Below are 144,179 nucleotides of genomic sequence, written 5' to 3'. Positions count from 1 at the left end.
ATGTTGTGATAGTTTGAGCATTCTTTGGCACTGCCTTTCTTTGGAATTGGAATGTAAACATAATATATATAAAAGTATAAAATGCTGCACAGCCATTTTTATAACAACAAGCCTCTCTAACCAGCAAAACCCCAAATCAAGGTTTTGGGGGTTTTTCACCTCAAGTCCACAAGCGGTTTCCAAGCCTGTGAAACATGGGTTTTCATTCAACATAGAGTAATTTGCAACACACTATTATGTGCATACAAGAGACTACATGTCAATTAATCCAACTTATGGTCTTGGAGAAGACCATTAAAAGCCTTTGATTGGTCAACCAGATGTCTTTGCTAAAATGCAAAATGCAGGTTTGTGACAATTAAGGAGAAAACTGTAGGACTCCAGGGATCACGTCTTCTATGCTGAATAAAAAAAAAGAACTGTAGCTTGTGGCAGCTTTCCCATTCATGTGTCAACCGTGAGGTGAATTTTGCATAGGGGACTTGGAGAAGTGACAGCAAAGGAACTTACAAAGCTGGGCTATATCTTTTAGTATGCAAAGAGTGCTTATACTCTTGTCATTTAAAAATAAGAAAGTTCTGGAGATTGTTGGTGAACATTTGAAGATCACTCTGAGCAGCAGTGATGCAGCATCCTGACCGCTAAGATTCCTGATGGTGATCTTCTAAGGAGAAACCATCTTGACAACTGTGCCAGATCACTGAATATTTTATCTCTTTTGTTTTAAGGAGATGATCATATCCTAGAAAGATGTTGGGAGGTAGGCAACCTGTCCCCTGTCCTGTTGAAGAAGTTGGTTAAATAAACTCAAACACACAAAGCACAAATTCTCCTCTAATTGTATGATGTCTCTTCTTTCCAGTATAATCCCTTGTGCATTTAGGGGCCCTTGGTGCTGTCTGAGCTTGGTTCTTTTCTTGCAGACATTTCATTGCCTAAACTAGGTAACATCATCATTACCTAGTTTGCTAATTACATGTCTGCAGGAAAACAGCCAAGTTCAGAAAATACTATTTGAGCCCTGAACTACAAATATTCTCCTTTATTTGTGCATTCATTCAGAAATTAATCTCACTGATTTTATTAGGGCTTATTCCACGTGTAGAATTGTAGGTCTTGAGGATACAAGATGTTATCTAAATCATTTCAATTACAGCCCTTTAAAAACTGTTCAATATTCCTCCACAGTATTTAGGAGAATAGGAGCTTAAGGCCATGTAACATCTTCAGAATATATGACATCCAAGTGACAGATTGATTTCTTCAAAATCTCAATTCCACAGTAGTTTTCATGGACATCTCCAGAACTAAGTTAACCAGTTCTCCCCACAGGTTTTCCACTATTGGGAGCTTCAGAATATAGCATCTTAAGAGCAAATCATTTTTGTGGTTGGCTGTGATCTTTTAAGAATGGCTATCAACAAAAGAGGTTATCAACAAAATATGAGTTAACAAAAAGGACAAGAAGATGAGATCTTAGTTTTATTATTGCATGACTATTGTTGGAACAAACAGATGGATCTTCATGAAAACAGGCCCTGAAGATATTCATTTCATCCAACCACTGAAAGCCAAGCCAAACCCTTAAGAGCAAAAGGTTTTGTACAAATAAATGTGTGCTTTGCTTTGGTAAACATGGCAATGGAATTGTTATATTTAATAAACAAAGCATTCGCCAAAGAAGAATGTATATTTCCTTGTTTGTTTAATGAAAGACAAGGTAATGCCTGGTTGAAAAGCCATTTAATATATATTCGTGTGGCATTCAGTTTAGTATTTCAGCAGCTTCCTTTTCCCATGGGATTCCATGGTTGGATACAATCAGTCGAATAAAATGGTTTATTGAACAGGTCATCCATTAACAAAGCACAACACGGTAAAATGTTCAGGTTGTGGCAAAATGCTCCCCTTTTTTTCCCCATTTCACTTCACAAAGGCCAAGCCAGAATGCTTAAAATTTAGATGGGAAGAACCTATGCAGAAATTTAGACTATTTTCCTTCTCAATGTCCCCCAACATCACAGAGCTTCTGTGCATAAAGTTAATTTTTAATACAGATTTGTCAAGTGCCTAATTTTTAAAGGAGGAGGGAGGAGGGAGAAGAGGAAGAAGAAGAAGAAGAAGAAGAAGAAGAAGAAGAAGAAGAAGAAGAAGAAGAAGAAGAAGAAGAAGAAGAAGAAGAAGAAGAGGAGGAGGAGGAGGAGGAGGAAATATATAATATAATATAATATAATATAATAATATAATATAATAATATAATATAATATAATATAATATAATATAATATAATATAATATAATATAATATAATATAATATAATATAATATAATATAATATAATATAATATAATATAATATAATATAATATAATAATATATGTAGGGACGCGGTGGCTCAGTGGGTTAGGACGCTGAGCTTGTCGATCGGAAGGTCGGCAGTTTGGCGGGTCGAATCCCGAGTGCCGCGTAACAGAGTGAGCGCCTGTTACTCGTCCCAGCTTCTGCCAACCTAGCAGTTCGAAAGCACGTAAAAATGCAAGTAGAAAAATAGGGACCACTCCGGTGGGAAGGTAACAGCGTTCCGTGCGCCTTTGGCGTCTAGTCATGCCGGCCACATGACCACGGAGATGTCCTCGGACAAGCGCTGGCTCTTCGGCTTTGAAACGGAGATGAGCACCGGCCCCTAGAGTCGGAAACGACTAGCACGCATGTGCGGGGGAACCTTTACCTTTACCTTTATAATAATATAATATAATATAATATAATATAATATAATATAATATAATATAATATAATATAATATAATATAATATAATATAATACAATATAATAAATATACCGGAGTCCATTTTTATATAACATGCAAATCCATCCTCATGGACAACTGGCATTTTGATTCACAGCCTGGGACATGCTTCATATTCCTACATTCAAAGAAATCAATAATTCCAACACTGGCTGCCTTGAACTCAATGAGAGCAAAGAACATGATATTAGATTGGGATATAAATAAGGAAGGAAGAGTGGTCATAACTGCAAAGAGTTAGAAGGGAATTCATAGACCAAGTAGGCTAGAAAGAAAGCTTTTAAAGCTCTTATGGGGGAAATCAGGATTACTAGGCGTTTTCATTAGCTGTGCTGGGCAGCCTTGAATTCTGTTCCACCAAGCCTTCCAAAACCCTCCATTTGTTCTTGCCATATTAATCTAAGATCTCAACTCCGGTTACGGCTCTCCAAATATTTTGAGCACGGAGGGCATTTTATGAGGTATTGGATTTTAACTACCGAGATCTATGCCTCCATAAGCGCAGGTTATTAAAACAATTTAATAGTATGTCACCAAGGCCTGATGCGTACATAAAAACAAAACTGTTTTCTTTTTTTCATTTGTTGAGGCTGAGCTTCCTATGGCCCATTAACAGCTATTGAGAAGCAGGCAGAACTAACAGGATTACATGGCTGGCATTGTGCGTCGGCCCTGCCATCTCCATTTGTCCAAAGGCTGGCTTCGCAGGTTGAAACCAGGCAGCCTGAGTGACCTTGTGGTGAAAGAAAAGAATGGGGCAGCTGTGTGACAAGTTTGGCACCAGCCACCCCCTCAACGTTACTAGGCTAAAGGTTGACTCTGCAGCCTCCAAAACCGCAGAAGTGGAGGGGTCAACAATAAACAATTCATTGGACTCATTTGGACACTTGTGTCTTCTTTCATGAAGAGCTGACAATCCAGTGGTCTCCTTCAAATGAATGCATTGCTTGCCTTTAATGGAAGCAGGGTCCTCCTACCTGGTGCCCACCAGACAGGTTGGATTTCATTAATACTTTACAGACTTTGGAAGTTGAAATCTAACTTATCTGGAGAGGAGAGATTTGGGTGGAAAGACTAATGGAGGAATAGTTCCCATTTTTCCAGATTCAGGGTTTAAATTTCCAGTAGTACAATAATAGCAACAAGAGAGTACATTTAGTTTGGTTTTATTTTATTTATTTTTTTGTTAACCCTTGGTAGTCATTGTTCTATGTTTTGGTCTAGGGTGAATGGAATAAAGACCGAGGCCATCCTGTATATACAGGGTGAAAAGGCTACACTCACCTTTTGCACAGCTGCAGTTCAAGTCTACACTTGTCTGCTCAGAGTTTTGTTCTGCTTAATTTACTCAGACTTAATTCCAGGTAGCATTGCTTCATAAGATAAGGAAGTATATTTCTTTGGCATTAGATCTCTCTCTTTCTCTTTCTCTGTCTCTCTCTCTCTCTGTCTCTCTTTGTTTCTCTCTCTCTCTGTCTCTGTCTCTGTCTCTGTCTGTCTGTCTGTCTGTCTGTCTCTCTCTCTCTCTCTCTCTCTCTCTCTCTCTCTCTCTCTCTCTCTCTCTCACACACACACACACACACACACACACATTTTGCTCTCTTTTTGCTATTGTTCATTTTGCTTCTTTGGTTGCAGTGTTTATCAACTTAACAACTGTAGTGATTCGCTTAACAGCTGTGGCAAGAAATGTCATAAAATGGGACATAACTCACTTTGCAACTGTCTTGCTTAGCAAGGGAAATTGGGATTGTAGTCATAAGCCAAGGACTAACTGTACTAGCCATTTCTATAATGACAAACTCATCAGCAACAAAACTGGCCTATTTCAAATTACCTATCTTTGGCTTTGAATGGGTGGGTTTCTCAAAATTGCTTCTCTCCACTCGAGGCTGCCTGACGTAATTCTGGAAGCTGCTTTGTAAAACTGCACAGCTACATTCATAATTATTGCTTGAAGGTAACTCCACCACTCCACAGGAGTGCAGCCCATAAATTCAACAGCTTGTTCTTTGACTGACTTCAAGGGGAAGCCAAGCAATATTTCAGGTCCTGCACTAACTCTTTCAAACCACAATAAACTTCTCCGGGCCTCTTATCTTTTGCCAGCAGTTATGTCTGTGCATTTCCATGTGATAAAATGTACCCACTCACTTTGCAGAAAGTAAGGTGTACTCTTATGTTTTGCGAGTGGCTAAAATTGAAGAGATAAAGGAGGTTGGGGAGGGAAGGGGGGAAATGCTAAGCTTGTAAGCCGCCCTGAGTCTTCGGAGAAGGGCGGGATATAAATGGAATTTAAAAAAAATATGCTTAGGCCATACAGTCACTCAAAAGAAAGAAAAAAGTCCTTCGCGTGGAGTCCTTGGTGCTCTCTGAGCTCGGTTGGTTCCATTCAGATGTTTCAATACCCAGCTAAGTAACATCATTAGCACTGATGATGTTACCTAGTTGGGTAATGAAATGTCTGCAAGAAAACCAGGGTACCAAGGACCCCACAGTCATTCTACTACTACTACTACTACTACTACTACTACTACTACTACTACCACCACCACCACCAAGGAGCCTTGGTGGAGCAGTGGGCTAATGCCTCCTTAACTAACACCAGCTGCCTGCAATTAGTGCAGGTTCGCATCCCACCAGGCTCAAGGTTGACTCAGCCTTCCATCCTTCCAAGGTAGGTAAAATGAGGACCCAGATTGTTGGGGGCAATTAAGCTGACTTTGTAATAATGCCGCTTGGGTGTGTGTGTGTGAAAGCCCTAATAAGCAGGCATATACATAGAATGAAGGCTACTGCTAAGCTTGTAAGCCGCCCTGAGTCTTTGGGGAAGGGCGGGATATAAATGGAATTAAAATAAAAAAAAATAAAAAAATACTACTACTACTACTACTACTACTACTACTACTACTACTACAACTACTCCCCACAAGCCTAACTCCTTTCTAGCACTGATGGTGTTACCTAGTTGAAAATTAAACTGTGGCTATCTTCAACTCCTGGAAATGCACTTGCGCACCATACAACTGAAGCAAATGAGGGAATTCTCAGCCTTTGAATTGACTCTATTGATGTAGAAGAAAGACTTGAATAATACGATCCCCTGCAGATGGATTCAATTTGTTTAAAAATTGAATTGTAGCCATATTTTTACACACGTAATTATAGCATTGGATGTCATGTAGTTTGACTTGGTCTTTCTTTTCTCTTTTTCTGTTTGTTTTTTTAATTTGGTTTTTAAACATGACCTTTTATTTTATATGCATTTATGTTCTTAAACTGTCCTTCCTTCCTTCCTTCTTTCCTTCCTTCCTTCCTTCCTTCCTTCCTTCCTTCTTTCTTTCTTTCTTTCTTTCTTTCTTTCTTTCTTTCTTTCTTTCTTTCTTTCTTTCTTTCTTTCTCTTTCCCAAATCAATAAAACTGATAACAATGTCCGAAAAGTCTCTGCTCCTGATAAAGTCTTAGGTTCTTAGGTGTAATGACAAATTTATAATTTAGAAGAGGCTTTCCCATAAACTTTTGATTTAAAAAAAATATGGGTGGTAGATAATTAGGCATAGCAATAATACTTCTTGGTTTATTAATAATGGGAAAAAAAGAAAGAAAGAGTGCAATCATCCAGAGACAAGATAGGGCACTGAAACAGCAGCTGGTAGACTGTAAAGAGTCTTCCTACAGATGGTTTCCTAGGAGGAGATGGCTGGTTTGTTCACAAAATAGCACTTAGCAGTAGCATTTAGACTTATATACCACCTCACAGTGCTTTACAGCACTCTCTAGGTGATTTGCAGAGTCAGCATCTTGCCCCCAACAATCTGGGTTCTCATTTTACCAATCTCAGAAGGATGGAAGGCTGAGTCAACCTCCAACCAGTCAGGATTGAACTCTGTACTGTGGACAGAATTTGCCTGCTCTGTCTACTGAATTCTAATCACTGCATCACCAGGGCTCTTGGTTGCCATGATGCATTGGCCAATCACAAAGGTCCCATTGACCAGAGAGAAAGAGAGAAACTCTGTCAGGTGTTCAAGATTTGTTCTACCCTACAACAATAAGACAGTCAGGCAGTTCTTTTACAGTATGTTTCTTTACCTGGCCTACTTCAGTAGGTTGATAAGCGGGCAGATACACTTCCAAACAAAGCACTGAGGCTTTTTGGCCAATAACACTGATATTGGATGTTGGCAGTTTACTTTTATATAATTGTATTGTTTGTTTTTAATTAAGAGACTTCTAAAGGAACATCAATAAATTCAGGCGGAACGAGGAGACTAGCAGACATCAAGAGAAAGCTGTAGGGAACACAATGGGGCTGCCATTTTCTGCTGTGTTTCCATTCATTGGCTCAAGAGGTAATGAGGGCAAACAGTGAGGTGGACTCCACAGGGCATCGGAGCTGTTGCTAGACTAATCATGTATTTCTCAGAGCTGGTTTACTAGAAATAAAGCATGACAAAAGGGCCTGTTGAATTCTGCTTGGATGTGCCCTGAGGTTGAATAACAGCCAATTTGATGGAGTGACTTGTGCCACAACTTGGTGCCGCTCAGACATTGAAAAACAAGCCTGGTTGCCAAAGAAGGCAGGTTATTTATAATAAGCCAGAGTAGATTCCCAATACATTTTCATCTGGATTTTACCTCTATAGTTCAGGAAGCTGGGAAACTCTGGAAGCTTTGTACTTAATCCATACCAAGGCAATCCTGTACATTTTTCTTTGGAAGTAATTCCATTCATGTTCAGTCTCATGTAGATGAATGTATGGCAGCCACTCTGGGTCAGTTTTGACTCCTGGCAAGTGCCTGGATGAAGCCCTGCCATTTTGGGGGCAAGGCTTTTAGTACTAGTCAGCCCTTGACGTCTTCCTAGGGCTGAGAGAGTAATTGGCTCAATGTCACCCATCTGACTTCATGCCTAAGGCAGGACTAGAATTCACAGTCTCCCAGTTACTAGCTAGGTGCCTTTAACCACAGCATCAAACTGTGCTCATGTAGGGTAGCAGAGAAAGGTTATTTCCATACTTAAGAGTGTTTTCATAGCGTAATTGTCAAGCATGGGAAATCAGAAATCCAGGCAGTTCAAATGAATATATACATTTATTGCAGGCTTAAGCTCTCTATAAGAATCTGAACCACCAGCAGTCAAAAGAAATTGGCAGTAGATAATAGTCAATGGAATTCAAGGCGGGCTGGACTGAGATCATCTGTGGGCAGAAAAAGGACTCAAGGCTGATGACACGTTTGACTCCTCCCTCAAGCTCACTCTGGTTATCTCCCACAATAACCTTGTCTCTGCTTTTCTGGTTTGCTCCAACAGGCTGGATCCACTCCAGGTCCCATCTATTAAAGAAAGGCATTGTTTAGGACCAGGAAGTGCATCCACTCCATTGCAGTGTCTGCCTACTGGGATGATCTCCTTAAGATTCATGTGGCTTTCACCTTTATGTCTTTTGGGACATCTTCGAAAATTTAGTTGTTCTCCTAGACCTTGAAAACAGGGTGATTGTGGAGCCCCTATTTTGCTCTGTTTGATTGTAGCTTGGTTTGGTCATTTGTACTTTGGTCTCCTAGTCTGTTGCATTTTTCTTTTAATAAATTGGTTTTTAGTTGTGATCTGCCCAAAGTCATTTGGGAATCCGTTAGTGTATCAAATGAACAAACAAAGGCAAAACAAATTATGTTTCTAAGAGAGAGAGAAATGGCAATTGCCATTGATATGATGCTATTTCCCCTGTCCCCCCGGCAATGATTTCAGCATAGAAGCTGGGAAATATTGGCAGAATAACTCCCCAGAGTTGCTTTACAAATGCCCAGAAATCAAGAAACATTAATGTGGGCCTTAGCAATAACAAACTTATATCACTGCTCCATAAAGCATTGCAGCACTTTCTGAGTGGTTTACAAAATCAGCATATTGCCCCCAACAATCCGGATCCTCATTGTACCAACCTCAAAAGGATGGAAGACTGAATCAACCTTGAGCTCTGCCAGGATTGAACTCCTGGCTGTGGGCAGAGTTAGCCTGCAATACTGCATTCCAACCACTGCGCCACCAGACTCCTACACTAGTTAACTCATCTAAACAGTGATTTAGATGTAGGATTAAATTTGAGATGAAACATGGGAATCCCATCAAGGGAATTCCATCTGCACAAACCTCACTGTTGAGCCTTCTAGATGATGGCTTCTTGTGGGGAAAATAGCTTGGCCCCAGATATTCAGAACGCATCCTGTCTCTTGAGTTTGCAAAGAGCCATGAAGACATGGCTCTTTAGGAAAAGATGTTAGCCTTCCCTTAATTCATGGCAAACTGAGTTGTCATTTGTGAGAGTTATTGATACTAGTGGTTTTTTAATCCTATGCTTATTTTCAATGTATGTCACTCCAAGCATTTGAGAATTGAGTAGCGCAGAGGTTGCTATAATATATCTACAGTGTGGAGAGAAGTATACCTGAATGTGACACACAGACATCTGTCTTTTTCTTTTCAAAAGGCAGAGCAGGGCAAACCAATTCAAATAAACCAGCCAACCCCCAAATACACTTTTATTGTCCCTTTGTGCGGAAGCCTTGAGCTATGAAGAGGTACAAAAGAAAGGAGCCGATGTTAAGAGTTGCATATCGCTTCCCAGCAGCAGTTTGACGTAACTCACACTTTGCTATTCCTCTCTCCTTTCCTTCACTCCCAGCTGTGAAGTTTGGCAGCATCCTGTAAAGCAGTTGGGTGAACTTTCATCAAAGATAAAGCAGGTGGATAAAGATGCTGCTCTTGCAGCAGCCAGCTCTGGAAAAAAAACAGAGACCTGTTGGTTCTGATGCATATTTTCCTCGAAGAGTGGAAGAGTCCTGTGGCTTCCTTAGAAATAGGTAAAGGTAAAGGTTCCCCCGCACATGCGTGCTAGTCGTTTCTGACTCTAGGGGCCGGTGCTCATCTCCGTTTCATAGCCGAAGAGCCAGCGTTTGTCCGAGGACGTCTCCGTGGTCATGTGGCCGGCATGACTAGATGCCAAAGGCGCACGGAACGCTGTTACCTTCCCACCGTAGTGGTCCCTATTTTTCTACTTGCATTTTTACGTGCTTTCGAACTGCTAGGTGGGCAGAAGCTGGGACGAGTAACAGGCGCTCACTCTGTTACGCGGCACTCGGGATTCGACCCGCCAAACTGCCGACCTTCTGATCGACAAGCTCAGCGTCCTAACCCACTGAGCCACCGCGTCCCTTTCCTTAGAAATATCATCTGCTAAATTTGGTGCAAAGTCATGCAACCCAATCAATGGGCTGCGAATGTGAATTAAACAGATCCAGTTGTTTTTATCTTGGTGTCACCTCTGCTCTTCAATTTCTGTTTGTTACTGAAGAACAACATCAATCCCTCCACAGAAGGGATAAATTGGCCCCAAGCTCAAATTAACAGAATAACAGAGGGAGGGACCTTGGAGGTCTTCTAGTCCAATCTCCTGCTCAAGCAGGAGACCCTAGATCAGGGGTCTTCAAACTCGGCCCTTTTATGACTCATGGACTTCAACTCCCAGGATTCCTCAGCCAGGCATGCTGGCTGAAGAATTCTGGGAGTTGAAGTCCATGAGTCATAAAAGGGCCGAGTTTGAAGACCCCTGCCCTAGATCATTTCAGACAAATGTCCAGTCTCTTCTTAAAAACCTCCAGTATTGGAGTACCCACAATCTCTGAAGGCAAGCCGTTCCACGGGTTAACTGTCCTCACTCTTAGGAAGTTTCTCCTTAATTCCAGGTTGCTTCTCTCCTTGATTAGTTTCCATTGTTTCTTGTCTTCCTTCGGCTGCTTTAGAAAATAGGTTGATCCCTTCTTTTTTGTGGCAGCCCCATGGAACACTGCTATCATGTCAAGCCTAGTCCTTCTTTTCACTAGACTAGCCATACACAATTCCTGCAACCATTCCTTCATATGTTTGAGCCTCCAGGCCCTTAATCATCTTTGTTGATTAAATTAGTTGAGGGTTGGTGGAACAATTTAATAAATACCTCCATAACCTTCAAAAAATAATGGCCAAGAGAGGAGATAGGAATTCCCCTGGTCTTTCTATAGCACAGGTTACAACCTCAGAGCCTCCCAAGGTCTATCTGACTTCCTAGTTCAATGGTGGCGAACCTATGGCACGTGTGCCAGAGGCAGCACCCATGCGTGCCGTCGCCCCAGCCCTGCCTCCCCCCCGTGGCCGCTGCCTCACCAGCAGTCCCCCTGGAGGAGAATCACCCCTGGGCACGGCCCGCGTGGAGCAGCACAGCAGAGGACATGGCAGCCAGGCAGCAGAGACAAGACTCCACCCTTGTACCCCGTCACGCACAGATGATGCTGCGGGGTGCAGGCGGGGTAGTTTGGGGGCACTCAGCCTCTAAAAGGTTCACTATCACTGTCCTAGTGTGTTCATTTGCAGGCAGAAACTAGGGTTATTTTGGCCGGTTTGGGCAACCGAAAGAAGGCTGCCTAGATGAAGAGAGTTTGCAACTGTGTCTACCTGCATTGCAGATGTAATGTCTCTGCAAGGGCCTCGGAGTGCTATTACATTTTTTTTCCATGCCTTCTAAACCAGGCATATGCTAAACAGAAAAAGGAAAGGGTTGTGTATTCTTGCCATGTCTGTTGAACCTCATTGATCTTGGCTCCAGATTACAGGTTCAGAGAGATGTCAGATCTCATCCTGAGGAGTGCCTTCTCTCCATCCGTCTGGCAGTCAGAAGGAGAGGAATCCATGGTCCCCTAGTTCCATGCAAGGACAGAAGATCTATGTACTGCAGGAGGTTGAGCATCTGACCTATTTGGGGACCTTTCCTGCCCCTTCTTCATCACTGGTGTTTTTGGCTATCCTACTTGATGTAGCCTTTGAAGACTTAAAGATCTGTACAATAGTTTATGTCAGGGGTCTCCAATCTTGGCAACTTTAAGTCTTGTGGAGTTTGACTCCCAGAATTCCCCAGCCAGCATGGCTATCCTGGGCCTGTTCAACACAGTCCTCTGAGCACAGCTCGATGGGGAATTCTGGGAGTTGAAGTCCATAAGTCTTAACGTTGCCAAGTTTGGGGAGCCCTGATTCACGTCATTGTCATTGGTCCTGGCAAAGACAGTCTACAAAAATGACATGTTATTTTTCATGTGTTAACAAACAACATGCAAGTTTATCCCCAATGTTCTCTTTCCCCCAATAACTTCCTTCTAACAGCACAACAGAGACACTTCTGTCTCAAAGGAAAGAATTCTGTGCTAGCTGAATATTGATACTGAAAGTGTACATCTGGCCTTGGGAATGAAGCAAAAGGGCTGCAATCACAAATCCCAAACTGTGATTTAAGCTATTTCTTCAGGGTTACAACCTCAGAAATCGAAGCTGGTGAGAATAAGCCCAGATGTGATTTTTCTCCCAGGAAAATCATTTTGCAATCCATATTGGGACTATCTCAGCGGGAGATCTTTCTATACAAACACAATTGAAAGGAAACACTACGGTGGGAAAATGTATTTAAACATTATCACTGTTCATTTGGAACAAAGAAGTCGTAAATCTTTATTTCACCAGGTTGTGAGCTTCAACTGGATATTTATCCCACTAACTTTCATCACTTCAGAATAATATTTCTCCTTACAGACAAGATGACCTTCATCTTAACATCACAAACTGTTCTTTTCTTTCAACAAGAGTTGGAAATATGGTCAATAACCCTTAAAGCAGGCATAAACAAACATAAATATAAACATCCTCATGTGCACACATATGTACCCACCATTCAACAAGGTCAAACTGTTTCCTGGAAGTAAGTCAAGGAACAAGGGAGGTGAATCTATGCTTGCTAAGAGCTTCCAATTGGCATCAGAGGAATGTGTTGAGCAGACCCAGGAGAACTTTGATTGTTCAAGAAGTCATAAACAAACTCTGTATTGGTCTGGAATTCAACTTCTGACAGCTACTTCCAGAGTTCATGAAAGCTTGTTATTGTGCCTGTCCAGGAATATTAACTGATAACTTAGTTATAATGCAATTGCATTCAAGAGCCTGCAATCACCGACATGGTCCATATCTGCCTATCTAGCATTCTTGATATGGGGAAATAAGAAGGACTTGCTAAGCTAATCTCACAGTGTCAAAATTGTTTTCCACAAATATATTTATTGCAATGCTTGCATGTAGAGCAAGAGAAGCTGTTCCCTGATGAATTCAGTAGAGTTGTACTATGTAGCGAGAACCTATCAATAATAAGATTTGCTAGTATGCTAAAAATATGTATGCTGTTCAGTTTTATCTGCCACTAAGTCAGGGCTCCTCAACCTTGGTCTGTGGCCCGCTACCAGTCCGTGGGATATTCAGAACCAGGCCCCACAAGTGATGGACCAGCGTGCGCACACGCACATGTATACGCACACACAGCTCAATTTGCGCAAGTTGAGTTGTGTGTGCATGCGTCTGTGCACCGGCCCACCACTTGCAAAGATTGCGGACCGCTGCACTAGCCTTAACTGGTTCCATTTGATGAGAAAGCCATATTTTCCAATCTTGGGTCATTCTTTTGCTACAGTATTTAGATATGCATTGCATTGATAGATTTCAATGCATCCTGGTTTGTTGAATACCTCCCCAATTGGCTAGTTTCTAGCATTTAGATACTGATTGCTTTCATAAATTGTACTACATCCTAGTTTGTTGAATACACCTGAATCGGCTAGATTCTTATAACATCATCTTTAATCACTCATGGTTTACAAACCACAGAGGCTGGATTGACACAAAGCAACAAGCCTAAACCAAACCGCGTTATAGCTTTGCAAAGCTAGGCAGCCTTTTGTGTGTAACTATAACCATGCATCAACCCTGTGGGGCAAATTTTTACCATCCACATCCCAAAGGGCAGCAAAAGCAGAGCAAAATTGGAATGTTCTTTCAATTCCAATTTCCAAACTTTAAGGGAAGCAGAAGCCTGCTGACACCCAGGCCAATGATTCTATGGTATCACACCAATCTCCATCTGACCAGCCTTCACAATGACCAGATAAATTCCTCCAAGAAGACGATAGACTTGTCCAGTGCTGTCCCCAGCAGTTAGCATTCCAGGTCACGTCTCCTCTAAAGTTGCAACATACCATCCCGATGAGTAGTGGCCGCTGATAAATTTATCCTCCATGAATTTGTATAATCCTCTTTAGAAACCATTCAGCTAATCCTCTTTGTGTTTTTTCATTTTCCATTCACCGGTGCCATTGGTTTATATAGATACCCCTGGCAGGGAGAAAAAGAAAATGCCTCTGGATTTTGTGATGAGCAAGAATGTGATAGTTGTGGCTGCGATTAAAGCATTCAAAGCGGGCTCCAAAGTCTTTGCCCAGGACAAAGAAAGAACTGTCATGATCCATCAAGCCTTTAAGAGCTCCATTTAATAAAAGGAGGATATAGCCTCGAAGGCACCAAAATGATGGAATGAGATACATTCATCCTTGTCTTGAAAGCCGGAAGATGCCACAATGGTTGGTGCCTTGTGAGCGGCAAATGAATTTTGTGCTGGAAAAATAGCAGCGCATTTCGTTAACATTAGAAGGCAGTCATGCTCGTTCAGTAGTAGCGGAAGTGTTCCCCACAGCTACTCTCCTAAAGATCATTTACACTTAGGCCCTTTATACTTGGTTCAGGAGAAGTTACTCCCAAACTGCAAGTCCAACCATCTATCGTATACTTAGGAAGGATAGACAAAAGAGCCTTACAAATATTGGCTACAGGTGGCATAAAATAGTGCAAAGCTTCTGGACAGCATGAGTTGGTACCAAGAGAAGAGACGATTTGTAGCTCGGGGGTCAAGTTGTGGGATCCTTGGTGCTCTCGGAGCTTGGTTATTTTCATTACCCAGCTAGGTGACATCATCCTACCTGTGGATCACCTCAACACCCTCAGAGCACTGATGCTGTTACCTAGCCAGGTAAGGGAATGTTTGTAAGAAAAGAAAGCAAACTTGGAGAGCGCCAAGGACCTCACGGTGTGAGTTGGACAGATTGCCTCTTGCCCTGGGTTGCTCCTGTCCTTTCATACCCAGTTGACCAACGAGACCTTTCAAAAGCTGGTAGCCAGAGGCCAGCTTACTTTACATCCTGCGGGATCTTTTTGTTGGCCTCGACACTGTCTTACTTCGGCAGGGTTCAGCTGCCATAGCTTAGCCAACTGCCTTTTTTTCCCCTCCTGGAATTAGTTTTCCAGCCTTGTCTGTTCGACTCTTAGCTCGAAGGAAACTTCCATCTCTCTTTACAGAAAATTGGAGGTGGGGAGGTTGTGCATTCTAGTTTCACCTATCTGTATCTTCAGGAGAAGAAATCTTCTCCCGTGCGCCTCTCATCTCTCTGCTGACCTCTAAACTTCTGCCTTTCATCTTAGCAGCTCCATCGGCAGAGGAAGAAAAGGCACCGAATAACAAAAACAACAGAGAAAGGCAGAGATTTCCTTCCCAACCCGTGCAGATCCTGATAGAACTTTGAATGCTTGCCAAATGAATGGGGATAAGGTCTACCTGTACCTTTTTAAGCCTTGTTTATGATAGCTTGTCATTGCTCATATCAGTTGGGCACTCTGTTGCATTCTTAATGCACAAAGGTGTTGAAAAAGAAATCCCTGTGTGTGAATGAGCATAACACTCTTGAAAAGGTAAATTATTATTATTATTATTATTATTATTATTATTATTATTATTATTATTATTATCATTATTATCATTATCATTATCATTATCATTATTATCATTATCATCTACAACAATAATAGAGTTGGAAGGAACCTTGGAGGTCTTCTAGTCCAGCCCCCTGTTCAGGCCAGAAATCCTATACCATTTCAGACAAATGGTTGTCCAGTCTCTTCTTAAAAACTTCCAGTGTTAGAGCATTCACAACTTTTGGAGGCAGGTTGTTCCACTGATTAATTGTTCTAACTATCAGGAAATTTCTCCTTAGTTCTAGGTTGCTTCTCTCTTTGGTTAGTTTCCATCCGTTGCTTCTTGTCCTACCTTCAGGTGCTTTGGAGAAGAGCTTGCCTCCCTCTTCTGTGGGGCAGCCCCTCAAATATTGGAACATGGCTATCCTGTCCCCCCTCGTCCTTCTCTTCATTAAACTAGACATACCCAATTCCAGCAACCCTTCCTTATATATTTTAGCCTCCAGTCCCCTGATCATCTTTGTTGCTCTTCTCTGCACTCTTTCTAGAGTCTCAACATCTATTTTACATCGTGGTGACCAAAACCAGATGCAGTATTCCAAGCGTGGCCTTACCAAGGCATTATATAAAGTGATATTAACACTTCATGTGATCTTGATTCTATCCCCCTGTTAATGCAGCCTAGCACTGTGTTGGCTTTTTTGGCAGCTGCAGCACACAGCTGGCTCCTATTTAAGTGATTGTCCACTAGGACTCCGAGATCCCTCTCACAGTTGCTACTATTGAGCAAGGTACCACCTGTACTGTACCTGTGCATGTATGTCCTATGTTCAGCCCTAAAAATAGTAGAGTTAGCAGATGGGCCTGAAGTCCTCTTTTGATCAGATGTCCATCTTGTCTACAGTGTCTTCAGCCGTTCTGCCTGTCGGTGGCAGCACAATAAGAGATAGTTGTGTTTTTCTCTTTTATAAGCCCTTGAGCTCACATGTAATTTTATTTCTGCCAAATATGTGATCATAAATACAGTTTTCATCATTAAAGAGTTTTCAGGTCTGGTTCTTTCTTTTTAAGCCCTTGTGCTCGTGTATAATTATTTTTCTGCCTAATGTGTGATCATAAATGCAGTTTTCATCATTAATGGTTTTCAGGTCTGGTAGACACGTCACTGAGCAGCCATTTATGGCTTCACATGCTACCGATGACCTTCCATTATGGTTTAATGATGCTGAAATAAAATAAAGTTATCCAATCAGATGCCTGGCATGCAGAGAGAGTTACAGAATCTCAGCAGTTTGATTGATTCCAGCAGCCGCTTGGCAGGTGCTCCGTTGTGTAGAGAACGAGGCAAATGTTATAGCTGGATGACAAGGGTGTCTGTGTGTGTGGGGGGGTGTCATTGCATCTTTGGGAGCTGTGTGTATTTTTTATTTTTCAGTATATAAGGGTGAGGAAAGAGAGTGAAATTAGGGGGCCTCAAACATGACAGGTTACCACGCAGAGTCCTCCAGATGAGAAATTCTGAAAAATAAGGGAACAATAAGAAAATCTACTTGTCTGAATTAGGAACTTGTTTCTTTTTTTCTTCCCAACTTTTATGAAAATGGAATGGAACGGAACAGAACAGAACAGAATAGAATAGAATAGTTGGAAGGGACCTTGGAGGTCTTCTAGTCCAACCCCCTGCTCAGGCAGGAAACCCTATACCATTTCAGACAAATGGTTGTCCAATCTCTTCTTAAAAATTTCCATTGTTAGAGTATTCAAAACTTCTGGAGGCAAGCTGTTCCACTGATCTTACTGACAGGAAATTTCTCCTTAGTTCTAGGTTGCTTCTCTCCTTGATTAGTTTCCATCCGTTGCTTCTTGTCCTGCCTTCAGGTGCTTTGGAGAACAGCTTGACTCCCTTTTCCTTGTGGCAACTCCTGAAATATTGGAATACTGCTATCATGTCACCTCTAGTCCTTCTTTTCATTAAACTACTAGACTTACCCAATTCCAGCAACCCTTCCTTATATGTTTTAGCCTCCAGTCCCCTGATCATCTTTGTTGCTCTTCTCTTCACTCTTTCTAGAGTCTCAACATCTTTTTTACATCGCAGTGACCAAACCTGGATGCAGTATTCCAAGTGTGACCTTACCAAGGCATTAATTTGACTATTTGCTGTTTATAGAGTGTCCCAGAATTAAACACAAATCAAAATTTGGCAGGAGATTTGTGGAAAGTAAAAAAGGATTAAATATTTATTTAAAAAGTTAAGTAATTAGGTATCTGTGCAGGAGACAATATTGAAATAACAATAGCAGTGATAATAACTCAGTGGGAGCAACACTTGAACACCCTCGGCATTGACAGAATCACCATCAGTCAATTGCAAAAGGCAGCTTTATGCCGAACTGCTTACATCCTCAACAATACCTTTAACACCATCAAACAACAACATCTGCCTATCCCAGGCCTTTGGAAAGAACTCAGTAGGTGGATAAAAATGCCAAATCCACTCTGAACATCAGGCTAAGTATACAATCATCCATAATAATTGTGGTGACTGATATATATTTTGGTGACTTAGTCTAATTATTTCTGTGACGCTGTATATTGTTATTTCTTGAATCTTCATGACAGGCGTCTTAACTTAAAACAGAATTGTCCCAAAATATGTTAAATAAACAAGTCTGTTTTCATATTTTTAAACATTTTTTTTCCATAGGCTACATCTTAAACAGGATGAGGATGAAATGACAGTGATAATATATTATCGTATTGATGTATTCTCATCCCGTTCTCTTTCATTGTTTATTTTGTTGCCCTATTATGTTACTTCTGTTTACACTCTTTTCATCTCTTCCTTGTTATTGTCATAAGCCGCCCACGGCGAGATAGGCGGCAAATAAATTTAACAAACAGAGAAATAAAATAATATTTGTTTATTTTATTTATTCATCCAATTGATTTGCTGTCCATCTCACGATTCAGGCAATTCTGAGCTTGAATAATAACAGCTAACTGGAACAAGGTATGGAGCATAAAAGCTAGATTTTCTTTCTGCGAAATAAACTGTGGATAAAGTAATATGTAGAAATCAGGACTAGAGTAAAGATAAATAATTCACTTCTTCCCTCCCCTCCACCTTATAGGCCTTTCTAGCCAAGAATTCCACGGAGAACACCTGTTTCCTTGGTCCTGTACAAATCGATGAAAATCCCTTTCAAATTGTCAATTGGATTCAAAATGTGTATCTGTTTCAGAATCGTCAAAGAGAGTTGATTCGATTTGAAGCCTAAATGAGATTGAAAGAAGCTCTTTCCCCTTCCTGCGCCCAAATCTGAATCAATTTCTTTTGATTCGATTTGGCAGTTTTACACTTCCATCAAACTGTCTTCCAACTAAATCTCGGAATTGAATATTGGCCCAATTGAATATTGGCCCAGCATCAAGTGCCCTTTGTCCAGTGCGCTCCCACAGGGAGGGTCTGCTCAGGGTCCCACCGGTAAGAGATTGCCGGCGGGTAACGCCTAGGGATAGGGCCTTCTCAGTGGGGGCGCCTGCCCTCTGGAACCAGCTGCCAGTGGAGCTGAGGACTGCCCCCGACCTCCGTTCATTCCGCCGGGGCCTGAAGACCTGGCTCTTCGAGCTCTCTGGCCCAGGCTGAGGATTAATTTATTTTAACTGGGGTTTTAGCTGCACAGGGTTAAATTTAATCTTTTTTAAACTGGTTTTAACTTTTGTATTTTTGGTCTTAATTCCCTGTAAACCGTCCTGAGTCCTCAGGGAAAGGGCGGTATATAAATGTAATAAAATAAATAAATAATTTTGCTATTGGTTTTTAAAAAAACCACCACGCACTAATCAAATATGGGCCATCTTTAATATAACACTTTGCTGCGGTGTTTGTTCTTATTTGCTAAATGAAGCTTTTGCAATCTGGTAGCCTTCAGAAGGAGAGGATCTTTCGAACACTTAGTTTTTGACTGTCGTAACTGAGATACGATGTCCAGGCTATTTATTAGGGCAGGGGTCCCCAACCTTGGCAACTTTAAGACCTGCGGACTTCAACTCCTAGAATTCCCCAGCCAGCCATGCTGGCTGTGGAATTCTGGGAGTTGAAGTCCACAGGTCTTAAAGTTGCTAAGGTTGGGGAGCCCTGTATTAGGGGAATCAACCTACTAGGGGGAAAAACTGAAAGATGGCAATTGTGTTACGTAATAGAAGCCTCCTAGTTCGACTTAGAGAGTCCATTTGGTATAGTGGTTAAAGCAGCAGGCTAAAAACCCTGTGAGCTCTAGTACTTTCTTAGGTACAAAGCCAGCTGAATGACCATGTGCCAGTCACTCTCGCTCAGCTCTAGGAAGTAGGCAATGGCAAACCACTTCTGAAAAATCTTGCCAGGAAAACTGCAGGGGCTCACCTAGGCAGTTGGCAGGAGTCAACACTGACTCGAAGGCACACATCCACAAAGACAAAATGTTCATTCCAGAAGGAATCCACTTTGGTGTAATGGCTAAGACAACAGGCTAGAAAGTGGGAGAACCATGAGTTCTAGTCTGATCTTTGGCATGAAGCCAGCTGGGTGACCTTGTGCCAGTCACCCTAGGTAGAAATAGGCAATAGCAAACCAATTGTGGAAAACCTTGCCAGGAAAACTGTAGGGGCTAATTTAGACAGTCACCTGATTTTAAGGAAAACACCACCACCCCCCAAAAAAGGTAGATTTACCTCTGAAATGTTTCACGTTACACTAAGGCTTTAAACATTGAGTTGGATGATATATATGTAGAAAAGCAATGATTAGGGGACTGGAGGCTAAAATATATGAAGAACGGTTGCAAGAATAGGGTATGTCTGGTTTAATGAAAAGAAGGACGAGTGGGGACAGGATACTCTTTCAATATTTGAAGGGCTGCTAGACCAGCCTAGAACTAAGGAGAAATTTCATAACAGTGAGAAGAATTAATCAGTGGAACGACTCACCTCCAAAAGTTATGGGTACTCCATCACTGGAGGTTTTCTTTTTTTTATTGAAAAGTTTTACAGTACATTTTATTTATAACAAAACAAAACAAAACCCCTCCCAACCCCCTCCCCTCTTCCCAACCCTCCCCATCACCTCCCTCCCTCCCCCTCCCCCCTCCCTGACTTCCCAGAGCTAAATACAAGGTATAAAAGTAGAAACAATCATAATCTACCATATGCAAACAACAATAAACTATTAAATCTATCGCACTTTAACTCTTATAAAATGACTACAAGCAATATAAATATCACATCAATACTTATTCAAATGCTAAATGAAACTTTTTAGTCCCATATTTGTTCTGGATGTAATCAATCCATTTTTTCCACTCCACAATATATCTCTGTTGCGAATGGTCTTTCAAATACGCTGAAATCTTTGCCATTTCCGCCAGGTTGGAAACTTTTAAAGTCCATTCTTCTATAGTCGGCAGTTCTTCCTTCTTCCAATATTGCCCTACTAAAAGTCTTGCTGCCGTAATTAAATTCAACTTCAACTTAGTGTCCACAACAGTAGTGTCAGTAATAATGCCCAGTAAAAACAATTGCGGGCAAAACTTTATCCTTTTCTTAAATATCTTCTGCATATTCCACCAGATTTTAATCCAAAATGCTTTAACCTTCTTACAGGTCCACCATATATGAAAATATGTTGCGTCTTCACCACCACACCTCCAACATTTAGGCTGGCAATTCGGATACATACTTGCTAATTTTTTTAGGATCTAAATGCCACCTATAAAACATTTTATAAAAGTTCTCTCTTAAATTTTGAGCTTGCGTAAATTTTAGGTTCCTCACCCAAATCTTTTCCCAAGTATCCATTGTGATAACTTCCTGAAAATTCTGAGCCCACTTTATCATACAATCTTTAACAAGTTCTGTCCATCACTGGAGGTTTTCAAGAACAGACTGGACAACCATTTGTCTGAAATGGTATAGGGTTTCCTGCCTGAGCAGGGGGTTGGACTAGATGACCTCCAAGGTCCCTTCCAACTTTGTTATGGTGTTATTCTGTTATCTTTTCTGAGTCATCTCTACAGAGTAAGGCCAAGCAAATTAAGAAAAATATTGGGTGGGAGGTGGATGGATTAAACCTGCTGATATAATTACAGCAACTGGACCCAGAGGAAGATTCTCTTTCCATATTACTCCATTTCATCACACAGATGACTTTTTAATCCTTTCATGCTCTTTCATCAGTACCAATCTTTACATTTTATTTAATTTGGTTTGATGTTTGTGTAGGTATGTATTTGCTCTGCTTTCAGAAGCCGAGATCAAATGTCTCAGCCTGTGCCGAGAATATTTAAGTGATGATTTTTTTAAATAGAAAAAATAATGGATGTATATTAGTCCATGAATGATTAATTCTTCTTGGTGACTGCAAGTGGCTATGGCTGAGTAAAATATTGATGGTACAACGGAAATGAGCTGCTGCTTAATTCACTGTTTTGTTCTTGTAATGTGTAACTAATGTTGTTTCCTTCCAGCAATACGCATTTAGTGACTCTTTTAAATGTTCATTCCTGAAGGTAACTAAGCTGCCTGCTAGGTAAGGAAAATGAAAGTTGAAATTCAGCTGAGGCCAAACTGAAATTCTGGAATTTGCTGCTGCTAGATGTGACCATGTTCAGCAACATATCAAATGGGGTTCTTTTGAATTACTGGAGGTAATCTTGGGTAGATCACTCTGAGAATGTCGGACCTGCCACTACTTAAATCACTAAATAGAAATGATCCTTGGCTCCATTTGTTGAGACAGGTGTAGTTTACTAGAGATCAAATGTGTTGCAGTATTGCAAAGCCAGAACTGAGAATTGTACAGCAAAATCTCTAAGTTCTACTTTTCCCTCCCTTAACTGTCTCTCATTGCCCACCCCAGTGTAACCAATCGGGTTCAGGCAAGACATTTTCATAATGGTCAGTCCAAATGCAGTTTGGTATGTGGGTCCCTCCTTCTTCAAGCTGGGTGACCTTGAAGCAGCATCTCGAGGAGATACAGCATGTAATTTCATTTTCCCAAGCCTTCCCCACTTCATTCCCCCTCCCCACAGTTCATGGCAGTCTGTCACCTCATAGCAGCAAAACCAGGGCTTTTTTTTCTCATAGAACGCTCAGAACGGAGTTCCAGCACCTTTTTTGGATGTAACCTTGTAGGGTAGGCAAGGCGGGTTGTATGACATGTGTGAGTTCCGGCACCTTTTTCTTTTACAAAAAAAGCACTGAGCAAAACGCAAGCACAACATGGCACCTGAGAGCAAATGTTTTGGTTGGGTCCTTGTTGCTCTCTGAGTTTGCTTGTTTTCTTGCAGATGTTTCATTACCCAACTCAGTAACATCATCAGTGCTAGAAGGGAATGGGGTTACTGTTGGTTTATATACTTACATATAAATAGAGAAAAATCCCACTGCCTTCTCGCACTGCTGATGTTAGCTGGATAATGAAAGTCTCTGTTTATCTGCTTATCTCTGGAGATCCACGTATTGGCAGGGCTGAAGCAAGCAGATATATCGGACACCTTGGCCTGTATCTCCAAAGCAACATTTCATCAGAAATTGGTGACTGGATGGAAAACGGAGCAGCACAGACACTGTTCAAAGATTTCAATGCTACAGTAAGCATTAACTGAGCTGTGGTGGCGTGGTGGTTAGAATGCAGTATTGCAGGTTAACTCTGCCCACTGCCAGGAGTTCAATCCTGATCGGCGCAAGGTTGACTCAGCCTTCCATCCTTCCAAGGTCAGTAAAATGAGGACCCGGATTGTTGGGGCCTATATGTTGACCTTGTAAACCCTCAGAGAGTGCTGTAAAGTACTATGAAGTGGTATATAAGTCTCAATGATATTGCTAGTTTATTGTATTTCTATTTAAATGAAATATGTTTCTGAATGTCTGCTTGTCTTTCTTAATTAACCCATACCCGGGCACTGTAAGGAGGCCTTGAAAAAGTATGAATTGGGGAATAGCATTAGACCAAGATTCCAAGTTCATAACTAGTGTATATTTCCACAAATAAGATATTCCCATATGGATTTATGGGTAGGTGTTTGGAAAGCATACATGCACCTTCCAGTTCATATGTGATGTGACATGCATGATGTACCTGTGAGGTTGCTTTTCCTGTGAAGAAAGACCTACCGAGTCCTGTGGATTTTGCCAAAAGTAAATAATTTTCTTTCCCTTTCTCTGTCACATTAGAGAGTAATGTTACCGCTATTCCATTGACCTTTTCCCTCCCAAACTAAACAGTGTTTGGCAGCCTTCCTAATAATATCAGCAGAGTTCAGTAGCTTATTGTACAATTTGCATTGCTAATAACACCGGCACATTTAGTGAATGTGAGTGGATTTTCCATAATTATACTGATGCTTTTTAAGAGGAAAAATGGATCGGCTTCTGATTGACTTTTCCCAAAACCTGCTTACTCACAGTCCCAATTTCTTTAGGTCTTGTTGCATCTTAATGGCACATCCCTGAAAGCTGAAAGAAAAGAGCAAAATCACGTCATCATTTGGAGCAGCCTTCTCAAACCCTTGTCCTCCAAATATAGTTGTATTTTATTTCCCATAATCTCCCATCAGCATGCCCTTGATTAGGTTGAGAATAATAACCTCACTAGTCAGTGCCTACGTGAGAGGCTCTGCTTGAAGCTTTCAGATGCTGGTTCTACTCATAGTACAGATAATCTGTAGCTGTATTGTATGTTGTATAAATCACATCATATGGTGGTTTCTCTAAAATGGCATATCTACTGCAATGAAAGGTTCAGTTTGATGGAGGCAGCACACCTGATGGAACTTCACAACCCATTAAGATGTAGGATGATGAAGGTGATGGACATTTCCATGCTGCTTTTCTTCCTGGTTGAGCCCAAAACAGTTTACAAAGGAGCCATTAAAAAAATCTTGAACCGCAATAGCACTTAGACCTATATAGGGCTTCACAGTGCTTTACAGCCCTCTCTAAGTGGTTTACAGAGTCAATATATTTGCCCCCAACAGTCTGGGTCCTCATTTTACCCACCTTGGAAGGATGGAAGGATGAGTCAACCTTCAGCCGGTCAAGATCAAACTCCTAGCAATGGGCAGAGTCAGCCTGCAGTGCTGCATTCTAAACACTGCGCCACCACGGCTCTTCCTCTAAAACCGTCAAGAATTAAACCAGCAATCCATCAAAACCGATTGTAAAAATTACAGCAATATAATAATTATTATAAGTTACCATTTATATACAGTAGTAAATACGTAATGCGATGAAACCTTGATAACAATATAAGATCATAATAATAACAATATTAGGGTCCCAAACAAGGGGCCACGATGGCTCAGTGGTTAAAAATGCTGACGAGACTGAGGGCCACACAATGGCCCTGTTCCTGTTACTTACCCCAGCTCCTGCAAACCTAGCAGTTTGAAAGCATGCAAATGTGAGTAGATAAATAGGTACCACTTTGGTGGGAAAGTAATAGCATTCCATACACCTTTGGCATGTAGTCATGCTGGCCACATGACCACGGCAAATGTTTTCGGACAATGCTGGCTGCCTTGGCTAAGAAATGGGGATGATCACCACTCCTTAGAATTGGACACAAGGTTACCTTTAAGCGTTATTCAAAAAGGAAAGGAAAGGCAACATATCAGTTTGAATGACAATCTAAATCTAGAAGTGTCTGTTATTCATACGGAACCAAATTCAGTTCTCCTTAGTCCATAACTGGATGGGCTGAGAAGGCAGGCATTTTAAAAACCAGGGTCCAAAGCCATTCAGATGACCAGATGTCCCAGCTACCCAGTGCCCAGTATGTTTTCAGAACCTGGTACTGTATGTTTGCATTTAGGTGTTCTGCCCGTTTGGGTCATGCCTTTTTTCCCACCCATTTTGTGAACGTGACCACCACAAGCTTTCGACATTCCAAATGTACCTTAAAAAAGATTGCCAGGTTCCGATTCGGACAACATAATGATAGAGGAGTCTACAGTCCATTTTAGTGTAGAACCATCTGCCAGTTTGATTTTAAAAAAAATGAAAAGCCTATACGATTTTAAAATTCTTGAGGATCTCAATCAAGAATTGATAGGGCTGATCTGGGGATGAATAATTGATTGGTTGGTTGGTGTTTTGAATGCTGCCTTTGCTCCAAGAGGCACTCAAGGTGACTAAAGCAGTTATAAATAGAAATGTAGAACCAACTACAATCTGAAGAAAAGATGAAAAGAACAGTCAAAGCCAAAGTGCAGGCATCTAGATCAAGCACAGATTAAATGAAGAGAGAATCCAAAGGTAAATAAGAAAACCAATGAAATGTAAACATGAGTTCAAATGATAGGCGTTCAATTCTTAGATAATTGTCTTGTGTTTCCACATTAGCTTGTGATATGGAAATGAGTTTGGTTCATGTTAATATGCTCATCTAAGCATGTCACCCCAACCCAACCTGTCCCGTCCCCTTCCCAGCTCTTCCCAGAGCCTTGGTGGAGCAGTGGGCTAATGCCTCCTTAAGTAACACCAGCTGCCTGCAATTAGTGCAGGTTCGAGTCCCACCAGGCTCAAGGTTGACTCAGCCTTCCATCCTTCCGAGGTAGGTAAAATGAGGACCCAGATTGTTGGGGGCAATAAGCTGACTTTGTAATAATGCCGCTTGGGGGGGGCGAAAGCCCTAATAAGCAGGCATATACATAGAATGAAGGCTATTGATAAGCACATTGATTTGTGCTTAGATTGTAAGCCGCCCTGAGTCTTCGGAGAAGGGCGGGATATAAATGGGATTAAAAAAACAACAACAGAGAAGGTGGAGAAGAACCTTGTATTTGGTTGGTAGTCTCCGTTTCAATGAGGAGGAAGATTGAATGTTGAGGACGTTCCCATCCCAAGGTCTAGACTGTTGATCAGGAGACCCTCAGAATCAGATCATGGTTTTTCTGCTTTATGATCTTACAGTCAAAGTATAGTCCCAAAGAGTTTTGACCCAGGGTCTTCAAAGTTGGCAACTTTAAGACTTGTGGGCTGGCTGAGGAATTCTGGGAGTTGAAGTCCACAAGTCTTAAAGTTGCCAAGTTTGAAAACCCCTGGTCTTGATCATCAGTTGGTCCAACATGCTGAACGTATGCAAAAACCTTTTTGTCAAACTGGAATGATTAGCGATGGAAGAAGAATGATTAGGTTGTGAGTGGGTGTTTCTTACCTAACAGTTCTGAGCAACTATTATTAGGACAAATGAGCATAAAGGGGGAAAATAAAATTTCTTTCCACAAAATTTCTTTCACACTGAGAAACCCAAACAACCAAGAATTCTTCAGCCAACCAGAAATCTTTATGAGATCAGGAATGGTGACAGCTAATTGAAGGGACCGGCTAACTGAAGGAATCCAGCTCTGGAAAGAAAACTTTCTGATGAATGCTCAAGTGCCATGGTTATTGGTAGAAAATCTTGGGAGCATTGTCATAGATCAAATGTGACATGTCATTACAGATTACTCTTGTATCTTCAGTGAATTCTATTTTACAGGATCTCCAGTGATTTATAGTAACTCATTTTTATTTCCGTCTGGTTTACAAATTTACCCATACACAAAGACAAACACAGCTTTCAGTTTGGGAATTTAACACTGCCATAAAAGAGCTTGGACAACTCACTGGTCTTATTTGGACCAGCAAACAAGCCAGATGGTTGATTTTTTCTCTTGTTCTTGAGAATATTACGCGAAGCCATTTCTCTGACATAACAGCTACATCAATTCTTACACAAAACCAGTTCTGTAGCAACCTTAGCACATTTTTATCTTTGAAAACAGTACAGAGGGAGGGAAAAAAGTCCTTCGCTCTCATCAATATCATGTCTGATGCTCTAACATCTGCTTTATTTGCGCCTCTTTCCGGAATGTAATTTGTTACTTAGGACAAAAACCCCCCTAAGAGCTTCTCTATCTTTACTTCTGACAATCAAATTGCAATATATGAGGTGATCGCTCTTGAGTTAAAGACCCCTGAAATCCTTCAGGCACCCAATTTCTGGGTAATAAGAATTTACTGTACGCGGGTATAGACCACGGATTCCCTTCATGAATGAATTCCGAGAAGACCTACAGGTGTCCTTCCACAGGACTTAACTCTCGTTTCTTCCCATCAAGCTCCACGAATGCATTAATCAGATTGTCAGGATTAACCATATTTTTTTTTAATCTGGTGAACGTGTGTTCCTGGGCGATGGGCCAGAAGCACTGCTTAACCTCACGGTGACGCCATAGTCTTGAAAAGTCTCAGAGCCCCCCCCCCTCCCGATTCTGAATCTCAGAAGCTAATCAGAGTCTTTTTTAGAACAAGGGTCATTCGTGGCATTGGAGGGACACATTGGGGGAGGAGGTACATGACCAGAAGTAGGCCAGAAAGAAAAAGTGAGTATGAACATGGATTTCATTCAGATTCATTCATTATTAAATTGATGGTTAGGATTTCATAGGATCGGTCCTGTCTCCTAATGGTTTTCCTTTACTAGTGTGTCAGCCTTCCATCCTTCCGAGGTAGGTAAAATGAGGACCCAGATTGTTGGGGGCAATTAAGCTGACTTTGTAATAATGCCGCTTGGGGGTGTGTGTGAAAGCCCTAATAAGCAGGCATATACATAGAATGAAGGCTACTGCTAAGCTTGTAAGCCGCCCTGAGTCTTCGGAGAAGGGCGGGATATAAATGGAATTAAAATAAATAAAATTAAAATAAATAAAATATAGTTAAGCATTGTAGCAAGGTTTGGAAAGGTTAGGGGATGCTGGAGGTTTTTTTTTTAGAAATAGTAGCGTGCCTTCAAGATGGTTGATTAAAATGTGGCAGGACCTACCACCCCTGGTCATTTTAACAGAAATAATTGAGACTATGCTATTGGGGCTGGGGTGTCGTCTGAACCAGAGCTTGGACTATCCATAGCTATCAAGTATAACATGGTGAAATATCATTGGGACAAATCTAATATATTACTCTTATGTGCACTTTCGGCAGTTAATTTATCTTTGTTTAGCCGAGTTGTGAAAATTCATATTCTTAGCTGTGGGTAGTGAACCCAGCATAAAGTACACATCTGTGTCTAATAAAATGTGGATGCCCTTTATTGATAACCAAATAAAGAGTAGGATCCAGCCTTAGTTAGGCTTATTCATTGAAACTGATGTGATTTATTAGCAATGATTTGAATTAAATCCCAGTGATTGCAATACATGTAGTAGCTTGGAGCCAATCATATATAAATGAAAAATAATTAAAGGCGCACATATATACTAGAGGCATTTTTCTCCCCTTTTATAGTTCACTCTTGTTCTTGGTTTCTTATAATAAATTCCTTCAGCCTGAGAAGAAAAGTCTTTTTATAAATGAGCAGACCAATCTTGTGAATGTGTTTTTTGAATACCAGAAAGCAAACAAAACCCTATCACAAACCACAAAATATGTAGCAGAATACAGAAAAATAAACCCACTCTATACCAAAGAAGAACCTTGAAATCCTCTTATAGTTCAATAGTGAAAGAATTTCCAAATTATTCTTGAGGATCACTCAAGATTTCCACACACGTCTTGTCTGTCTATCCATGATTTGCCTCTGGAAAAACTCCCTATGTAGCTATTGAGAGGAAGTCTGAATTTTTCTACCTCCAATACATCCTTCCCTTCCTTCCCTTCCTCTTCCCAGTATTTAAAGCCATACATCAAAATTACAGAGTTTTCTCTAAACTTCCTTGACCAGAGGCCTCTGCATATGGGGAGAAACAGGCTTCGTCTCAATCCTGCCAAGACTGAGTGGCTGTGCATATCGGCATCTTGGGTTAACCAGACCATTCCACCTTTAACAATGGGGGGGGTGAGGTGTTACCCTCCATTGATAGGGCTCGCAACTTGGGCGTCCTCCTTGACTCCCGGCTCAATTTTGAAGACCATATAGAGCAGACATGTCAAACACAAGGCCCGGAGGCCAGATCCGGCCCGCGAAGTGGTTTCATGCGGCCCGCAAAGCCATCCTGGAAACAGTGAGGGAACGGCCCCCACTGCCTTGACCCTGGCCCAGAGACTCTCCTTCTGCCAGAGACCCCCAGATCTGTGCCACTTATGGCCAGGCCCCCATAGGCACCCTTGATGCGAACGATGTAGAGCTGGCCATGCCCACCCAGTAAGCCATACGCACTCTAGCCATGCCCACCCACTAGGCCACACCCACCCAGGCCATACCCACCCGGCCCCCTGATGCTGATGCGGCCCTCAATGAAATTGAGTTTGACACCCCTGATATAGAGCCTTGGTGGAGCAGTGGGCTAATACCTCCTTAAGTAACACCAGCTGCCTGCAATTAGTGCAGGTTCGAGTCCCACCAGGCTCAAGGTTGACTCAGCCTTCCATCCTTCCGAGGTAGGTAAAATGAGGACCCAGATTGTTGGGGGCAATTAAGCTGACTTTGTAATAATGCCGCTTGGGGTGTGTGTGAAAGCCCTAATAAGCAGGCATATACATAGAATGAAGGCTACTGCTAAGCTTGTAAGCCGCCCTGAGTCTTCGGAGAAGGGCGGGATATAAATGGAATTTAAAAAAAAATATCTCTGAATAGACTACATCCCTGGCTAAGCATGGGTTTTCCAGGTGTGTTGGACTTCCTAAGAGCCATCATAAATGAACTTCAAGATACCTGGAGAGGGTCATCTTGCATCTTCCTATTAGAAAGGGAAAATAAGAATGTCCATGCAATTGGACTAAGACAGGTATACTCACAAGGGCAGCTATTTCCCATGGCCTAATGTTTTCACTACATCTCAGTGAAAAGGTTTCCAAGCAGATCAGACATATTCTTTTCAGTGGACGTGGCAGCTGGGTCACCAGACCATAGCTTTCCTTTTAGGTGTCTAAAAATAAGAACAAACATCAAGGAACATGTATTACAATGCCTGAATGTCAGGACCACACATTAAGTTGTAGCACAGAAGACTTGTTCAACCCTATACACAAGAATCTTGTTAGCTAAAGTTCAGTACTAAATTGGCACCAGATAAGGGTCAACGAAATTCAACAGGAGTCAGACTTAGACCATTTGTGGGGACATAATGACTCTCAGCTGATGGCATGTTTAACTCCACCCCCCAGATCTGCCTGCTCTTCTTCTACATCAAGATCCCCTCCTCTGCCATGACCTATCCCAACCTTCAGAAAAGTTTTTGATTAATATCTCTCTGAATGTAGAGGTTTTCTTACGGCAAAAGATTTGGCTCTCTTCTAAGGAGAACTAAATCGGACCAACCCCAGTAAGAAAATTGTTCCAAATCCTGAATCATGTTACTTGCATTACAGCTTTGCTCAGTCTGTATTATTTCCTTGAATGGGGCAATTAAATCTGGATTCATGATTCTAAATAATCTCGCTTTTAGCTATTTTGACCCAGAGAGTAACTCTTTGCGTATCTACATTACAATGGGAAAAAAGTTTTTATTCTTTTTAGAACTTTGCAAAACTATTAAAAACACATTTCACCAAACTAAACAATCATCGGATGTCATCACTTGCTTTCTATAGAGCATGCTTTTGTTCAAGATTTGAAATCTGAGCCTTCCAGCCAAGCTGATTCATGCTGCATTTTATGTAATTTAGCCTGAGTAATACAATACTAATCTACAGATAAATGTATTGCTCAGAATTTAAATGGAATGAGTAATTACTTATCCTACGAACCACATATTTTATTGCACAATGCTAAGTTTCCTGGGAGGTTCTGGAGTTCCATAGCATTATTAAGAAAATAAGCAGCACAATGCTATGCAACCTAGGAAAATTCCCTCGTTGGCTGGCTAAGAATTTATAATTCAGTGTGCGAAAGTAGCAATGATTTGGTTGCAAACAAAGACAAATATACATATCAATAGGATAATGTTGCAGGATCCAATCTGGGTTGGTCACCGGGACAGGAATTTAGTCTTCCAAGCTTTTGGACTTGGGCTGTAGCCCATCTTTAGGGAATTTCTCTCTGTGCTTTGGGCTATTCTATGTATATGTCGCCTGTTGTATGTGGCTTTTTAGATGTTGATTGGGGTGTTGATGTCTGGCTATTAAGTTGTTGGTTGTTGTTTCCTTGTGCTTCCTTGTACACAAGGAAACAACAACCAACCACTTAATTGTACATAAGGAAACAGCAACCAACTACTTAATTGCCAGCCATCAATACCCCATTCAACTTCTGAAAAGCTACATACAACAAACATTCAGTTCTGTTTTTGTATTGAATTTAATGGATAATTTGTTCGCATTTTTACTTGATGTGTTGTCCACCATTGACACTTTATGATAAGGAGTTAGGTAGACATACAAGATAGGACTCAGAAACCGTTTAACCTAGCACTATATAATGATGATTACACCATAACCATGATAGCTCTGAAAAGATCAAAAGGGGAAGGGAAGGGAAGTCCAGTTTCCCTTTACAAAACAATTGAATAAATGCTTGATTTCAAATTCCTTAACACAGAAATCTATTTCTGTCCTCTCTTACTTTGAGGAATCTCATGGATAACTGTTAGTCTTAGTAGTGTTAGATTATTATTTGGATGGAAGCATCATTTAGAGAAACTTTTAAACCCTCCTCAAATTATTCCCATTTCTCTGTTGTTTTATCTCCATCAGTCAGCATCTGAATAGACAATTTGCAGAGCTTCAACCGTTGTGACCTGGCTGATTTTCACAATGGTATCTAACTTGCGTAGAAGAATCTTGACTTAGCTAATGGGCGCAGCACAATAGATGACCACAAACTCTTCTCTGTTGCCTTAGAATCCAAACACAAGACAAAATTATGGCAAGGCAAATTTTGGCTGAATATTAGGGAACACTTCTAGGGAGGTGTGATAGCTCCTGCTATCAATCTACGTACGTTCAAGGAAAGACTGAAAGCCATCTTTAGGGATGCATTTATTTGGATTCCTGAACTACAGCCTTTTCCAGTACCATGGTTAGGTTTGCATAATGCAGCAAACCTTGATTTATTGGCAGAACTACAGCAGTCTGGGCTCTCAGCATGCAAATGCCAGACCAAACAGACCACAGGAGACCTTAGCAAAATAGATGAACCATCTCCTTTCATTCCATGAACTCAGTCATGGACAAACTTTTAAGAGTGCTGCAGAACTTCCTCCTAACTTCAGACCCTTTGCTCATGTAATGGAAAACCAGTAGTTTTGTTCCCTTTCTGGAGTTTGGATTAGCATATGCATCCCTCCCTGGCATGTCAAGGATAACTACCCTCAGATCTGATGAGGTTCGAACTTCATAGAGACTTTGCCACTGATTTAAATAAGTTCCGGATCAAATCTGGAAAGAATGAGTTAATTCATCACAGCTGGGCTTTGGCCTCTGCATATCCCAGTATGTCAGGGATACTCCTTGTACTAAGATTGTGCAGCTGGGGCCCTTTCCTCCCCAGACTGAGGCTGCCCTTTCTCTGCCAGTCACTGGGTGTGATCTATACATCCCTGTTACACTCGGCCCTTTATGCAACAGCTCTGTTTATCAATTTACAGAGTTTCCATCACCAACTCATGTTCCGTGGCCCCGTGGCTGAAATACTGTCACCGAGCAAACCAAAGGATTTCTGCTTTTTGCAAAACACAATCAGGCATAGACTAGAAACTTTATTGATTTGGTTGTTTGATGATATCAGAAATATAAAACTGATACAGACAGTCACAAAGAAAACAATAGGACATGTTCGTAGTAAGTCGTCACCTCTACAGTTAACCTATAATTAGGCATGGTGTTTCTAAGGGTCTGAAATATATTTCTGGTAGTGCTGATTTAGCACATAGAATAACAGAGTTGGAAGGGACCTTGGAGGTCTTCTAGTCCAACCCCCTGCTCAAGCAGGAGACCCTATACCATTCCAGACAAGTGGCTGTCCAGTCTCTTTTTGAAAGCCTCCAGTGATGGAGCACCCACAGCTTTTGAAGGCAAGTCATTCCATTGATTGATCGCTCTCACCGTTAGGAAGTTTCTCCTTAGTTCTAGATTGCTTCTCTCCTTGGTTAGTTTCCATCCATTGTTTCTTACCTTGCCTTTAATTTAATACTTGAAGCAAGCTTTTAGCATTAAATTCCATGAAATATCCATTGCCCCCTCCCCAAAAAGTTCAGGCTATGAACCAGTAGGGTGCAGGATGCTTTGCATATGGAAGACGCTGAGTTCAAGGAGGAAATGAGAAAGACTTATGTCTGAAAGTTAGAGAGAGATAGATCTGGCCAGGGATAAGACAGCACCGAATGTTGCTATGCTTACAAAAACCCATCACTTCTTTCCAACGTCCTCATTATTTTTTTAAAGTTGCGAAGCTGCCAGGTTTTCTCTCTGTATGTGTTTATGTGTACACGTGTGTGTGTGTGTGTGTGTGTGTGTGTGCGTGTTCAAAATGCTTCCAGCTGCCAAACCTTCATTTGGAAAAACGTCTCTCTTCTTCTCCAGCCTTTCTCCCCATTTTTTGATTTGCAGAAAGTGCAAGTAATCGGCCTGTCACCACCGAGACGCAGCAATAGGTTTCTGCCAACACCTCTGCCATTTGTGTCAACGCTTTGGTTAGCTGACTTCAAGTATACGCTGGAAATTCTTTGCAATTCTTTTTCTTGTTTTGAGATGGGGTGGCATCTTTTTTTATTATTATTGCATCAAAATGCCACAACCAAAAGCAGACATCGGTGTAATGGGATCTAAACATCAACAGCATTTCCACAACATCAACAGAAATCTCTCTTCAGTTAAATCTATTGTCCTTGTTGTAACTCCCACATACGCTCTTCAAGTAGCTATACAAAACAGTACAGTTTCTTAAGCATCAAAATCTTTACAGGCTTCACTCTTGCTTTCTTCAGTGCAAGAGCCTTGGTGGAGCAGTGGGCTAATGCCTCCTTAAGTAACACCAGCTGCCTGCAATTAGTGCAGGTTCGAGTCCCACCAGGCTCAAGGTTGACTCAGCCTTCCATCCTTCCGAGGTAGGTAAAATGAGGACCCAGATTGTTGGGGGCAATTAAGCTGACTTTGTAATAATGCCTCTTGGGGTGTGTGTGTGAAAGCCCTAATAAGCAGGCATATACATAGAATGAAGGCTATTGCTAAGCACATTGGTTTGTGCTTAAATTGTAAGCCTCCCTGAGTCTTCGGAGAAGGGCGGGATATAAATGGGATTAAAATAAATTTTTAAAAAAGTGGGAGGTAGATATGCAATCTCCAGTTCCCCCAGTCCCCAAGCCTTCTCAAAGGAAGGAAAAGCTAAAAAGAACTAGATTGTAGCTTAAATAATTGCCTCCTTCCGGGAGTACAATTCTGCTAAACGTCTACGGAGATTCTCAGTCATGCAGGTCATAGTTAGCTCAACAGGTGTTTTTTTTTTCAAAAGGCAACTGGACATTGCTTCTTCTTGAGGGAAACGAAGACATTTCACTTCTCATCCAAGAAGCTTCATCAGTTCTGGCTGGATGGTGGTGGGGAGGGGGGGGTGAGGAAATGGAAGGATTTATATTCCTTTGGTTTCAGGAATGTCTGAAATTCTTTGGAATATAAATCCTTCCATTTCCCTCCCTCCCCCCCATCATTTAGTCAGAACTGATGAAGTGAACCGTCTTCCTCAAGGAAAAAAAACAAAGTCCTGATGCCTTTTGAAAAAAAAGCACCTTTCAGACAATCAACATTGTCCAACATGAAGCAATCTTATAGCAGCGGGAAAAACCATCATGGTGAGCTACTAAAGAAGTCACAGAAATGTGTAACCACAGAGTAAAATGTCCGCCAGCTGGAACGAGCATCAAATCAAACTGTTTGCGGAGGGAAAATATCCTATAGATAGTATATGCCTTTTCCTCCTATAAGCATCATTTCAGATGGAGCAGAAAGTCAAAAGTTGTCACATTAGAGTTAGCGGAGTGTTTGCATGAGATTCCGGCTATCAATATTCATGCTCCTGGGCCTTGTTTTTAAGGGAAGTGTGAGCCTCGTAGCTAGTGAATTACATGGGGGTTTTTTTGTGTGAATGCAGGGCTTAGGAAGACAAATGGCTACTTTCATTGCGAGCCTTTGCCCATAAGATAGCGATGGATAGGCCCCATGTTTGCATTCTCTAAGGGGACAGAGATTAGGAGAGATGAGCAGGAAACCTGGATCAAATCCCTGGTGACAGATTGGAGATTGGTCTTATTGCATCCAAAGGGGGTTTAAGAGAAGCTAAATAGGATAATGGCTGTGAGGTTAATTTGTGAAGGGAGGAGCAGGAAGAGTAGAGATTCATTCACAATTAATTGAGAATATTCATTCCCAAGGAGGAGAAGGATTTGAGTTAATGGGTCATGCCATTAAAGAGGAGGAGGAGGAGGAGGAGGAGGAGGAGGAGGAGGAGGAACTGTAAGGTTATATGCAACATGCAGTAGGAAAACATCAGAGGGAAACAAAGGTCTGGATGAAAGCATGCATCTTGCACAATTAGCAACATTAAAATATTGAAGCAGCCTGATAATTCTATAATCAGGAAGCCCAACCAAGATGTTCCTTCTTCCTTCTTTCCTTCCTAAAAAAAAATAGAATAATTAAAAGCAATAAACAGGCCAAAAAGAGGTGCATGGGGAATAAGTATAAGAGTAACTTTTATTAGTTACCTTGTGAATGAGCAGGCTGTTGCTTTGATATAATTCTGGCTTGGCATCTTCTGCCTGTCTGCAAAGGAAAACAACTAAGCAAACCTGGATAGCTCCAGCCATAGTTTGTTCAGTTTTATGTGCAACCTGATTACTCAGCCTTGCTCTTGGCTAATAGTGTGTCCTTGGATTAGGATTTGTTAGGAGGGAAACAAGCCAGAGTTCCCAGTCTTTACATAAAACTAAATAAACCATGGACAGAGCTGTCCAGGTTTGTTTAACCACTCCTCTTTATTTAGCCATTGGGAACAACCAAGCAGCTCATCACTATAAACCAGAATTTAACATGCCATCTGACTAAGGCAGTAAGATAAAACTGTTCTTAGGCAGTTTTTTGCTTGCAGCCAGACAGGGAGCTTTAAATCATCACCACAAATCCTATATTTTTTTTCTTATTATTTTTCCTGCTACTTATCTACAAGCTACAGATAATTTTGATTGGATCTGGTGCTTCTGATTAATGGATTCTTCCCAAGGATCGAGGATAGTTACAGACATTATTGTAATGTGTAATGTGCTCTTGCAAGTAATTCAAATTGACTTGAGATCTCATTGTCTCCAAGAGCTTTTCCAGATCTTTTGATCTGGGATTATTGTAGCTGTTATGTACAGTAAGTACATAAGTTATGTAAAGTAAGTTACATACAGTATTGTAGCTCACTTACCTAGAGCAGTAAGACTACTTCCTTCTTTTCAATAACTATTACATCAGACATGCTGTGAACGATATCTTAAAGTCCCATAAGATCTTAACCCATTGATTATTGTTGTTATGGCTGAACACAAGTCAGCCAGATGTTTAGACTGTGTTTGGCATTTTTCTCCACCAATTGAGTCCTAGGATAGGATAGACAGGGACCTGGGATAGACTGATGTTGTTTTTTGATGGTGTCAAAAAGTAATATTGGAAAACGTAAGCTTTTCCAAGTAAAGCTGCCTTTTGCAATTGACTGGTGGCAATTTTGTCAATGGTGGTGGTGTTCAACTGGTGCTTTAGACGTTTTGGGCGCATGATTATTTCACCAAATGCCCTTCAGAAATAAACCTCATCATGTTCCTGCAGTCTAAGCCGGATAATTTTTTAATCCTGATTTTTTTTTAAATTTTAAGTCCTTGCTTCTTTTTGGAAAAAAAGTAAAAAGAAATCTAGAGACATCATTAGGATCAGAGGGGGGGGGGAAGACGGATAGCATGGGAACTTTTGCAGAAAAAAAATTATGGCTTGTCAGTAGTTAACAACACATAATTCACTATAATAAAGAGAGAGAGATACCAGAAACAGTACACCATTAAACTGTTCTTGGAATTAGCTTTTAGCCTTGATGGCAGTGTGACTATTCCTGAAGCCCATCTGCTGGGTAACTAGATGGTTAGTTGACCATCAGGAGAACAGATGCTAGATTAATGGAGCTAGGGGTCTAATCCAGTAAGCAAAGCTTATGTTGTTCTGTTCTAAGTAAAAGAGAAGATGGGTTTTCTCTAATTAATCTGTGATGACAAAGCTCCCTTTTCTCTAGAACATGTTTTAGTTTTTCAGGTTTTTTTCTTCTTGTTTATTTTTCCATTCTCGCTCCTTGGCTGCCTTCATATGCAGGATCCTTCCATCTTTTCAGACTTGGGAGGCTCTGAGGAAGTCAAAAAACTTCAATGAACATGATTGAGAATTACCAATCTATGGTAAACTAATATTATAAGATAAGGATTGATATTTACCAGTGACTTCACTTATGGATTGCAAATTAGTCTCTAAATACCCGTTTGAATGCTAATTTTTAGCCCTAATTATAGGCAGCCTTAATAATTACACCCTATTTCATTGTTATAATTATCCCCAGTTCACGGCAAGACTCTTCCTATGCATTTTGTAAGTGTGATTCCAAAGCCGTTAGCATGATAAACAAGTATTAAAGCTACATGGTAATTAGTTGCATACTGATTTACATTTGAATTGTGTACACTTGGGGAGAAAATAGCATGAAAAGATTTCAGGAGCCCTCAGAGCCCCAAGAGAAGCTTCCGGAACAGAGAAGAGAGTTGTTGCGTTGACGGTGGAAAAACCAGAAATGCAGCAGGTTGTTTTGCTAAAATGGCACAAACACCTCCTGGTTAAAATTTGTGATCTGGTAAGATTTGGTACAGGGACGCGGTGGCTCAGTGGGTTAGGACGCTGAGCTTGTGGATCAGAAGGTTGGCAGTTTGGCGGGTCGAATCCCGAGTGCCGCGTAGCAGAGTGAGCGCCTGTTACTCGTCCCAGCTTCTGCCAACCTAGCAGTTTGAAAGCACGTAAAAAAATGCGAGTAGAAAAATAGGGACCACTACGGTGGGAAGGTAACAGCGTTCCGTGCGCCTTTGGCGTCTAGTCATGCCGGCCACATGACCACGGAGACATCCTCGGACAAGCGCTGGCTCTTCGGCTTTGAAACGGAGATGAGCACCGGCCCCTAGAGTTGGAAACGACTAGCACGCATGTGCGGGGGAACCTTTACCTTTACCTTTAAGATTTGGTAGAATCATGTCCTCATGGGAAAGTGGGGCAAGTGATCAGTGCTTGCAGTTCGTTAATTGTAGATTTCAGACTACTATTTTTCATTCCCACCCATTTGGAAGCTAACGTCTAGTACCTTATTTATTTTAGTAGTAGCAAGCTATGTTCTCATTGGAACCTTTTCTCATTTTCTTAAGTAGGGCTCTGGACCTCTGCCTCCACGTTGTATCCTAAGTGCAGCACTTAATCTTTTCTCTAAGCCAGCCCCAAACCAGCTATGACTGGGCATTGTTTATGTCCATTAGATAATAGGAATATTTTCCCAGATGATAGAAATGCTTTTCCAGTATTTCCTTTTCCTCCTGAAAAGAGATCAGTGGTATTAAGGCTTCCTTTACATGCTAGGGAACGCTGATGGTCCTTCATTTGCGGGCATCTTTCATTTTATGTCCCCCAAATGGGCAAGGGAAGAAAAATGGAAAAAAAGAAACATGGGAGAAGCTAATATTGCTTTCATATACTGATTAAAACTACTATAGGTAGTCCTCGGCTTAACAACGATTTGTTTAGTGGCCATTTGAACAGCACTGCAAAATGTGATTTATGACTGTTTTTCACCCTTAGGACTGTTGCAGATAGATAGATAGATAGATAGATAGATAGATAGATAGATAGATAGATAGATAGATAGATAGATAGATAGATAGATAGATAAAGAAATTAGATGATAAATTAGAGTAGAAAGAGAGAGAGATGATAGAGAAATTAGATGATAAATTAGAGAGTAGAAAGAGATAATAGAGAAATTAGATGATAAATTAGAGAGAGAGTAGATGATAGATAGATAGATAGATAGATAGATAGATAGATAGATAGATGATAGATAGATAGATAGATGATAGATAGATAGATAGATGAGAAATTAGATGAGAAATTAGAGTAGAAAAAGAAAGAGATGATAGAGAAATTAGATGATAAATTAGAGAGAGAGTAGATAGATAGATAGATAGATAGATAGATAGATAGATAGATAGATAGATAGATAGATAGATAGATAGATAGGTATTAGATGATGGATGGACAGACAGACAGACAAAGTAAGTACTGGCTGCCCAACTTACTATAAGGTAACTCTGGGCAGCTTACAGTTATAAATATATATCTACATTGAAACCTAAATAAATTAAAACCAAAGATTAAAAAATGTAAGGATACGTGGGAAGGGGGGGGGCAGAATGGAGGGATGCTGCAACAGTCAGAAATACATGCCAGTTGCCAAGCATCTGAATTTTGGTCATGTGACCCTGGGGATGCTTCAACGGTCGTAAGTGTGTAAACCAGTCATAAGCCCCTTTTTTCGGTGCCATTGTAATTTCGAATGATTGTAAGTCAAGGACTGCCTGCATATAATTCTGTCCGAGTGTCCCAATAGCATTTTAGTAGATCAAAATGCCACCTGCATAGTACTGAGGGATGTGTTTTGTTTGTTTGTTTGTGTGGATTCCAAAAGCACGGATCAGAATCTTCAGACGCTTCCTGCAATTTGGTTGCTGAAGCTGCGATCCTGCCATCTGTAGTTCTTGCCCTTCCTTTTGTTGCGCTTGCGGTTTTATCCCCTTGCGCCCTTTCTCGGGTTCTTTGATAGCTTTATCTCTTTTATAATGTGTCTTGAATTTATCTGCTGCCAGCCTTGCTGAGCCGTCTAAAAGTATGACACAGAAAGCGTGGCCAATGTAGAACCTATAAATATAACAGAAGTGAGACTTGACTAATGGGAGATGTTATGCCCAACTTTAGAGTACAAGAGAGTTGGGTGGAGACATTTGTGAAAGACTTTCTTGGCTGGATTGTTTTTAAGGATGAAAGTTTTTTTTTTAAATCCCATTTATATCCCGCCCTTCTCCGAAGACTCAGGGCGGCTTACAATCTAAGAAGCACAAATCAATGTGCTTAGCAATAGCCTTCATTCTATGTATATGCCTGCTTATTAGGGCTTTCACCCCCCCACAAGCGGCATTATTACAAAGTCAGCTTAATTGCCCCCAACAATCTGGGTCCTCATTTTACCTACCTCGGAAGGATGGAAGGCTGAGTCAACCTTGAGCCTGGTGGGATGCGAACCTGCACTAATTTCAGGCAGCTGGTGTTACTTATGGAGGCATTAGCGCACTGCTCCACCAAGGCTCCACCAAGTGTCTGCAGACACCTAGCAGAAGAACCTTACAGCATCTTTTTTTTTCATTTATTGCAATGGATTTAACGTGGCGTGGGCTTCTTTGAAAATTCAGTGTCCCCTGCCCTCACCACCACTTGCTTTCTGTGTCAATGTCACACTTTCTCTCCATTGTCCATTTAAACCAGCAGCCCAGGAAACAGCCCCGTGTGGGAAGAGCCCAATAATCAGAAATAATTCTGGCCATTCCATTTTCATTGCTTGGTTTGATTGTTTGGTATGAAATTTATCTAGTTCATCTGATAATATTCAAATATTGGACTGTAGTGTTTTCTGGTGAGACCAGTCTATCAGGGCCACCTGGTCTACCCCAAATATGGGATGGAGCATACTGCTTCCGCTAATACATCTGCCTGACGTGCAAGTGGCCTGGCTTCGAATGTCAGAGGGGCATGGCTAGTTGATGAGAGCTAAGTAGCTCGAAATAGCTATACTAGTCTCCCTTTAATTCTTTGTCAGTAAATTTAAATTTCTTGGACTGTAGCATGCAGTTGTGTCCCCCATTTGGGTGATCCAAAAATCCAGCGTGGCGGGCTGTGTTGTTACAATTGAAGCTCTCCATGTTTTCAAGTATATTATGTATGAAACAATAGGGAGAGATTTGATTGTGCCATTGTGGGGCATTTTTTTAAACCCTACTTTTTTTTCCTGACCATATTTTGTGGACACACCTGTTTCCACCTCTGGGGCCATGTCCACACTGCCACTCTCCCAGACTTCTGCCCTCTTCTTTTTTTTATCTTTTATCATTCTTTCCCCTTTCCCCCCTGGCATTGCCTCTTCTTCCCAAATTGGCATATAGGTTGTCCTTGACTTATGACCACAGTTGAAACTAGGATTTCTGTCACTAAACAAAGCGGTTAGGTGAGGTGCCCCTGATTTTGCAACCTTTCTTGCAACCTTTCTTCTTAAGCCAATCACTTATGAAGGGAACCCCGCAGTCATTACGCAAATCTGGCTTCCCCTCTTGACTTTGCTTGACCGAATTCACCTGGGGGGATTGTAAATGGCGATCCTGGGATGTTGCAGCCATGGCAAATGCTGCAGCCATTGCCAAGTGCCCAAATTTTGTTCACGTGACCATGAAGATGCTGCAGCGGTCATAAGTGTGAGAACTGGTGGTAAGTCCTTGCCATAGTAACTTTGAAGAGTCATGGAATAGAATAGAATAGAATAGAATAGAATAGAATAGAATAGAATAGAATAGAATAGAATAGAATAGAATAGAATAGAATAGAATAGAATAGAATAGAATAGAATAGAATAGAATAGAATAGAATAGATTGTAGAGTAGAATAGAATAGAATAGAATAGAATAGAATAGAATAGAATAGAATAGAATAGAATAGAATAGAATAGAATAGAATAGAATAGAATAGAATAGAATAGAATAGAATAGAATAGAATAGAATAGAACAGAACAGAATAGAATAGAATAGAATAGAATAGAATCATAGGGCTGGAAGGGACCTCAGAGGTCTTCTAGCCCAACCCCCTGCCCAAGGCAGGAGAGAATAGAATAGAATAGAATAGAATAGAATAGAATAGAATAGAATAGAATAGAATAGAATAGAATAGAATAGAATAGAATAGACCTTGGAGGTCTTGTAGTCCAGCCCCCTGCTCAAGTAAGAGAACCTATACCACAGGTCTGCAACCCGCGGCTCCGGAGCGTCTCCTGCGGCTCCCAGTCTTCTGCTACGTGTAGTCCAAAAAAAAAAAGTGGGACTAAAAAAGTTCAACCAATCAATTCAAATATGCAGGGTAGGTGCATATCTCGCCTTGGCTCCACTCTTCAGTCAAACCCTGTTCTGCGCATGCGCACATGTACGCGCATGCGCACACAATTTTGCGGCTCCGTTTTTCCTTTTGTGAGGGAACCGGTTCTGAGTGGCTCTTTCACTGTTTCAGGTTGCTGACCCCTGACCTATACCATTTCAGATAAGTGACTGTCTAGCCTCTTCTTAAAAATCTCCAGTGGTGGAGCACCCACGATTTCTGGTGGCAAGCTGTTCCATTGGTTAATTGTCCTCACTGTTAGGACGTTTCTCCTTAATTCCAGGTTGCTTCTCTCTTTGGTCAGTTTCACACCATTGTTTCTCGTCCTTCCCTCTGGTGCTTTGAAAAATAGGTTGACTCCCTCTTCTTTGTGGCAGCCCCTCAAATATTGGAATCCTGCTATCATGTCACCCCTGTTTCTTCTTTTCTCTAGACTAGCCAAACCCAAGTCCCACAGCTGTTCTTCATATGTTTTAGTCTCCAGGCTTTTGATCATCTTAGTTGCTCTTCTCTGAATTTTTTCCAAAGTCTCAACATCTTTTTTGCAGTGTGGTGACCAAACGAATGGCTGTAAGTCAAGAACTACCAGCATCCTTATCCTTCTCTCCCCTTCCCTTATTTTTCATCTGGTTCTAAATCCAAACTGCATCGTGTGTTTTTTTTCATTTAGAGCACAGTTGCTGTCGTCCTCTCCAGTTAGGGTGGCTGCCTGGAGGAAAAAAAATGAGAATATTCTTGCATGTCTAAAGAGAGCCAATCTTCTAACGTCAGAAAAGAGATCTGCTGAATGTCAGCTACACAGAAGGCTGCAGTGATGAAGCCTTCAGCTTGTCACCACCCAAAAACCTCAGAGTGAAATATCCCAAGGGCTGCTCGCCAAAACTGCCCAATTCCCATGGCTGGGAAACACTCTTGGCAGCTGCTGAAGAAAAAGTCCCATGGGCCAATTTTTTAAGTTCCCCCCCACACACACACCATTCCATAAATGCACCAGCTATTTGCTCTCCAAGCAGCCCCCCCATTGAAAGAAAAGGATAGATAGATAGATAGATAGATAGATAGATAGATAGATAGATAGATAGATGATAGATAGATAGATAGATAGATAGATAGATAGATAGATAGATAATAGATAGATAGATAGATAGATAGATAGATAGATAGATAGATAGATAGATAGATAGATAGATAGCTTTTTTGTCATAGAACGCACCAGAACAGAGTTCTGGCACCTTTTTTTCAATGGATTTTGACAATTTGATGTTTGGTCCACGTGGACCTGAATCGCCCTGTCAAGTGTAGCAGGTTGGCGGCAAAATTATTAAAATGGGCTGCTTGCGTGTTAAGTCCGATACATGCGTACTTTGTCCGCGCTGGTTGTGATGGTGCTGCTCGGCTTGTGGCACTGTTTGGCTTGTGATTGGTTGTGTGGTTGCACGCTAAATGCTTACTGCGGGCGGTGACCATTATGTTTCGTTACACACAACTGATTAACAAGATGTGAGTTCCAGCACCTTTTTTCTTACAAAGAAAGCACTGGATAGATAGATAGATAGATAGATAGATAGATAGATAGATAGATAGATAGATAGATAGATAGATAGATAGATAGATAGATAGACAGACAGACAGACAGACAGACAGACAGACAGACAGACAGACAGACAGACAGACAGACAGACCTTTATTGTCATTTTTTACTGTGAGCACAATGGCACACGTTAAAAATGAAATTTAGTTGCTTGCTCTCAAAATGTATACATACATAATACACATTTAAACATACTATGTACAACATATGTATAGACCTACACCCTTACATATAAGTAACATATAAATATTAATCATTATCCATCTTGAATAGATAATGGAAGGATGAAGCTTTAGTGTTCACAATGTTAATAAAGGAGATTTTTGTGCCGGAGGGATCAGGACTGAGTCTTGGGGAAAGCTCAGCCAAATCACTTAGAAAGGTGGATTGCAAATTTTCATTTACATCATGAAGAAGTAGCATAACAATCTTGGGGAAGGCTAAAAGATCTCCAGTATTTCTGGTGATTCCTCCATAAAGCAGCCTGGCTGCAATATTCAATATTTTGAAATGAAATAAGGGGAGTTTCCTCCCAGCTTATAGTAATATACTTCAGAGAAACGGATTTCCCTTTCTCCATTTTTCCAAGCGGTACTGAGTTTCTTGAACACCATTCTAAGTTTCAACCATGTGTGCTTCTGCAGAAAAAAAATGTGTTTGAATTCATTTTTCCTTTATTTCAATTGTTGCTGATTCGGTCGCACAGTCAGCCAGATGTCCAGACTGGATTTGGCATTTTTGTCTACCTATTGAGTTCTTTCTAAGGAACTGAGATGATTACTCCTCCTCCTCCTCCTCCTCCTCTGTTCCTTTTCTTTCTTTCTTCTTTCTTCCTCCTCCTTCTCTTCTCCTCCTCCTTCCTTCTCCCTTCTCCCTTCTTTTTCATTTCTCCTTTCCTTCTTCCTCCTCTTCTTCTTTTCCTCTTCCTCCCCTCCCCCTCCCCCTCTTCCTCCATTGTTTCATTTCAGGATCCCTGAGTCTATCAGGAAAAGCATTTGGGACGCTCTGCCAAAGGCAAGGCTTTTCTTTTAGAGAAGGAATGAAAACGGTGAGAGAGAGAGAGAGAGAGAGAGAGAGAGAGAGAGAGAGAGAGAGAGAGAGAGAGAGAGAGAGAGAGAGAGAGAGAGAGAGAGAGAGAGAAACAGAATGAAAGAGAGAGAGAGAGAGAGAGAGAGAGAGATATTGAGAGAGAGAGAGAGAGAGAGAGAGAGCGAGAGAGAGAGAGAGAGAGAGAGAGAGAGCAGGCTGGTTGTGTGCCTCTCTCTGCTATCCGATTGAAGTCTTGCTCGACTTATCTGGCTTCTGTTGGCAACTTCAATTGGGGCCGAGGAGGGAGAGAAAGGAGCTGTCCGGGGCCAGAGGCGGACAATGGAAGGACAGGGGAAATAAATGAAAGGGGGAAGGAAGGAAGGAAGGAAGGAAGGAAGGAAGGAAGGAAGGAAGGAAGGAAGGAAGGAAGGAAGGAAGGAAGGAAGGAAGGAAGGAAGGATGGATGGATGGATGGATGGATTGGCCCTCCAACTTGGGGAACTTTCCTGGGCCGTGCGGGGCTCCCGGGCCGTCGCCAGCCATTGTTTCTCCCCGGAAGTCTGCCAAAAGGCTCGGCTAATCCAAGCGAGGGGAGGGAAGCCGGAGCTGTCCTCCGGTGCCGCCCCCCCCCCTTTTCCCAATTCGGTCCACTGTCTTGCCAGGGAACGGAGCGGCTCGGAGCTGGAGCGGGAGTGGGAAAGCGGGAGTGGGAAAGCAGCCCAGAGGCCGCCGAAAGCCGCCTCCAGCGGGGACGAGCAACCCAAACCTCTGGCTTGCTCGTCCGGGGGGGAAAGGAGGCGCCCTGCGGCCCGCAGGAGCCCCCAGAGGGTCGGCAAGAGAAGCGGCCCGGGCTTCTTCGGATGGGCCGCTTTGCCGGGGTCTTGGGTGGGGATTCGGCCTCCTGGGGTGGGGGTGGGGGGATAAAAGCGGAGCTGGGCGCGGAGGGGGGAAGGGCCCAGAGCTCGGCGCCTCTGCCCGGACTCCGCATCGCCTGCCCTGGCTTTGCCTTCCACCCGCCGCCCTCCGTCCCTAAAGTAAGCCGAGGGGCGCGCCAGGCAAGGCAGGAAGCGGGGCGCCGGGCCGCCGGGATCGGGCTAGTTGCTGGCGACGACCCGGCGAGAGGAGGAGGAGGATTGTGGGGTCTTTGGTGCTCTTGAAGCTGGGTGGTTTTCTTGCTGACGTCTCATGACCCAACTAGGTACCATCATCAGTGTTGGAAGGGGGGTAGGGTTTGGAGGAGGAGGAGGAGGAGGAGGAGAGGAGGAGGAGGAGGAGGAGAAGAGGAGGAGGAGGAAGAATAACTGCCTTGGCACTCGGACTGGCAAGCGCCTCTCCTCCTCCCCCCGCGCCCCCCCTCCGCGTTGAAAAGTTGCAAGGGAGGGAGGGAGGCAGGCTCCCGCTCCGCCCCACTTTGCCCCCTTCCCTCCCTCCCTCCCTCCTTCTTCCCTTCGGGCTGGCGAGGGGGGCAGCCCGACTTCTGTTGCCGCGCTTCTGTTTGCCTTGGCAAATGGGAACGGAGGCTGGGTCGGGGCGCTCCGGGCTGCCGGAGCCGGGAAATGAAGAAGCCGAGCGGAGGGAAAGGAGCGGCGGGCAGGAGAGGAGGAAACAACCCGCTTTGGATTCGAAGCCGGTAGGTTTACACGTCAGAAGCGGCGGCGGGGGTGGTGGTGGTGGATAGCAAGAAGATCGTGCCGGGGGGGGGGTGTCAGAGAGACCGGGAAATGGGGGGGTGGGGGGATTTCAAGAGGCCGCAGGAGGAGGAGGAGGAGGAGGAGGAGGAGGAGGAGAGGCCGGGAGGGGGGGGGTCTTGCTGGAGAGCTGTGTTGTGGTCCGGGGACGAGTCGGGGGGCTTTGCGGGAATTGGAGGGGGGAGGTGAAAGTGGGAGCCCGGTGCGGCGCAGAGGAGGAAGAGGAGGAAGCGGGCCAACGGGCCGCGGAGGCGGGGAGCGGAGGAAGAGAAGCCAGGGGAAGGGAGCGGGGCTTCGGAGCTGGTAGCAGCCGCCGCAGAGGGACGGGGTGAGCCGGGCGCTTGACTGGAGATTTGGCCCCTCCGGGGGTCTTCAAGGGACTGGTCGGCCTGGCCGCGCCGTGGGAACGAACCGAGAGGGTGAGCCTCTTCCCCCCCACGAGCCTCGCTCCGGCTCGGGCAGCTTCGCCGCTACAACTTCGGCTCCGGCGCTTTGCTCGAGCGAGCAACCTGCGGGGATGGCGTGAGGGTTGTTGACGTGCAGAATCGGGACTCCGGATAGCAGAGAGCCCGAGTTGGCGGGATTCTCCGCGTGCGATCCCCAGGAAGACCCCCCCGTCCCCTAACTCGGTTCCTCCGGGGTCCTTTCCTTGGGCGGGGGTGGTGTTGTATTAGACCCCTGTCATTTCCTCCTCCTCCTCCTCCCTCCCCCACCCTCCCTTATTCGTTTCTGGAAAATCTGCATGGATTAACCAGCAGGTGTGTTTGATGTCTTTGGGGTCACGTTTCCGACCTATGGGCTAACATTGAATGTTATTGCTTGGCATTTGGGAGGGTAGGGCGGGGTGGGTGGGTGAGGAAACGGGTTAGGATTTAAGTGAGTAGCTCTTTGGTTGGGCTGATGATCTCTGGGTGTCCCTTCCTGCAAACCGACCCATTCATTTACAGAAGACAGCTTCTCTCTCTCTCTCTCTCTCTCTCTCTCTCTCTCTCTCTCTCTCTCTCTCTCTCTCTCTCTCTCTCTCTCTCTCTCTCTCTCTCTCTCTCTCCCCTTCGGGGGTCCCTGGGGTCTCCCCTCCCTCTTGGCAGCTGGAACGTTTCATAGGGCTCAACCAAAACAGAAGTGACATCCTTCCCACCCACTCCCCCCCTCCAAGGAAGAGGGGGAGCCAACCCAGCGGACAGAGCTGTTGCCCATAGGTCACTAGGGAAGGGAGGCCTAATTATCCACAGGTCCCAGAGATGGAGAGAGGCTGGCTCCCTACCTCAAAGCGTGGGGCATGAAAAGGGGTGTGAGCGGGCCATAAGTCCCTCCCTCCCCAACGGGATGACACTTGATCCTCATTTGCATAGGTGGGTCTCCTGTCCCACTTCACCCACCCTGCCAAGCGCTAAGTAAACTCTGAAAGATTAAATAGCTTCCCTTGCTGGATGCTGATTAAGAGGCAGCCCGGAATTGGGAGGTAGAAGGAGCTGTCCGTCAACCTTTCCATCAATTATAGATAGACGGAATCCCTTCTCTTCCCTTTACAGAATTGCTCTATAGGTCCCCCTTGGCCGCACTGAGACAGTTGGATGGGCACCCCCAATTCTTGCAGGATAAATCCTGGGAGCCCCTAGTAATTCGCCTCCTTCAGTTTCTTCCCAAACGGTTTTGAACTTCGACCTTCCGTAAAAAGCAAAACGGAGAGGATATGTGATGCAGTGCGCTTCGGAGATTCTGGGGGACTCTCGTTTTAGTAATTTGGGGGTAAGTTGCAAGGTTGGGGGTGGGTGGGCTGAGTTGGGTTCAGTTAGTCCCAGCAACAGCCTTCCCTTTAAAACTAGCGAGTCACTATTTCCCCTCCCTCCGGTTGTGTGCAATAGTAGATAACCCACTGCCTTTGCTGCTGTGTAATTTCTGTTGGACGTGCATGAAATGAAATGTCAGCCTTGTGCAGTTGTGGTGCGCTCCGACATTGTATCAGATTTATGGAGGGGTGGCGGCAGAGGCAGAACCTAATTCAGAACAAGGCATAAAGGGAGATGTATTTATTTTTATTTCTGTGTACATCAGCAGTAAAAACAACTCGCTGGCTACAATCCATGGATAAATGCTGGGCTTTGAAGATTAACATTTCTGGAGAGTAACTATTGCTGTTGCCAATTTAGCTCCCCACCAAATCTATCCTAAAAGTTGCTCAAGCTGATGTTACCATTTCCAAAGTAATCCTTGGGGCTCGTTATATAAATGTTATTTGGCACTCCTTTTTTTAAAAAAAAACAGCCAAAGCCAGGCTTTGCAAACTTTTTCAGAAGTTTTGTTAAAACCCTTTGCTGATCAAAACATAAGCCGGGCTATATTCAGAGGAGCTTATTGTTTGAGAATGTTGCTTTGAATTGCAATAATAATTCTGCAGTATTTTCATACAGCTGCATGCAGGTTATCAAAGCGACCGATGATGCTCGCTGCTTTCTTGCTGAGGTGCGGGATTGTTTCCAAACCTATAGGATGATTTTAAAAAATAGCTTAGTTTTGAAAACATGTTCGAACAAGGTCTCTCTCAGACGTTATTGTATACACACAATAATGGAAGGGTGCCCCTTCATAGCTGTTGCATTACCTCTGTTTTGAAAGAGAACTAGTGTTTTTTCGTTCTGCAGAAAATCCAGTAAATGATAACCATGTTTAATGTACTGAGTGAGAGGTGTTTTATATTCAGCTTGGCAGGCCCTGTGCAAACATTTATTCTGCCTCCAATAAATAGAAATTTACAGAGGTTGGCTATTTTTCCCCTCACCCTCTTGTCTGTCATAAACTTTAACTACATCACCGAATGCCTAACGGAAAGCAGAGCGGTAGAAATTCACTTGGAAAAATTTCAAGGCAAGAAAGCTGAAAGGGAAAGCTGGGAAATTTGTTTTAAACACCTTCATGCTTTAATTTATTATTTATTTATTTGTTTATTTAGTTTTATATACCGCCCTATTCCCGAAGGACTCAGGGCGGTTTACAGGGCAAAGTTTAAAAAACAATATAAAAGTTAAAATAGAAATAGAATTAAAATAAATTAAATTAATTTAATGGGCAACTTTGGTTGTCATCATTGCCTTCCTACCCAAGCTCATCTGTACACTTCATGTCAATGTCACATCACCTCCTCAGCATACTTTGTGTGATGGAAGTGTCTCTGCCAGACAAACAGGCAATGCTCTGGACTGTTTCCGTTTCAATAGCTACCTCCCAGAATGCATTTTCCCCTTCCTATTGAGTCATGAGAGGACCATGGACATTCAGCTTGTCAGCCATTCAAGCTTTTTAGCGTTTATTTGGCTGCTGGTTCTCCGCTGTCATTCCAAGCAGCAAGTTCTCCTGTGATTGCTGATGTCAAAGCTTAGCACACAGTTCTCCTACCACAGGGGTCTTGAAACGTGGCCCTTTTATCACTTGTGGATTTCAACTCCCAGAATTCCTCAGCCAGCTGGCTCTGGGAGTTGAAGTCCACAAGTGATCAAAGGGCCAGGTGTGAAGACCCCTGTCCTATCTATCGACTTTGAAAGCTGATGTATTTGTTAATACGTTCACGTTTTTATGTAAAAAAAAGAGGCATCATACCGTGATGAAAGGGGGCCAAAGTGTGCAGACAAAGTGGGGAGGGGGCCAATAGTCCAATATTTGGGGAGGCGGGTATGGCTTTTATTCGTAGTGCTATTACTCTGATGCTTTGCATGTACATTAAGAGCTTCTGCACTTGTCTCTAATCACACTTGGCCAAATAAAGCCTGTTCTGTTCTGTTCTGTTTATTGTTGTGAGCCACACAACAGTGCAAATCTTTTAAATCAATTTTAAATAAATTCAATCTTTGCACATATATTTTTTTTTAAAAAAAATGTCATGTTGTTGTCACAGTTCCTACAAGTCAGCCTGAGTGATCTTGATTGGAGGCTTGGTTTTGTTTGCAAGAGGATAGGCCTCAAGCCAAAATACAGCACTTAGAAATGGGTGCAAAAGTTATGCATTAAGCATTTTCAGCCAGGATATTGGAGTTAAGTACCAGAACTGACAGTGCAAAAAAAATCCATAACTGAGTTATTTCAGGTCAGTGGTTTTGTTGTGGCTACAGTATTGTTCCGGAGATGGGAGCAGCCTTCCTTTCTGATCTTCAATGTCTACTATACTCTCCGGTGTCAACATGTACATGAATGCGCAGGTGGTCCTCACCTTACAACCTTTCATTTAGTGACCGTTTTAAATTACAACAGCACTTTAAAAGGTGATTTATGACCATTTTTTAAAAAAATAAGTCTTTATTTACATTTCGTGTTAAAAACACACCATACACCAACAAAGACAAAAAAAAACATTTACAATATACAGAAAACGAAGAAATCAAAAAATTGGAAACCATTTCAAAAAAATCAAATTATATCTACTTCTAAACTGACAATTATATTCCACTCACTAAATCTCTTATAACTATCCAACTCCAAAGCTTATTCATTAACAAAAACTATATCACTTCATTTTTGACCAACCTCCAAGCCACCCTCATTTCTTTAATCTTTTATCCATCCAAATATACCATTTATTCCATGATAGAAATGCTGGTGTCTCTTCTTTACCCTTCAACTTCTTGGTCAATGTGTCTGCTTCTGCACAATCAAGTATTCTCCTAATTATAGCTTCATCCGGCGGGGTATGATTTGCCTTCCAAAATTGAGCATACCCCATCCTCGCTGCCGTTTAAGATATGTAAAACCATCTTACAACTATTTCAGCATTCCCCCATGTTAACGTGATCAGAATTTGCACGCTTGGCAACTAACATGTATTGGTGATGGTTGCAGTGCTGACCCCGGGGTCAGGTGATCCTGTTTTGCGACTCTTTGACAAGCAAAGTCAATGGGAGAAGCCAGATTCATTTTACAACCATATTACTAACTTAACAACTGCAAACAACTCTGGCAAGGATGGTCATAAAATGGGGCAAAATTCACTTAACAACTGTCTCACTTAGCAACAGATGAAACCCAGGTTGGAACTCTCACTATGGAAGCCTTTAGTTTCCAACAATAGCAACTGAGAGAGACACGGATGCTGTGAAGGGACACCCTCCCAAATCAAGGGATGTCCATCATCAGACCTTTACTGTATGAATTTATCAGATCTTGGGTGATAATAATGGGCATTGCAAAGCTCAACTGAGTTAAGGTTCATGATTAGCTATATCTTGATATTCTTCAGCTATTGTTAGAGACCCCACACGTCCACTTCACGGTCGGTTTCTGTTGCTCCCCTCTTGGAGGAGGTTTTGAAGTATTTATAGCAGAACTACTGGATTCTGTAACAGCTTTGTGCCTTATGTCATCTATCTTGTTAATTCTCAAGATTGGGGTTTTTTTCACCATGTATATGTATACATTTTAACCAGACTGTGATGTTTCTCTGTGTCATGTATGTGTGTGTATATGGGTATATGCATAATGGGTTGGGGTTTTTTGAGAACTGAATGCAACAATATTTCATTTTAATGTATGCTGATTGATGTACATTTAAAGTGACAATAAAGTATTCTACTCTACTCTACTCTACTCTACTCCACTCCACTCCACTCCACTCCACTCCATTCATTGTGTTAAGCCATAGTGCAACTTCTTTGGTTTTAGCTTTGTGTGCACTTAGTGATGACGATTTAGAAGCCAGGGTTTCTGGGTTATGACCGCTTGTGGTTTATTTATGAAACCATTCTGAAGCACCCCATCTTTTAGAACATCTATGAATCCAGTTCTTGCGTAAGCAAATCTTGTCTATTGTTGAACAGGTGATTTTTTTCCCCTCTTCTTATCCCTGTTGTTGGTTAATTGTGTTGCAAAAATCCAAAATCTATTGTATCAGGAGACAGAAATAAGGTTTTGTGTCAAATCCATGAAAGCCAAATTTCTTAACTATTTTCCTTCCCCTAGACTGCTAGATTTTTAGTTTTTAAAATGACAGGATAAGAAGTAGATACATTGCTCTATTCCTTTCAATATCCAGTAAGGAATAATTGCCAGTTGAGCATGGATTCATTGTGGAAATTCTGAGAGCTTTATGCATGGCTAGATTTTGTTTGTTTGTTTGTAAATAAAATGTATTATCACCATTATGGCTTTGATCTGCAATTGCAAAGACTCAGAAAAGAAGGAAGGCTTCTTAATTACTAGTTTTGCTCCATTAAGAAACAAAGTGATTAGATATCTGCTCATTACATATATCTGTTAATTCTAGCCTAGAATGTCAACATGACTTTTCCCAGTTGTAGAAATTAAGAAAATTCCCCAGAAGCAGTTGTGGAGTTTGTGGACAGGAGAGCATTTATTATGGTGAAGTCTTTGTTAATTTTTTTGGTCTTTAAAATCTGGCGTCCAAATTAAATCATCCCAATTGTTGATTCTGTCCAAACTGCTGAGAGGACAGTTGATCTGTTTCTTTGCTTCCCATAAGCTGCTCCAGTTGCCTAAAATCCATCTCAGCTGTTTTATGAAGTTGTTACTCTGCTTGGTGAGTAATGCCAACTTCAGGCTAAAAAGAAAATATGTTGAGATGTTTGTTCCCACGTCCCACGGAAACAAAGTGAGTGAAAAATCACATTATAAACCTTATCTGTTTTTCAGCCCATCTCTCTGTACATTGGGATAGGAATGTCTATTTCCTTAGCCTGGTCATGCCTTAACGGTCATTCCAAACAGCTGTTTACAAAGCCTGGGAGTTTGTTGTGGTTATTGCTGCTGTTGTTGTTGTTTTCAAAGATGAATTCCTTAAAGACTGGGAAGCAAAGATGCTTCCACTTCTGGAGGTCCCATTTCCCATGCGACCAAAAGGATGGAATCTGGAGGACTTTGGATGGACTTTTTACAGCAAATAAAGTTTTCACCCTTCTTTTCAAAAGTTCCAGGAAAATATGTAGAGCCACCAGATTGTTGCATATTAATCTCAACATTTGGAATGTGGGCATATGGTTGGGAGGGGGGAGGGGGAGGATTGCTTTGAAATTTAAAGGCTAGTTTTGCCTCTAACAATAGACTGTCAAGATGACTTCCCAACGTTGCAACTAACGATAATTTACCACCAAGGCAAGATGAGAACAAACATTCTGATCTGCATCACATCCGGGTATGAAGTGTATTTCCCCAACTTTTCAGCTTTGCAGTAAGCTTTTTGTTAACTAAACCAGATTAGCATTTTAACAACCCCAAAGTGAACTTCCACCATTCTTTTATCTTGGATGCTGTATGTGTTGTTAATCCATCATCTTGTCTTTGGCCACACCAAGCTATTGGCTCAATAACCCTTTGGAGAAACTATTCAGCGGTGAACAATGGAGCTGGCAGCAACCCTTTCTCCGCCCACTCCCCTTCTATGCCACTGGCAGTATTGTCTGTCTCTGATGACTGAAGTTAACATCCAGAACGGGATGTTTCTTTTGTGTTCAGTGGGTTTAGTCGCTTGCTCCAACACAGCTTAGCGGCACACCTGCGGAGGAATAGAAGCGAGGTTACCAATAGCTGCTGGGACATTGGGCACTGCCAAGCTCTCCAATGGGGGTACACTTATTGATTTGTGACACTTGTCATTGGTTTTTATTATTATTATTATTATTTTCAAGGGGAAAAATTCTCCTTCCTCAATTGGAAATTAGGCTTGGATATATTAATTTCAGCCTTCCTCCATCTGATGCTGTCCAGACGTATTGGAACACAAACCCTGTTAACTTCATCCTGGGATGACGGTGGACTTCTGGGGTCCTTGGTGCTCCCTGAGTTTGGTTGTTTTCTTGCAGATGTTTCATTACCCAGCTAGATAACATCATCAGGGCTAGAAAAGAGTGGGTTTTGCTCTCTTTTTACATACTAACTAGCCTGACTGTATCTTGCCAATACTGCTGGGAGTGTTTTATTTAGGTGCTTCCTTGATTAGGCTGTTGTTTACTGTTAGCTTGTTTGTCTTGAGTTAATAGTTCCTTGACTGAGATATTGTTTACTTCTTGATTGCTGATCTAGTATTAATGCTGCCATTAATCTCTGCACAGCTGAGTTTTGATTGCTAGCAAGGATGTGTTACTACCTAGTTGGGTAGCGAAACATCTGCAAGAAAACCACCAAGCTCCGAGAGCACCAAGCAACCCATAGTTCAACCCTCAGCTACAAAAACTCTCTTCTGTGATGGTGGAAGTCGCTCTGAAATCCATACACTAGAAGAGACCAAGTTGAAAATATTTTTTTCCCTGTATACATTTAAAATAAGGAAAATTTTGCTGAATCAAGTGAAAAGCTTGTCTAGGCCAGTTGGGTTTCCTGGAGAATGATTATGATAGCAATAGCACACAGGCTTATATACCTCTTCACGGTGCTTTACTGCCCTCTCTAAGCAGTTTACAGAGTCAACATATTCCCCCACCCCAACAATCTGGGTCCTTATTTTACCAACCTTGGAAGGATGGAAGGCTGAGTCAACCTTGAGCCCCATCAAGATCAAACTCCTGGAGCGAGGGGCCAGTTAGCCTGCAGCATTATGCTCAACTAAGAGGCTTAGGAGCGGAGCAAAACAAAGGGAATAAACTCTTACCTGGGTCACCTAGCAACTGGTATTTGAAGCCTTGCATTCTGGAGGCATCACACTGCCATCTGTTAGGATTGGTAGACCTGTCCTCCACTGATATCAGATGAGTTAACCTCTGTGTGGGATTATATTCTTCTTAATGCCTTTGTTTTTAGACTAATGCTTCTAAATTGCTACTGGAAGTGGGACTATTGGATTAAATGATTTGGAGAAACCGGATAAAGTATCAGATTGCTACAGTAGACAAAGAATGCTCTGTGTTGATAAGAGTTCCAAATATAACCCTTCTCCTCAACTGTGAGGTGGTTCCAGCAATGTTACTCAACTTTAATTTCCTCAACCACTGTAGGCCAGGTGCTTTTTGATGTCTAGGAATTCATCTCTCCAGAGGACTCAGAACTAGAGTTCAGTAAAGGGAAGACGGTTGGCAGGGAAATGTTGGGGAATAGAGTTAAACAAGGCAGGAAATGAATCTTAATCCTGATTTAATTGGCTCACAACCAAGTCATGAAGTTGTCATTGGGCTGTTAACTTGATTGGAAATTGGCAAAGAGCTAGGATAAGCCATTAGACCTCAGTTTTATAACAGTCTCTCTGTCTCTCTCTTTTATGTAAAGTTCTTATACAGGTTATAATTCATTGAAAGTCCTGTTCTCCTCTGTCTGACGCACATATTGAATGTGGCAGTGTAAGATTGTCAAATTCATGAGCAGGTAGATCCCAAGTTGTGTGGTTCATGAATCCCATGAAATAATCACATTATTTGAAGTCGCACTATTTAAGGTGATATTTCTACAGAAAATATGGCCCTTGATTTAATCATTCTTTTAGGACTGTTCACAGTTCCAACAGCACTGAAAAAAGTGACTTACAAATGACTTACAACCATCAGAGCATCCCCGTGGTTATGTGATGCAACTGCCATGGATTTACAACAGTCACAGTTTCCCAGCATCACATGATCGCCATTTGTGACCATCTCAGCCAGCTGCCAACTAAAATGATTGTGTATTATTAATGACACCAGCAGTGGGAAATTAGCAGCCCAACCAAACTGTTGACTTTCGTCCCCTGCCAAAATATTTCTAACGCATCTAAATTAAATTGCTTTGATTTAAGTATTTGTCACAGTGCAACTTACCCTAGGACTTTTTTTTCCTTTTTCCCCCTTGGTTACTAGAATAGATATTATCTCTTCTTGCAAGTGCAGAACCTGTTTTAGTTAATGGTGCTTCATAACCGAAGGTCAACTTATTATTCTTTAGAGGGGGGAAAAACGCAATCCAGATCCATCACTATTTGGATTAAAGTCAAAGCAACAAGACCAGACCAAGCACTAAGATACCAACCAGTCTGCAAGGATGAATTGTTCAGAGTCATACAATCTGGGCAGTCATTTTTACAAAATGAATAACTAAATACATGAAGCAGACTTTGGAGTGGGCAGTTAAATGTAAGTCCCTCCATTCAAGTCTTCTTTCCTGAAGCCAATCCCAAGACACTGCCCTGATCATTTTTAGTATCTGTTAGTATGTAAATTAGAACAACCCCTTCATGGATTACTGCCTTGTCGTGGCGAAGGGGCTTGCGTAATTCAATGAAGCTATGAGCTATGCCGTGCAGGGCCACCCAAGACGGACAGGTCATAGCAGAGAGTTCTGACAAAACGTGATCCACTGGAGAAGGAAATGGCAACCCACTCCAGTATCTTTGCCATGAAAACCCTATGGACAGTACCAAAAGGCAAAACGATATGACGCTGGAAGATGAGCCCCTCAGGTCGGAAGGCGTCCAATATGCTACTGGGGAAGAGCAGAGGGCTAGTACTAGTAGCGCCAGAAAGAATGAAGCGACTGGGCCAAAGCCGAAAGGACGCTCAGCTGTGGATGTGTCTGGTGGTGAAAGGAAAGTCCAATGCTGTAAAGATTTTTTCTCCATAGGAACCTGGAATGTAAGATCCATGAATCAAGGAAAGCTGGACGTGGTCAAACAAGAGATGACAAGACTGAACATTGACATCTTAGGTATCAGCGAACTAAAATGGACAGGAATGGGTGAATTTAATTCAGATGACCATCAGGTATACTACTGTGGGCAAGAATCCTTCAGAAGAAATGGAGTAGCCTTCATAGTCAATAAAAGAGTAGGAAAAGCAATACTGGGATACAATCCTCAAAATGACAGAATGATCTCAGTTCGAATCCAAGGCAAACCATTCAATATCACAGTAGTCCAAGTCTATGCCCCAACCACCAGTGCTGAAGAGGATGAAATTGACCAGTTCTATGAAGCACTACAGCACCTTATAGAACTAACACCAAAAAATGATGTTCTTATCATCATGGGGGATTGGAATGCTAAAGTAGGAAGCCAAAAGATAACTGGAATAACAGGCAAGTTTGGCCTTGGAGTGCAAAATGAAGCAGGGCACAGGCTGATAGAATTCTGTCAAGAGAATGCGATGGTCATAGCAAACACTCTTTTCCAACAACCCAAGAGACGGCTCTACACATGGACATCACCAGATGGTCAACACAGAAATCAGATTGACTATATGCTCTGCAGCCAAAGATGGAGAAGCTCTATACAGTCAGTAAAAACAAGACCAGGAGCTGACTGTGGCTCAGACCATGAGCTTCTCCTTGCAAAGTTTAGGCTTAAACTGAAGAAAGTAGGGAAAAGCACTAGGCCACTCAGGTATGAATTAAATCATATCCCTGTTGAATATACAGTAGAGGTGACAAATAGATTTAAGGAATTAGATCTGATAGACAGAGTGCCTGAAGAACTATGGACAGAGGTTCGCGACATTGTACAAGAGGTAGCAACCAAAACCGTCCCAAAGAAAAATAAATGCAAGAAAGCAAAATGGCTGTCTGAGGAAGCTTTGCAAATAGCTGAGGAAAGGAGGGAAGCGAAAGGCAAGGGAGAAAAAGAAAGATACGCCCAATTGAATGCAGAATTCCAGAGAATAGCTAGAAGAGATAAGAATGCCTTCTTAAATGAACAGTGCAAAGAAATAGAAGAAAACAATAGAATAGGGAGGACCAGAGATCTTTTCAAGAAAATTGGAGAAATGAAGGGCACGTTTAATGCAAAAATGGGCATGATAAAGGACCAAAATGGCAGGGACCTAACAGAGGCAGAAGAGATTAAGAAGAGGTGGCAAAATTACACAGAAGAACTATACAAGAATGAGCTTAACGTCCCTGATAATCACAATGAGGTGGTCACTGACCTCGAGCCAGACATCCTAGAATGTGAAGTGAAGTGGGCCTTAGAAAAACTGAGCAACAACAAAGCTAGTGGAAGTGACAGTATTCCAGCTGAGCTATTCAAAATCTTAAAAGACAATGCAGTAAAAGTGCTACACTCAATTTGCCAGCAAATTTGGAAAACTCAACAGTGGCCACAGGATTGGAAAAGATCAGTTTACATTCCAATTCCAAAGAAAGGCAGTGCCAAAGAATGTTCAAACTATCGCACCATTGCACTCATTTCTCATGCTAGTAAAGTCATGCTTAAAATCCTACAAGCTAGACTTCAGCAGTATGTGGATCGAGAACTACCAGAAGTACAGGCAGGATTTCGAAGAGGCAGAGGAACTAGAGATCAAATTGCCAATATACGCTGGATCATGGAGAAAGCTAGGGAGTTCCAGAAAAACATCTACTTCTGCTTCATTGACTATGCTAAAGCCTTTGATTGTGTGGATCATAACAAACTGTGGCAAGTTCTTAAAGAGATGGGAGTACCAGACCATCTTATTTGTCTCTTGAGAAACCTATATGCGGGCCAAGAAGCAACAGTGAGAACTGGACACGGAACCACTGATTGGTTCAAAATTGGGAAAGGAGTCCGGCAAGGCTGTATACTGTCGCCCTGCCTATTTAACTTATATGCAGAGCACATCATGAGAAAGGCAGGGCTAGATGAATCAAAAGTTGGAATTAAGATTGCCGGAAGAAATATCAACAACCTAAGATACGCAGATGATACCACTCTAATGGCAGAAAGTGAAGAAGAACTAAAGAGCCTCTTGTTGCAGGTGAAGAAGGAGAGTGCAAAACTTGGGTTGAAACTTAACATTAAGAAAACCAAGATCATGGCATCTGGCCCTCTCAATTCCTGGCAAATAGATGGGGAAGAAATGGAGGTAGTGACAGATTTTATTTTCCTGGGCTCCAAGATCACTGCAGACGGGGACTGTAGCCAAGAAATTAAAAGACGCTTGCTCCTGGGGAGGAAAGCCATGGCAAATCTAGACAGCACACTAAAAAGCAGAGACATCACCCTGTCAACAAAAGTGCGTATAGTCAAGGCTATGGTCTTCCCAGTTGCAATGTATGGCAGTGAAAGTTGGACCATAAGAAAGGCTGAGCGCCAAAGAATTGAGGCCTTTGAACTGTGGTGCTGGAGAAGACTCCTGCGAGTCCCTTGGACTGCAAGGCGATCAAACCGGTCAGTCCTAGAGGAGATCAATCCTGACTGCTCTTTAGAAGGCCAGATTCTGAAGCTAAAACTCAAGTACTTTGGCCACCTAATGAGAAGGAAGGACTCACTGGAGAAGAGCCTAATGCTGGGAAAGATCGAGGGCAATAGAAGAAGGGGACGACAGAGAATGAGGTGGCTGGATGGAGTCACTGAAGCAGTAGGCGCGAGCTTAAATGGACTCCAGAAGATGGTAGAGGACAGGAAGGCCTGGAGGAATGTTGTCCATAGGGTCGCGATGGGTCGGACACGACTTCGCAGCTAACAACAACAAAATTAGAACAGCTTTCAGCTCTTCCTGGGAAGCCACCCCCTGCCCCCAGATAATGCTTCTTGAAAGTCTTGCCCATGGGTTATCGTGATTAAAAAAATCTCTTTTTATGCTGTAACACTTGGCAGACCCCTGGTGAACCCTTTCCACCATCCTCAGTCTAGAGAAAACTTGTGGAAAACCAAATCCTCTCACTTCTAAAGAGTAAATTCAATAAGCAACGTATAAGGCATGGGGCTAAGTCATAAATTATGCTTCACAAGCCATTGTAGTTGAATGTACTCAATACACTAAGCTGAAACCAATGAAATCATTGGCTGAGTAGGAATGTGGTCCCACCTTATCTAGGCCATGTTTTTTGATCCAAGCTGTCAATCACCAGTGACATTCCCAAAAGTTCGGTATATTTAATTTCCCTTGGCTCAACTCAGTATTTATTTTTAGATTGTTCTTTCTGAGATCACAGGGCTGGTAGCAAAAATGTAGTAGAGATGTTAAAGAACAATAAACATTTCCAGTCCCTGGAAATTTCAAGTGTGGAGATCAGAAGAAAATGAGAACTTGGAGGGGAAAGCAAAACAGAGGGATGGAATCATGAACTGACACAGCACAAATTCTGATGAATATATTTATTGCAATCCTAAGAAAAATTGATGATGGGCGGAAGATGGCATAATACCCTCAAAAGAAAAATGCATGATTATGGTTGCCTCTTGATTTACTTTTCCCTCTGTCTTCTCTCTCCACCCCACCCCACCCCACCCCATGGATGCACCCACTTTACATGACATGGCTGAATAGCTTGTATTATCCTCATGCATCTTCGTTTCAAGGAATCCTTGTTTATCATCATAACAGGACTTGCAGTAGAAGTCCAGAGAACTGGGCAACAAACGAACTTCCCTATATGAGAAATGAGTTAGCCTTCTCCATTCAGACTTAGGAGAATTAACACAAAAAGGACTATGTAGTCGGAGAGGCGAACATGGCATCACTGCCCTCACTTGTAATTTCCTGCCAGCTTGAGCTGTATAGCAGTGGAAATACAATGCTTGATGGGGTGGAAACCCAGCAGTGGTGTGGGGGCTAGGCAGGGTTTAGAAGTACCAGAGCATGATGGGGTGACAACCCTACATTCTGAGCCAGTGTGAATTTTTTGGAAGGGATCTTGACGTGAAAAAACATTGCTGCTTTGTAACCCTTTTGAGGTTTCCACCTTCCTCTCCACTCACCGGAGTTAAAGCCAACGAGGCAGAGGTATAATTGGCAGGACCTGCCTTCCCATTTGTACGCAACTGAAATAATAACCTCTTAGACATACTGCAGCCCTGGAAAGAACAAGCTTGGTATTGTTCCGCAAAACACATTCACTCCAAAGCGTAGAAAGAAAGAAAGAAAGAAAAATCAGCAGACTTGTCCAGGTTTACTTCCCAGCTGCCCAAACACTGCTGTTGGCACCGGTTGCAGAGGTAGACGCTCTTTGCTAGTTTGCCACCTACCCTGTGGTAGGTGGAAGAGTGTACGTGTGTGCATAGTGTGTCAACAGTCTACAGAACAGACCAAGAACTAGGAAGGGAGAGAAACAGTGAAGTTCAGCTGGTCGGTGAAACCAGACAGTTCCATTCTTGTTACCTTTTCTTTCCCGAGTTGTAGAAAAATCATCAGCCTGCGATTTTTTTTTAAAAAAAAGGAAAAAAAATTGGTCTACTTAGATATAATTTTGTCATTTTTGACAGCAGACGGATATATACCTACAAGAAAATGGATGAAGCAACTCCAGATTGCAAGTGGGTAGCAGTGCAGACTTAACAGTGTCTTGTTTATTTCAAAACAAGCCAACGAGTGATATTTTTATAAGTAGAAAATGAGTGTCTAGGACACAGGGCTGGCCAGCATGTTTCTCTTGGAGGTGCTAGTTTTTCATTGCAAACAGAAGTCTTTGTAATGTACCTCTAAAACTGTAAATATTTACCATTGTCCCTGCTGTAGTCTCAAAGCAATCCTGTCCATTTTAGCACATTTTGCTGGATAGTTAGAACAAAAACCTAAATCATATGATCTCATAATGGGAGATGCTTTACAGATATTTTTAACCATATGTTCTTTTTGGATATTAGGAGAAGAAGCTGATCGTATTACACATTTTGCTGAATAACAGGATTTCCTGCCCTGGTCAGAGTGAAAGCTTTTGGCTGTTTGGGTTGATTTAAGACTTAGGATTTCACGGACGTGTGGTGGCAATTAAATCTCATGTAACATCAAGAAGCTCCGGATCTTACATTAGTGGTCCTAGGGATCCATTTTATGTCCCATTAATCTCTGGATTTAGTTACACTTGGAAAAACAGACATTTTCTTACCAAGGATTGTTTCATGCGTAGTTCTTGTGATTGTTGAGAAATCAGTTAAAAACTTGCTTATTCTGCTTTTGTTGTTAAATTTGGCCTACATAACATGGATGTATGAGAATGTTTGTGGCTGTGGTTTGAACGGTGGGGTCCTTGGTACTTTCTGAGGTTAGTAGTTTTCCTGCAGACATTTTATTACCCAGCTAGGTAACATTATCAGTGCACTTGCATGAAATGCTTGCAAGAAAACAACTAAGCTCAGAGGGCACGAAGGACCCAACGTAAGTGTCACACATCTGGTTGTGCAGTTTTTTTTTAAATGGATCTGCCTACTGACAAAGCCTATAAAAAAAACCTGACAGCCTCAGAGTCAGACATTTGATTAAACCTTTCCTTGGTTGACTCATAGAAAATATTGGGTTATAAATTGGATTGCTTTCCAGAATAGAACTTTTGTTCTGTCCACAAAAGTTTGACACCACTGCAAATAGATATCAGCTCCCTTCAAGTTTAGCCATCCTACAGGCCAGCCTTGTTTATGGCCCTGATTATTATTTTTTTCATGTCTCAGACTTCATGATGACAACAATAATCCCAAGTTGGAAGACCTTGCTTCCTATAATTTTGAGACTGGAAGCGTCTCTAAAACATAAATCCCAAAATAGATTTAATATATTATTTTAAAAAGCAGAGAATCCAAGTCCATGTTTTAAGCAAAAACCAGACAATATTGGGTTCCACCAAAACATATGCCCTGCCTTTAGCTATTGTAGTTTGCATCGTTACAATCTTCACCCTCTCCGACAATGTTAATTGCAGCCTCTGATCACCCAGTGCGCCTCCTAACCTCGCCTAGCTGGATCAGTGCATTCATTACAGGACAAAATGCTTATTCTCAGTATCTGCTTTTGTTTACTACCGTTTATTCTCATTAAAATAGTGCCTGGCTGCATCACAGGACTTGTTTTGATGATGTAGCAGCACGATGTTTTCCGGGAGATTGCAGTAGAGATCAGTGGGTTGATGGGGAGAGATCTTTGGAACACATCCAAAACAAAGCAATGGAACATTTAATCAGAAGCAAAAATCATAATGACTTCTAAATCCAGACAGGGTCTGGATGAGAATAAATGCAGGATGGAAAGAAAGCTGGTTTGTCTGGCAGTCCAACTGGTAAGAAGACTTCCAAGAAATATAAAAGGATGCATTTGTAGCAGACGAGATGGTCTGCCTCATGCCAATTGGCTCTTCCTTATGAACAGAACCGCTAGGAAATGGCCATCCACAATTTGTTGTGTTCTCTGTCCGGTATTTACTTCCAGGAACAGCTAAACTTAGAGCATCTTTGCACTTACAACTGTCACAGCATTTCTGCTCAGAGTTGCACCCCGGGCCCCAAGATGGGTGGCATATAAATTTAATAAATAACTCTGCAGAAGGTAAGGATATGCAATTTTTGCAGAGCGAGAGCTATCCTTGTTTATTGTTGCAGCCTATTTGGGATGTCAGGAAAAGACAGGTCCAAATATATATATTACTTGGGCTCTTCTTGTTCATTGGGTCACCAGAAATCAATCTTGGTTATCTCGCCTCATGAGACAATGGGGCAAAAAAAGGGGCAAAATTTGAATAAAAAAGATTTCTAGTTCCCAATGACCAGCTCTGAAATGATAACAATAGCGTTTAGGCTTATATACCACCTCATAGTGCTTTACAGCACTCTCTGAGTAGCTTACAATGTCAGCATTATTTGTATATTGCCCCCAACAATCTGGATCCTCATTTTACCGACCTCAGAAGGGTGGAAGGCGAAGTCAGCCTTGAGCCCCATCAGGATCAAACTCCAAGCTGTGGGCAGAGTTAGCCTGCAGTGCTGCATTTTAACCACTGCACCACCAGGGCTCTGCTAGGTGACGTCTTGGCATGGGGTGCAAGTCTGTCTAAAGGTGTTGCATTCCTAATGTTAGATTTTTAAATATCTGTGCTGGGTAGCCAAGGAACAGCTGGCTGATCAAAGCTGGATTCACACGTTCTATCTAAGCTGTAAGATAGTTTCATTTGTTTTAATTTGTGTGTGCTGTGCGGACCCAGCCATTTGTGAAATACGCTGCAACTCATGGTTAGTCATCCTTGAACGCAATCATTGAGCTCCAGAAACTTTGAAAAGCAAGATACATGGCCCAGGGATGCAGGGCCTAGCAGTTCCTCCTTTCTCTAGCCGGTGAGTGGGTAAACCTTTAGTAACCTGCCGCATTTAGGTATTCATCCTGCCAAACTTAAGTACAAGATGCAAATTTAATAAAACAGCCAATGCAATGCACATAGTCCTCAACCTACGACCTCAATTGAGCCCAACCTTTCTGTTGCTAAGTGAGATGGTTGCTGAGTTTTGCCCCATTTCATGACCTTTCTTCCCACAGTTGTTAAGTGAAGGAACAACCCACTTTGAAAACCCCACTCCCTACCAACACTGATAATGTTACCTAGTTCGGGTAATGAGACATCTTCAAAAAAAGAACCACCGCAGTTTCAGAGAGCACCAAGGACTCCATCAAGTCTTCCTATATAGGCAATTGCTTTACCCTAGTTCCATGGTGGTGAAGTATGGCACGCGTGCCACAGGCAGCACATGGAGCTGTCTCTGCTGGCACGCGAGCCATTGCTGGGCCCTCTTCGCGCATGCGCAGCTTTCTGCAGGATGAGCAGTAGGTGGGGTGGGCGCTCCCGATGTCCACGGGGGAAGAAGCCGTGAGGAGGCTCTGCGCCCAGTCCAGCCCAGACCTGGCACTGCACGGAAATCGAGGCAGCAGCCCTGTGTGCATCCTCATGTGCGAATGTGCCCCCACCCTGCCAGGCAAGCGGAGCTGCGGCATCTTCAGCAGAAGAGAGCAGGTGGGCAGCAGAAGGCACGAGGAGCCCCAATCCCAGCACAGCCCCTCCTAACCCCCCTCTCCTCGGAAGAGCTGTGGGGCTCAGGAGCCTCCCCACCCACTGAGCAAGATGCCCTCCTGCCCACTTCTCCACCCGCCAGAGCATCAAGTTGGCCACACCCACCCAGTCTGCCATTTCCACCATAGCCACGCCCACCCGGCACCCGGCGATACATAAGTGCGTTTTGGGTTGCAGTTTGGGCACTCGGTCTCTCAAAGGTTCGCCACCACTGCCCTAGTTCCACCTTATCTTTTCTAATGGATAATAACAACTGGGGGAGGGGGGAGGGGGGGCTCTAGTGGAGGCCTCCATCCCTTACCCTTATCGCTGAAACTGAGTTGCAGGGGTCGAATCCGCAGATGCAAAGTTTGCCATTCCCAGCTGAGCTACAAACCCTGCGTGCTGGCTCTGCTTCGGCTCGGTCTCCATGGGACAGGCAGGCCTTGAGACATGGACCTTGCTTGCCAAGCGCTTTCACTGGAGAACTCTGAGCACTCTCAGGAACCTCCGCCTTGAAGGGCCGAAGGGAGCCGTGCCCTGCAAGGAGCAATCTTCCAGCCCTCAAGACACCTTCCGCCTTCATCTGGCATTCACAAGGTGTCGGCGGAGCAAATAGCGATCCATCAAGCAGCTACTTTAAATTAACAGTATATAGACCTTTCATAGGAGTTAATCACAAGCTGGGACAAACAATAGGACCTTGCCCTTTGTCCTAGAAGTGTAGAATAAGCGCGGGTGCTGGCAGACTGTCAAGGGAACCTTTGTTCCCCAGGCGTGAAACTCAACTGGGAAAGAGGTTGGGGGGTTTTTTTTGGGGGGAGGGGTTGAAATCTGGTGTTGAAAACAAAAGCCAGCTCTCAGCTGCCGGCTGATTCTCACTTCATCCCGGCAGAGGGGAGGCGTGGAGGGGGGAAAAGGATGAAGGGGAGAGAAACGAGGCCGTCGAATTTTACTTTTAAGTCAATTAAATTAATGCTTTCAGGGAAGTTCAGCATGGTGGTTTGCTTTTCACCTTCCATTAGCAAGGACGTAATTCCCCACCCACCCCCACCCCCTTTTGGGGATGACTTGGAAGTTGCCCTCAAAGCATCTGATCAGACTAGGAGCACTTGGATCATTAAAAGTCATCCTCACCATTTATAAGCCTTCTGTCAGCTTATAGGGGAAGGGGGTGGGGGGGTGGGGGGGAAGAGCAGAATTCCCCCAGAAAAGTTAAAAGCTTGCAAATAACTGCAGCCAATTAAGATCAAAGCTGTGATATTCAGTAATAAAGTTTTGTGTTAAGCCTTGGGGGAGGCGGAGGGAATAATGCATTCAGTTACTTCGAAACAGATCAAGAGGTGTTAACACACAACCCTTTGTTGTTCCTGAAAACCTGAACTGTGCTGTTAAAGCAACAGATTGCTTGTTTGCTCTTCACATACTGATATTTTTTTTCCCACCCTCCCTTTTAGAGTTGTCGATATTTTATAAATAAAAAAGGGAGTCCTAATTATGCTCTATATAATTTGAGCACCAACTAATTAAACGTGTCCATTGATATGCAAAATGCACCCCTGGATGGTAGAGATCAACTGGTGCTAATATGTTGATTCATTGGATGCTACAACCTCAGTTAAAAAAAAAAAGATGGGAGGAAGAAAGATATCAAGTTTCCAACTTTCTGACTAAAGAGAGAGAAAGATATAAAGTTTTCAGCTTTGTGACTTTGTAGTCATCTCTAATTCTGTTGGGCACTTGCTCTGTCCTACCAGTGGGCAAAATGCAATAGACGTCCAATCTCAAAGGTGCTTTTTCCAAAAGGCAACTGGACTTTTGGGGGTCTTTTCTTTGAAAATGTTTCACTTCTCACCCAAGAAACTTCTTCAGTTTTTCAATTCGCTTCTCTTCCAAGAAGCTTCTTTTCAGTTTGCTTCTCATCCAAGAAGCTTCTTCAGTTCTTCAATTCGCTTCTCATCCAAGAAGCTTCTTCAGTTCTTCAATTCGCTTCTCATCCAAGAAGCTTCAATTCGCTTCTCATCCAAGAAGCTTCTTCAGTTCTTCAATTCGCTTCTCATCCAAGAAGCTTCTTCAGTTCTTCAATTCGCTTCTCATCCAAGAAGCTTCTTCAGTTCTTCAATTCGCTTCTCATCCAAGAAGCTTCAATTCGCTTCTCATCCAAGAAGCTTCTTCAGTTCTTCAATTCGCTTCTCATCCAAGAAGCTTCTTCAGTTCTTCAATTCGCTTCTCATCCAAGAAGCTTCTTCAATTTGCTTCTCTTCCAAGTGACTGAGAATCTCCATAGACAAATGAATGTCCAGTTTCATTGAGGCTGGGAGGTGAGTACCACTAGCATGCTAGCTGTGGGACAGAGCTATAGGCCAACTGTGGTAGTGGTCTGCAGGAAAGGCCTTGGGAGACAGGAGGAAGAGCGGTAGGCTGGACAAGCATCATGTAAAAGACACCGGTCAATAAGGAGAAGGAGCAGGGGAAGGAGCAGGGGAAGCTTTTCAGAAGACACCCTCCCTAGTTTTCTGGAGAGGTGATAGGAGAAGAAAGGAGAATTCCTTCTGTCTCCCAAGATTGCTATTAGTCCACACAAGAAGCACAAATGATGATTACTGACTCTTATCTTCAACAAAAACTTGCAAGAATTGGAATGACCAATTGTGACCTTCCCAGCTGGCCTCCGACAAGCCAAGTCAATGGGGGAAGATGGATTTGCTCAAGGACATTGTGATTCACTTAACAACTACAGTGATTTGCTTAACAGTTCATGGCAAAAAAAGGTGGTAAAATTGACCCTGACTCCCTTAACCACCTTCTTGCTTAGCAGTAGAAGTTTTGTCCCAATTGCGGTCATCAGTCAAAGACTGGATTGTTGGTGGGTGGCCTGGGAAGGCAGTTGCAATATTAAAAAAAAATTAAAACTGAACCACCCTCTCTCAACAGAGGGGAAGGGATACGACACCACCTCTCTCCTGTTTACAACAGAGTCCTTCCAGTAGCTCCAAAAAGGTCCCACGCTCATTTGGACTCTGATTCATTCAGGTGACCCTGAGGACACAGATAAGCTTCCAAGGGGCCCTAATAACTCTCAGAGAGAGTGCTAATGACCAGATGACTGCAAGGAATGGAAATCCTTCCATTCTCCACCATTCAGCCAAAACCAAACAAGCTTCTTGGATGAGAAGCGAAACATCTTCAAAAAAAAAAAAAGAAGTCCATTTGCCTTTTGAAAAAAGCATTTTGAATTGAATTGAACTGAATTGAATTTATTAAATTTATATGCTGCCCTTCTCCCTAAGGACTCAGGGCGGCTCACAACAATAAAAAGTTAAAAAAAACATAAAATACAAAATTTAAAAAAGAATTAAACCATAAATGTAATAAATACCTAACAATTAACCCAATAAAACCAAATTTAAAACTATAGTCAGTCCAGGCCCGATTGTTGGAACATCCATGTCTTCAGGTCACGGTGGAAGGACCGAAGGTCAGGGGCCATCCGCAGCTTTTGGGGACAACCTGGACCTGGATGACCGAGAATCTCCATAGGCAGTTGCAATATGCATAATAATGGCCTCTCTAACCTTGGTCTTGTTGGTTCACATCCCCCCCCTTCCACCCCGCTTCTCTTAGGTGTAGTGGAAGAAGCCGATTCATTGTCAGTGTGGCAGTAATAATAGCCTGCCAGCCTTGTTGGCTTCTGTACATGGAAATTGTGCGGGCTCATTGTCTCCATCTCACAGCGAACAGCAAAGAGAGGGAGAAGAAGAGTTAGAGTTTCTTGAAGCCAATCCAAGGTTTTTTGTCTCCAGCAACCTACCAAGGACAAAAAGGGGGGCGGTGCTCTATAGATTTAGTCTTCATAACTCAAGGAAAGCCACGCTGTGCTCCAATTCTGATTGGCAGTAATCACAGCAGCCACACCGCTAATGGTATCGGATGCTTTTCTTGCTGATTGACCTAGTAGTGTTCTAAAGAAGCCACTGTGGATAAATAGCTGATTTTCCATGTTTTATTTACAACAAGCACCAATTCTTCCTCACTGTTGCAAAGTTTGGTGTGTGTGTGTGTGTGTGTTTTGCTTTGTTCCAATGTCAAGATCTGACACTTTTTCCTGGAAACAATCATGATCAGGCGATTGTGACTTGAAACCTACTGCTTTTTAATGTTGAATTACCCCCATGACACGGAGCTAAGCATGTTTGGAACTCATCGTCTCATTTCCTTATCTCCATGCAGCAAATTTCGGGAGATGAAAGCATCTGTTCTTTTGAATTTTCACTACATTTGTAATAGTTACGTTCCTTGGTCTCTTCAAATAAAGGCTCTGTGTTAACCCACATTTGATTCTCTCAGCTAAGGCGACTGCAGTGGTAATCAAAACCATCTTTTGCCATTAAACAAAAATAACTGGTTTTGCAAAACGGGGATAAAATATGGATAGAGCACAGACCTTTCTATACAGAAGAAGGAAACAACGAAAGGAAGAAGAGCCAGACAAGGTACAGTTAACTATTGTCAGCATCTTATTCAGAGTTGACTTTCTTCACTACCAGGAGTTCGATCCTGACCTGCTCTCAGTTGACTCAGCTTTCTGAGGTCGGTAAAATGAGGATCCAGATTGTTGGGGGCAAGATGCTGACTCTGTAAATCACTTAGAGAGGGCTGTAAAGCACTATGAAGCGGTATATAAATCCAAGTGCTATTGCTATCTATCTCTTTATATCTATCTATCTATCTATCTATCTATCTATCTATCTATCTATCTATCTATCTATCTATCTATCTATCTATCTATCTATCTATCTATCTATCTCTACTAACCCCCCTCTATGGTGGCCCAGTGGTTAGAATGTAATATTGCAGGCAGACTCTGCCCACTGCCAGGAGTTCGATTCTGACTGGCTCAAGATTGACTCAGCCTTCCATCCTTCCGAGGTCAGTAAAATGAGGACCCAGATTTTTTTGGGGGGGGAATATGCAGTAATCTGGTTGTTAGCACTCTCCCCATTGAGGCCTCTTGGAGGTTTATCTGTGCCCTCAGGGCCATCTGAATCAGAGTGCAAATGGGTGTGGAATCTTCTTGGAATTGCTGCAAGGGCTGCATTGTAGACAGGAGATAGGTGGTCTCGTATTCCTCCCCCTCTGCTGAGGAAGAGCTGTTCAGTTCTAACAGAGATGGATTCTTTTACCTCTCTTACAAACCAATGATATTTGGGTGTGGAATTCTTACCTATGAAAGCATGTCTAGATACAGAGCTTCCCAAGTCACTGCACTTACACCTTGGAGAATTGCATTCCCCTGAGACTCCCAGGGGCCACATACACATTGGCTCATGAGCAACATTTGTGAAAATACCTGGAATAATTGGCTACCATTAGGGGACTTGTATCATCAGGAAATGCAAAGTTCTAAAGGGCTTGTATTGTTCTGAGAAAGGACTCTTTTTCTGCTCCATGCACTCAAAAATCTCTGTGTTTGTGCTGATGTATGCTTTCTGGTACCCAACTTCCCCTGAACTACTTATGTCCAGTTCAAGGATGAATGAACAGACCCAAGAAAGCATAACGTGGATAAAACATCTTAGTGGCTTCGTGAGTTTTCATTCTGTCTGCCCAAATACTTCAGTAAAGATGTTAGACGCACACACACACAAACACACACACAAATGATTCTTTTGCTTCATCAGGAAAGATGTAGCAAGGCCTAATCTGGCTCCAATTAAAAATCTTTATCTTGCATAGGGCAAATGGTGTCTCCTTTTTTTTTAGAGGGACAGCTCTAGGTCCCTTGGAATGGAGAAGAAGCCAAAGATGGGCGTTCTGCAAAAGAGATTGCGAGAGATTTAATACAGAAGGAAACAAACGCTGCTTTCACCTTCTCGTGAAATGTTGACTTTTGCAACAGGTTTTATCTTTAATGAGGGTTAGGCTGGATGTAGCTCTCAAGGTCAGCTCTTGGCTGCCAGCAGCTCAGAGACAAATATTATTTGTGATTTGCTGGCAGTTTTTACAACTCAAACCACCTTCCCCCTCCCGAAAAAACCCCAACAAATCTAGGAGTTTTAAGCCTTCCAGGGACATGCTGTTCCTTCAACATTTTGCCTAGGAAAATTCCACACATTGGATTGGCTACCATAGATGTTCCTGATGGATTCATGTCCTCTTTAGACAGGGGTCACAGTAAGTGTCCATGGAACCTCATAAGTTCTAGGTTCTGTTCTTCCATGTCTGAAAACTTCTTGTTTTGTTTTTTTTGGAGGCGCTTTTCAAAAGGCAACTGGGCTTGCTTTTTTCCTCGAAAAAGTTTCACTTTCTCATCCAAAAAGCTTCTTCCCTTCTTGAATTCTTCAGAAGCTGCTTAGATGAGAAAGCGAAACCTTTTCAAAGAAAAGAAAAACCCACGAAAGTCCAGTTGCCTTTTGAAAAGCATCTTTGGGACAAGCACGACCTGGATGATTGAGAACCTCCGTAGACTTTTGAGAGAGCAGTTGCAAAATATTGTTACCTTGCACTGGGCTGTACAGATCATTTTGCTTCTTCTCGCTCTGAGTTTAGTCATTTCTGCTTTGTTTACTTTTATTCATTAGCAGTCTGATGTTAGACACTGCATCATGGGAGGCTGTCAGGTTGAGCAGAGGAGAAGTGCCAGGAATTGTTTCTTGCTCATCAATCTTGGCAATGAGGCTAGCCCATCAGTTCTGGACCGGTAGGCCTGAACTGCAGAAGCATCATTAACAGTTAGGAAAGCATCTTTTTCAGGTCAGCTTCTAATGCCTAAAAACTCCCTCACACTTTTCATTGCCAAGTTGTCTCCCCTATCTAAGCTAATTCCATCATGACTTCACCGGAGCAAGCGGCCACAGAAATCAATTAGAGACTGGGATGAACTCAACCTTAGAACAGTAGCCTTGACTCACTTCCTGATTTTCCAAACATAATCAGCTCTTATCTGGCACAGCGAGACAAGGGAAAGTTTTCCAACGTCTGTTATTTTTATTTTTTCCTTTTCCATAGGGTGCTCAAATTCCAACAAGATCAGATCTTGTCTAACTCTGCTTGTCTTTAGCAGATTAAAAGCCGTCCGGAGTTGGTTATAAAATGGATGGCTGTATAAATGTTTTAAATCCATAGAAAGGGGTCAAGAAATGGGAGTTGTGGTTTTTGTGATGGGTCCCATTCTCTTTGCCCCTCAGTAACCTGGGGGCTACTTTTGAATAAGAGCACCACATTTCTTCCAGTTGAAATTATTGTTAACAGACATGGGTTCAGCTAACTTCCAATCATCCGTTTGATCATTCACTTTTCTCAGCTGGCACAAAGACAACTGCCCAGAATCTTCTGGAATGGGCAGCCATCCTGCATTTAATTTATTTATTATTAAATTTGCCTAGCTATCTGAGTGGCTGAAATTTATTGAAGTTACCAAATATTGCAAGGCTTCTGCAGTTTGACCTCTGACAGGTCATAAGGCCTTGCATGAAACTCTATTTGAGGGTGCTATATACGAAAGTGATCAATCATAAATACATGGGAAGCGATGTTGTTATTTTAATTGTTTTTAAACAATTATTTATACTTGAGGGTCTGTAGGTACCATTTAGAGGCAATATATTCCTGATCATTGGACTAGTTAGTAGATCTGGGTGTAAGAATGGAGTGGTAACTTAAGAAGATTTGTGTGTGTGTGTGTGTGTGTGTGTGTGTGTAGAGAGAGAGAGAGAGACTATTTGCTTTTTTTTCAAATAACATCAGATATTTCACACAAAGTATTGGCAATTTCATTTAAGTACTGCTTCCCCAGACATATGTTTTAAGTGGTAGCCTTGAGGTATAATCCAATGCATATAAATTTGAAAGTAATTCCATTGCAGCTTCAGTTGGCAAAGGACAGTTAATTGATTATAGGTGGTCATTATATTTTCTGCAGATTCATTTTGCATCATCTTCCATCAGCAAATTCTAGGAATTGCACTTTAATGGGACATTAGCTACATAGCGTGAAACAGGCCATGCTTTGGTTCACAATCTAATCTAGAAAAAGACAGACTATGCCTCTTAATAAATAACTGTAGAGTATTTTTCCCCCTAGTTGGTAGCAGTTTTTTTCTGTATCCATTCCACATGGGAACAAAAGTGTTTAGTGTTCTTTTATTTAAAAAAAAAATCGAATAGATTTTTTCAACAGAATTAAAAACAGGACAAATTTTAAATGAAAGAAGAATAAATAAAATAAAAAGTGAAAAAGATATATAGAAAAAGAAATATAGAAAGAATGGAATGGAATGGTTTTCAATCTTAACTGCAGTTATAATTACACTTATATTTTACCTCCTCTCTCTGAGATTATATCACAATGCCTTTCTTTCCACTAGCTACGCACTCCAATTCTCAAATGAGTTCATCACAAATTCATGTTTATCTTCTTTTCTTTTCAGCAAAAAGTTCATAAAGTTCCAGCCAGTAACAAATATAGTCATTGATCTTTCTCCAATTAAATAAGTTAATTTTGGCATTTGTTATCGTCACCAACAACTCATCTAGTTGAGTCTTTCCATTTTTGCACATATAATAATTTTGCCCCAGTAACCATAAATAAAAATAGTCTCCTACCGCTCTGGGAGTTTCTAATGAACTGTCGATTAAAAAGTGTGGAGGTGTGTGGAGGTATTTTCTAAGTACCTGAGAACGTCTCTCAATAATTTTGACACTTTTCATCTGTTAAAACTGTACAAATGAGTGATACTACTTTGCTTCCTCTGCATTTCAGTGACTGGATAGAGGGGGGGGGGGTTTGATACTCAGCTCCAAAAGGAAAATAAAGTGTATGTAAGAAGTAGTTTCTGAGACCATAGGGATGGTGATCAGAAACTTAATTAGTTGGAAACAATCGTCCCTTCTCAGTTGAAAGAAGTTTTGTTCTCCAAAAAAACGTTCTGGATGAATATATAAGGACACCATTAGCATCTTCTCACATATCCCAAGTCTCAAACTTTGGGTGAATTCCTAATTTGTAACTTGTTATAAGTCAGAGACTGCAAATACAGTCTTTGTTAGAATGAGGATCCTAAGCTATAATGTGATAATATTTCACATACTTCTTTAAACATCTCGTTTCTTTTTTTTCCCCTGTTATTTATCCCTTTCTTAGTCTGTCTCCACAATCTTTCATCTTTTAGAAACAATAGTTTTAAAAGATGCAATTAGGGAACTATTTTTCAAATAGGCAGACCATTCATTACTTGAAAACTATCATTGGTTTTTGGTAATCCGGAATGTGTTGCAACTGATTTGGGGAGATACTTGCAACATTAATGGAAGGTTTGTGGTTGAGGACAGATGGTGTTGGGTGCCAGAACATGGGGATCAGGGTTGTTCAAATGAGTGCAAGTTTATTTCCTGTCATCTCTGGACAAGAAACTGAACTACTGACAGTCAAGGGAAAATGGTGGTGGATAAGAGTTAATGGAATTCAAGGGGGCTGGAGTTATAACTCTTGTGGGTGCAAAAGGATTCCAAACTAATGACCTACTTGACCTCTCCCTCAGGCTCAGCCTGGTCATGTTCTATTTCTGGGCAGGGCAAATATTTGTAAGGTTTTCTTGGTCTTCTCAAAATCATGTTTACTGCTGGTTTATAGCTATTAATTTTTGCATTGTCATTACCTTCCCCCATTGTTGTTGTTTTTTTAATCAAGACAAAGTTACAAATAGGAACACCACATGGATCAATAAGTTCCTTGTTAGATTAACTCAAGGTCAGCCATCTTCATTTAAAAGGATTAGGAATTAGCCATAAGGAAACCTCTATCAGATGGAGTAGATTAGTTTTGTAGTACTCTACCTATCTTAATTTTTTTTAAAGAAAAACTTGTTAATTTTTTTTAATAAATGGAAACACAGCACCACTCTGGTGCATAATTTATAGGGTTTATGGTTTTTATGTTATAGTTTTTAATATTGTAAGTTGCCCAGGATCATCTGGGTGGGAGCTGGACAGCCATATATTTGATAAAGAAATAAATAATTTCTATTGGTGAGAATTCCTCTGGTCTCCACCAACCCCCTCTAAACATTCTTAGAACACAGAAATGATGGAATTAGTAGGCCAATAGCTATATCCATGAGTGCCAATCTGCCAGAAATGTAATTGGGATTCTAGAGAGTATCTGGAGTGGTCCAGAAGACATAGAAGGAGCTGTTATAAAGCGATTCGTTGTGATTTTATTCTATTATGGTTGCTATTTGAGGAAAGTGCCTGTGACATGACCTCAACATTCCAAATACACCTGGTTACCCAGAAAGGGTTCTATTCTGGCTTACGTAGATATCCAGTCAAACCTGTAGCCTTGAAGTTGATCATAGTTCAAGTTAAGCAACAAATGGACAGCCATTTGTCTGAAATGGTACAGGGTTTCCTGTTTGAGCAGGAGGTGGACTACTAGAAGATCTCCAAGATCCCTTCCACCTCTGCTATTCCATTCCATTCCATTCCATTCCATTCCATTCCATTCCATTCCATTCTATTCCATCTTCTATCCTATCCTATCCTATCCTATCCTATCCTATCCTATCCTATCCTATCCTATCCTATCCTATCCCTATTCCATATTCTATTCTATTCTATTCTATTCTATTCTATTCTATTCTATTCTATTCTATTCTATTCTATTCTATTCTATTCTACTCTACTCTACTCTACTCTACTCTACTCTACTCTACTCTACTCTACTCTACTCTATTCTATTTGAATACGTAAACCTAAACGGGGAGTTCCATAGTGAAATTCAGGAACTGTCATTTCAATAAAGGAGAATATTTGTAGCTCAGGGTTGAAATGAGGGGTCCTTGGTGCTCTTTGAGCTTGGTGGTTTTCTTGCAGACATCGCATTACCCAACTAGGGAACATCATCAATTCTAGTGTTGACTAGCACTGATGAGGTTACTAGTTTGGGTAAAGAAATGTCTGCAAGAAAATCAATTTCAGAGAGCACCAAGGGCTGTCATTTCAGTTTAGGTGTTCTGCTTTCATGATATTAGTCTAGTAGTTAGAGCTTTGGGACATAAATATATCTTAACAAAACACAGTTCCTCAGTTTGCCAAAGGCAGCCACCGAGGTTTAAAACATAAAAGATTGGCTTAAAGTTGATATGGATTTCATGTGCCCTGCCCTTCATGAAGGTGCTCTCGTTAATTTGGAGGCAAAGGCCTTGCGTCAATTAGCTGAAAAAAAAAGCGAAGAGAGTGCACTTTAATTAATATTTTAATCCCAACCTTAGCAGCCTTCCTGCCAACTCAGCAAGGCTGCATATTCCGTTTGCCATCCTTGCGATTCAGCCGGGCTGACAGTTGTCACCTACTTCCGGGGGGGGGGGGGGGGAGGAAATCCCACTTGTAAAACAAGCACACACACAAAAATTAGCAACTGTCACCGTGTCACTGAAAAGTTTTAATCAGGGCTGTCATGTAGCAGTTTTTCTGTCGGCAAATACAAAAGGACCTTTCAGGCCACATCATTTGCTCAGGTTTTGCCAGCATGGAGAATGTAAATTGAGGAATCGGCTTGGTAGCAGAAGAGTCTGAAAGATGGAGAATCAGCCTGGGTCAATGGGGGTTTCCTCGCTCTCTTGCAGGTAAATCGCTTGGCGAGTTGTGGTCTGTCCCCCACCCATTCCAGGCAGCAGCCATGAAGCTTCGCCTCCTCACAGCTTACGCACTGCTGCTGGCGATCTGCCAATGCTGGGCTGTCAGCTTTCCAGAAGATGACGACCCTATTAACGTGGTTGACTACCATTGTAAGTGAGCAGCAAAGCCGAACACGTTGTGAGATTGCCGATTTGTTTTCTTCCACCTTGCCCCGGATGACAGCGATTCTTCCTTCTGCGAGCTGCCAAGTTTCAGGTGGACTTTAATGGACTCTATCTATCTACTGCAGCCAAAAAGGCAGTGGGAAGTGCAAGTTTTATTTATATTTCTAAGTTCATTGGCTCTTGCTGACCATCTTTTATTCATTGATATTCAAGACATTCCACAAAGAATTTAGTTTAAGCCCTTGTGCTCCCGGTATATACAGCTAATCAATGCTGCTTATTGATTCTTCAGTTCCATCATCCTGAGTGATGGCATAACTTATTTTTACTTGCAGATTCCAAGCAATATCCAGTGTTTAGAGGACGCCCTTCAGGCAACGAATCCCAACACAAGCTGGACTGTCAACTGATGTTGAAAATACGAGACACACTTTATATAGCTGGCAGGTAATTTTCCTGCAGTCCACTGATTAAATTAAAATTCCCCATTCCTCTTCTCCCCCCTCCCCTCCCTTCCATCTGCTGCCTGGTTTTGCATTTCATCTATGCACTTTGTCTTAAAATAATCCACTAGATAATTTCAGGAAAGGAAGGAGGGAATCAGCACATGGGAACAAGACAAGGGAGGGTGATTTATGGTATGGAAGAAAAGCTGTGATAGTGATCCATGCAATTCCAGATTTAGTTTTCCACCAAGAACTTAATTTGGACAGACAATTGTGTGTACCAATACAAGAGCTTGGGCAGCCTGAATCTCACAAAAGGTTTGGCACCTACACGTGCTAAACCATGGGTTACTTGTATGTTTTAAGAACAAGCCACCATTAATTCAGTTTCTATAACATGCCTTAAGCCAGAAAACAGGGTTTCTCCAGCTCTTTCAACCACAGCAATTTTTGCTTACTTCTGAGTTTGGATGATAAATAAACTCAGTTTTGTGCTTCAAGCCTCAACAGGCTGAGATGCAACTTTGCTATCTGAGAGTTGTATTTTTAGAGAACTGAGTTAGTATAAAGATAGCTTATAAAGATAGAAGGGAGCAAATGCAGATTAAAATAAGGAAACTAGATCCTGTGTTCTGATGGACAATGACCTCAAAGGCCAATAAGAGGCATCAACAGCCCTAGGATGACTTTTGCCACCAGAGGCAGGAACAATCTTTGTTGTCTCTATGTGTCCTTCCTCAAAACAAGACATTATAGGTACAGTTGCTCCCATCATGACATAGATTGAACAGGCCATCTCCTCTTTATCTCTTCTGTATTTCTTCTGACCCTGCATATGATTGTTGATGGTTTTGCAACAGCAATAACATTTAGACTTATATTCTACTTCACAATGCATTACAGCCATCTGTAAGCAGTTTAGAGTCAGCATATTGCCCCCAACAATCTGGGTCTTTACCGACCTCAGAAGGATGGAAGGCTGAGTCAAGCTTGAGCCAGTGAGAATCGAACTGCTGGCAGCCGGCAGTCAGCAGAAGTAGCCTGCAGTACTGCATTCTAACCACTGCGCCACCACAGCTCTTAACCACCGTATCAAGTCAAGCTCAACCAAAGTCTCCCTAATTTGGCTTGCTTCGAACTTTGATCTGGGGAAAATGAGCAGTCCTAATTAAGAACAAATGCCTGCTTCTTTTAGTAATGTTGTGGAGGGACTGTGTGAGGCCAAAAGAATCTTGAGATTTAAAGTCAAAATATGGTTTCTAAAGCAGGCTGGGGAATGGGATGTTCTATTTTTACTCTTTTAAAGGTATTTATTTGTTAGGTTTTTAATGCCAGAAGCCACCCAGAGTCATTTGCTATGACATGGGCAGCTAATAAATAAAAATCAGTCAATCAATCAATCAGATTTCTGATATGTTTCTTTTTTTTCTTCTTCTTCCAGGGACCAAGTTTATATGGTAAATTTGAATGACATTCCAAAAGGGGAAGTTGTTCCAAGCAAGGTTAGAAAATGCTGTAAATTCCTTTTTGTGTTTCTTTTTTTTTTTTTTGAAAAAACAAATATTCTTGGTTAAAGATGAAATAGTCTTATTCTTTCTTTTATCTGAACAGAAGTTAACATGGCGGTCAAAGCAACAGGACAGAGAGAATTGTGCTATGAAAGGAAAACACAAAGTAGGTTTGTCTTTTAAGCAAAATACTTTAAACCACCAAAAGAATTTAGGAGGTCCTGATGGATGCTGTTTTAGAACTGCTAATTAACTAATTAATCTCTTCATTGCCGCAAAAATCTGAGTTTGGGGTAACCAGAATAGAGGGGCAAGTGGAGCGTTGCACTGTCCTTTTCAGACTGATTTTTGATGTGACGCACCGCAGCAAAATCAAAAAGTGCAAATTAATATTCTTAAGAAATGAGTTGCAGTTGTTCAGATTCATAGAAAGAGAGATTTCATTTACACTGAAATTGTAAGTGCTTTGCTAGCCCCCCCCCATTGTTTTTCCCCTCCTTATTTCCAGCTCACTGAGCACATGTTCAAAAGTAATATTTGCTAGTGAATAGCGATGTGAGCCATTCTCTCTTCTTCTTGTTCTTTTAAATTTTTTTTTAGGATGAATGCCATAATTTTATTAAAGTCTTCGTCCCCAGGAACGATGAGATGGTGTTTGTCTGTGGAACGAATGCTTTTAATCCTGTGTGCCGTTATTATCGGGTAAGGACCAACGCCCAGACCAGTCAGATTGTTCTCTGCCAAAATTCAAAGGGCATCTTGGTGAACTTCAAAGCACCCTTATCAATGTTACCATTGTCCTTCTCATCCTAGTTTGTCTCCAGAGAGATCAGAGTGTAAGTGTCCGTCATTCTTTCCATGGCCAACTCCTTTATTCTCACAACAATCCTGCTGGTTAGATTACAGCAAAAGAAATGTGAACCAACTCACAACTCAACCATCTACTGAGCTTCGTAGCTGACAGCTAGTTGGAGAGGAGAAATTAAATCTCCTTAGTCCTTGTTCAGTTTTCTAACCACACTATAGTATAAAATCTTGATTTAACAGAGCATTCGGGGGAAGCAGTTCTGCTAAATCCAAAACTTACCCATCCGCCATACATTACAGTTATATATTGGATATCTGATGATTTAAAGGACCTGGTCTCTTAGTTCTCATCTTCTCCCAAGCTCCATCCATAAGTTGTCATCACAGCTTGTGGATTCTTTCAAATGAACATAAGAGCCAGCAGCCAATGTAGTCCAAAGGTTTTCATTCTTAAGACGATTGAAAAGATGATCACACATTTTAATACAGTAAGCCTTTCCCAGTACAGCTAATTCATTAATTTTGAACCTCAAGGAAGCATCTGTCGATCACGGATGCTAACCTTGTGGATGCAAAAACTGTTCCCCTGTGTGGTTCCTTCAGCAATACGTTTCCAGCGCTGTAGGAAGAGATGAGATCAGATTTAGAAAGATCAATGAAGCTGCAGGCTAGCCTTTTCAGTTGGTTCCCTTCAGATGTGCTGGATTTTGACCATGCTGGTTAGAAGCTATGGAAGATGAAGCCTCACATATCTAGAAGGTACCACTCTGAAGAAGGTTGGTGTAGGAATACCTGATTCTGTTGACCAATTGCATAGACCTGGGGAAGCTGAGATAGCCTAACCCCCAAAATGTATATTTTGTCTTCAGCTGAACACCTTGGAGTATGATGGTGAAGAAATTAATGGCTTGGCCAGGTGCCCATTTGATGCCAAGCAAACCAATGTTGCCCTCTTTGCTGGTGAGAACTTTTTCTTATAATGGACCATATTGATAGATAATACAGAAAGGGGAAATGAAAAGGCCTATGGCATCACTGCGTCGCAGCAGAGTTTTTTTGTTTTAAAAATGCTAATATATCTTTTGTGGAATGAGACCCTTATTTTGTAAGCCAGCTCTTGATTCATTAAATTTAATAAATAATAATAATAATAATAATTCATCTGTTTTGCTGGATAATCAAGATACTAAGAGTTGTTAACCAGAGTGAAGTCCAAAAGACCTATAGTTCATTTTTTTTTAAAAAAAAAAAAAGACCAACTAGTCTTTCTTAATTAACTTCAGACATCTGAATGAGACACATTTTCCTGCTTCTGTTGTGAAGCCCTTGGATGTCAGAGCTCAGAGGACCTCTTGTAAATCACCCAGAGATTTTGATCAGGCCTCTGCTCACTCTTTTTATTCACTGTTTACTTGAGAAGTGGCTACGCAGTAATAATAATAAAGCTTTCGCATTTCCAAGAACCTTTGCTCTGTCCTACAAAGCGTTTTCTTCCCAGCGCTCTGATGAGCCTTCCGACTCTAAATTAAAAAGTATGAATAAATATATAATGTGATTGAGATGATGGCAGCGTGGGAGGGGGAAAGTGAAAGGTAGAAATGTATAAATAGCTGTTGACGGAGAAGATGACAAGAATGCTGCAGTATTGGAAGAAGGCGACGTCCTACTGCAACCGAACAGTCTTTGTGCGTTTCTTTTCTAGATGGCAAACTCTATTCTGCCACCGTTGCGGATTTCTTGGCAAGCGACGCCGTTATTTACCGGAGCATGGGGGATGGTTCGGCCTTGCGAACAATAAAATACGATTCCAAGTGGATAAAAGGTACTTTTGCTGAAAGTTGAATCGCTAGCTGCAATTTTCCTCCTTCCCTATAGCCTTTCTCCCCAAATTTATAGAGTTGAAGTGCACGTATCCGGATCATAATGATTTCCCCGACAAGTCACTTTTCTGAGTATTTAAATTTTAGTCCATTGTTCACAGACATCCTAAACTGGAAGCATGCTTTTTGGATTAATAAAATGGGGAGGTTTGTTTGCTCCTTCCCCCCCGCCCTAAAAACCTGGTTTCTCCTTACCCCTTGTGGGCCACTTAGCAATCAACAGCTCTCAGACAGCCTGCCAAAAACAACTATTCTAATTTCCTCTCTGTGTTACCCTTCAACCAGCGGGCAGGGATGGTTTGATTCAGAAAAGCTGTTGGCGTTTTAGCTGGTTTCTTTGCAGAAACCTAGGTTTTCAACTGCTAGGGTTTGAAATGAATTTCTTTATCTCCATGTCTGAATTGTGCTCCAAATGGATATATTAGGTTTTAATTTGTATTCCATGACTTTTAAAAAAAAACAATCCTGTGCTTTGGAGTTTTGCTTCTAGATTCTAGAGAACTGTAAATCTCTAATACCATCATAGCCTTTACATTTTTTTATAGGGAGATATTTTTTTTATTTTTTATTTTAATTCCATTTATATCCCGCCCTTCTCCGAAGACTCAGGGCGGCTTACACGCTTTCAACTGCTCCCATCTTTTTTTACAAGATGTTTTTTTAAGAGGAGGGCTAAAAAATACAGTAAGCTGTGGAGACCCATATTGTTTCACTGTTAGCCAACTTGGAAGTCACATTTGGCAAAAAATAATAATAATAGGATGTGGATTAAGTAAATAAGACAATTGATTTATGGGTCAGCTCTAAGTGCTTATTCCCTTTCCAGTTTTGGAGGTTTTCAAAGTCAGAAACTCCCATTCCCTAAGAATCACTATTAAGAGCAATGTCCTTCAATCTTGGCAACTTTATGAAGTGTGGACTTCAACTCCCAGAATTCCCCAGCCAGTGTGCTGGGAAACAATCCAAATGCAGTGCAATCCAATTGCTGGCATGCTGGCTGGGGAATTCTGGGAATTGAAGTCCACACATATCTTGAAGTTGCCATGGTTGAAAAAACACTGATTTGACCACCCTACTATGGAATTGACTTCAAACACTTCTGGAGGGTGCCAAGTTGGGGGAAGTTGTTCCAAATTATGGTCAGTCTTAACTATGCTTAGTGGAAACAAGCCAGGTTTATAATGATCCGAGTTGGCTGGCTTTGGGCAATTGCCTGGGTTCAGATGTAATTAGCATTTCGGCAATTAGCAATCGTTGCATTATCCAGCCATCTCTGTGGCAATATAACACAAACAGCTTTTTATTCCCAGAGCTGTGGCTGGGCGATGCTATAAACCACCAGTGCAGAAATGCTCAATGCTCAGCTGTAGTTTTCCAGACACTCACAACTTCCAAACTTCTCTCAGGAGAGGAGAAGAGTTGCACAGTTCAGTGCAACCTGGTCCCACAGTGATCAACTGTTTTTATTTACTCAGTCAAAATGGAGCCGGGAAATAGGAATAAGAATTTTAGACTCTGTAGAGCTGTCTTCTCTCGCTAAATTTGGGAGAGTGCTTAGTTGGAGCAGTTAGTCACAGAAACAATTTATAAGGCATCTTGATCTGCGGTTGTGTACTCTAGAAAGTCCTACTTACAGGTAATCTTTAACACCATTTGTTTAGTGACGGTTCAAAGTTACAACAGCACTGGGGGAAAAAGTGTCTTGTAACCGTTTTTCACACCTACTGTATGACTGTTGCAGCCTCTCCACAGTCATGTGATCAAAATTCAGATGCTTGGCAACTGACTCGTACTTGAGACGGTCACGTGATCTCCTTTTGTGACCTTCTGACAAGCAAAATCAATGGGGAAGCCAGATTCACTTAACAACCATGTCACTAACTGCAGCGATTCGCTTAAAAACGGTGGCAGGAAAATGGGGCAAAACTAGTTTCACAGCTGCCTTGCATAACAACAGAAATTTTGGGCTCAGTTGTGGTCGTACGTTGAGGACTCCCTGCAATTAATCCATTATGGTACATTAGCAAATGTACCCAGAAATAATTACTTTTATTTCCCCCCCCACACCCCACCCCTTTTTTTTAAAATGTTAATTGTAGATTTAAAGGTCTCCAAATTGTACATTGCATTGTAACCCATGAGAACTAGAAGCAAAATAATAATAATTTATTTTAAAATGACAACAGCCAGAATTCCTATACACAGTTATCTGGAAGCTCCTGTATATTTAGTGAGGATAAATCTCCTGATCGAACTTGCACAGGATCATTCTATTAGTCTTGTATAATGCTGAAAACATAGTAAATCAACTGAATGCACATTTTTCTCCACAAGAGCAATATTTTATTTTTATTTTATTTATTTTTTTTAGCATGCCTGATGCTAACCATTTTTCTTGCCAGCCCCAATGTCTTGGTGCATTGACATGAAAGATCCACCAGCTGCAATATTTATGTCCAGGCTTTTTTGCTCCAAACTTTCAACATAGTACAATCAAAAGTAGGAAACCTACTTTAAAAAAAAAATTGGCCCAAGAATAAAGCCATTCTCCTCTTCCAACCAATCGGCTCAACAAATGAATGGAGCAGTAGTAACAAAGGCCGTGGAGCTGTAGCGCAGTTCCTTGGGGGCCTTTTTACAGTCCATTAGCTGGCATTAAGAGTCTTACAGTTTCACTGGAGCTTGACTTCATCCATAGTTGGATGTCCTAAAAAGTGCGTTGAATAACCACAGCAAAGTTCTTGGCATCCACATCTTTTGAAGCATCAACACAACTGTGTTTGTGCTATCAGAAAGGCGCTAACAAATAGAAAGAGTCCTACTGAAACTAATTGAAGGCTTAGTTGGTCTCTTCACACACAAGAGCTGATGGCCTCTGGGAAGCCACCAGACAAATAGGATACCGAAAGCTCATTTCCAGCAACTAGTACAGAAAGATGTTCTGATTCTGAAGGACGGCCACAACCACCACTATCTAGCAGATGCGGATAATGTTCTCCTCCCGAAATTATCTTCAATTCACTTTTCAGACCTTCTAAATTGGGTGCTTATCATTGTTAAGTTCCCTACTTCTAATGAAGAAATGTCCCGTGGCTAACTGAACATTTCCATGCTTTCCATACAATGAGATGTGAAGGATCGCAAATCCTACTCCTTGAGTTTTCTGTGTGCCAATTAGGCAACGGCAGACACTTAATCCTCAAATATATGAATTGCATCCCCCAGATTCCTGGTTCAGTCCCTTTCATTTCCCATTAAAAATGGTTTTTTGGGTACCAAATTTGCAATGAAAGTCCTGAGACTGAACCAAGCAAAATAGCAGCAGTAAACTAGATAAACCAATCATTGGATTCTCGGTTCCTGATTCCATTAGTCTGATGAGCTAAATATAGGCTATTCATCACCTGGTAGAAGGTGACCAAGGATCACCTAAGGACTTTTCTTCAACTGTATCCAAAAATGATGGAGACTGAATCTAAGCATGTAACTTTCTCCATCCACTCTGTCGTTTCAGGCCTACAAGGTGCCCCAGATCAACAATTAACTCCACAGGAAAACTATACCTATACTTTATTGAGGCTGTAGTAACAAGCGTCTTGCAAGTCTGTGTGTGCTTTACCTTCTGCTTTGGCTATATTTCCCTGGGTTTAGAGAGGGTGTTTCCATTGAAGGAAGGAGATTGTATGAAGTTAGCCTATTTTAAGGCTCACAAGGCAGTTTTGACTCCTTCCCATGTCTTAAAAATAATGAATAATTTAAAGTAGCAAAAAAAGAAGCAAAAAAGATGAAAAACTCAAGTAAACAAAATTAACAAGCACCATCATATTAAGTAAATTTAAGTAAAATTCTCATTGTAAAGCTGCTGACAGTAGCGCCAATTATCTTTGTAGAGTTTTCCCAGAATAAGTTAGAAAGGAGGGAGGGAGGGAGGGAGGGAGGGAGGGAGGGAGGAAGGAAGGAAGGAAGGAAGGAAGGAAGGAAGGAAGGAAGGAAGGAAGGAAGGAAGGAAGGAAGGAAGGAAGGAACCCAACAGAGAGGATACAGAAGAAACATCGTCATCCATTCCTAAGACCAGTAGTAGCTTTAATCAGAATAATTCAACGTATGTTTTTTTTTAACTGTCCACGAGGAAAATGTTTTGACTGCTCTCCTTTTCCTTGCGTCTTTCAGAGCCCCATTTCCTTCACGCCATCGAGTACGGGAACTTTGTCTATTTCTTCTTTCGAGAGATTGCTGTGGAACATAACAATTTAGGCAAGGTAAGAGTCAACGCAGCTGCTTGTTACGATAAGTGGCGCAGAGTCTCGGAGTGATTTCTTGAGGGCGAAAACAAGAGGCTTACAAAGGCGTGGCCCGTTCTTCATTTGTTTCTACAAGTGTGGCATTTTCATACTTTGCCTTGCTGAAGGAGCCTGTGGAATGTCTCTCTTTCTTCTTGCTTTTCCTCTTTTAGTTGTGCTGCCTTGTTGTCAAACCAAGACCACACCTTCAGTTATATTTTATTATGGCTGAAAAAACTAAGTGGGACCCCTCACAGTCATGGGTGGTCACCTTTCCCCTCTTCATTTTGTCTCCCTCGAAAGTCACGTTTGTTGTTTATTTTGCTTCCTCTGCTATTTTTCTTTAACACACACACACGCACAATATAATACAACAATAGCATTATTCAAATTCAAATTAAGACAGAAACCTTTTTTTGGGTAAAACCAATAGTTTTGATGCCATTTGCATTTAATTGTCAATGCTACACTTAAGTTTAAGAGTCAGCTTGATCTACTGCAGCGGTGAAGGCACCAGGCTAGAAACCAGGAGAATGTGAGTTCTAGTCCCATGTTAGATACCAAGCCAGCTGGGTGACCTTGGGCCAGTCACCTCTCTCAGCCCCAGGAAGGAGGCAATGGCAAACCACTTCCAAAATCTTGCCAAGAAAACTGCAGAGATGTGTCCAGATAGTTGCCAGGAATCAACAATAACTCAAAAGGGGCCAATCAAACAAACAAATAACTTTAGATGTAAAAATTTAAACAAACTTCTTCCTAAAAGCATTGACATTTCAGTCATAATTAACACTGATATAAGCATCTTGTTTTTATGCTGAAGGATCTGAAGGAAGGAAAAAATGCATCAGAAAAGGCTAAAATGGGGCTTTGCTACTCATCTTCTTTGTGAGCTACACATTTAGTTTGTCCCCATCTAGCATCGGCATGTGGAATTTCTTATATTATATTACATAAGCAGCATAAATAAACATGCATAAATAACATAAGTACCTAAGTAGCATAAATGAATAGTATAAATACTACTGTGTTGAAATCGTATAATGTACTACCATACTTATTTCTTACAATAATATAAAACATTGTTGTTTTTTTAAAGTCACATTCTCCAAGAGACATCTCCTAAATCAGGGGTAGGCAACCTTGGCTCTTTTATGACTCGTGGACTTCAACTCCCAGAATTCAACCTTGGCTCTTTTATGACTCGTGGACTTCAACTCCCAGCACAGCTGGCTCAGGAATTCTGGGAGTTGAAGTCCACGAGTCATAAAAGAGCCAAGGTTGCCTACCCCTGTCCTAAATTGTACATGTCAATGCTAGATGGGGCTGAACTAAATGTTCAGAAGGGGAGATGAGGAACAAAGCCCGTTTTAGCATTTTCTGATCCGTTTTTTTTTCTTATTATTTTTCACCCTCTTGTCATTTTACTCTTTTCTCCCAAGAAACAGGCCGTAAGGAAGAGAGCGTAAATAGGTTTTACACTGGTTTGATCCTCTACAACAAAGGCTGTGAAATTAAGCCAAGAGAGAAAACTCACTGTGTGATCGGTGGAGGCTACTCTAAACAAAAAGACAGATGTACATGATCGTAGCATTCAACTTTTGGCAATTTTTTCTCTCTTCAAAATGAACTTTTAGTATGGACCACACACTTTCATGCCAATACTGCTTTGTTTCATAGTTTGGGGAAGTCAGATCTCCTCCAGAGGAGTAATTTGGCCTAGGACATCCTTGTTGCTGACTAAATTTAATCATGGGTTGGGAGACTTCAACAAAGTACGTGATGCTTGCCTCTCTGCTCTCTTGAACGTTGTCCATTTTTATGGCGGCCCTGGTCTTTGGGGCTCAGGGAAGCGTGAGCAAACCCTCCTTCTTAGTCTCAGAACAGCCCTATCTATTTATTTTTATATTGTTATAATCTCATCAGAGCAGACTCTGGGCGGTTAACTTCGTAAGGCATAAAAACCATAATAAAAATGTGGCAATCAAGACTAAGTACCAAACCTCATAAAATAACCATAACAATTTTAACAGACCAAAATCAAAACAGATCCTGTCCATTATTCCCCTAAATCCCTCCCAAATAGTTCCATCTTAACTAAGTTTTTCAATTACCAGCAGAATATAATGTGGATAGCAATCAAGGTAAGTTGCATGGCTGAGCGGAGCTAAAGATGTAAATCTCGTTGCTCTGAGGTCGTTATTCTTGCTACTCTGCTAAATGACCAATTCCTTTATTGCCTCTTCCCTCCCGCTTCCTTCTCTGCATGTTGCTCTTGGTGGGGGGGGGGTGTCTCACCAGGCTTGTATGCATGAGTGGACACGTCAAAACTTTAAAAGCCCAAAACTTTGTTCAACTAAGGAGGATCGTGAGTTGTGGTGGTGCAATGGTTAGAATGGAGCACTGCAGGCTACTTCCGCTGACCGTCGGCTGCCTACAGTTTGGCAGTTTGATTCTTACCAGCTCAAGATTGACTCAGCCTTCCATCCTTCCGAGGGCGGTAAAATGAGGACCCAGATTGTTGGGGGCAATAGGGTGACTCTCTAAACTGCCTACAGAGGGCTGTTAAGCACTGTGAAGCTGTATATAAGTCTAGGTGCTATTGCTATTAAGAGCTGTGGTGGCCTAGTGGTTAGAATGCAGCATTGCAGGCTGACTCCACCCACAAGCAGGGGTTCAATTCTGACCAGTTCAAGATTGACTCAGCCTTCCATTCTTCCAAGGTGAGTAAAATGAGGACCCAGATTTTATCGAGGCTAACTCGATAAAACCACTTAGAGAGGGGAATAAAGCACTGTGCAGCGGTATATAAGTTTAAGTGCTATTGCTATTGCTATCATTCTGAGTCCAAACTAACATTGAGGTCAGAAAGACCTAGATCAAACTAGCATTATTTTCTTTTTTTTAAAAGATACATTACTACAACATTGGTTCCCAGTGTATTAATAAGTATTCAATTAGGGGGATAATTTGTGTATATCTGTTATTGTTGTGAAGGGGTGATGCACCTTTTTCTTTTTTTAATGTTTTGATTGTTTTGTGTTTTTTGTCTTTTGGGGGAGTTTTGTATCTTGTATTTTAACTTTGTCTTGAATTAAAAACAAAGAAACAAGTTATAACCATTAATGTACTTCTTTAACCACTTCTTTTACTTCTCTGTTCAAAAACTGGAGAACAAAGGGATGAGGATGCTAATGTATTTGGAAGTACAAAGATACTTTGTCTAGGTGCTACCTGGTCGCTAAATTATGATCAAGCCTTGCTTCCTTTATTTTTATTGATTTAGTTGTGTATTGGTTTATCCATCTCAACCATTGACTCTGGACTTTATTTCTGTGGACTTGGAATAGGACAGAGTTGCATAAATGAAGTTTGAAAACATATGTTTCTTGAGGGCATATGTGTCTCTCTCACACACACACACAAAAAAAAAACACCCCTTAGTTGTGGCCCTTAGAGCCTCTCCAAAAATTGTTGGCAATTTGTAATCTTGAATATGTCAGAAGGGGTAAATAGAACGAATTAGAATTAAAACAAATATCATGTTTATCTCAGCCCCATTAACTTGTCGGAATGTAGCTGGAATTCCACTCAAAGCCAAGGACATTGTGGTACCCTCCAACATAAACACTCCAAAATCAGTTTCATCAACAAAGTGATAGATAGATAGATAGATAGATAGATAGATAGATAGATAGATAGATAGATAGATAGATAGATAGATAGATAGATAGATGGATGGATGGATGGATGGATGGATGGATGGAAGGAAGGAAGGAAGGAAGGAAGGAAGGAAGGAAGGAAGGAAGGAAGGAAGGAAGGAAGGAAGGAACAGGTCGGTGAAATACTCCTGATCCCAAATCAAATCCCAAAGGTGCTTTTTCCAAAAAGCAACTGGACTTTTCTTGGGGTTTTTTTTTCCTTTGAAAACGTTTTGCTTCTCATCCAAGAAGCTTCTTCAGTTATCTGTAGACAAATCCAAATCAAACCCTTTCAGATCTGATTTGGTTCAAATATCCAAACAGGATTTTTGTGGGATGAGGTGGATTTAGTGTGGTTTTCCAAACCCGTCTCAAATTAACACATGTCTCTTTTTCAGGAGTAGTAGCCTTCAAGTCATCTGATTCGACAATCCAATTTGACTTTTCTGATTCAAGTCGGAGAATCGGTTCGATTGAGAGATTCACTCAATCTCAGTGGTGGGATTCAAATATGCAAACAACCGGTTGTCTGTGTGGATGCCACTTCCGGAAGTCCATTCTGGGCCTGGGCAACAAAAAATTAGCTACCGGTTCTGCCGGAGTAGTGCGAACCGGCTGAATCCCACCACTGCACTCAATCCTCTTTGAACCAACTCTCCAGATCAAAGCTCTGCCTACCTTTTATCTATTTGTCCATCGACTTGTCTCTCTTAATCAAGGCTTTTGTGGTTGTTCGTGCTCTTCTCCTCCAGGCTGTGTATTCCCGTGTGGCTCGCATCTGCAAAAATGACATGGGGGGCTCTCAGAGAGTGCTGGAAAAACACTGGACGTCATTCCTCAAAGCACGCCTCAACTGCTCAGTGCCTGGGGATTCATTTTTCTACTTTGATGTACTTCAGTCCATCACAGACATCATTGAAATCAGTGGCGTCCCTACCGTGGTCGGTGTTTTCACCACACAGCTGAACAGGTGAGAGAGGAACAACCTTACATCAAAAAGGAAATCCTGCCATTCACCGTTGGCACTAAACCGCCCAGCCCAGCTTTTCTGACAGTCTCTTTTGTGCGTCTTTGGCAGCATCCCTGGCTCAGCAGTTTGTGCTTTCAACATGGAAGACATTGAGAAAGTCTTCAAAGGAAGATTTAAAGAGCAGAAAACCCCAGATTCTGTTTGGACAGCTGTACCTGAAGACAAAGTGCCAAGGCCAAGGTAAAATATTTGTAGACGTGCGCTGCGCAAAGCTTCACAGGCATGATTTGATTCAAAGGTGTTTTGATTGCACAGAATTGCACCCTTGGATAGAAGACAGTGATCTCAAAGCAGCTTATCAAGGCATCAGCCCCACTTTTGGAGTCTGTGAACTATGGTGCCTCCAGGGCTTTGCATTAAGCAGATAACTTTGCTCTGCAGCTTGAAGTTCACCCGGAATCCTATAAGGTCACAATTACCCAAAACTGGAAAAGTTTTGTTCAGCAATAGGAATTCACCACATCTTGGATAGGCAGAACAGTTTGACTAGAGTGCAGACAGAGAACCAGATGCCCAGATTAACAGAGTTGGAAGGGACCTTGGAGGTCTTCTAGTCCAGTCCCCTACTCAAGCAGGAGACCTATATTATTCCACACAGGTAGCTGTCCAGTCTCTTCTCAAAATAAGATAAAATAACCTTTATTATCATTTGTTGCTGTGGGCACACTGGCACACATTAAAAATGAAATTCTGTTCCCAGCTCTCAAAAGTGTACACATACATAACACACACAGAAACATCAACATTGGGGATTTGACCTTCTTAAGAAATTTTCCAGGAATTTGTACCTGACCAGGTAATATTCCGAAGGCTACCTTAGTGAGAGTATGCAAAACCACTCATTCTAACGTTGAAAAAAGGCAACACTTTAAATCACTCTGGTTTCATACAGCAGGTTTTGCCCTAAATCCTAACAAATCACTGTTCCAACAAATTAACTGTATTATGATTTAACATGATAATCTGATTTGCACAACTGGCTGAGGCAAGGGCTGAATTCCTAAAATACTAGCAATTAAAATTACTAACTACTCAGCCATCTTTATGCTTAAGTGTGTTGTGCAAATCCAGCAGCGATGGATTGAAAGAATTTGAGTTCCAGCAAAGAATTTGCCCGACGACTTGCTTCAAACCCTTTCTAAAAATGATTCTAGAGTAACAGTTTTCCTTTGCACCCTGATTTTTTTTGTTCCCCTGCAGTCTTTTTTTTTTTTTTTGCTATTTTTACTTTTTAAAAAAATATCGGGGGAAAATTGTTGCTTTCCTTTCAGACCTGGTTGCTGTGCAAAATATGGCCCAGCAGAGGCTTACAAAACCTCCATTGATTTCCCAGATGAAACGCTTTCTTTCATCAAGTCCCATCCTTTGATGGATTCCGCTGTTCCATCTGTCATTGAGGAGCCATGGTTCACAAAGACACGAGTCAGGTAAGAGGCCTGGCGGAGACACCAAGCCAAGGAGCAACAGTTCTAAAATAGAATCTAACCACAGTGACAGAAGTGCTTCTGTGCAAACTTGAAAGGAGGCATAAAGTTGAATTTTTCAGATTATCTTGCTAAAGATAGGATTGTGATTAGCCTGCTCTGGAAAAAAAAGGGAGCTGGGTATACTCTAAGAACCTTCAAGCCATTTCAGAAATCTTGTTAAGATGTTTGGATCTTCTGCCATCCATCTACAGCAGGGGTGTCAAACTGCCGGCCCACAGGCCAGACGCGTCACGCAGAAGCCGCGCCCACCCCATTGCCGGCAATGGCGAAACTGTCCCAATACGTTGCGCGATGTCACGTGATGTCGTGAATTTGACATGTCTGATCTATAGTCCCAGATATTTGCAACCTGTTCCCTGGTTTGCCATCTTAGTAAGACTTTGAGAAGAAGCCCACGTTAGCTCCCCACCACAGTGAGATCGGTGCTCTAAGCTTGGTTGTTTTCTCGCAGACGTTTCCTTACCCAACTACGTAATATCATCAGTGCTAGCTGATGATGCTAGGTAACCGATGCTAGGTGATTGAGTAATGAAACATTTGCAAGAAAAATATGTCAGTGAAGGTTCTCAGTAATCCAGATAGAGTTGTTTGAAGGTTGAGTCATTGGATTTGGACTAACTTCTGTTGTTAGCTTGAGTTGTTTCACTGGCCATTCAGGCACTTCATCAGTCAGACTATGTCAGTTAGGTAGAAAGACATTGGAATGTACCAACTTTGGCTACACCAACCTCAAGGGTTTCCTCCCCAAAGTGTGTTGCAATATATTGATGAATAACAATCTGGTTAGAGTTGTTTGAAGGTTGAGTCATTGCAACTGGACTAATTTTTCTTCAAACATCCGCAAGAAAACAACCAAGCTCAGAGAGCACCAAAAACTCCACTGTTCAACCCTGAGCTACAAATATTCTCTTCTGTGGATACCATGAGATTTTCTTCTCAAATTTGGAGTGATTGAAGTGGCACACATGTTGTCATTAAAAGGAGCTGATATAACATCAGCAAGCGTCGAAAATTAAGGCACGGCACTCAGCAAGCAAGAGGAACTTGTTAGTTCTGGTAGCTGTCTTAAAAGACATTAGCTTTGCTGTTCTAGCTTTTATTTCCTGGGTGGTTTTGAAGTTCATGTATTACTGTTTTAAAGTTTTGCTTTTTGGAGTTAATGTATTGATGTGTACACTTGTTTGGTATAGTGGTTAAGAGGCTGGCCTGGAAACCAGGCAACTGTAAGTTCTAGTGCTGCCTTAGGCGTGAAAGCCAGCTGGGTGATTTGGGGCCAATTGGTCTCACTTAACCCAACTCACCTCACAGGATTGTTGCTGTGAGGAGAATATTGGGAAGAAGACCTATTAGTTACGTTCCTGGATTTCTTACAAAGTAATAAAGCAGGATAAAAATCAAATAAATAAAAATCATGTGTACACTTTCAAGTGTATCATAATTTGGGTAAAATCTCCTAAGCCAATTTGCAGCTCGGATTTAGTATATCTTAATTATATGTTCCACGTGGACCTACCTGAGCTTTAAAATTGGCACTGTCGGCTTTCCAGCCCCTCATTAAACAGGGATTGGTGGGTATTAATCAGATTGCTGGATTCTAGGTTGTGTAATTTTCTCCAGGGAGAATCCAAGGAGCAGAAGGATCAACAAGCTCCTCTCTTTCCAATTTAGTATCTCCTGATATCCAGTTTTGGTTGGTTTCAGTGATACCATCATGATCTTTTTTTATTGTTATCTGTTATTGTTCTTGTTGCTATAATGTGTCTTTATTGTTCACTGGAAAATGAATGAAAAATTATAAATAAGTTTAAAAGCATGTACATTCAAACACAATTGCTCACCTTCCTGTTTCTCACCAGGATTGTACAAGAGGGGAAGGCTGATTAATGCAGGTGACATGAAGAATGGGATTTTATAGTTCTTGAGCATGTTGTTGTTGTTTTTCTTTCTTCCCCGCATACAAAATACGCTGTGCTCATGAAGAGCAACTTTTATGTGATTAATGCTGTGGCTGCTGCTATCAAAACACAGCCTCTTCACACACCATTGGCAAAAGTTGTGATGCTTCTCTTTTAAAGCTATAGAAAACAAGCTTTTGGATGGTGACCTTCCTTAAAGTAAATTGCATCTGCCCCAGATAGAATCTGCTCCCCATCATCCTTAGAGAGATCTCCCTGAAAATCCCATCGCCCCTGCCGAGTGACAGTGGAGGTGAAGCTGGAGAGAACATATATGGAGCAATTACGATGAGAGATGTCTTGATCTCGGCAGGTATCGGTTGACTGCAATTGCCGTGGATCGTTCAGCTGGACCATACCAAAACTATACAGTCATTTTTGTGGGCTCTGAAGCTGGAATGGTGCTGAAGATCTTGGCGAAGACCAAAGCTTTTTCCCTGAACGACAGTATCTTGCTGGAGGAGATTGATGCCTACAATCATGCAAAGTAGGTCTTATTTTGTCTATGGAGATGTTCAGTCATCCAGCTCACGGTTGTCCCAAATCTGCTTTTTCAGGAGGCAACTGGACATTCTTGTTTTTCCTTTGAAGACATTTTGCTTCTCATCCAAGTGGCCACTTTTTCAAAGACAGCAAAGTCCACATTTTGGACAGAGAGGATCGCTGGCTTGAAAGAGGGGTTGAAGAGGCCATCTATGTCCAAACTGAACAGCCCTCTCTCAACACAGGGGGAGGGATACAACATCATCTCTCTCCAGTCTACAACGCAGTCCTTTCATCAGTTCCAAGACTCCACACCCATTTGCACTACTTAGGTGACTCTGAAGACACAGATAAACCTCCAAGTGGCCTCAACGACTCTCTAAAAGAATGCAGATGACCAGCAGTCTGCAAGGAGTATAAAAACCCTTCCATTCCCCACCATCCAGTCAAAGCTGAAGAAGCTTCTTGGATGAGAAGTGAAATGTCTTCAAAGAAAAACAAGAAAGTCCAGTTGCCTCGTGAAAAAGCATCTTTAGGTCTTATTTTATGAGAGCGGCGGCAAAATATTTGGTAATGTTCATCTTGTCCGAGTCCCTTTTGCTGTTAGCCACTTGATTGAAAAGTGCTTCTTCCTTCCTTCCTCCCCACGTCAGTGACATTTCACTCCATCTGTCTTCTCATCCTGTCTAGTGAAGCCCAGTCTTTAAAGAAATGTGGGTTTGCATAATTTAAAAACATAGCTGGGCCATGTTTGTGTTGAGGTGAGCACGTTTCGTTTTCATGTACATATGCAGGGACATGCCCAAGTACATTGCCGATACTCCAGAACCGTGCAGGTATTATCAACATCCTCTTCCTGTCCTCTGATTAAAAATAATCAGAGAAAAAGCTAATGAAGAAAAGCCGATGAAGTCATTAATAATGATCAAGATGATAATTGCTAATGAAATTCTAAACATTTCACCAGGTCTTCTCTTTTCATCACATAACAGTTGGCCTTCTCTAGAAGTCTAGCTGAGGAAAATTGCTTTCTTGAAGAACACATTTTGGTGGTTGAAGTCTGATCGGGGGTGGGGAGCTCCTGGTTTGTCTTAGTTTAGTTTCTGCTTGTTTGTCCCTTCAGCATAAAAATCTCCTCTTCTACCACCCAGGCAACTTGAAGAAAAGAGTTGTAGGAATTGCTCCATCACTTGAATTCTGGAATTCTGCTTGGTTTCTCTGACTATATCAGACTTCCCCAACATATCATTGTCTTTTGGGCTGGAGGGTACAACATTGGAGAGGGCTTCCATATGTCTTCTTTCAACTAACTGTGGTCCTCAAAATCCATGTGGGAGAAGTGCTAAAATTTTAACAAGTTGAAAGACAAAGTAACCAATGTCTATGTAGGCTTGAGATGATATGCATCAACAACCGGATACCCAAAAAAGTAAAGATCTCAAAATTCCTGTGTCCCACAGATGCAATGGGGATGGTGAAGAAGACAAAAAAGTCATATCTCTGCAACTGGACAAAGAGCACCATGCGTTGTTCATTGCGTTCTCCAGCTGCATCATTAGAATTCCTCTCAGCCGTTGTGAGCGTCATGGATCATGTAAAAAGTAAGCCCTCTCTACAACCTCATACTATTGGCTGTGTCAGTGTTCCAAGACAATAGATGACTAATATCTTGGTTTTGCTTTAGGACTTGCATTGCTTCTCGGGACCCTTACTGTGGCTGGTTGGCCCACGGATCCTGTGGGAGAGTGAGAGCAAGCATGTTGTAAGTAGAGTAATTTTATTTTTGAGTTTTGAATCGGCACACAAAATATTATTAGAATGACATTAAACTGCCTTTTACAACCCTGTAATCCTTTAATTGGGGTAGAGTCAGAGCATTTGGATGGAGCTGAGAGTTTACTGGCCGGATGCCCTTCCTGATGCCATGCGGAGTTCACAGCAGATATTTTTTTCTTCGTGTCCTAGGAGAGAAACATTTGCTGCTACCAAGGGTTGAACTCTTAACCTTCTGAGTGGGAGGCAAGTGTCTTCACAACTAGGCCACCATACTCCCCATTATCAGAACAACATTCTGCCCCATAAAATATTTTAAATATTAATGTTCTACAACAGGGGTCTTCAAACTTGGCCCTTTTATGACTTGTGGACTTCAACTCCCAGAATTCCTCAGCAGGTATGCCTGGCTGAGGAATTCTGGGAGTTGAAGTCCACAAGTCACAAAAGGGCCAAGTTTGAAGACCCCTGTTCTACAATAAGCTTTTAAGCCCTAAAAAAGCTTCTAGTGAGACTTTTTAAAGAGCTATCATTAATTACATTGGATCATCTTTAATTAAGACCCAACTGATGAGACAGAAACCATCCTTGGAACAGATTTCTCTCCATGGGAACTGTGGCAGGCTCCATTCATGCCTGATTATACTCCTTTCTTTCCTAGGACACTGTTCATTTTTATGTAATGTTTATGTTTTATTTTGTTGTTCATGTTTTCATGAAAACAAAGATTGACAACACTGGATTAAGTTAGCTCAAGCTTGTATGTGAGCTGAAGACCAGTTTGGGGGGGGGGGACAGTTCCAAAGTTTAGGTGGTCCAACATCCAGTTACATACAGTCAGGAGAGAGCTTTGTACATTTAAATCTAGGGAATGTGAATAACAATCTTAATTCACATTTGCTTCAGAACAGCCTGTCATTTAAGACCGTCATTGTCCAAAAACAGTGCCCCCATTCCTGCTCTTTCCCTGACCTTATCTCCATAATTTTCTATCCCATAATTGTGGCCCAGTAAATGATGATGGATGGGGAGGGGGCTTCTTTTTCTCCAGACTAGAAGTTCTCCATGTCTTCCGTAGTAGACAGAAAGACGTTTTGTGATGCTGCTTTGTCAAGAAATAGTCCATAAGTCAGAGACACTGTTCAATAGTTTTAATTGTTGGTCATTTGGGTCATGGTTTAATGAGAAAACCCTTAGGGCAAAGGAGACAGAATAGGAAGTGCAACTGTGAGCTAACGCAAAAGGCTTGCTAGAGTTGACTTGCATTCATTAGCTGTGAACTGTGTGTCAGGATGCATATTAGGAAGCGTAGGAAGCAACCACTCATCTTTGCATGGATCACGGTCAAGAAGATCACTCAACACAGTATGGATCGTGATCAAGATGACCAGATACGGAACAATTAAATTAATGATCTGCTATTAGAAATGAAGCCTCCCCTTCATTTTATGTCTTACACATCCCTTCTTGAGTCCAGTGCCCACCTCCATTCATAAACCAAAAATAAATAAATAAAGATACATAGATACAGATAGTCCTCGACGTACGACCACAACTGAGCCCTAAATTTCTGTTGCTAAGTGAGACAGTTCTTAAGTGAATTTTTCACCATTTTACGGTCTGTCTTGCCACCATTCTTAAATAAATCACTGCAGGAGTTAACTGAGTAACACGATTGTTCAGTAAATTTGGCTTCCCCGTTGACTTTGCTCGGCAGAAGATCAACTAAGTGGATCACATGACCCCGGGACACGGCAACCGTCATACATATAAGATTTGCCATGGGGGGGGCTGAATTTTGATCATTTTTATTTATTTATTTTAATTCCATTTATATCCCGCCCTTCTCCGAAGACTCAGGGCGGCTTACAAGCTTAGCAGTAGCCTTCATTCTATGTATATGCCTGCTTATTAGGGCTTTCACACACCCCCTCAAGCGGCATTATTACAAAGTCAGCTTAATTGCCCCCAACAATCTGGGTCCTCATTTTACCTTCCTCGGAAGAATGGAAGGCTGAGTCAACCTTGAGCCTGGTGGGATGCGAACCTGCACTAATTGAAGGCAGCTGGTGTTACTTAGGGAGGCATTAGCCCACTGCTCCACCAAGGCTCTAGTATGACCATGGGGATGCTGCAATGCTCATAAGTGTGAAAAATGATCATGAGTCCCTTTTTTCCGGTGCCGTTGCAACTTTGAACGGTCCACTTTGTAAGTTGAGGATTATCTATATGCATACATACAAACAATATTGCAGTTCTTGCATTTCTTTCAGTGATAATGTTGATGATGTCACATTCATCCTTGGTTTTCCCAACTAATGCTGTTAATTGCAGGTTATCTTTGTTTGTTTCATACAACCACAGCCTTGGAGGGTATGAGCAAGATGTGGAATACGGCAACACTGCCCACCTGGGGGATTGCCACGGTAAGCTCACCCATCTCGGATGTCCACTGGAGAATGCAGCATGGTTTCGTTTGTGAACCACACAGTGGTGTGGAAGATCATATTAATAGCACTGACCACTTGCCCTCCTTTTAAAGTGAAAGCTGTTTGATCTTGGGTGGTGGATTTCTTTGACCATATTTTTTCCCCCAGCCATCACGCTGGTTCGTGAAGGTCCACAGCCACTTTATGATTATACTGAACCTTTTTAATTTTTTTTTTTCTCCTGTTTTTCCCTCCCTTTTGGGTAAGCCAATTGTGTTTTATTTTCTGATTTTCCGTTGCTCAGGCTTTGAAAATCTTTTGCTTTTCCTTTTGGTTACTTTTCACTGATTACGTGTTCCTTTAATTCTTTTAGAAATTTTGCCTACTACAACTACACCAGATTACAAAATATTTGGCGATCCAACATCTGGTTAGTTTTTTCCAATCATTTTTTTCCTTCCCCCAATTAACGAAGCTTTTCTTTCCTTCAGTTTGAATATTTTCAGCTTTTCTTTCTTTCTTTCTTTCTTTCTTTCTTTCTTTCTTTCTTTCTTTCTTTCTTTCTTTCTTTCTTTCTTTTCTCTCTCCTTCTCTGGCTCTTTCGGTTTTCATTATCTGCCGTCCTTTTGGGTGCAGTTGGCAATCTTTCACTTTTTTAATTTATATTTTTGCTCTTCTGCTTTTACTCACATTCCTACTGATGGACAAGATAAAACCACGTCAGTTTTGGCTCGCTCCGTACTTTTCACCTCATATAGCTGCATGTTTAACAGCTCATTATTAATTGAGGTCCTTCTTTTATTCACCCACAAATCTGATCGACATGGATGAGATTTTTCTCGCCTTCTCTTTTCACCCTCCACCCAGTCATACATTTTTGAATGCTAACCACCTCCTTGTCATAATTCAATATATGGATGCCTGCCTGATTCTCCCTTTCTTTATTTTTCCTATGTCTCCCAGTTCCTTTATCGCAAATACGCATTTTCCAAAATGTGTATTTCTGTATTTGAAATGTGTTGATTTCTCCAGTAATAGGAATGCGTTTGTGCTGATAATTATACTTAGCATTATAAGTTCAAAAGTTGTACGTTTGTTTGTTTTTTTTTTCCCTTCAGAACAAAAATTGTAGAGAAAATAGGGAAGAGGGTGGGTAAATTGTGATCTTTTGAGCCACTGGGAATGCATTCACAGCAGCTCAAAAATCAATGGTTCTTTTTTCTGGATTAGTCCTGAATTGCTATTGGAATGATTGACAAGCTCAGCTAATTTATTTAATCAACCATATATAAAGCATCCACTCTAAACATCCCATTCTAAGCATATCTTTGAATGTTACAGCTATGCAGGCTTTAACAAAACGTGTTTCGTTTCGATACTGTAATATCTGATTTGAGTTCAGTGACCAAAATAATCCCATGGGTTGTTAGCCCTACAAAGTAGAGCAAAGTCAGGCACAAAATCATGAATATTAAAACTACTTCTATGATAGGGTTACCATAATGGTCTTGCAACTCTGGCCTGCCTTTATCCTAAAGAAGCCTGAGTTGCTTCTCAAACTCCATTTCTGCTCTGGGCTTAGATGTCTCTTATCTGTTGCCTCAGCTGCAGCTTTTCCTCAAAGTTATTCTCACTTTCCACTACATGATCATAGATTAGAGGATTATCCCTGGTATGTTGAGGTTTCGCTCTAACATGTCTAAATTAATTAAATTCATGAATATCCCTGCGACCCATCTTCTACCCATGTATAGTCCCCTCAGCTGTTGCAGAAGAGTGTTGGATCAACAATGCACAGTACACAAAAACATCCCTTCCCAGCTTGCATTTTGATGAGCATCCAAATCCAGCTTTTATCCTGGATGTTTCATATGGAAACACAACAAATGAATGCCCTAAGGAAATGGAATTTATTGCCTCCCTTGGACATGATGGCATAAATTTCAGGGGTCATCGTTTTTTTTTACACTGCAAGCCTTGGACTATTTTGAGGCAACCCCCACACAAGCTTACACTAAGCCTGGAGAAATTCAGACTCTGACATCTGCTTGGACAACAGTCATGATAGGAAAAGGCTTACCTAGAGGCGCCAGGCGAAGTTGACAGGAGTGAGCCAAAGGGATAAATAAATTAGATCTTGCCTCTCGACGTGATCTGTCCATCTCATTTCAAGCAGTCTAATAAGGCCAATCGTTTATATTGAACTGAACTTTAATTTTAATCTGATTTGGACATTAATTCACAAGAGCAGCATCGTGCTTTATTGTCTGTCCTTTTTCTCATACAGATTCTCAATAAGCATCTCCCTCTAAAACATTACTTAGCAGCCATTGAGTAAAGCCAGCAGTGGACGAGGGTGTTAAAAAGGAAAGAACAAGAAAAACAACTGTAATGCACATTAATAAAAATCTGTTTGCCACCACAGACATGGCGTTATCCTCAGCTTCCATTACCACAGTGGGAAGTATCCCTGTTATCTCGCCCAAAGTGATTGGTTCCTGGAAACCTAAAGTGACTGGCTCTCGAGAATTTGTAGCTCAAGATGACCCAAACACTTCTGATTACTCTGAACCTTTATCAGGGGTTCCAAAGGGTAAGGCTGAATCAGGGAATCCGTTGCAGTTGAAAGAAAACCTGATACCTTCAGCCATTTTCAAAGATTCAATCTTGAAATTCAATTCAAGCTTGGACCTTGCTCAATGGATATGCAGAGTGTGTGTAGATCAAAGGCAGAGCAACATAGCAGCTAAAAACAGAACCGAAAAGGTGAAATGTGGATCTGAGCGAACAAACCAAGAGATGAGTTTCATAACTCATGTCAACCAACCCCTGTTCTTTCTTCTCTCCATCCGTCAATATTCCAAGGTTTATTGTTGTTTAGTAGCGCCATGCGCGCTTCTATAACAGATCAGTAGAAGCATTACAGATTTTTATGTTAGCATAACATAAGATACCTAAAAACAACTGCAGCCTTTTCAGACTTCTGCATGAGCTTGAAGTAGGATGTTGTTGTTTGAAGGAGCAGAGGGGTGCTATATATCTTCTAAATCAGGGGGTCTCCAAACTGGGCAACTTCAAGACTTGTGGACTTCAACGCCCAGAGAAGAGCAACAAAGATGATTGGGGGACTGGAGGCTAAAACATATAGGGAACGGTTGCTGGAATTGGGTATGTGTAGTTTAACGAAGAGAAGGGTGAGGGGTGACATGATAGCAGAGTTCCAATATCTCAGGGGCTGCCCCAAAGAAGAGGGAGTCAAGCTCTTCTCCAAAGCACCTGAAGGCAGGACAAGAAGCAACAGATGGAAACTAGTCAAGGAGAGAAGCAACCTAGAACTAAGGAGAAACTTCCTGACAGTTAGAACAATTAACCAGTGGAACAACCTGCCTCCAGAAGTGGTGAATGCTCCAACACTGGAAGTTTTTAAGAAGAGACTGGCCAGTCACTTGTCTGAAATGGTATAGGTTTTCCTGCCTGAGCAGGGGGTTGGACTAGATGACCTCCGAGGTCCCTTCCAACTTATTATTATTATTATTATTATTATTATTATTATTATTATTATTATTATTATTATTATTATTATTATTATTATTATTATTATTATTATTCCCCAAGGCTGGCTGAGGAATTCTGGGAGTTAAAAATCCACAAGTCTTAAACTTGTCGAGTTTGGAGATCCCTGTTCTAAATAAGCTGAGGAAGAGAGAAAGACCTACAACTCAGCCAACCATGTTGGATGAAATACCTTACATTCTGATCTAAACCCAACCAAACTTTCAGTAGAGAATAGAGAATAGCTATTTTGGAATCACAGTTAAGCAGTACAAGTCAGATAGAACAGGCTCTGCCTGTCCTTTCTGTCACTAGCTTCACTAGGATTATTTTGACCTCTCTGTCTTGGTCTCAGAACAATCACATTCTGAGATTTGAGGATACACAACTGGCTTGCTATGAAAGCAAAAGAGGACCGCAGTCTCAATCTGCTCAGTTCTTCTAAGATTTTGACAGAGGTCCAAAGTCACTAAGTCAGTGTCTTCTGTAGGCAATCCAGGCCTCTGTTATCCACTCACCTGAACTGCCTTATATTTGCATACCTCTCGGTAGATACTGCATATTTGCGCACACTTGTCTCTATTTTCTCCTTGTTGAAATGATCAGAAAACTTGTTTGCATCTTAATAGCCCCTGGAACGTATCAGGTTTTCTTTCAAGCCTTCTGACATTCCTTTGCTTCAGGTATTTTATAGCTTGAGTGTCCTTTGAAATCTTTATCCGGATTTACTCACAGGCTTCTCTATCATATATGGTGGCACTCTTTTTGTCTTTGGCCTCTCTGTCCTTATTTCACCCCTTCTTCTGCACAAAGCCATTAAAATCAATAACCCTGAACACATTTAACTCTGGTCAAAAGCCTTGCCTCTAACAAATAATAACACTACTACTACTAATAATAATAATACAGTAATGTTCCTCTTCATTTTAAGTTTTTCTGCCTGATGTAGAATAATAGAAGTAGATGCATTCTTCCAAACTAACATTTTCTTGGCAGGGTGATGTCTGTGGCTCCCTTAAAATAAACAAATAATATAACTGCTTTCAGGGGAAAAAATGTGTAAGTTCCGATAATTGTGTGTTAATTGCAATTATAATTATTCTTCAAGACTAAATTAGATGCATCCTATATTTTAGGCGAAACTAATATATTTTATTAATCATTTCTAAAACAGCATGAGATTCCAAACGTGCATTCCTTATTCAAGCAAAAACCATAAAAATATAAAATCTTTCTTTTTTTCCTTAATCTGCAGACAACCTAAGAAAAAGTTACAAAACATTGAGTTGGAAGAGAACCATAGCTCTATTGATGCAATATGCAATGAACAAATTATGCAGATACACACACACACACACACACACACACACACACACACACACATATATATATATATATATATATATATATATATATATATATATATATATATATATATATATATATATATATATATATATATATATATATATATATATATATATATAATTTGCATAATCCTATCTCGTATTTGATTTCTGATTTATGAGTCAGGCAGGGAACTGAGAGAAAAAGCCTTCCATGAGTTATTAATTGCAGTCTGGCAGAGTAACACCTTCTAACCTCAATTTCCAGCAGAAATTGTTAAAAGTTAATAACATACAAGCTACTATTTGTGAGTCTTAAAAAGAAACTTGGGCACAGAAGGAGAATAGATTCGCAGAATATCGTATTCGGAAAGTTCTCCAAGCTGATTGAACCAGAGTTAGAAGCCACATCTTGTATTCAAAAACAGTGAAGTCTCTAAATGGTTGCCCAAGTCTCTACTTCTGAGACGTCCTGTAGGTAGTTGTGGAAGGAGACCTTCACATCAGCCTTCAAACCTTCACTACAGTGCTTTGATTCTCTATTTTGGCAGAAGTTCTCCCGAGTGAAATTAGAGGACTTTGTTGCACTTATGCTAGAAGCACCAAGGCACTTATGGGTTGAAAGGAATAGCCAGTGACATCCCCATTGCTCTGGGGATGTCCAGTTGGAGGCTTCCTGGAAGGAGCTGGAGTGAAGGACGAGAGCTGAACTCTGCCCCATGGCAGCTCAAACATGGGTTTGCTAACCTCATGCCCAGGGTTCAAACCACACAAGCCATCGTGGTCCTTTAGTTAGAGCAGGGGTCTCCAACCCTTGATCTGTGGACTGGTACTGGGCTGCAGCATGCCAGCAACTGGGCCACACAAACAAGCAAAGCCCCATCTGCAGAATGCAGGCAGCACACAAAACCCTCTGGTCCATGGAAAAACCTCTCATCATGTAAACGGTCCCGGGTGCCCAAAAGGTTGGGGACCTCTGAGTTAGAGGACTAAGAGCAGAGAAAAGCAGCCACCAGGATGGAAAACAGCTGCTGGTATTTTGATGCCCCTCTAGAACTGTTGTAAGGATAGTAGGTGGTATTAGCTCGCTCCTGTTGGGCGTTTATAACTAAGTAAGAGTTAGTTCACATCCCGTTAACTTCAGATAAGTGTCTATAATGAATATGAAATCTGGACTGTGAAGCAGTCAAAGAGCAGAATATTTCTTAGTACAAATATTCTTAGTGAAGAGTAACTCAGAGTATTGGTTTTCCTACTTTGGACATGTATCATGTCCACAGTCAGTTTTTGTTGGCTAAGAAGAAGAAGCTCAGAAAGAACGTTGCACGGCCACATTGCAGCTCAGAACAAGATGTTAATCTGTGCTATCACTATATATCATGCCCTTTTGCCGATCTCACAGCCAACATATGGTTAATGCAGGACTCCTGAAGACATGGAGATACCAAACTTGGCCAAATGTGCAAAAGTAATAACCTCATTGAAAGATCAGGCACATCAACTCCAAAATTTAGAAGGTTGACCAAGAAGAGGTAGGAATAATAGGGCTGTTCTTATAAACCATAAGTGCAATTGCACTTTGCTATTCATTGCACAGACTCAACTCTTTTCATGGGATGTACAGTATTACATTATTGCAATGTGTATGTGCAACTTCAGCCCAAGAAAAAATCCACCACACACAAGAATAATAAATCTAGGAATAGCAATGATACTTCTAAAGAATTAGCCTTAAATATGTTCACTTGACACTTAAGGGCTGCTTCATATCTTGGACACATTCAGGAATATCAAGTCCCCTCAAAATCCATTCATTTCAGATCATTCCACCATAAACCTGAAGACATGAAAGCTGTGCTAGATCCTGTCCACTTTATGTTTAATCTGGACTGGGGAGGGCTGGACTGAGAAAGAGAAGAGAGATTTTAAGTAGTAAGGATTCATGTAGGTGTTTCATAATGCTTATAGACCATTAGAATTCAATTAGGGTGCTCCTTGTGGATCACCTCCTTGTCAAGAGTGATGTAATTTCTTGATGCAGCTCAAAAGGGTGTACGTTCAAGACACCAAGTTTTAGTTAGGTGCACTTAGGATGCAGCCTGAAATAGCAAGCTTTTGTCTCATGATTTTGTCATCCAAAGTACCCTCTAACCAGCCCATCATGTGTGTGCTTGTCATAGGTGTGAGATGGGAAGTCCAGTCGGGTGATTCCAACCAAATGGTGCACATGAATGTCCTGATCACCTGTGTCTTTGCGGCTTTCCTTCTGGGAGCATTTATTGCCGGCGTGGCTGTTTACTGTTACCGAGACGTTTTTGTGAGAAAATCCAGGAAGATTCACAAAGATGCTGAGTCAGCTCAGTCCTGCACGGATTCCAGTGGGAGTTTTGCCAAACTGAACGGCCTCTTTGACAGCCCTGTTAAGGAGTATCAGCAGAACATTGATTCGCCCAAGCTCTATTCCAACTTGCTGACGAGTCGCAAAGAGCTGCCCCAGACGGCTGACACAAAGTCCATGTTGATGGTGGACCACAGAGCCCAACCACCAGAACTGGCAGCTCTTCCAACCCCGGAATCGACCCCTGTGCTTCAGCAGAAGACCTTACAAGGGATGAAGAGCCAGATGGAGAAGGCCCAGAACAACCTCAGCTCTTCAAGAAAAGAAGGCCCCTTGAAGAGTCCTCAGTTTTTCCCCTCCAGTCCTCCACCCCATTCTCCTTTAAGTCACGGACACATCCCCAGCGCCATTGTCCTTCCCAATGCCACCCACGATTACAACATGTCCTTCTCCAATTCTAACGCGCACAAAGCGGACAAAAAGATGGCAAATGTGGACCACCCGCTCACTAAGTCCTCAGGCAAAAGAGACCCTAGGCGATCTGTGGATTCCAGAAACACCTTGAATGACTTCCTGAAACATTTGAACGAAACCCCCAGCAACTCCAAAGCCATTATGGCTGACCTTCAGGTGGCTCACCAGACTTTAATGTTGGATTCCATGGGCAATGTGACGGAGGTGCCCCCTAAAGTCCCTAACCGGGAAGCATCTTTATACTCTCCTCCTTCCACCCTGCCACGGAATAGCCCAACAAAACGGGTGGATGTCCCCAATGCACCTGCAGCACCAATGACCTCTTTAGAAAGACAAAGGGGCTACCACAAGAATTCTTCCCAGAGGCATTCTATATCAGCTCTTCCTAAAAACTTAAACTCCCCGAACGGGATGCTGTTATCTAGGCAGCCTAGCGTTAACCGGGGAGGATATATGACTCCGACTGGAGGCACAAAGATGGACTACATCCAAGGGACTCCGGTCAGCGTCCATCTACAGCCTTCCTTGTCTAGGCAAAGCAGTTACACAAGCAACGGAACGCTTCCTCGGACAGGGATAAAGAGGATGCCCTCTCTTAAGCCAGATGTGCCACCCAAACCTTCTTTTGCCCCACAGACGCCTTCAGTCAGACCACTGAACAAATACAGTTACTAAAACTTGCCTAATCAATCCATCCAGACCTTGGGGGCGATGGTGCAGGACAGATGGAAAGACTCCGACTGGCTTGTCAATGGAGGGCATGGGGGGAGACCGAATTTGGGGGCAAACAGGCTCTTTTTGCTCCATCTGCTGGTTTTGTCTGGCCCAAAGCAAGACTCCACTTGCCCAATGCATTAAAAGAGAGAGGAAGGGCTGGCCACTGCATCTCTTGTGTTGGGAGAGGAGGAGAGACATAGCACAAAAGGACGGGACTCCGTGGCCACTTCAAAAGAGATGTTTAGAGTACTTAGGGAGGAAGCAGATCCGCGAACAAAAAAAAATACTTGAAATTAATAATAATTAAAGTAAGAATAAAAAAGGGGGGTTGTTTTTAGACTGCCATACTGTGTAGTCTTCCCACAAAATGTGAAAGTTTTAACTATGTATGCATTTGCCTTGCCTCTTGCACAAATATCCGAAAACGAAAATGTCTCGATACGTCTGTTGGTTAAGAAGCAGCGGGCTGAACTTCAGCCTCTAGTCCAACTGTAGCATTTTTATTTTTGCCTCCAAAGGATGAACAGTTTGTTTTACGGCACAGGTAAAAGGGGAGGGGTGAGAGGGGGGGTGCATGCAAGTGTGCGAGGAAGCCTTGAATCCTAGGAGGTGCTCAATTCCATTGTGTTGTCCGGATAGAAATGTTTACATTTGTGAAAGAACAAGGGACCTACCAACCGCTTCGACTCTGGTACTCTCGCCTTGCAAAGGTGCACTGCAGGTCTCATGCAGCAGGCTTCGGGATACAGGTAGTCCTCAACTTAACAACCACAATGGAGCCCTACGCTTCCGTGGCTAAGCGAGACATTTGTTAAATGAGTTTTGCCCCATTTTGCCACCTTTCTTGCCACGGCTGTTAAGTGAGTCACTGCAGTTGTTAAGTTAGTAACACAGTTATCAAGTGAATCTGGCTTCCTCCATTGACTCTATTTGCCAGAAGGCCACAAAAGGGGATCACGTGACCCCGGGGCACTGCAACCGTCATAAGTACATGCCAGTTTCCAAGTGTCCAAATTTTGATCAGGTGACCATAGGGATGCTGCAACGGTCGTAAGTGTGGGAAACAGTCATAAGTCACCTTTTTTTCAGTGCCATTGTAACTCGAAACGGTCAGTAAACAAACTGTAAGTTGAGGACTACCTGTATTGATTGTGGCATATGACGCAATTAGGTACAATGTGAAACAAGCCAAATATAGGTACCCAAAGCCAGGCTGCTATAAAGCTAGATATCTAATTTCCAAATGTTGTTTTAATGGGTTTCCATTGACCTAGCCACTATTTAATTTACTGTCCTTCAAAACATCAAGGGCTGAAGCCATCCCGTATAGAGGTTCTTAATTTCCCCAAATTTCAAACACATTGTCAGAAAGGAAAAAAAAAAAAGAGGCATTTGCATGCGGATGCCCAGGTTCTGTTTTGCGAACGCAAAGAGTTGCTTCCTGCAGTGTCCTTTCACCATCTGTCTTAAGCTCATGGGAAGTAAAGGAGAAACATGACTGTTGTCTTTTATGTGTCCAACAACACGTCCTGGAAAAGCCTAAAATGAGACACGAAGGTGTGTATGCCATTGGGCTTCTCTGACAACTGCTTATGTCATTGTAAGGAGATTCTTCTCACTTTTAAAGAGCTCTGTTGAACGTATTGAGTATGTTCCTTCAACACTAAGCCGACATTCCCTAATCTGGTCCTCCAGATGAGCTGGGACTGCAAGTCCCAATAATCTGACTTGGATTGACTTCGAATTCTGGGAGTTGAGTACAACACACCTAGAGGACACTAGGTTGAGGAAGAGTCACTTGAAGCTGCAAAAAGCAATTGGTAGCTCTCCAGTCTCAACATCTGTAGGAAGCCTGGCCAAATAGTCAGTGGTGGGATTCAAACATGTGAACAACTGGTTCTCTGTGTGGATGCCGCTTCTGGAAGTGCATTCTGGGCCTGGGCAACAAAAAATTAGCTACCGGTTCTGCTGAAGTGGTGCGAACCGGCTGAATCCCACCACTGCAAATAGTGAATGGTGAGGGATACTAGAAGCTGCACTTAGTAACATCTAGTTGTCTACTTCTGTATGAAGCTTTGTGGTTTCTTCCCAAGTTTTGAAACTCTATCCTTCCAACACTTGTGGTAGGAACCAGATGGTTCAAGAATGCTCTCACTGTTGTAACAGATGTTGGCTTTGGATGTTATGTGAACACACCCAATGTACACTAGGTTCCCAAGTGAGGAAGGATAAATGTGACATTATCCCCATAACACAGCCATCCCCCAATGTCTTAGCAAGATCCATCCATCAAAATTCAACAGAAGCACAGCCCATCTTTTTAGCTTGTGGTTTCTTTGAAGCCATGCCAACAACAACACTACTGTAAATATTCTGTGTGTGACTTTACTGAGATCTGTGCATTTTGTGCCTTATTCACAAGAATGGCTTTTTTTTCCCTAAATTGCTCACTACTAAAATCCTGTCAAGTGTTCTCTGTAATAGTACATTGTAAACCCGAGTGCTTTTAAGTTCTCTCTGCCAGTGTCCAGAAACATGAAAGGAAAAAGCAGAGGAAGAAGGGATTAATATTTTCTGTGGAACCATTCATTATCCATGAAAAAGTAATCTACAAGCCAAGGAAATATCAACCTTGCTGTGCTTAACATTCAATCCTGATTTGCTTAAGAATCAAACTGCAACAATGGGAAATCATGAGATTTTTTACAACCCACCCAAAGTTGCACATACTACAGTGTGTGCTTACAGCTGATTGTAAACTCAGATGAGGGTCTTGGTTTGTGTAGGATGTTCCACCATTTGGTTGCTGAAGTCTCTGTAACCAACCCTTAGTTTACAGGTCAAACACAAAAACACCTGTTTGTGTTGTAAGTAAAGAAAGTTTTAAAAGGGATCATTCTTTCATATAGACAATTAAACTCCTTTTCCAATCTGTACGTCAAGCATTACGTCTCTCCCAAAATACCACAAGTAATTTTTCTAAAAATACCTTCAGTCTCGCAACTAATACCTTTTAATTTTTTAAAAAAAGGAAATCAAACAGCAAAAATGTAATTGACGTCACTTTACAATGATTAATGAGTAATACATACTTGTGTAAAACTGAAACATAAATGTTTATGTGAACCCAAATAACTTTTCTGTAACATTGTGCTGCCTCGTTAGTGGGTAAACGTGAGTCATCTTAGTATTTCTGTTGAAAACCTCTAACATTCGACATAGTCTTTATTCTGTTAATTTATAATTTGTGTTGGGTTTTTTTTTTCTTAAAAAATAAACACATGCTTTATCCATTTGTGCAAAGATAAATGCAGATTGTATCTTTTTTAAATGGTACAGCTTAAAAAAAAAAGTAACCCGGAAAAAAAAAAGGAAAAAAAAACTGCTCTATACAAGCTATAGAGTACGTTAACATGTATAGATATCTTGTAAACTTGTACTGTGGATGTGTAAATAAGACGTCCTTTGGGTTTTTAACACCGCATGTAAAGATAAAATAAACTCTTCAAAAGGAGCAAGCATCTCACATCTCACTTGATTGACAGACGGAAATAGTGGACACCGTCCATCAAGAACCCCTCTTGGTGGAACATGGGCAGCAATGGAATCTGGACATCCATATGCCATCATTCCCACAAACTGCAGTGGAAGTGCTCTCCAGGAGCTAACCCATCTGCTGCTGTGAGTAATCATGGGGAGTGGAGAACTTCAGGCTTAGAAAATCCATCCTGCGGGGACCTTGGTGCTCTCTGGGCTTGGTGATTGCCTTGCAGACGTTTCGGTACCAATCTAGGTAACATCATCAATGCTAGTTGAACCCTAATCTTACCTAGATCAGGGGTCCCCAACCTCTGGTCCGTGGCCCAGTTCTGGGCCACAGTGTCATGGTTCCGATAGATGAGACCAGTTAAAAGAACTTCAAGGCAAGGAAATCTTCCTCAAAGGACATTTTTATTTGGCTACAAAATATCGGCATGTACAAAAGTGAACCCAAGACTAAGTTCCCCTCCCCCTGGTTGCAAAGTTGCAATTTCCACCCCAAATAGATGTCATAAATCACATTCACCAATCGCTACTAAACACGGGCACTCCTCCCAGATCTCCAGCCTGCCAAAATCTAATCATCAATGACTTTGGTTCTCATACCTAAGAATTGTTATGGCTAACTTAAAACTACACTGCCCCCTTCCTCCCCTTCTAAATATGTGGCAACCGAAAAGGAAGTGAAAATGGCTTCCATTCACTTTGTTGCAGTGTTGACACACAGCTTGTTTGGAACCAGGCCCCGAAGTAGCAGGCGAGCACACAGCTCCATTTGCATGAGTGGTGGGCACATGTGGGTGCCTGCCATTTGTGCAAATGGACCTGTGCACGCAAGCACCCGGGCCTGCCACTCGCATGGAACCATTTCCTCTCTGCCCCCCCCCCCCGCTGGTCCACAAAGCTGGAAAGGTTGGGGATCACTGGTCTAGATTAGTAGTGAAATATCTGCAAGAAAACCACCAAGCTCAGCGAGCACCAAGGACCCTACAGTTGAACCCTGGGCCACAAATATTGTCTTCTGTCGGTAAACCCATCCTAGCCAACATGTCATACAATACTAATATATGACCAGTAAATAATACAATGCTAGTGTGTTGATCTTTGTAGACTTCCTATTTCTAGAGCATCAGCATGGGCAACTGCATTTACCTCTGTGTCTTTTCACTATTCATACCTGAAGCATAAATAGCACCAAACATGCAGAGGGATATACACCTGGAGACTTAACACTGGTCTAGAAGACTGCTTGCAAAGTCCTTATCCAGAGATCAGGGCCACACATTTTTCAGGCTATTCACTGTTCTAATGCCTGACAGCCCCATCTCCACAGGAGAACTGAGCCACGTGCACCTTACACCTAACCACTGTTTATAGTTGTTAAAGGGGACCACTTACAAATCTAAGGAGCTGCTAAAGGCCTTATCTGGATTCATACAGGATTTAATTGCAACCATTCAGAAGCAAGCCTTCATCTAATAGCTAGATCCAGTTCTTCTGAACAACTAATACCCCTCTTCAGATTGGAAGGATACCATTTTTCTATCACCACCACCCACCATCCCGAAAGGTAAAAATGCAGATAGGCAATCAAAACCTAATATGAACAGGCAACATCCCAGTTCTTTTTGTTTTGTTATTTATGGATGTATTTTCTTTTGTACACCCTTAAGCAAAATGCATTATTATGGACGTGCCGGGGTCCTGGCCTGTACAAGTCCATGGAATAAATGCCTTAAGGCTTTCTCTGGGCTCAGATAATTATAAAAAAAGGTTTTGAAGCTTAAGGTCAGGAGGCTAATGTGGTTCTACTGAGATGCCTTGTCAGAAGCTGACCTTACCCAAGTGCCAAAGACAGCAAGGAAAACTTTTTCCTTTGTTTGCTTTCCTATCCCTGGAGCATACAGACTTCAGAGTGCAAGACACTTCATTATCCTTTCTGCTAAACACACATCCTTCCTCAAAAGACCAGGAACTGCAGTAAACGTTTCACAAATGATGTACTGAATATCTTTAAACACTATTCTTTCTCCAAAGGAGCCCCCAGCTAGCCCATCCCTCATTTAGGGAAGTTAATGGGGGTCTGACCAACTTAGCCTGAAGAGAAGAGGTATTTCTGGGTCACTCTCTCCCAGCTTTCCTTGAAAACAGAGGCTCCCGTGGCTATAGATCACTTCTCAAGGCCTTGGATCTAACCTCCAAAGTTTGGTAAGCGTATTGAACATGTGAATAATACAATAGAAGAGACAAAGTACCAAATGCACAAAGAGTCTTCTCATTAGTTAACTGTGCTATTTGTTCATTTCAAATTTCAATTAAATTTCATTATTTTTTTCCAGGTCCTATCTTCAAATGTGCCCTTTCATAGCTAGGGCTAGTAGACGGGATCTGCAAAAAAAATGGACAGCTAGATGGCAGCAAAGTATAAAAAAGATTACTTGTTGTTGCCCTCTAGTGTTAACCTGAAGTTTTGCATGCCACTATTCTTGAAAGAGAACCAAATTGATGAACTTAGTTGGCATTTTAGATGCCAATCAAGCCCTAGTACCAGCACTGAAAAACCAGATACAGATCTTATATTTCCTGATTAAAATACAGAGTTTTCCAGCCCAGAACTGATGGTAAGGTTACCTGGAAATACAGGTAATTATGGGTGGAAAGATACAAGTTTTTCAGGTAGTTAGTAGAAGAGAGGAAATGCTTGATGAGAACCGAAGCTTTAAAGAGCTACAAAACTCAAATCTGCTTAATTTTATTGCACCTGGGTAGGGAATACCACTTACATGGTTAATACTTCCTTAGTAGATAGATCCTGTGCTGAAAGGACTTTGGTAAACAGTAATAAACTTATAAAATGTGTTTGCTGTTGACTCTGTTACCTTCATAAAAACCTACAGCAACATGAGCACCAAACAGTAGAATCTGTTTAGTAATGGTAAGTGAATTAACACTAGCCTATATAATACCAGTATGTAGCAATGATTAATAGAATTCAGTTCCAGGTGGATTCAAGTAAAGCTGTATCTCTTTTGATTGCCTATGTGAATTCTTTGACCTGTGGTTCTGCAGAATTGTCTCTCTGGACCTTGAATCTTGATGCTGGTTCTGGAAAGCATATTTTAAGCTACTGCTGGACCCCTTACAGCTCAGCTGAGAACTCATTTGCACTTTGATGGCTAAGCAAGATAGTAAGTAGATTACCTATGATTATTCTATAGTCTGCTGGAGCCTTATGAGACAGAAACAATTAAGGCAGGGGTATCAAACTCGCACAAATTGCCAACATACCCTGGATAATGGAGAATGCTAGGGAGTTCCAGAAAACTATCTACTTCTGCTTCATTGACTATGCTAAAGCCTTTGATTGTGTGGATCACAACAAACTGTGGCAAGTTCTTAAAGAGATGGGAGTACCAGACCATCTTATTTGTCTCTTGACAAAACCTATATGCCAGTCAAGAAGCAACAGTGAGAACTGGACACGGAACCACTGATTGGTTCAAAATTGGGAAAGGAGTCCGGCAAGGCTGTATACTCTCGCCCTGCCTATTTAACTTATATGCAGAGCACATCATGAGAAAGGCAGGGCTAGATGAATCAAAAGTTGGAATTAAGATTGCCGGGAGAAATATCAACAACCTAACATATGCAGATGATACCACTCTAATGGCAGAAAGTGAAGAAGAACTAAAGAGCCTCTTGTTGCAGGTGAAGAAGGAGAGTGCAAAAGTTGGGTTGAAACTTAACATTAAGAAAGCCAAGATCATGGCATCTGGCCCTCTCAGTTCCTGGCAAATAGATGGGGAAGAAATGGAGGTAGTGACAGATTTTATTTTCCTGGGCTCCAAGATCACTGCAGATGGGGACTATAGCCAAGAAATTAAAAGACGCTTGCTCCTGGGGAGGAAAGCCATGGCAAATCTAGACAGCACACTAAAAAGCAGAGACATCACCCTGTCAACTAAAGTGCGTATAGTCAAGGCTATGGTCTTCCCAGTTGCAATGTATGGCTGTGAAAGTTGGACCATAAGAAAGGCTGAGTGCCAAAGAATTCAGGCCTTTGAACTATGGTGCTGGAGAAGACTCCTGCGAGTCCCTTGGACTGCAAGGCGATCAAACCGGTCAGTCCTAGAGGAGATCAACCCTGACTGCTCTTCAGAAGGCCAGATCCTGAAGCTAAAACTCAAATAATTTGGCCACCTAATGAGAAGGAAGGACTCATTGGAGAAGAGTCTAATGCTGGGAAAGGTTGAGGGCAAGAGAAGAAGGGGACGACAGAGAATGAGGTGGCTGGATGGAGTCACTGAAGCAGTAAGCGTGAGCTTAAATGGACTCCAGAAGATGGTAGAGGACAGGAAGGCGTGGAGGAATGTTGTCCATGGGGTCGCGATGGGTAGGACATGACTTCACAGGTAACAACAACAACAAAATCAAACTCGCAATGTAACCTGATGTGCCACAGCATAGCGTGACTTCTTTTCCATTGCCGGCAATGGGATGGGCACGGTTTCGCCATGACACATCCGGCCTGCAGGCTGGCAGTTTGACACCACTGAATTAAGGCTTTAAGCCTATGGTTATTGGGCTCAACTTTGTGAATGTTTATATCTTGCCAGACATGGGTAAGGATTTACAGCAAGGCTGGAGAAGTGAGCCCATTATCTCAATGAAATTTAGTTCTGGTAAATTTAGTAATGATTTGTTGTTTGATGTTTTTGCTTTGTTTATTGAAAATGGGTATGGCCAATCTGTATGGTTGGCCTATATGGGAGATGGGGATCAAGAGCCTTAAGAAACATGACAGTGAAGCCAAATTGAGAGGAGTCTGATGTCAATGAGTAGAATTGGGAATCTGGGGAGAAGAAAAGCTTGTGAGGTTTTTTTTACATCAGGCTTATGTGAAAGTTCTAAATCTAGCTATATTTCACTTGGTTGAGTTGGGTGGCTGTAGAAATCAAATAAACATTTTATTGGTCACGTTTCTGTCTCCATGTTACTGTGTCCCTTACATTCAAGTAACTGAAAAGTTTAAGAAAAGATTGCAGTCCAGGAGGCAACTCATCCAAATGGAATAAATTAGTCATTTCACTTAAATTAACAGCAGGCATTTTGGCCACTGTGACCAACTGCTTGTTTAATTCCAGTTTAACAAGAAAGCTATTCTTCAAATAAGAAATCTTTAATCATCGCTGTTCTCCTCTCCTCTCCTGAGATGCACACTAAATTTAGTTTTATTTCACACAAGATAGCAGTTTCAGATGACTAATTTGCACACAGCCAGTGGCCCTAAGTGCATAGTGACTCAGCTAAGCAGGTGAGTTGCCAATTGCCTCCACCCAAAACAGGACCAAATAATAGGAGTACAATGGATTGATTCCTACTTGTAACCATAAAACTAAGGCCAGTACACATGTAATAAGAGGGAAAGGGGTGGTAGAATCCTGAGGTGGGTCTGATCCTAGAAATGCATCTATCCACACAAGGGGCAACTGAAAAAGTCCCTTTTAAAAACCCTAAATGTCTGTGTCCACCCTTTGACACTTTAAGGCACATTTATCTCCAATAGAGATATTTCTTAGATTGCTTCGCCTGGTGCACTAACACTCTCTCTCTCTCTCTCTCTCTCTCTCTCTCTCTCTCTCTCTCTCTCTCTCTCTCTCTCTCTCTCTCTCTCTCTCTGTGTGTGTGTGTGTGTGTGTGTGTGTGTGCCTGTGCAGCCTATTGCAGGGATTTAACAGTTTTATTAATTGCCTACCACAGGGTTTCTTCCTAGAACAAGGAGAGAAAAACAAATTATAAACATGCATGGGCAAGAAAGGGAAACCATGTGTTTATAATTAAAGCTATCTTATAGATGCATTAGAAGTGTCTGTGATGGTTCCATCTTTGCCTCTAATTATGATTACAGTTTTTAGATTGTGAAAAATCTCCAAGGACTATACCTCTTTCATTCATTCATATCAAATGTTTGGAAAGGAGGAGAAAAAGTAGGGGAGGGGAGGGATGCAATGGGGGCTTTATTCATGATACCAACTAGTTCGTTAGATGAAAAGAACACGTAGCAAGCTACGGTTCTATCTTCCAGCATCCAAACAGGACTTCCATGCCGAAAGATGTTTTCAAACAGAATGAATTCTTATGAAAGTACTTCAAAATGTCTAAAGGATGATCAGCAGTTTCCTGTCACCTTACTTAATGTAGATAGGAATAGACCTCCCCAAGCAAATAGAAAAATGCATGTCTTTCCCATAAACAGTCAAGCAAGAGAAATTTCATGCACATAATTATATTGAAATTTGTCCAAATTTAGCCTGGCTTTGCTTCTAATAGATTTATGAGGTAGAAGACAACTCATTGAGGTTCCTTTTTTAACTTAACACAAATGCACCAAGGGGTCCTTGGTGCTCTCTGAACTTGATGGTTTTCTTGCAGACATTTCATTACCAAGCTAAGTAACATCATCAGTGTTAGAAGGGAGTGGGGATTTGTTCTTATTTTTATATACTAGTAGCTTTCCCTGTCAATGTTGATGGGAGTGTTCTTGACGGTTCTTTGGTTAGGTTGTTTACTGTTATCTTGTTTGTCTGCATTGATTGGGGTATTGTTTACTTTTGGACTGTTGGTTTAGTATTAATCTTGGTGTTAATCATATGAGTATTGCTCGCTGATGGGTAGCTGTTTGGGCATTTTGTTTCCTTTGGGATCTTTTGATTGTCTCTTTTGAGTGGTATGTAGATGCTGTTTACCTCTATGTGCCTGTTGATGGTTGATGGTTGATTTGTCTGAGTGCCAGGCTTCCAGGAACTCTCTAGCATTTTTGAACTTGGCTTGGTCTAGGATGGTCACAGTTTCTCAGTTCAAACTATGGTTGAATCTCTTCCATATGTTGTGAAATTAAGTTGGAATAATTCAGGGTCAGTCACTTTTCCTGCTTCTCCCATAAATTACTGAAACCTCTTAATTTTGAAACTGGGTAAGCCTGGCAGACAGGAGATTGTCAACTCATGAAATAGCTTTACCTTTTGATTGATAACTCCTCCACTGATTATTTTTTTTACTGTCAGGAAATTTCTCCTTAGTTCTAGGTTGGTTCTCTCCTTGGTAACTTTGCATTCATTGCTTCTTGTCCTGCACTCAAGTGCTTTGGAGACTAGGTAGACCCTCTCTTCTCTGTGACAGCCCCTCAAATATTGGAAGCCTACTCATGTCATTCCTCTTTATTAGACTAGATACACCCAGTTTCTGCAACCATTCATCATATGTTGTAGTCTCCAGCCCACTAATCATCTTTGTTGCTCTTCGTTGCACTCTTTCTAGAGACTCAACATCTACCACCCCATCAAACATAGAATCAAAGCACAGAAACAATGACACACACACACATACACACACACACACAGAAAGAGAGAGAGAGAGAGAGAGAGAGAGAGAGAGAGAGAGAGAGAGAGAGAGAGAGAGAGAGAGAGAGAGAGAGAGAGAGAGAGAGAGAGAGAGAGAGAGGTATCACTTTTAGCAGGCATCACTTTTAGCAGGCTTAAAATCTAATCTTATTTCTATCATTCTTTACAATTTTATTTTAGTCAAGTCAACAAAACTGTGTTTTTGAAAAGTACTTCTAACAATTCCCCCCCCCATCAGCACTTTTGGTGAAGTGCCTGATTCATATAAGCATTCCAATTACTTTCATTAAGGAAGTTATTACTTGTTAAGTGAATGGCAACAGACTGCTAAGGATCACTTATTGAGATCTAGCACCCATGTAAGAGAAAAATCTACTCCTTCTATAATTCTATCAGCAGTAAACTAGTATAATTAGATTCTTACTAGCAAACCCAAATTGCCAAGAATGTTGAGCCAGATAATTGGTATTTAGGTAGATACCTGGAGATATTCCTTGCAATATCAATTAACATATTAAATGACGGCTTAAAGTCTTAACAAATGGCTTACACCCATGGGCTCTTAGTAATCTGGGTGGCAGATAATTAAATGCTTAAACACTGTTTTGGATGGAGAAAGAGATCGAGTTGCACAATAGGAGAGCTGTTTAGCAATTCATATCAAAAGTGTTCCTATATGGTCTCAATTGCTGGTTCTGAATTACAATATGACACGTTTGATCTTCCACCAGCCTATTTTTGCTCAAGTCCAAAAGACTGATTTGTAATGCAGAGCACTAATGATACTTTACAGGAATTTTCAGAGGTCATTCCACAATTTTAAAAACTTACTGAAGTATAACCAAAGAGAGTATATCAGACATTGTACAGTTTTTTAAAAAAAACTTCAAAGATTGATGGTAATTAATCTGAACATAAGGAAGAGAAAATAATAAAGAAAACAAATCTATATAGAAGATTAATTCAAGCCTTAAAGTTATCCAATCTATATCATATGGAAACATGTCGCTGCAATTTCTCACTTTTAATCTCAAAAGACATTTCAAGAATGGCCACAAAAGACATATTTTGATCTCATAATATCAGAATAATATATTTTTTTTCCTTTTATATACAGTTTTCTCTTTTTCAAGCCCCAGGCAAAGAAACAAAGAGCCCCAAATTGTCTGCGAAAAAGGAAATTCTATATTACATTATTTTTTCCCCCAGAACTGTTTTAATATATGCTGTCACTTGGAATCAAAAGGGAACTTTGTCCGGAGAAGACCAAAGCATGTGAGTTAAAGAGCCCTTAAATTTCTTACACCACCAACATTCAAAATCTGACACCCAATTTAATGGCCTACACGGTGCTTTTTTTCTATATATTAAAAAAAAAGATGCCGGAACTCACACACGTCATACAAACCGCCTTGCCTACCCTACAAGGTTCCATCCAAAAAAGGTGCCGGAACTCCGTTCTGGGCATTCAGAGAGCAGAAATTAACAACAGAAATATCCCTGCTCTCTGGTAATTAATGAAATCCAGACTACTCAGAAGTTACTAGAGGCAGCAGAATGAGGAATGAGCTGGGTGGAAAAGTTCTGAGGAAGCCAAAAAAAAATGCTGCAAACAGAATGTCATTTTTTTTAATGTTCTCATATGTAAACATTTGTATCCCTGATGATTTAATTGGCTTGATAATTTTTTACTTGGAGGGATTTTATTTTATAAAAGAGATAATTAAAACTAATATCCTTTCTCTTAATCATCCGTCTGAGCTACCCATTCAAGATTTTTACCTCTTCACTCCGTGAAGTGTGCCTTGTCTGTCTTTGCTTGGCTGACAAAGCAAAACACCCCAGAAGATATTTCCCAGGACACAGATACTTAGATAACTATTATTTATTGTAGCAAAACTACAAAGCCATTATGAAGGAATTCTACTGACTGCTGAGTACCTTTATTTAGAACAATAATGTCCAAATTTCTTGTACTTCTTTTCCCCCATCTGTTTTACATGAAGATAAAAGAGCTAGAAGCCCGTCTCTTTTGGGGAGATAATAGTTTCCATCTGTTCTCTGTTTTGCTAATAGCCTGATCTAGTATCTGTGGACAATCTCATCTATTTTGTTAATATGATTATGTGGAAGACTGCAACAGCAGCCTCCAGATGTAGTTAATGGACAGCTTCCACAACAGCCCAGGTTTCTGTTATTAAAAAATGGTCATGGACAGGGCTGCTGTTCAGATAGAAGACCTTAGTGTTGTCCTTCTTCCAATTTCCCAAACTGGTTTTCAACCTATTCTTTAGGATGGTTTAAACACTTCAGAGGAAATGCATTTGCAATAGTGGTTTTTTTGACTTGGGAGACCGGTGTGTGGTGTAGTGGCTCACATGGTGTGGTAGGATGGAGGGTTTGTTGTCACTGTGTGTTGGGGGGAGAGAGCACGGGGGGGGGAGGCTCAGTTAATCTCAATGTACACATGTTGTACTTTGACAATAAAGGTTTATATATATATTCTTCTTCCTTTTCTAAAATTATCCCGTTTTAAGACGTTCACCCCTAATCTCTTCTCGCTGGGATTCAATTGACACATCAGCACGTACAAACTCAATCAGAGGCAGAACATCATCGTACGTCCTTCATCTATTTAATAAACTAAGGGAAAAACTTGTACATTCCTTTGTGATTATTTTTCCAGAGAAGAAGGAGAATTATTATTATTATTATTATTATTATTATTATTATTATTATTATTATTATTATTATTATTATTATTATTATTATTATTATTATTATTATTATTATTATTATTATTATTATTTTCCATCCATTGAAGGAGAAGATTTTAAAATGAGGGGGTGGCAGAAAAATAAGCACAGCACTGCCTAGAATTCAAGAATGTATCTAGTTCAGCTCCCTGGTTTAAATATCTAAAATTAGATTGCTTTGGAGTCGGGGACATGGACATATCACTGTAAAAGATGTTTTAATACCATAGCAATCAAAGCATCCCAGCTATTTCAATCCCCTGATTTTGAAGCTAATCCTTAGGATACTGAGCAACATTTGGCATTCCATTCAGAGCAAGCCATCTCAATTTCCAAGTTGACGTTCCATTGCAAATGCACATCAGCACCCAAAGAGAAAGAGGAAAACACGAGACACAACCATGGTTTGTTGAACCGGGCTGGGATCTGCAGAGACGAATGGAAATATGAGTGGAGTCAGGCACTTCCACAAAGGATAATGCAGCTGGCAGAGCAAGGGAGCCATTATAAAGCAATTTCGCATTGTTTGCAGCCGGTCAGTAAATGGGATGAGAGTGAGAGAAGAAAGGAATGCAAATAGGTTATATGTTATCAAGCATCCTGTTTTCACCGGCATGGACCTCCCTAATGCAGAAATTCACAACACAGGAAGTGGTAGGGTTTATGGTGAAGAAACTATTGGTGATCTCTGCCAAATGTGGCAAGAGAAGGAAGAAAAAGATGTTGGCTTTGAAAATGCACTTTCTTTTTATAACTGCAGACTAGATATGAAAGCAGAAAAGGAAACAAGAGCTGCTAAATTGCAGAAAGAGCCATTGATTGCAAATTCAGAACCCAAAACCAAAGGAATACAAACAGCAACAGCGTTCTGAATACGTACTGTTGTTACGCACTCTAATTAATAGGAGAGGTGCCAAATGGATGGTTAGGTCTCTGCAGCTGTTGCTCAGCCCATCCTGAGAATCGTAACGCCCCAAAAATGAGGTGGTAAAAGGAAACTGGAGTTGAGTTGGCTCCTTCGGGGTTGAGCTAGTGCTTATATCTCAGAACAGAACAGAATAACAAAGTTGGAAGGGACCTTGGAGGTCTTCTAGTCCAACCCTCTGCTCAGGCAGGAAAGCATTTCAGACCGATGATTATCCAATCTCCTCTTTAAAACTGCCAGTGTTGGAACATTCACAACTTCTGGAGGCAGGCTGTTCCACTGGTTGTTCTCACTGTCCGGAAATTTCTTCTTAGTTCCAGGTTGGTTCTCTCCTTGCTTAGTTTCCATCCATCGCGTCTCGTCCTGCCTTCAAGTGCTTTGGAGAACAGCTTGACTCCCTCTTCTTTGGGGCAGCCCCTGAGATATTGGAAGACTGCTATCAGCTCACCCCACGTCCTTCTCTTCATTAAACTAGACGTGCTCAATTCCAGCAACCGTTCCTTGTATGTTTTAGCCTCCGGTCCCCTGATCATCTTTGTTGCTCTTTTGTGCACTTTTTTTTAAGAATCGCAACATCTTTTTTACATCGTGGCGACCAAAGCTGGATGCCACCCAAACATGTTAATTTCAAATTGAGTATGCCCAAACACATTAAATAAAGAACAGTGTTGCCGTCAATCGTCACAGTGGTGCGTTTGAAAATAATTCCTGGGATTTAAATCAAAAAGCAATGCATTCATCAAAATGGAAGAGGCAATGATCCCATGGCACACACTGGTTAAATGTGCAGGTTTCAACCTTATCTTTATTTGGCACCAAGCCATGCTGGTTTTCGGTATCTTTGATCATGCCGAGTTCATACTGCCTCCTTTGAAATGCGATTTGCTTGCCTCCAGAATTTATATTGTTTCTTTATTCACTGACAAGAATCCATTACCTCAATGAAACAATGCATTTAAAATGGCAGAAGGAGTTCAAACAGCATCTTAAAAGATGTTGGTGTAAAAGTAGCCCAGTATTAAAAGCAGAGGCATTGTTGCAAATAGCAATCTGTCAAGTAGCATCAGGACATTAACACCCCTTCTTATTTCTCATAGGTCTTACACTTCTGGACTGGGACCTTTGCAGATTCAGTGAAAAACCAAGCCTGAAAGACTAAGTGATGTCCATTAGGCTATGCAAACCAGTTTCAATCTTAATTTAAAAAAATTGATTCATTGTGATCTGAGCATTTGAGCCAATCGGGGGAAAAAATCAAGTCCGGTAGATTTGATTTTCCAAATCAGCTACAAAAGAACACATTTTATGCATGCATAAATGCTTTCCTAGCTATCAAATCAATTTGAATTCATCTGATTTGAGTCAATTTTTCAATCTGATTTGGCAAGCTGATTCCATTTGGAGATCTGGTCAAATCAGTCTCAGGTCAACCTTCTGAAGTAAAGCTTCAACAGCTAACCTGTTAGGTCTGTGACTAATTTTTGAAAGGGAGAGAGACAAGGGAAGGGAAGGGAAGGGGAGGGGAGGGGAGGGGAGGGGAGGGGAGGGAGGGAGGGAGGAAGGAAGGAAGGAAGGAAGGAAGGAAGGAAGGAAGGAAGGAAGGAAGGAAGGAAGGAAGGAAGGAAGGAAGGAAGGAAGGAAGGAAGGAAGGAAGGTTATCCATATTGCATATGGAGAAGTAACTTTGAAATTTGAAGAACTGGAGTCCCTGAAAAGCTCCTCATTTGCCCTTAGATTAATGTATAGAAGACTCATTAGAACAGCCTAGGACGGTTAACTTCAGGTCAAGGAAAATCAGGGTCTTGGGGATACAGTGCAGGCTAAGATGTAAGTGACTTCTTTAAATGACTTTCAGAAAAAGCATTGGGGATTTGGGAGTTTGCTGATACTTTCTTTTCTTTTAAATCATTGTGCTGGGGGGAGAACCCACCCCCACCCCCGTTGCTGCCCTACTTCACTTTCCACAAAGAACACAAGCTGAGTCTCTGAACTGATTGCCCCATTCATTTCCCTGCACTGCCATTCCTGATGCTCTTTGAGAAGTCAGAAAAGCCAAAAATAAAATAACATTACAGATCTCGAAAATAATTTTTCAAGTTCAGAACGTTTTTATAACCGCCCTGAGTCCTTCGGGAAAGGGCGGTATATAAATTTAATAAAGTTAATATAACCAAGCCTGAGAAAACCCAGGGATGTCCTCATTTGGGGGTTACGGTGAAATGTAACTAATAAGTGTCTATGGAGATTGTCAGTCATCCAGGTCATACTTATCCCAAAGATGCCCCACCATACAGTCAGAGCTGAAGAAGCTTTTGGATAAGAAGGGAAACGTCTTCAAAGACAAACAAGAAAGTCCAGTTGCCTGCTGAAAAGGCATCTTTGGGTTAGGACGCTGAGTTTGTCGATCAGAAGGTCGGCAGTTTGGCGGGTCGAATCCTGAGTGCCGCGTAACAGAGTGAGCGCCTGTTACTCGTCCCAGCTTTTTCCAACCTAGCAGTTCGAAAGCACGTAAAAATGCAAGTAGAAAAATAGGGACCACTCCGGTGGGAAGGTAACAGCGTTCCGTGCGCCTTTGGCATCTAGTCATGCCGGCCACATGACCACGGAGACGTCCTCGGACAAGCGCTGGCTCTTCGGCTTTAAAACGGAGATGAGCACCGGCCCCTAGAGTCGGAAACGACTAGCACGCATGTGCGGGGGAACCTTTACCTTTACCTTTAATAAGCCACCCCAGTTCCATTAAGTGCTATCCTGTTTCTGCATAAAAATAAAATTGGAAGAGTGTTCTCCAGATTCTTTTTTTTTCTTACTTTTTTTTGGCTCAAAATGAGCCAACAGGTCATTCTAACACCCACAGTTCTCCTAGCACTGAGAAGATTCAAATGCAATAGCAACAGAAAAAACTTACAACATGGAAGGAAGAAAAAGGGGGGAAATAATGCTAAAAACGCTTAAGAACAGAGAAAACACTGAGAAGAAAATTATTCATGCAATGCCTTAGGTTCTGCAGCTTGTTTGAATTTATTTATCAGACTTACATCCCAGCTCCAGCAGCTAGAGACAACACACAGTACGTATGATTTCTTCTCGATCTTTTCCCAAAAACATTCCTGTGAAGTATGACAGGCCAAGTAATAGCGATTGCTCCCAAATCACGAAATGAGTTTTTCCGATAAAAGGTAGATCTCCTCAACCCTAAGACAATACCACTAAAGAACAGTAGATCTTATTCCGAGCTTGTGAAGCTAATCATGGTGTTCCATCAACAACTTCCTAATACAAATGTGAATCGGACTGACTGCAGTTGATTCAAAGTTTGGTGTAGTGTGATGGGAATCCAGCCATCGAGAGCTTTTGAATGAAGCCACTTAGCAATGGCTTTTGAAAGTAGCATCCCATATTCACATGGATCTCTGACATACAGAGCAACATTCATGCATGCTGCATGAATACACACACACACACACTAACTTGCAGCTCCTATGTACAATGACACAGCAAAGCATTTCAGGTGGCAGAATTTAAATTCTCCACCTTGACAAAAAAAAAAAAAAAACACAACACGGTGTGGTTAGCCCATATCAAGAACTGGACACGTCACTCTGGCCACTCTTCCTAAAAGGAAATAACCACAGGAAATGGGATGAAATTATATGCCTAATGCTACAAAATGTTCTTGTTTGTTCACAAGGTTTGAAAGCCTTGAGGAAGAACTGGGCAAGAATTTCCAGCTCATATAGAAAGACAAAGAGAATGAGTGGCCTAAAGTCACACACCCTAGGCCAGGGCTAGGCAAACCTGGCTCTTATATGACTCATGGACCTCAGCTGAAGTCCATGAGTCATAAAAGAGCCAAGGCTGCCTACCCCTGCCCTAGGCTTTCATGCCTAGGGTGGGTCTAGAACTTATAGTCACCTGGTTTCTAGCCTGGCGCCTTCACCAGTAGACCAAACTGGCTCTATTATAATAATTCTATGTCATCTTGACTCTATAGTTCCCTTGTGACAATGCAGGGCTTTTTTTCTCATAGAACGCTCAGAACGGAGTTCCGGCACCTTTTTTGGATGGAACCTTGTAGGGTAGGCAAGGCAGGTTGTATGACAGGTGTGAGTTCCGGCGCCTTTTTCTTTTACAAAAAAAGCACTGTGACAATGTATCTGTTGAACTAAATATATGCGAGAATGAAGGCAAAGGGGCTGTAAAATGTCATAATTGCGGGTATATTTGAATCTTCTCAAATGGAAGATATGGGAAGTCATAGGATTAGCCAGGAGTGACAGTCCAGCATCATCTTTCCAAAGACTCCAGCTTATCTTTTATTGTGCTAAAAAGAAAAGATTTTTAGTTTTGAAACAGTAGGCAAACAACTGGGTCACAATCATCTCAGATGTCCTCCTATTTTAGCCATACCATGTTATGAGGGGGCATGGCGATTTCACAGACACATTCGCATCTAAGCAAATTGCCGCCTTGACTCAAGCATCTGCTATGCTTTCCATGAGCATCCTTCAAATCATTGTGTAACAACTGCTGCAGGGAAAACACTGGCTAGATTGGCCATACCTGCATTGGAAGAGAACAAGGGGAAGCCTTACTAGCTGGATCTCAGCAATTCAGGAAAGACCAGGAGTCATTCTGGGCCAGAAAAAGGGAAAATAACTAGGTTGTTTCTTCCAACCGCTCTTGACTGAGCTCCAGGCACAGCTGTCTCCTCCTTTCATTTCTCCATTCACATGTAGCCCTCTGAAAATGCAGCCCTGCTCCTTAAAATGAAATAAAGACAGCTCAAGGTCTGGTTCTTTCCTCTTTCTGTTCTTCATATGAAGGAAAGTTTTAATGATACGGATTTATGTGAGATGCTCAGATGTACAAAATGTTCAGTTCAAAGCAATGCCATCCCCAGCCTGTTAAAAGTGGCAGAAGTGATAAATTATTCACCAGACCTAAAATGCCGGACTGTAAAGATTTCTGCTAAAGTCTTTGTGCTTAGATTAACAATGAACGTGACTTTTTAACATTTCTGCCTTAGTGGTTTTCATGCAATGAGAAGCTCATTAATAAATAACCACTTTCTATGAAGCTGGTCAGGACGCCGGGGTCTGCTGCTGTTGCAAATTGAAGATTAAGGCTTTAAAACTCTGCAATTAAATAGTTAAATCCACTAGGATGATTCAAGTATACAAATGGGGGCCCAGCTTCAAGGGACCAGTAGTATGAAACTACTAGTCCCTTACTACCTGATACACTACTTGTATACAGATATGCCTTGACTTACAACCACAGTAGGAAGGAAAGGAAAGGAAAGGAAAGGAAAGGAAAGGAAAGGAAAGGAAAGGAAAGGAAAGGAAAGGAAAGGAAAGGAAAGGAAAGGAAAGGAAAGGAAAGGAAAGGAAAGGAAAGGAAAGGAAAGGAAAGGAAGAGTTCCATAGCTAGAAGTTTCATTGCTAAATAATTAGAGCAATTGAATTTCAAAAGATGTCCAACTTCATTTGGCCCAACCAAACCAGAATGCCATAGAGGAGCATTATGCATTAAAAGTGGTGCTTTTCCAAAGGTCATTTAAATGTATGACATTTTTAAATTTCTCCCATGTGGATTGTCTGAGTCAAAAACAGGCATGATGGGATGGAGAAAACCACCATGATCTCATTGTGTGAAATAATATTGGTCCTTCAACAAGAAGGAAATCTGCAGGACGATCGTATTTTTCTCCTTTTTCATTCTGAACTGCCCAAGTTACACTGTTCAGATACTAAGGCAATTGAGCTTTAAAGTTAAGGAAAAAAATGAGAGAACAAACCCACCCTTGTAACTGAGAGAATTCTAAATTACATGTTTGGTTCCTTCAGGAGAGCTTTTCACTATCCTAATATTTGGGGATTGCAAGGCTGCTAATTCCAGGAGTGGAAGTCTTGTGTAGGACCACACACACCCAAATGACTTCATGGAAGTGGTAGAAAGATCCTGTCCAGTTCAGACCTTCTGCCAAGCAGAGATCAGTGACTACCCGGACTTCATTAACAAGTGGAACAGTATTTGCCTGAAGGACCACATGATGGTTTGATCCTAACAGCTCATGCTCTAAAGGCTGGCTCATTGTTCCCACAAGGCGCCAGCCCTCTAAATTAATGAGCCCCAATCTTTGAGCAACATGTTGCTCTTACTGGAAAGGCTAACATTATCTACAATGCAGCAATTCACTTAGAAACCTGAATAAATGAACACATTTCCTAGTGCATATTTCCTCTGTGAACGCAGAGGTTATTTTTCTTGCCTTTCCTTCAGTTCTTTAGCCTGCCTAGATTTAATCCCGAGGAGCGTTTTCCATTTGGACACAATCATTCTTTGCCACCGCTCTTGCCGTTGCTTCTAACAGAAAAATGTCACTCTTTCTTGAAGCTTATTGATATTCAAGGAAAGAGCCCCGGATCACCTCAAGAAATGTTGCTGGGATCACTGGCAATGCCATTCGCCAGGTTAAGCCTCATTCTCCTCCGCTTCCCATCTTCAGAATGACACATGGGGTGCCAAGGAAATCTTTGTTCTGATTCATCATCTCCACTTTCTTCCCTCTTAAGTAGGGAAGCAAAAACACTTGACACTAAAATCTGATTTGCATGAAATTATGCCTGCTCTCCTCTATCTGGGGATAAGCTTGTGGAACACACTGTCTTAGAAGGTCTCGTAGTTCTGAAGGCATTTCCTCGTTTTCCGATATAGTCTCATCAAATTCGAGAGAAAAACGAAAATTAGAAGTGCGTATTTTAACTCCTCTGGATGACCCGTTTATGTCTCATCTGGAATTACCCAGCTTCAGGAGGGCTTTTAAGCTGTCAGACTTGGTGAAATCTATGCATTTTCTCCAACAGATACTTACTAGTATTATTTAAGTGTGCATATGCCTGCCTTCCCTCGGCTGGTGTCTTCAGATGATTCTAGGAAATGAAGTCCAACATACGGAGGACACCAAGTTGAAGAATGCAGGGATAGTTTGACCTGGGATGTTGCCCTGGAAAAAGTCTGTTCTTTTTTTTTTTTTACTTTATTACTTTCATCCTTCCTGATTTGCCAGGAGTTTGGTTTTTTGTTTCTTTTTTAAAGGAAGCACGCAACTGAGAGATAAGGAAAACTGCAAAGGGAGAAAAATGTTAAATAATGTTTCCCCCACCCACCCACCCACCCACTCATTCAGCTGCTTAAATGAACAGTAGACTTCTATCCATCATCCTTGCCGTGATGGCTGTTTTTAACATTCAGCCAATAAACCTCGAGACATCCAATCCCAGAGCCACTCTCGCACATCTATTTGGAGCTTCAGGGTAACAGAGTCTGTAAATGTATATTTTTAAAAAAAAACAACCACATTATTATTTTAATAAATGGGGAAGCAGTCCTTTGCTCTCCATTGGGTTTCCCCATTGTGACAGCTAAGGCTGGGAGAAAAGCAGCTGTTTAAAAGAGGGGGGGAGAGGAGAGAGAGAAATTTCCCAACAGTTCTTTTAAGATTATTATTTTTTTTCCAAGCCTCTTGTCCGCCTTTAAAGAACAGCTGCAATCTGAGTGGTGCCAATTTTCTAGTCTCACTCATCAGACCATAGGGCTGAAACGCCAAGAGTATTGAAAGCACCGGGGAGGGGGGGGAGAAAAGGGTGATTCCCCCAAAGCGTCAAGAGGTTTTTGTTCTTCTTATTTTTTTTATTCCAAGCCTCTTCACATTCTCAAGGATCCTTCCCAGGGGCTGCGCAGAAATAACCTTAAAATATAGTTGTCATTTGAAAGTTTTAAAAAAGGAAAGATTCTCAGGTGTGTGTGTGTGTGTGTGTGTGTGTGTGTGTGTGTGTGTGTGTAGACAGGCATGATGTTCTTTCTTTGGCACCATCTGAAAAAAAATACGAAGAGAACATAAAGAAGGAAAAAACACATTTTTCAGAGACAAATGTCACTTCATTCTGGTCTCAGAAAGGGGCAAAGAAACCCCACGATATTCTAATTTATTTATTTATTCATTCATACATTCATTCATTCAATTTCTGTGGGCGTCCAACTCCACCCAATGATCCTGAGCAGGTAACAAGTCTAAAGTTTTAAAAACAGTTTAAAAGAGATGAAGCTCATAAAGACATCCACAAAATATGTATAAACAGCAGCCATGATGACTAATGTAATGCTCACGTAAATCAGGAATCCTAGAGTTAAATTCTTTATTTTAGATTCTACACATCTTCTAACCATTCAGGGAAGGTCCATTCTATATTCAGAAGTATTTTATATACCTCAATTACATTCATTTAAAGCAAAAAGGCCCTTCTAACAAGCCAATGATTGTGTAATATTCAGTACACGCTTATTTGGCCCGCGTGTTAATATTTTCATTCTTTTACAAGGTTCCTCATTTTTTATATTTTTACAGCAATCTTATTTAAGGAGATATGTATGTGTGTGTGTATATACACACACATACATACATATACACAGTGCTTTTTTTGTAAAAGAAAAGGGTGCCGGAACTCACACGTGTCATACAACCCGCCTTGCCTACCCTATAAGGTTCCATCCAAAAAAGGTGCCGGAACTCCGTTCTGAGCATTCTATGACAAAAAAAGCCCTGCATATACATATACATATATACATACACACACAAACACACACATATATATATGAATACATATTTCTATTCTGCATTAACCTTGAATTATCAGAAAAAGACCTGATTGGAGGGCAAATAGAAAAGGGCAGAAACTATGCTATTAATATATTTAAATATGCTATTACTCTATAATGAAGAATTCAACATCCTAACTTCTTGTCTTCTCTCCATTTTTAATTCTGTGTTTGAAGCTTCATTTTAATCTAAAAAAATGTCAGTAACCTCAGAAAAGTATTTTAAAAGTAAACTGCGCAAAAAGACTTTAATAGAAAAACTTTGAAGATCATTTTCTCCCTTAAAAAAATAATAATTCCCAGAAGTGTGTTGAGCAAGAGTTGTTGTCAACTTATCAATAATAGCTCTGGATGATTAGTTGAGCAATCAAAAATGAGGTCTTTTTTTTTTCTTTTTTCTTCCCAACTCAGAGGCCCAATTGTCTCCATTAAAAAACAGTCTTCTGTTTTGCCTGGCGTGCTTCGGGGTCCCCTCGTCCTTCTGACTTCTGCCTGTAAGCCTGGTCATTCCTTGCCAAGGGATGAACATCTGACCTTGAATTACATGCCTTAGCGAGTCCATCTGGAATCTGGTCAAAGGCGTCTCATCTCTTCAGAGAGTCAGAAGTCACCAAGAGAGACACTGTGTCCTAATTTCCAGCTCTGCAGAAATGTTTTTTCAAGCTACTCTTGGGTTGCGCCAAGAGTCTTGACCCATCAGTGATTGATTGTATCTTCAGAAGTCATAGAAAGTTTCTTTTCATTACTGTTCCTTTGGCATAACAATAATCGGCTGACTAGATGATGTGGCAAAGTCTTGGTGGGAAAATGACCATTGTTTCAACACACAGTCCTGTCACTGAGGGGACAGAACTGAAGGAGGTCACTTATATTTTTCCCACTGGCTGGCCAGTGCATGCGCCCTCGTGCCAGCACTAGCCCCAGCACTACCCTTGGTATGATTCTCATGCCAGCGCTAGCCTCGGCGCAACCCTCACGCTGACACTAGCCTCAGTGTGGCTTTTGCATCGGTGCTAGCCTCAGCGTGACCCTTGCGCCAGTGCTAGCAGCCCCACTTATGGACCGCACATGCTCGTGGCCCTGTTCACACGTACACGCATGCAGCTAAATTTGGGTGTGTGCACATGCACGCGTAAAGGTGTCTGCCCCTCCCTTTCCCACCAGGCCCCTGGCCTAGGAGATCAACGATCATGGGGAAAGAGCTACCCCAGGGGTCTTCAAACTTGGCCTCTTTATGACTTGTGGACTTCAGCTCCCAGAATTCCTCAGCCAGCATGCCAGGGAGCACATGAAGTCAATCTGGAAGTCAACCTGCTTTTGTCCATCAACCCACAAAGGAGCAGCTGCAGGAAGACTGCATCTCCACACCCACACTCACAGCCAGGAAGATCATGTGGCTCCAGCTGGATTTGAGTACGATTTGCAGACCATTTGATAAAAAAAAAATATAGGATAGACATCTAAACCTCTCACTATGACTTTCCAAAAACCTTCTCTCATCTGGCACCCTCCAGTGCTGATGTGACCAACTCAAATTCATAGTCTGGAGTCTCAGCTTTTCAGGACCAAGATTCACGAAAGTTACCTGACCTCCATAGGAATGTATTAAATGCTTTTCCTTCTTTCTAAATGTCCAAAGAGCTTACTCTTAAATTAGCTTTGTTCCCCCTCTTGGACCATGCCACGATTATGGAAAAGTCCAAGCTATTGTCCATTGTTTGGAGTTGGTAGTCCATAAGTATGGCAAATAAATCAACAAGGCTCCTGGCAGTTTAGAAAGGAAGAGAAATAAAAGCCATAAAAGAATTTGCCAAATTCTCTCTATTGCTATCCGGCTTTGCAACCAATCTTTCAACAGTAAAGGTCCACTGAAAAAGTTTGGCTTTGATTATCTTCCAGGACCTTTTGCTATTCAGCACTGTGGAGACAGACAGCTTTTCCAGAGGTGCAGCGCAAGAGACAAAATCTCCCCGCTTTTCTCCCCCCCTCCCCCCCCCACTTCGCAAGCATCTCATTGGAAGGAAATTCTTAACAACCCTCTTTGAAATGACTGCCCTTGGATGCACTGGCTCTGCCTGGAAGGCAGGGATCCTTAGCTGCCAAGCCTTACAGATTAAAATCAGCACTTTGAATCGCATTCAGAAAGCAACTGGCAGTCAGCACCAAAGTTATAAGACCCTAAAATTCTTTGGTTAGAAAACCAAAAATCTTTCTCCAGGAAGCAACTCAGGCTGGCAGGTACAAGGACTCGAAGTTAGGAAAACAGAACTCCAAACATGTCCCAAAGGTGTTTTTTTTTTTTCCAAAAGGCAACTGGACTTTTTTTTTTTCTTTGAAAATGTTTCACTTCTTATCCAAGGAGCTTTTTCAGTTCGGCTTCTTGGATGAAAAGCGAAACACTTTGAAAGAAAAAAAAAACAACAACCACCAAGGAAGTCCAAGTTGCCATTTGGGGAAAAAAAAAAGCATCTACCCAGGCAACTCTGACCTAATTCAGGGGTGTCAAACTCAATTTCATTGAGGGCCGCATCAGCATTGCGGTTGCTCTCAAGGGGCTGGGTGGGTGTGGCCAGGGTGGGCGTGGCCTGCTGGGCGGGTGTGGCTAGAGTGCGTATGGCCTGCTGGGTGGGCGTGGCCAGCTCTACATCGTTCGCATCAAGGGTGCCTATGGGGGCCTGGGCAGGAGTGGGACGGATCTGAGGGTCTCTGGCAGAAGGAGGGTCTCTGGGCCAAGGCAGTGGGGGCCATTCCCTGTTTCCAGGATGGCTTCGTGGGCCGCATGAAACCACTTTGTGGGCCGGATCCGGCCCCCGGGCCTTGTGTTTGACATGTCTGACCTGATTGATTGAGAATCTCCATAGACACAACTCAAGCAGTATTCCAAAACAGGGGCCTTCAGAAGTTTATGTTTATTGGACTTATATACCGCCCTTCTCCCGTAGGACTCAGGGCGGTTCACAAGGTATTTAAAATAACAAGACAAATTACAAAAGTTAAGAACAATTAAAATAATTAAATTTAGTCCTTGAATAAAGTATAAAACCCCTGTTAAACTCCAATTAAAACCCAATTAAAATAAAATTAAAATTAAAAATTCTCAGTCCTGTCTGGAAAGCTCAAAGAGCCAAGTCTTCAGGTCCTAGCGGAATGAACGAAGGTCAGTGCCCCACCACTGCAGTTTTTTTAAGAAGAGCTTGGATTAGAATGGTGTAGGGTCTCCTGCTTGAGTAGGGGGTTGGACTAGAAGACCTCCAAAGTCCCTTCCGACTCTAATATTCTGTTATTTCCACCTAGCACTCCAGGATCAGCTGGGCTGAGTCTCAGCTGGAATGGCCTCTGGGCCGCTGGAGCTGCATCCCTCCTCTGTCAATCTGCCTTCAATAAATCATAATCTGTGAACCGTGCACCATTTTTGCGGATGTTCTACTCTGCTGGCCTTAGCGGGAGCTTTCTGTTTTAAAAAACAAAACAAAATCACAGACAAAGCTACGAGACCGAAATATCCTAGAGAGACAAAACATTCACACGAATGTCACTTAGCTAGCCAGGAATAACAAAAATACATTACAGAAAGACCCAAAGATTTTTGAAAGGATTGATTTGTGTGTGTGTGTGTGTGTGTGTGTGTGTGTGTGTGTGTGTGTGTGTGGTGGTAGTGGTTCGGAGTAGAGACCGCCTGAATAGAACAGCATTTATATTGTTTAGCAGGCGCAGCTGAAAAGAAGCCAAGGCAAGGAGTCCATTAGGCGAAAAGGAGCAGTTAAGGGTAGGCTGAGGGTTTGAAGAGATGCAAATTGTGTCACAGATCTAGCCTTAGTAATAGCCTTGCTTGGCTGGAAGACCCTTCAAACCTTGTCCCTTTTCAGCCGGTAACCCTAAAGATTTTGAAGGACGCAACTTAATTAAGAGGAAAACTAAGTCCTTTAAAAAAAAAACCACCCAATTTTTATCCCCCCTGGGGGAAAAAAAAAGACTGCAGTCCTTCCCCTTTAACGTAAGCTCTGTGTTTAGACACTATTTCGGGAAACACAGCAAGTAAAAAAAAAAAAGTCAGACTCTACTCGATATTCCCAGCCTGGGAAAAGATCAGTTCTGAAAAGCAAGAGGGCTGGGGGGGGGGTGGGCTGGGGGCTGGGGGGGTGTGGGAAGGGTTGCAAAGGAAAGAGTGGGCTGGAAGACTTTTGAAATCCTTCTTTGAGTGGGTGGCCGCCAGCTTCAATCGGCCCATATGGTTTTATTTTTCACACGTTTTTCCGATTCTCTGCAGAAAATGCGGCTAGAATCCAGAGGTGTTAACACACTTAGTTTTTTCAGATTGTTGATTTTTTTTTAAATAAAAAAGGCAATAATCTCTGAATGCATCCCACCTCCTCCTTCCAGACGTTATCATCAAATTGTATGTAATTCCTGAAGGGGAGAGAAATGGGGAATGTTTGGGAGGTCTGCTCAAGCAGGAGACCCTGTAATCATTTCAGATAATTGAAGTCTCCTTTTGAAAACCTTTCCATGATGGAGCACCCACAACTTCTGGAGGCAAGCCGTTCCATTGGTTAATTGTTTTCACCGTTAGGAAATCTCTCCTTAGTTCCAGGTTGCTTCTCTCCTTGGTTAGTTTCCAATCGTTGTAACCCATCGATATCTGAAGGATGCCCAGATCTTTCACCTAGGGCAGGGGTAGGCAACCCTGGCTCTTTTATTTATTTATTTATTTAATTCCATTTATATCCCGCCCTTCTCCGAAGACTCAGGGCGGCTTACAAACTTAGCAGTAGCCTTCATTCTATGTATATGCCTGCTTATTAGGGCTTTCACACACACCCCAAGCGGCATTATTACAAAGTCAGCTTTGTAATAATGTTTTTGTTTGTACAAGCCGGCCTAGCCTGATGGGGATTGGTGGGGTTTTTATTTTTTTGTACTCTTAATTTTATTTTTGGGGTTTTATTATTGTATTAATTGTTTTAACTTGGGCAATTATTTAATCTCTTTTTAATGTTTGTACTTTGTACTTGACTTTTGCCCTGTGAACCGCCCTGAGTCCTCAGGGAGAAGGGCGGTATATAAATATTATTAAATTAAAATTAAATTAAATTATTGCCCCCAACAATCTGGGTCCTCATTTTACCTACCTCGGAAGGATGGAAGGCTGAGTCAACCTTGAGCCTGGTGGGATGCGAACCTGCACTAATTGCAGGCAGCTGGGTGTTACTTAAGGAGGCATTAGCCCACTGCTCCACCAAGGCTCTGTGGACTTTTATGACTCGTGGACTTCAACTCCCAGAATTCCTGAGCCAGCACGGCTCAGCTTGGAAACCTCTCCTTTTCCCCTCAGCGTGGCTGGCTCAGGAATTCTGGGAGTTGAAGTCCACGAGTCATCAAAGAGCCAAGGTTGCCTACCTCTGCCCTAGGGAAACTGCTTCTCCTGTTTTTAATGAAAACAGGAGAAACTACGAAACCAAAACTTAATGAGGTAAGGTCATCTTTCTCCGTCCTCTGGGCTACTTCCACTGGGATTAATTGACTTGACTTGCTCATCCTTTTGCTGTAGTCTGTGGCTAGGAAGGGATGGGTGGAAAATGAAACATCTGGCAGTTTTGCTCCAGTCCAATTGTAAAATATCTTCAGCTCAGGTTTCCTTGAACAGTAAACAAGTCATTGTCTCTGCAAAGTGATTCACTTGGCAGTTTTTTGTTGTTGGTTTTTTTTTAAGGAGCCCTGCAATCAGCAAGACGTGTCAAATCATTTGTTGCTGCCATTGCTACATTTTCACTGTTACTTTCTCTTCCCTCCCTTCCCCTCCTCTCCGCCTCCCCCCCATCCCCAAATCCAGCTTTCTGTTTAGATCTGTTGGGTTTTTGACACCGTTTTCATCAGCAATGATGGATGGAAAACAATTTTCTGCAACTTGGGTGAAAAATGCGCTGGGCCTTACAAAGCAGGGTGACAAATTTAGACCTCTCTTGGCAGCACTGGTGATGTTTGGGACTTGGCTGGGTGCTGGAGACAGGAGGGAAGTTAGGATTTCTAAGATGCAAAGCACTAAGATGAGAAGCATTGACAATTGTCTCTGGGTTTTCGTGAAGAGTTCCTCAGTTTTCCTAAACTGTATACCAGGGTTTGGGATTGGATTTGTGTAGAATTATAGAGTTGAGATACCTTGAAAGTCATCTGGTCCACTTTCTGCTCAGCGCAGGATCTACTAGAACTTCTCTGAAAGATAGCAGTGAGGACAATTAACCAGTGGAACAGAAGTTGCCTCCGGAAATCGTGGGCACTCCATCGCTGGAGATTTTTAAGAAGAGGCTAGACAGTCATTCGTCTGAGATGGTATAGGTTCTCCTGCTTAAGCGGGGGGCTGGACTAGAAGACCTCCAAGGTCCCTTTCAGCTCTATTCTATTCTATGACCATCCAGCTTCTGTTTGATGTGTTAGCAAGAAGGAGAATTCAGCATTCCACACAGCAACCTCTTTCCCTAGTGGAATCATAGAGAATTTCCTCCTGATGTCTAGATAGAACTCTTATTGATCATGTAATTTCTAGTAATGATAGCACAACTGTCCAATCTAAAAACAAAAGAAAACTTCATTATTGCTTAGCATAATAGATGAACTCAGCCCCACAGGTCATCACAGACTTGATGTAGGAGAAGGACAGGCAGAGACAGGGGGTGGAATCAAGAGAGGAATCAGCCTGGAATCATTACATTCCCACAAGCAGTCCAGCCCCTCTTGTATTCTATTGACTCTTATCTAGGGCAATTTAGTGCTGACCATTCATAGACTAGATTCTTGTGTATTGTTATGAGCAATAGATCCGGGGGTTGTTTTTTTACTTCCCTGGTGTTTTTGGTTGTTTTGGGGTGTTTATTCACAAAGGGAATGCTTGTGAAGTTACATACCCACCAACTGATCATAAACAAGGAGTCTGCTTAACTACCTCTTTTCTGACTGTTGCAGATTGTGAGAAAACCTGACTGAACGTTAGCCGTTCCTTTTATATTTTCCAGGCACAAAATGGTTCCTGGCTAAGAAGTAATTAGATCTCCTCCCCATTCTCTGTTTCTTTTGGACACAACAGAGTTGTACTCTTAAAAAATATCTCACGTTGATTTCCACACAGCTCCCGACGGCGCTATTCAGTGTTCATTCCGAGCAAGTAAAACAAAATAAGCAAGCATAATAAGGCAATCGATATATTTTAGCATTTGGGGAGAACCAAACAATAGGGAAGTCAAAATAGAGATGTTTACTGCTATGATTGCTGAGTTGCTTTCCATATGCCCAACTGCACAGCCAAGATGACCTTCCGGTTCTTAATTAGTTGGCCACCCCACGTGAAAATTTTTAAATGCTGTCAAATGCTTCCTTTCTATATTCAACTGGACTGGGCTTCCCTAGCTAAGAATTAACATCTCAGATCCAGCGCAATGGCGTCTGGGGCCCGGTTGATTAGATGTAAAATGCCAACAAAGAAGGCAAGCGTAAGAACTGCTGATATTCTTGTTTTTAATCTCAAGAGGAGGCTTACTGGATTCACTTGAGGGCTTCTCGTTGGGGGGAAGGAATTCATTTTGCTTCCAACACATTTGTCAAACATTAATTCAAAATCAAAAATGGCAGAACGATTTCCTGCCATTCTGAGCTCAAAGACAAATCAATGTGTGCGTGTATACACTACCTGTACACCACTAAATCAATAGAGACTTATGGAAGATTACAAAACAGTCAACCCAAGCGTGCACGCATGCGTCCATCCGTCCATCCACCCATTCATCCACACACACCTTAAGCCTAAATTAGATTGCACACATTTCCCAAAAAACAAAACCACTCTTCAAATCCTCCCGCAAGCCAAGGGGCAGGGGGGGGAAAGCCGTTGCTCCACTCATTTTGTGTTGTGTACGAGAAGAACAGGCAGAGCTGGAGGGAGGCGCTAAGGATATCATCCACTTAAATTTAACAATCTAGTGTTAAATTTTAGATGATGATGATGACGACAACAACAACAATAATAATAATGTTGGAAGGTACCTTGGAGGTCATCTAGTCCAACCCCCTGTTCAGGCAGGTGACCCTATAACATTTCAGTCTCTTCTTAAAAACTTCCAGTGATGGAGCATTCACAGCTTCCGGAGGCAGGTTGTTCCACTGATTAATGTTGACCAGCTTCTTGCATATAGGCTTGAATTCAATCTTCTAGCTGCAGATTCATTGCAGCTGACATTTTGTCCATCACAAGGTCGTTCTCCCCTTGCTCATTTTGTCCAGCTCTGTGCTGCTACTGCGGCCAACCAGATGCTTATGGGAAGCCTCTGCCACCGTTGAAAAAAAGTAAAGGCACCTTGGTGATTCCTGGAGATTAGATGGACTTGACCATGTAGATTTCTCAGCCGCCGTGTTTAAGTTCATTGTACTTGCTACTTTCTGCAATGGTTTCTCCATCTTCTCAGTCCAGCCTACGGCTCTGAGGGTTACTTGGTGATCCTCAGTCCAAGAACTAATCAAGTTTGCAAGTGATTCATTTTTCTAAAGTCAGTCAAGATGAGCTAGCTAACTGCTATCACCCACTTAGGATAAGGTCTGGGAGGTGGGAGATGGTTTGGTTACGCTTTCCCTGAAGAAGCTTCAAGGAGGATATTATGTAGTGGGTTCTGGACCGCATGGAAGACAGCAGGCAGATGAGTAAAGCAACAGCTCTTTATTGTGGGTAGGATTGTACTGAACAAAGGGGGTTACCTGTACTCCTTATATACCTTGCCAGGTACGCTCCCGGCCAATCCCTTCATCTGAATCTCCCGCCGAAAGCTAACCAGCCAATCCAGTGACGGTACAGCGCCACCTGGTGGTATTTGCTGAGCTGCCGCTTAAACCCCATACATAACAGAGGATGGATCCTCTTTTCTAGATTCAACTTCTCCTTGGAGAAAAAATGCAAAGCATTCTTGCTGCTTCTTTTGAAATCCAGGTGATATTCCAGATGTGATCCTCCCAAATTGATATCAACATGTTTTAAATATATACCTTTGAGATACCTTCTCAGTTCTGCCTCTGCATTCTCCCTGTCCATTTCTGTGCCATTACATCAGCCTGAATTAAAAATCACACCATGAAATCCTCTCCCAAAAAGAAAGAGCTCTGATGATCAGCTGTCACGTAGCCAAAAAAAGAATTTATATCTTGAGTACTGAGCGACCGTAGCCTTAATCAAGCATCGTATCTTTTTAATTAAGAGTTTCCCAATTTTTCCACCTCCCCAACTCTAGTGCTAGGATTGGATGAGATGAGATTGGATTGCTTGCTAAATTATCCCAGAATGCACTGTTCAGTGGAATTCATACTGCAGATTGCCAAGATCTAATTACACAAGTACTTTCCGACCACTTGGTGATTGTCATCTAATTTTTCTGTTGTAAAACAGAAACCAAGGTTAATGAGGGTAATTGTGTTTACCATGACTCTGAGCAAAAAAAAAAAGGAAGGCAAACTCCATTTTAAAAGGCTTCCTTGTCAGGGATAAATTGATAGAAATTGTGTTAGCGTTTCCCAAAATGACTGCAGCTTGATGAGACTCCGGAGTAGGAACTGTGGGGGTGGAGGGGGGGGAAAGGTGTAGAAACTGAAAAAAAACCAAAACCTGTGATAAAGCTGAGACTCCATCTGGAGGCAAATCACAAATGTTGGGTTTTGTGTCTGGAGCGAACACAGTTCAGAGAAGTGTGACAATTCACTATTGCTAAAGACACACCATTGGTTGCTACATCCCTTCTTACTAAGAGGAGATTTAAGAGCAGGGGGAAAAATTGGGAACATTGAAAGAAACTCTTTGTTTTAGGACATCGTTGATCAACAAAACACAAAGGACAGTTGCATAAACGGGCAAGTTAAGGCTTATTGAATCAGTGGGGAAGGTCTGTAGCTTACGAATTTCTCAGCGTTAGCTCCTTCGGTGTCTCATTTTTCCAATCCTACATTTGTTTTCCACCAATGTATGTAGTTTTCAACTTACAACCATGGGTTTAGTGATGGTTCAAAGTTACAACAGCACTGACTTGTGACCAGTCCTTGCACTTAACAATTGTAGAAACATCCCCATGATCATGTAACCAAAATTCAGGAGCTTGGCAACGGGCATCTATTTACCATAGTTGAAGCTTCCTGGGTCATGTGATCATATTTTTATGACCTTCCCAGCTGGCTTCCACAAGCAAAATCTATGGAGGAAGTCACATTTGCTTAATGACCATGTGAATTACTGTACAACTACAGTAGTTCACTTAGCAAATGTGGTAGAAAAGGTTGTAAAGTTTGACGTGATTCACTTAACAATCTCTTTGCTTAGCCACAGAAATTCTGGTGCCAACTGTGATCACAAATAGAGAACTACCTCAAGTAATGCTCATATTTAAGTTAGCTTGAAAATCCATAAAGAGAGGAGAGGAGAGGAGAGGAGAGGAGAGGAGAGGAGAGGAGAGGAGAGGAGAGGAGAGGAGAGGAGGGGAGGGGAGGGGAGGGGAGGAGAGGAGAGGAGAGGAGAGGAGAAGAGGAGAAGAGAAGAGAAGAGAAGAGAAGAGAAGAGAAGAGAAGAGAAGAGAAGAGAAGAGAAGAGAAGAGAAGAGAAGAGAAGAGAAGAGATGAGATGAGATCTTGAGGTCTTCTAGTCCAACTCCCTGCTCAAGCAGGAGAACCTATACCATTACAGACAAATGGTTTTCCAGTCTCTTTTTAAAAAGTTCCAGTGTTGGAGCATTTACAGCTTCTGGAGACAAGTCGTTCCACTGTTCTAACTGTCAGGAATTTTCCCCTTAGTTCTAGGTTGCTTCTCTCCTTGATTAGTTTCAATCCATTGCTTCTTGTCCTGCCTTCTGGTGATTTGGAGAATAGCTTGACTCCCTCTTCTTTGTGGCAGCCCCTGAGATACTGGAAGACTGCTATCATGTCACCCCTCGTCCTTCTCTTCATTAAACTAGACCAGGGGTAGGCAACCTTGGCTCTTTTATGACTCGTGGACTTCAACTCCCAGAATTCATGAGCCAGCCAGGAATTCTGGCTCAGGAATTCTGAGAGTTGAAGTCCACGACTCATAAAAGAGCCAAGGTTGCCTACCCCTGAACTAGACATACCCAATTCCAGTAACTGTTCTTTATGTGTTTTAGCCTCCAGTCTCCTGATTATCTTTATTGCTCTTCTCTGCACCCTCTCAACATCTTTTTTTACAACATAGTAACCAAAACTGGATGCAGTATTCCAAGTGGGGCCTTACCAAGGCATTATAAAGTAGTATTAACATGTATTTATAGACGTGACATAAAATGCATAAAATGTATTTTCCCATACGCATAGTTTTCTATCAATAGCTGCTTAATACTCATACACCCAAAAGGGTTTCCCCTAATGTGATATATATTGTGTGCTATTTTCACAAACCAACTGGTGAAACTACTTTTAATATTTGCCTCTCCAATTCTGGACAGATGATCTGCATTCCCAGAATCAAATGCAGCGTGAAATCAAAATATTTGTGCATTCAGTTTGCCCATTGGTTTGGGAAGTTCAAATTAGATATGTTTGCTTCACACCACACAACTCAGCTCAGCATAATCACGGCATTAACTCCTTAATTTACAACTCCTTGAAAATTCAGAGAGAAGGAGCAAGAATATTTTGCATACCCAGAAGGAAGCCTGGCCAGGTTCATACCAGAAAACAACGTGGCATCAGAGGCCAACTAAAAGCAAAAGACCACTTGATTCCAGGGGGAAAACTAGATTACTTAAGAAAACTAAAGAAAGTCCTTGACTTATGACCACAACTGAACCCAACATTTCTGTTCAGTGGTGGAATTCAAATACCTGAACAACTGGTTCTCTTATTCATTGCAGGCCTGGGCCTCCGAGGCCTAGAACGGACTTCCGGAAGTGGCATCCATGCACTTCCGGTGGGCCATTTTAGGCCCAGGAGGCCTCTGAGGCATAGAACGGACTTCCAGAAGTGGCATCCACACACTTCCGGTGGGCCATTCTAGACCTGGGAGGCCTAGACTGGACTTCTGAAAGCCAGGCGGTTCTTCGAATGCAGCAAAAGTTAGCTACTGGTTCTAGCGAACCAGTGCGAACCGGCTGAATTCCACCACTCTTTCTGTTGCTTAGTGAGACATTTGTTAAGTGAATTTTGCCCCACTTTACGACCTTTCTTGCCACAGTTGTTAAATGAATCACTGCAGTTGTTCAGTTAGTAACACCATTGTTAAATGAATCTGGCTTCCCTATTGACTTTGCTTGTCAGAAGGTCACAAAAGGGATTATTATTATTATTATTATTATTATTATTATTATTATTATTATTATTATTATTATTATTATTATTATTATTATCTCGGGATGTTGCAACCATCATAAATATCAGTCAATTGCCAAGCATCTGAATTTTGATCCCGTGACCATGAGGATGCAGCAACAGTCATAAGTGTGAAAAAGTGGTTATAAGTTACTTTTACAACTTCAAATGGCCACTTACTGAACTGTTGTAACATAGTACAGCGCTATCTGGTACAAAAGAAGTTGGATGCAATTAATTAAAAAAAATGTGTCATATTTGAGAGGAAAGCAGAACTTCAAAAAAAAATTGCACTGGAAGAAGAAATGGAGTTGGAAGCCTTTAAAAGCAACAACCCTTTAAAAAGAGCAAAAGGGGTAAAAGGAAGAGAAATCTCAAAAACTCATTGCCACAGTTAGAAGAGGTTGAGTAGGGTGTCCAATTTTCTCTTTGTTCCTTCCCTTCCAGCAACGTGGGAGGATGAATTACAACTAAGAGCAGGGAAGAACTCAGCAAACTAAACACCTGCGGATTTGACCCAGGTCTGGATCTCAAACCAGGTGGGGAAGGGTGTCATTTGATCTCCCACCCACCCCTTCCCCGTTTGAAAGGGATTGCTTGCAGCTTTCCAAATCCACCAGAGCATCTGATCTGGGGCTTTTGTTTAAACTTTGCTCTGTTCTCTGAATGTGTAACATTTTTTTCCCCCATCCTGGAAGGAAAAGACTATAAATCCTCCAGTTGTCTAGTTTCCCCAAAACATCGCTTCTGTGTTTTGGCAGTGGTTTGCTCTCCAAGCTTGTTTTAATTTAGTTTTTGAACGTTTTGTTACCAGATTACATAACATCATCAGCAAGATTTTCTTGTCCTGTTTTCCTTAACTTATCAATGTCTTGTGTACCAATGTGGTCAGTTGTTCGTGTGATTGGTTGTTCCTTTGGAGCTATATTTAAATTCTGAGCAGCTGATTGGTTCTCTTGTTGATTGGTTGTTCGAACGGACTGGTTTCTTACAT

The 144,179-nt window shown here is 41.7% G+C and overlaps 1 protein-coding gene across 6 annotated transcripts; it reads left to right on the top strand.

Annotated features, from left to right (window-relative positions):
* The first annotated feature begins 46,704 nt into the window (after positions 1–46,704).
* On the top strand, positions 46,705–108,103 carry SEMA6D (semaphorin 6D). Of its 6 annotated transcripts, none has more exons than XM_081337742.1 (19): positions 46,705–46,893; positions 77,191–77,352; positions 77,703–77,814; positions 79,255–79,315; positions 79,425–79,487; positions 79,922–80,023; positions 80,998–81,088; positions 81,831–81,950; positions 86,179–86,267; positions 90,739–90,956; positions 91,065–91,196; positions 92,288–92,443; positions 94,772–94,945; positions 96,402–96,542; positions 96,626–96,703; positions 99,079–99,140; positions 99,517–99,573; positions 101,569–101,736; positions 106,222–108,103. In XM_081337742.1, the coding sequence occupies exons 2-19, from the start codon at positions 77,244–77,246 to the stop codon at positions 107,526–107,528; spliced, it is 3,240 nt and encodes a 1,079-aa protein (XP_081193868.1). In that variant the 5' UTR covers positions 46,705–46,893; positions 77,191–77,243; the 3' UTR covers positions 107,529–108,103. The 6 variants fall into 6 exon arrangements, with proteins under 6 accessions (XP_081193868.1, XP_081193867.1, XP_081193870.1 ...); XM_081337741.1 differs by having other exon boundaries at positions 99,049–99,140; XM_081337744.1 differs by lacking the exon at positions 101,569–101,736.
* Positions 108,104–144,179: the final 36,076 nt, after the last annotated feature.

Source organism: Vipera berus (genome assembly GCF_964194415.1).
Source record: "Vipera berus genome assembly, chromosome: 12".
Classification (NCBI taxonomy): domain Eukaryota; kingdom Metazoa; phylum Chordata; class Lepidosauria; order Squamata; family Viperidae; genus Vipera; species Vipera berus.
Note: the sequence above shows the minus strand (reverse complement) of the source record. Positions and strands in the feature narration are given on the sequence as shown.

What these genes read in the sequence shown, in the direction of transcription:
- SEMA6D (XM_081337741.1), top strand. Translation starts at nt 77,244, where the DNA reads ATGAAGCTTCGCCTCCTCACAGCTTACGCACTGCTGCTGGCGATCTGC. An exon ending in GGGAAGTTGTTCCAAGCAAG is followed by an intron (nt 79,316 to 79,424) that starts GTTAGAAAATGC and finishes TTATCTGAACAG; the next exon opens with AAGTTAACATGGCGGTCAAA. An exon ending in CAATGTTGCCCTCTTTGCTG is followed by an intron (nt 81,089 to 81,830) that starts GTGAGAACTTTT and finishes TTTCTTTTCTAG; the next exon opens with ATGGCAAACTCTATTCTGCC.